Source organism: Chelmon rostratus, chromosome 12, assembly GCF_017976325.1.
Source record: "Chelmon rostratus isolate fCheRos1 chromosome 12, fCheRos1.pri, whole genome shotgun sequence".
In the NCBI taxonomy this organism is placed as follows: domain Eukaryota; kingdom Metazoa; phylum Chordata; class Actinopteri; order Chaetodontiformes; family Chaetodontidae; genus Chelmon; species Chelmon rostratus.
This window is the reverse complement of record NC_055669.1, coordinates 22,287,012-22,428,111: the sequence shown is the minus strand read 5'-3', so window position 1 is coordinate 22,428,111 and position 141,100 is coordinate 22,287,012. Positions and strand designations below refer to the sequence as shown.

At 42.7% G+C, this 141,100-nt stretch overlaps 9 protein-coding genes and 1 pseudogene across 12 annotated transcripts; all 10 read right to left on the bottom strand.

The window, feature by feature from the left end:
• Positions 1–418: 418 nt before the first annotated feature.
• Positions 419–3,884, bottom strand: LOC121615513 (acyl-coenzyme A thioesterase 5-like). Its single transcript, XM_041949886.1, has 4 exons — positions 3,812–3,884; positions 2,607–3,083; positions 1,784–1,986; positions 419–1,428 (listed from the first exon to the last, which is right to left on the bottom strand). Exons 2-4 carry the CDS (start codon positions 3,061–3,063, stop codon positions 820–822), a joined length of 1,269 nt encoding a protein of 422 aa, XP_041805820.1. The 5' UTR covers positions 3,064–3,083; positions 3,812–3,884; the 3' UTR covers positions 419–819.
• An 8,266-nt stretch (positions 3,885–12,150) lies between these two features.
• Positions 12,151–16,289, bottom strand: LOC121615515 (acyl-coenzyme A thioesterase 5-like). Its single transcript, XM_041949891.1, has 4 exons — positions 16,047–16,289; positions 14,735–15,217; positions 14,344–14,531; positions 12,151–13,460 (listed from the first exon to the last, which is right to left on the bottom strand). The coding sequence occupies exons 2-4, from the start codon at positions 15,189–15,191 to the stop codon at positions 12,852–12,854; spliced, it is 1,254 nt and encodes a 417-aa protein (XP_041805825.1). The 5' UTR covers positions 15,192–15,217; positions 16,047–16,289; the 3' UTR covers positions 12,151–12,851.
• A 450-nt stretch (positions 16,290–16,739) lies between these two features.
• Positions 16,740–20,386, bottom strand: LOC121615514 (acyl-coenzyme A thioesterase 5-like). 3 transcript variants are annotated; one of them, XM_041949889.1, is made up of 4 exons: positions 20,297–20,386; positions 18,767–19,249; positions 18,052–18,254; positions 16,740–17,696 (listed from the first exon to the last, which is right to left on the bottom strand). In XM_041949889.1, the coding sequence occupies exons 2-4, from the start codon at positions 19,221–19,223 to the stop codon at positions 17,088–17,090; spliced, it is 1,269 nt and encodes a 422-aa protein (XP_041805823.1). In that variant the 5' UTR covers positions 19,224–19,249; positions 20,297–20,386; the 3' UTR covers positions 16,740–17,087. The 3 variants fall into 3 exon arrangements, with proteins under 3 accessions (XP_041805823.1, XP_041805821.1, XP_041805824.1); XM_041949887.1 differs by lacking the exon at positions 20,297–20,386 and adding an exon at positions 20,069–20,251; XM_041949890.1 differs by lacking the exon at positions 20,297–20,386 and having other exon boundaries at positions 18,767–19,275.
• An 8,365-nt stretch (positions 20,387–28,751) lies between these two features.
• On the bottom strand, positions 28,752–31,207 carry LOC121615574 (acyl-coenzyme A thioesterase 5-like). Its single transcript, XM_041949954.1, has 3 exons — positions 30,751–31,207; positions 29,713–29,915; positions 28,752–29,360 (listed from the first exon to the last, which is right to left on the bottom strand). Exons 1-3 carry the CDS (start codon positions 31,205–31,207, stop codon positions 28,752–28,754), a joined length of 1,269 nt encoding a protein of 422 aa, XP_041805888.1.
• Positions 31,208–44,477: 13,270 nt separating this feature from the next.
• Positions 44,478–46,732, bottom strand: LOC121614923 (acyl-coenzyme A thioesterase 5-like). The gene is made up of 3 exons (XM_041949021.1): positions 46,276–46,732; positions 45,467–45,669; positions 44,478–45,116 (listed from the first exon to the last, which is right to left on the bottom strand). Exons 1-3 carry the CDS (start codon positions 46,730–46,732, stop codon positions 44,478–44,480), a joined length of 1,299 nt encoding a protein of 432 aa, XP_041804955.1.
• Positions 46,733–48,732: 2,000 nt separating this feature from the next.
• Positions 48,733–50,967, bottom strand: LOC121615212 (acyl-coenzyme A thioesterase 1-like). Its single transcript, XM_041949466.1, has 3 exons — positions 50,511–50,967; positions 49,712–49,914; positions 48,733–49,362 (listed from the first exon to the last, which is right to left on the bottom strand). The coding sequence occupies exons 1-3, from the start codon at positions 50,965–50,967 to the stop codon at positions 48,754–48,756; spliced, it is 1,269 nt and encodes a 422-aa protein (XP_041805400.1). The 3' UTR covers positions 48,733–48,753.
• A 6,180-nt stretch (positions 50,968–57,147) lies between these two features.
• Positions 57,148–59,790, bottom strand: LOC121615213 (acyl-coenzyme A thioesterase 5-like). Its single transcript, XM_041949467.1, has 3 exons — positions 59,334–59,790; positions 58,643–58,830; positions 57,148–57,756 (listed from the first exon to the last, which is right to left on the bottom strand). Exons 1-3 carry the CDS (start codon positions 59,788–59,790, stop codon positions 57,148–57,150), a joined length of 1,254 nt encoding a protein of 417 aa, XP_041805401.1.
• Positions 59,791–63,564: 3,774 nt separating this feature from the next.
• Positions 63,565–66,978, bottom strand: LOC121615210 (acyl-coenzyme A thioesterase 3-like). 2 transcript variants are annotated; one of them, XM_041949465.1, is made up of 4 exons: positions 66,952–66,978; positions 65,618–66,100; positions 64,793–64,995; positions 63,565–64,460 (listed from the first exon to the last, which is right to left on the bottom strand). In XM_041949465.1, exons 2-4 carry the CDS (start codon positions 66,072–66,074, stop codon positions 63,852–63,854), a joined length of 1,269 nt encoding a protein of 422 aa, XP_041805399.1. In that variant the 5' UTR covers positions 66,075–66,100; positions 66,952–66,978; the 3' UTR covers positions 63,565–63,851. The 2 variants fall into 2 exon arrangements, with proteins under 2 accessions (XP_041805399.1, XP_041805398.1); XM_041949464.1 differs by lacking the exon at positions 66,952–66,978 and adding an exon at positions 66,710–66,761.
• Positions 66,979–72,178: 5,200 nt separating this feature from the next.
• Positions 72,179–75,013, bottom strand: LOC121614921 (annotated as a pseudogene).
• Positions 75,014–79,125: 4,112 nt separating this feature from the next.
• Positions 79,126–116,932, bottom strand: LOC121614595 (supervillin-like). The gene is made up of 40 exons (XM_041948554.1): positions 116,872–116,932; positions 114,760–114,823; positions 113,508–113,599; positions 113,348–113,405; positions 113,083–113,231; positions 111,201–112,035; positions 106,514–107,854; positions 105,850–106,020; positions 105,635–105,672; positions 105,418–105,479; positions 105,054–105,190; positions 104,770–104,850; positions 103,262–103,553; positions 102,347–102,412; positions 100,640–101,375; positions 98,018–98,519; positions 95,197–95,329; positions 93,938–93,994; positions 92,729–92,806; positions 92,049–92,196; positions 91,827–91,922; positions 91,389–91,469; positions 90,949–91,126; positions 90,685–90,857; positions 90,243–90,398; positions 88,995–89,131; positions 88,294–88,441; positions 87,972–88,117; positions 87,015–87,190; positions 86,604–86,751; positions 85,978–86,257; positions 85,185–85,336; positions 84,679–84,784; positions 84,340–84,547; positions 84,122–84,255; positions 83,440–83,595; positions 83,184–83,327; positions 82,685–82,806; positions 82,392–82,547; positions 79,126–80,031 (listed from the first exon to the last, which is right to left on the bottom strand). The coding sequence occupies exons 1-40, from the start codon at positions 116,930–116,932 to the stop codon at positions 79,945–79,947; spliced, it is 8,085 nt and encodes a 2,694-aa protein (XP_041804488.1). The 3' UTR covers positions 79,126–79,944.
• Between the last annotated feature and the right edge of the window lie 24,168 nt (positions 116,933–141,100).

Genomic DNA, 141,100 nt, shown 5'->3' with positions numbered 1-141,100 from the left:
ACTTTGAAGACATTTTTTTTACATTCTAACTGTCTGACTGGCTCATAAAATATGACGATAATGAAAATATGACATAATGTAAACTGAGTATTGTCACACTTTATTCTTCAAGTATATTTAGTTGCTAATATATCTGTCCTTTTGAATGCATGATTTTTACTTGGGATGGAGGATTTTTAAGTTGTGGAATTGGTACTTTTACTTTAGTAAAGGATATGACTACTTCTTTCACCGCTGCAAGAAATGTTGGTGGTGCCAGGTCTAGTATGATTTGATTATCAAACTTGCACTGTGCTGCACCACGATTACTGGTTTATCTTCAAATCACTGAATTGTGACGGATTTTGAAGGAAGGATGAGAATAACAAATGTTTGACATTCCTCTAGTCAAAATGGCCACAACAGAAAAGTAAAGGGAAAAAGTTTCATGTCATCTATTTATTTTTTAAGAACAACATATATTGACCAACACTCCTCAGCCAGCTGGATAATTTTTGACTTAAATTTACAGACATAAGACAAGACGCCACAAGGACAGCAACAGCAACAAAATATGCAATTAAATAGTCCCTGTCAAATCATGGCTGTCTTTTAAGCCTTCTTGTCATAATATGGAATGGCACACGTGAGGTAAACTGCACTGTGTGGCTGTCACTTCCAGGAAACCTCCAACACTTTTTTTATACTTGACAGACATGATTTGTCACTGTAAAAACAAAGAAATCTGAAGTAATTTTCCATAATTCCTGAGCAGTCCGAACAAATACAGACAGAGATTTTAGCCATTCTTCACTGTTGTTTGTCCGACTGTAATCGTATCTATAACTTGGCTTTATTCTGTGTAGCATCGCAGCTCAGGTGAGTTCTGAAAAACTCTTGGATCTTCTTCCACACGTGGACTTCAGCTGCGGCGTGGGATCTGGGCTCACCCCCCCACAGGACTGGTTTACCCGCAATCCCATGGAAACTGGAGGGGCAGTAGGGTCCATAAGGTGGCTCCAGGTAATGCCCTGCTCCAGGGTAACACACACTCTCAAAGTTCTCCTTCCCATGCCGCTTCAGTCTCTCCACCATCACGTCCATGTAAGCCTTGCTGTCCCAGTTGAGGTCGTCCTCTGAGGCCACAAAGAGGAAACGTCCCTTGGCTTGTTCAATGGGGATAAGGCTGCCCTTGTTCTCCTCCATCAGCGGATTCTGCAATACATTTTTGGTCATAATGGCCCCTGACTCAGTGGGAATAATCTTAGTAAAGTCAAACATTAAGGCAGGCAGGATTTGGCTCCTCTTGTAGTAGAGGGGGAGTGCTGTGTTGGAACAGCAGCCATTGATCCACACTGTGGCCCCAACACCTGGCAGGTAAGAAGCCACTGAAAGAGCAAGATCTCCACTTTTTGACAGTGATATCACACCAACTCTATTATTGCTGACCTGAAAAAACAAAGAAAATTACACAACACAGATTTTATCTGGTGTAGATGAACATGAATTGCTCTTCATCATATGTTTGTGTCTGTAAAAGGTCATTTTTGGACTGTTAATATTTTTGAGACATTTCACCCAGAAAAGCTGTACGATGCACAAAAACTGTTGGGTTTTACATTCACAGTTAGCAACTGTCATTTATGTGGCTGAACACACAAGAGAAGAGTGCCATCGATCTAGAGCAAGTCAAACTTTATCAACAGAAATCCTTTTAAAAGCCAATTCTGACCCAAAACTAAACTTTCCAATATTAAAAACAATAAATCATGAAAAGACTCAAATGTGTTCATTATAAACTCACCTGATCTTGTCTTCTCAAAAACTCTATTGCCTCCTCAAAATAATCCAGATGGACCTCTCTGATGTTCTTCGGCATGTCATCGTGGCCATACAGAGCTACAGTCAGAACCACAAATCCTCGACTGGCCAGCAGAGACGCCCTTTTCTCCGACAGACCTCCACCGAAAGTGTACAGATCCAACACAGCAGGGAAAGGTCCTCCTCCTGGATCCAAAGGCTCATTATAAATAACTCTGCATTTCATATGTTTTTTAGTATTTGTTACTGAATGGTTCATGTATTCATACACTTAATATTCACCACTGCTTCTACTATTTCCTGTTTTATGTTCCTTCTATGTGTTTTTTATGTGAAGCACTTGGTGCATGTGATTTGTTTGTTGTAAAACACATTGAGCTGCAAACACTGTATATGAGGTGCTGTATAAAAAAGTTTATTATTATTATTACGATTAATATTATTCCCAAACACGTGTAAGCACAGATCCCAGAGCCTGAGCATGCTCACTGAAGTCTGCCTGATGTGAAGCTTTCTTCTATTGATTAAAGCTGCAGAGTTGTATCAGAATGAACTACAGGCTTCATGGTAACTTTATTGAAAGAATACAGGAAATTTGTCTGCGAATGGGCTGATGTGTTTTTGGATGACAGTGATTTTCTGTGGTGTGAGATTTATCAGCCTGTGGATCAGCAAATTATTGATAAAGATGAATTAATTGTTCACTTCAGAGGGTTGGTGACTGCTGACCATAAAATAATGTCAGCATCATCCTCTAAATTTAATGACTGAAAGATGTAAAGCATGACTAAGACAAAACCACCTACCTGGGGGAGTAAACAGGACTCCCCGAATGTTTCCCTCTTTGACTGGGACCCGTCTGACTCCATCTCCCATCAGAACCCTCTCATTGGTCGCCTCTGCCAGCATCCTGCCCTCACCTTCATCCTCGTGCACAGAGAATTTCACCACGTGGGGGTTCAGTGAATTGGTTTTTTGAAACCTTTTGTGTGGTCTGTCTGCCCTCATCGACCACAGCAGACCCGTGGGTTCAACCCCAACATAGCTCCCACCGAGTGAGGGGTCTCTGTCCAGGTCGATCTCCCCGCTCCCATCGGCCCTGTAGGTGGCCGAGGAGCTGAACACCACCCCCTTCTCGTCAGTCGATCTGGCTCTCATGGTGACCGCCTGTCTCGACCTCAGCCCGGCCACCTTCACCTGAACGGGCTCATCATACAAGCATCTGGCGCTTGGCAGCAGCCTCAGTCTCACTTGGGAGGACATCTCTTCTCAAACCCCTTTGACTGGAACAAAGTAAACAGGACAGTCACCTTTTTCAGCCAATGTGACACAGAAGACACTAAATCTACCAGCGTCAGTCCTCACACTGTAGTGCATCTGATACAGAGCTTCACTATTTGAAGCATTTTGTTTCATCTGTGCCGTCAATGTGTCAGGAAACAGAAACTAAAGGTCCAGTGAGACAAATGAACTAAAGTAAAACACAAACAAAAACATGAATATATACCAACACAAACTGATTCACAGTTTTGTGCTGATACAGACTCGAGCAGTTTCATTGTCGATGTGACGTATAGGTAAGTAGATCTGTTAAAACACCTGCACAGGTCACTCAAAGTGATGACCGAGCTGTTTGTTTTCCCATCAAGGAACTCTATAGAGGTTACACATTAGCTATGGACCTGTGAGCAGTTTGATCTGCAGCGCAAATTTTCCGATTTAAACGTTCGTCAATTCACAAGCGACAACTCTCCGCTGCTCAAGTTTGTTTCAGCATTTTACCGCAATGAAGGTCACTGTTTATTGCAATAGCTGTGGAGCTGCAGAATGTGTCCATTTTGAAAAGAAGTTTCACAGAGGAAGGAAAGCTGAAACCGCTCGATCACAGGACACGAAGTGAGATCTAAGTCTTGTTCCGTGATTTGATCTGAACCAGAAGCTTTTCCTGTTTAAGATAAATGTCGAACTGTATGTTGAGTACTGAGATTTCGGAGAAAATAGTGTTACCAACCTGTGATGTGAACCTCGTGCCGTCCTGGTTTGAAAACTGTTGAAAACATTCGTTGGTGTTGTTGAATGAAGCTATGTGCAGTTCGACATTCTGGCCTGCAGAGGGCGCTCATCAGTCTGTCTGTGTCACACTTTCAGTGGATTTTACACAGCTGAGACCTGAAGATACAAATCATGGTGGAAAGTAACAAGTATAGCACTGAAGCACAATTTTGAGGTTGTTGAACTTGAGTATTTTCATTATGTGCTACTTTATATGGAGTTATTGTACTTTTATGCTACAGATACAGTTACAGTTACTTTGAAGATGAATCTTTTACATTCAAACTGTACAACTGGCTCATAAAATATGACAAACTGTTAATGAGTTAACTTCCTAATAGTGACATAAAGAAGCTAAACTTGGCTCCACTTCAACCTGATGCAACAACAAAATACAGCTTACATGTTCTATAATGTGAATCCAGCAATATAATATAACACTCTGCAAGGGGCCATCATGCAAACTGACCACCATATCTGTACTTAAACATTTGAATGCATGACTTTTACTCACGATGGAGTATTTTTTGGTTGTGTACTCAAAATCAGTAAATGATTTGAACACGTCTTCCACCACTGCAAAACATATGTTGTTGATTGTTGGTACCAGCTCAGGTCTGATTTGATTATCAAACTTGCACTGTGCTGCACAGACATTGTTACTTTATCTTAGATTCACTGAAGTTTGCAGGATTTGGAAGGAAGAAAAAAAAGAGAAAAGAAAAAAACAAAACTCAGTTTTTACTTTTGTGTCGATCAACATGAATTACACTTCATTGACTGCATCTGTAAAAGATCATTCACCCTCAACGGAACTGTAACTGGACTGTTTTTAGCCTCAGGATGTGTTGTGAATGTGGTCTCTGGTATTGTGAATGCTGCTTCACTGTGAGGCTAAAAGCCATTCAAGCCGTTGTTAATGTTATTGGTTACATCTGTCCTTTTCCTGCTATGACAAGTCAAAATGTCTATTGTGAAAAAGGTCTACTATGGCAGTGAAATGTGAGCGGGTATTGCCACAGTATCCTAATAATAAATACTGTTAAACTTTCAGAACAACACACTGTAGGCTGTAATTAAGCTCTGATGAAGATACAACGTGGAGAACCATTTACCTGGGGGAGTACAGGACTCCCCGAATGTTCCCCTCTTTGATGGGGACCCGTCTGACTCCATCTCCCATCAGAACCCTCTCATTGGTCGCCTCTGCCAGCATCCTGCCCTCACCTTCATCCCCGTGCACAGAGAACTTCACCACGTGGGGGTTCAGTGAATTGGTTTTTGAAACCTTTTGTGTGGGCTGTCTGCCCTCATTGATCACAGCAGACCCGTGGGTTCAACCCCAACACAGCTCCCACCGAGTGAGGGGTCTCTGTCCAGGTCGATCTCCCCGCTCCCATCGGCCCTGTAGGTGGCCGAGGAGCTGAACACCACCCCCTTCTCGTCAGTCCATCTGGCTCTCATGGTGACCGCCTGTCTCGACCTCAGCCCGGCCACCTTCACCTGAACGTGCTCATCAAACAAGCATCTGGCGCTCGGCAGCAGACTCAGTCTCACCTGGGAGGACATCTCTTCTCAAACCCCTTTGACTGGAACAAAGTAAACAGGACAGTCACCTTTTTCATCCAATGTGACACAGAAGACACTAAATCTACCAGCGTCAGTCCTCACACTGCAGTGCATCTGATACAGAGCTTCACTATTTTAAGCATTTTTTTCATCTGTGCCGTCAATGTGTCAGGAAACAGAAACTAAAGGTCCAGTGAGACAAATGAACTAAAGTAAAACAAAAACAAAAAACAAATGAAACATTAATATTTACCAACACAAACATAAACTGATTCACAGTTTTGTGCTGATACAGACTCGAGCAGTTTCATTGTCCAGGATGTGACGTATATGTAAGTAGATCTGTTAAAACACCTGTACAGGTAACTCAAAGTGATGACAAGCTGTTTGTTTCCCCTCAAGGAACTCTATAGAGGTTACACATTAGCTATGGACCTGTGAGCAGTTTGATCTGCAGCGCACTGTGGCCACATGTCTCCAGGAGACATTTTATCCATTGATGGATATTTGGGTCATATTCCTATACTTTGATAAGTTTGATTACACACATATATTCTGCTAATAGTTTGATTACATGCATATGCGTACATTAATGATAGTTGGATCCCAAATATCCATCACCATACACACAAACAGAACAAATGAGATACTTCAGTCTGAAAAAGATAATACCAGCATATTTACGCAACCAAACTCCATTCAAAATTTGCCGATTTAAACCTTCGTCAATTCACAAGCGACAATTCTCTGATGCTAGAGACACTTTGCTAATCCCCAGCTGGGGAAAGTTTTGGTCAACATTTTACTGTCATGAAGGTCACAGTTTATTGCAATATCTGTGAAGCTGCAGAATGTGTCCATGTTGAAAAAAGGTTTCACAGAGGAAGGAAAGCTGAAACCGCTCCATCACAGGACACGAAGTGAGATCCAAGTCCTGTTCTGTGATTTGATCTGAACCAGAAGCTTTTTGTGAGTCTGACAAAAGCTGAACTGTAAGATGGGTACTGAGATTCATCTGATACATCTAAAATATATGAATAAATAAAGAAATAATAGTGTTACCAACCTATGACGTGAACCTCGTGCAGTCCTGGTTTGAACACTGTTGAAAACATCAGCTGGTTTTTTTGAATGAGGTCCTGTGCAGTTCAATACTCTGGCCTGCAGAGGGCCTGAAGATACAAATCATGGTGGAAAGTCACAACTATAGTACTTAAGCACAATTTGAGGTTGTTGAACTTGAGTATTTTCATTATGTGCTACTTTATATGGTCAGGCTTGTTGCTCGTGTCTAATGGACTCTGTCATCAATACACAAAGGGGGAAATGTGGGAAATATTTTAACCTCGTCATTCTTCTTCATATACACATGATCAAGCGTCATCTCCATTTTTTTAATGTCATGTTGTCTGTAACTGAGTGGCGCTGGAATGTGCTTCTTGTCGAAGCTAAACCAGGCCATTGACAAACAGTGATGGGAGTGTATTGGGTTCAAGCTCCACACTAAGATTATGTATTATTACTATTATTTATGATTGACATTAATCATCAGCTCAAGCTGTTAACAGAGTACAAATGTCATCAAATGTCAAAAAAAGAGAACATGAGATACTTAAGGCTCAAAACTGAAACAAAATCCCTTTTCAATGTTGAAACTGAGCCTACTGATCTTGTATGCCCTCCATGTAAAGGCCTGCAACACCAAAAAACAAGCATCTGGCGCTCGGCAGCAGCCTCAGTCTCACTTGGGAGGACATCTCTTCTCAAACTGAGGACCCTTTGACTGGAACAAAGTAAACAGGACAGTCACCTTTTTCAGCCAATGTGACACAGAAGACACTAAATCTACCAGCGTCAGTCCTCACACTGTAGTGCATCTGATACAGTGCTTCACTATTTGAAGCATTTTGTTTCATTCATCCTCCCAGCAAAGTAACAAGTAATTCTGAATATGCATTGACAGTAGAATATAATTCAGTTTGCATCTGTCACAGCTCCGGCCTTGTTCCCCTGCGTTTCCTTATGTTTTCCTGTCCCTGGCCAGCGACACAGTGATGGGAGTGTGCTGTGTTCAAGCTCCATACTAGGAGGAGTTTAGTTATATATATTTAGTTAGAGTTAGTATAACTTTGTGTGGCTTTAGTTAATAACTGACATTAGTAATCAGCTTAAACTGTTTAAAGTGTAGTAATATGAGAAGCTTGAACCTCAAAACGGAAACAAAATCCCTTTGCAAAGAGAAACTGAGCCTCCTGCTTTTGTGTGCCCTAAACGTAAACACCTGCAACACCAAATTTAGTTCAAAATTTGGCAATTTAAACTAAACTTCATCAGCAAGCAATAACATAGCCTACAGTTTCACAAGGCAATGAAATATAATTAATTCATGGGTCGTTCTGGTAAGTTCGTCATTGAGGAGTCACCAGATAAAATATGTCAATAAAGCCGAAAAAATAAAAAATATTCTCGGCGACAGGTTATCATAGTGAAAGGGGGGCAAACTCGTCACAGGTCAAATTTCCGATGTTAAACTTTGTTTCAGCTTCTTTACGCAGTGGAGGTCACCATTTAGCTTGTTCCAGTTAAAATGTAACATTGTGTCAATGCTTCAGTGCTCAAAGACGTTTGACAAAGGCAGGAAAGCTGAAACTGAAGCTTGACCACAGGACACAAAGTGCGACGTCACACCTGTTCTGTGATTTAATCACAACCAGAATCACCTTTTAGTGAGTCTGATAAATGTCGAACTGTACACTGGGTACTGAGATTGATCAGATGTACAACAAAATATTAGTTCATGAATGAAAATAACAGAAACACTTAATAGCGTTGCCAACCTGTGATGTGAACCTCGTGCCGTCCTGGTTTGAAAACTGTTCAAAACATCAGCTGGTTTTATTGAATGAAGCTCTGTGCAGTTCGACACTTCAGTCTGCAGAGGGCGCTCATCAATCTATCTGTGTTTCACTGAACTCGAGTATTTTTTATTATGTGCTACTTTATATGGAGTATTGTATTTTTTATGCTACAGCTACAGTTACTTTGAAGATGAATCTTTTTCATTCAAACTGTACAACTGGCTCATAAAATATGACATGATTGTAAATGAGTTAACTTCCCAATAGTGACATCAGGGAGCTAAACTTGGCCCCCCTTCAACCTGATGCAACAACAAAATACAGCTTCCATGTTAATGCTTCTATACTATGAATCCAACAACATGTGAGGGATTATGTATAGTGAGCAGGTTCCTACCTGATAATGTACAGTGAGCAGGTAGGAACCTATATACCACTTTACATTATCCCGCTTTGAACACGGCTTCCTACTAAAGCATTTAATAAAGTGACACAAACTGTGATTTAAACACATTTTATTGATTTAAAATGAGCCGACTCTCATCTCTTTTGCTGGGGACATGTCATTCTCCAGCCACGTGTTTGGTCCTCTCCAAACAAAGTCAAAGTAATGTCCTTAAAATGCTTCATATTTTGCCACTCAAATCAGCTGGAAATCAGTTGTTGAGCTTGGTAAATGAACGAATTGCCCCTTTAGTCTATGACTGTTAGGAATACCTGAGCAGCCGCTCGTCTATCGAGAAATAAACATTTTGACGATTGACCAATCAGAATCAAGCATTTAAGTGTACTTAAACATCTGAATACAGGACTTTTACTCACGATGGAGTATTTTTAAGTTGTGGAATTGCTGTTGTTACTTCAGGGAAGGATATGAATACTTTTTCCACCACTGCAAAATATATATTTTAAATTGTTGGTACCAGGTCTCGACTGATTCAATGATTAAACTTGCACTGTGCTGCACCACGATTGTTGGTTTATCTTAGATTCGCTGAAGTGTGCAGGATTTGGAAGGAAGGATGAGAGTAAATAATTATTTCTGACATTTTTCTGGTCAAAACATGAAGAACGCAACAGAGAAGTAAAGGCTGAAACATTTCATGTCATTTCTTTATTTATAAGCATTAACGCATTCACCAACACTGTGGCCTCCACACCTGGCAGGCAGAGCGAGATCTCCACACGGTACTGCCTTCCTGAAAAAACAAACAAAATTACAGAACTCAGATTCTCTCTTTTGTAGATCAACATGAATGACACTTCGCTGGTGTTGTGTTTGTGCAATACTCAAGCATTCAGGCGATCTGCAATACTTTGCCTCTTTCTCTCAATGTTTTATGGCAGTGGCGGTGATTCCTTTTTTTTAAATTTGGTCTTTGACCTCTTCATATGCCTTCATAATTATCTCCTGCTCCGACGGGGAGAAGTATGATGCACGAGATGCCATGGTGAATCAGTGAATCCGTGATTGATTGCTGGCCCTATTTGAGGAGCTGTGTGCTGCAACTTATCCAGGATTGGTTTCACCTGGCTTGATGATCCGTGTCTACTTATCCTGGCTTGGCGTTTGTGCAACCAGTTAAGCCTGAACTCTGTTGTTTTGGATTGGTTGAGCCAGGCTCCATAATTTATCCTGGATGTCTGATTCCTACTTTTGTGCAACAGGCCCCAGGACTCAGACGCAGAGATTTCACACACAGAGATTTATTCAGGCAACCAAGTAACCGCTTCGCTTCGTGCCAAACAAACAGGCTATGAAACATACACTAGAATGAGTACAGGGAATCACTAACAAGAAATATATAAGTACGAGAATAAATAAGATAACAGAAAATGCTCTGAATGAGGCTAATAAACAATTCTCTACGGCTATGAAATAAGAAAACAAAAACGCTCTTGAAGGAGGAAGAAAACACTGGCTATGAAAAGATAAACTGAGCAACAAAATGACTCAAATTAGAAAAACTACCAAAACAAAATACACTCCTTAAAAAGTGGAGGAACAGGAATCTAACAAAACAATCAAACAGAAAATCACTCTTAATCGAGGAAAACAAATTGGCTAAGCTATGAATATGAAAAGGAAAGCAGAAAACTAGGTTATCAAAGTTACAAACAAAACACACTCACGAAGAGGAACAAAGGCGTACGAGAATTAACGCTGTGGCAATGGCAATGGACAAAACGGGCTCGGGTGAATCGACCTTCGGACAAAGACACACTGGCACAAGACAAGGGAGATGCAGACTATTTAACACATGGAGGGTAATCAGGAACAGGTGGAGACAACAGGTGATCAGGGCGGACACACAGGACGCATGAGGAAGGGCATGTGCTCTGAAACGAGAGGAGAGTTAGACCTTCAAAATAAAACAGGAAATGACAAGACAAAACACCAAGACGAGAGAGACCTCACCACGGTGTGACAAGCTAACTGGCTGTTCTGTTATTGGACGTCTGTGCTAGTCACAGTTTGTCCATAACGAACACCAAGTTCAAGCATAAGGGTGCCCAGCAGTGCACGTGGCACCAGGACACTCTAGGCCAGAGGTCAATGATCGACTTCCTGGTCGCGTCATCTGACCTTCAGCCGTATGTCTTGGACAGTCGGGTGAAGAGAGGGGCTGAGCTGTCAACTGATCACCACCTGGTGGTGAGTTGGATCCGCTGGCGGAGGAGAAAGCTGGACAGACTTGGCAGGCCAAAACGGGTAGTGAGGGTCTGCTGGGAACGTCTGGTGGAACCCTCTGTCAGAGCGGTTTTCAACTCGCACCTCCGGGAGAGCTTTGACCAGATCCCGAGGGAGGTTAGAGACATTGAGTCCGAATGGACCATGTTCTCCACCTCCACTGTTGACGCAGCTGTTCGGAGCTGTGGCCGTAAGGTCTCTGGTGCCTGTCGTGGCGGCAATCCCTGAACTCAGTGTTGGACACTGGAAGTAAGGGATGCCATCAAGCTGAAGAAGGAGTCCTATCGAGCGTGGTTGGTTTGTGGTACTCCTGAGGCAGCTGAGGGGTACCGGCAGGTCAAGCGTGCAGCGGCCTGGGCGGTTGTGGAAGCAAAAATTCAGGTATGGGAAAAGTTCAGAGAGGCCATGGAGGAGGATTATCGGTCGGCCACAAAGATATTCTGGCAACCCGTCCAGTGCCTCAGAAGGGGGAAGCAGTACCCTGCCAATACTGTTTACAGTGGAGGTGGGGCGCTGTTGACTTCCACTGGGGATATTGGGTGGTGGAAAGAATACTTTGAGGATCCCCTCAATCCCATTGCCACGCCTTCTGTAGAGGAAGCAGGGGCTGGGGACCCAGAGGTTGGCTCATCCATCACTCAGGCTGAGGTCACCGAGGTAGTTCGGAAGCTCCTCTGTGGCAAGGCACCGGGGGTGGATGAGAGCCGCCCTGAGTACCTCAAGTCTTTGGATGTTGCTGGGCTTGGCTGACATGCCTCTGCAACATTGCATGGCAGTTGGGGACAGTGCCCCAGGACAGTTTGCCCAACCAGTCCACATGTGTTTTGTGGACTTAGAGAAGGTATTCGACCGTGTCCCTCATGGCATTCTGTGGGAGGTGCTTTGGGAGCATGGAGTCCGGGGCCCTTTACTACGGGCCGTCCAGTCCCTGTATGACCGGAGCAGGAGCTTGGTTTGCATTGGCAGCAGTAAGTCAGACTTGTTCCCAGTGCATGTTGGACTCGACAGGGCTGCCCTTTGTTACCGGTTCTGTTCATTACTTTTATGGACAGAATTTCTAGGCGCAGCCAAGGGCCGGAGGGAGTTTGGGGACCACAGGATCTCATCTCTGCTTTTTGGGTCATGACCGAAAGAACGAGATCTCGGACACAAGCAGCAGACATGAGTTTCCTCCGCAGGGTGGCGGGGCGCTCCCTTAGAGATAGGGTGAGGAGCTCTGTCACTCTGGAGGAGCTCAGAGCAGAGCTGCTGCTCCTCCACGTCGAGAGGAGACAGCTGAGGGGGCTCGGGCATCTATATCGGATGCCTCCTAGACGCCTTCCTGGGAGGGTGTTCCGGGCATGCCCAGGACAGGCTGGAGGGATTACGTCGCTCGGCTGGCCTGGGAATGCCTCGGGGTCTGGAGGAAGTCTCTGGGGAGAGGGAAGTCTGGGCATCCCTGCTTAGACTGCTGCCCCTACGACCCGGCCCCGGATAAGCGGAAGTAAATGGATGGATGGATGGATGTTTCCACCATTTTCCGACTCCGCTCCAACTGACAGCAGACAGTTAAAAAGCCATTTTTCCAATGTTTTTCTGTCATTTTTTTGCATTTTTCACCCTTGTGAACAATAACTTTTGGAACTGAATAAAACTCTGCTTGGTATCTTGGTTTGACCCATTTACCCAAACGTAAACGATTCAAAACATCAGCATTAGCGTGTGTTATTGCACTTCCTATGCAGAAAATCACTTACTGTCCTCCATCTGCAGTTCACACCACAACAAAAGGGTGACATGACGTCAAATGCAAACAACCTATTGCAAAACATTCAGCTTCATCGATAATTATCTTTGGTAAACTGCCATTGGTTGTTACTTTCTTGTCAACCTACTTGTATCTATAACTTGGCTTCAGTCTGTGTGGCATCGCAGCTCAGGTGAGTTCTGAAGAACTCCTGGATCTTCTTCCACAGGTGGACTTCAGCTGCTGCATGAGCCTTGGGCTCACCTCCCCACAACACTGGAAAGCTGAACACCCCATGCCTGGATGAGGGGCAGTGTGGCCCGTACGGTGGCTCCAGTAAGTGTCCAGCTCTTGGGTAATACACACTCTCAAAGTTCTCCTTCCCATGACGCTTAAGTCTCTCCATCATCTCGTCTGCATAACCTTTGCTGTCCCAGTTCAGGTCGTCCTCTGAAGCCACAAAGAGGAAACGTCCTTCTGCTCGTTCAATGGGGACCAGGCTGCCTTTGTTCTCCTCTGCCAGGGGATCTTTAACACCATACTTGCAGATAGCAGCTCCTGACTCAGTGGGAATCACCTTGTCAAAGTTGAACAGTAGCGGTGAAAGGATTTGGTGTTTCTTATAGTAGAGGGGGAGGGCAACATTGGCGCTGCAGCCGTTGATCCACACGACGGCCTCAACACCTGGCACAAAAGCAGCAAGTGAGAGCGCAACATCTGCTCCCTTTGATTGTGCTATTACACCAACTCCTTTACTGCCCACCTGTGAAGAAAAATTAGAGCTGATAAAATCTGTAGAAACACACAGAGCTGAGGAACTGGGCTGTGAAGGAGAGTCAGAAAACTGGATGAAATGTCTCCTCAAGCATGGAGGCTCAAGGAGCTTACAAAAAATGATTTTCCTGTGTTGTCACATATTTGTGTGACCTCGAGTTCACAACTTGATCGCAAAATAATCAGGATCAGAATCTGTCATGGTTCTGAGTGTTAGTTTAGTTCCCTTTTTATGTTGACAGGTTACCTCATGTTTCATTTTTTACTTTCTGTGTAATCATCTGATTGTTTTCAACTGTGCCTTGTTAGTCTTCCCTATCAGTGTATTAAAGTCCACATGTTACCCTCAGTCTCTGCCAGTTTGTCCCTTGTACACACTGTCACAAGTTCCAGCCTTTTCACCAATGTTTCCCTGTATTTCTTGTGTGTTTGTGACTTTTGATTCGTTTGTTACCCTGGACTTAGCTTGTTCTTTGGATTTTTGAACTCCACTTTTTGTTTAGTCTGCATTTGGGTTTGGCTTCTCGTTCCTCGATGATACAATTACAACAGAATCGGCTTTATTGGCCAAGAATGTGTGCACATACAAGTAATTAAACATTCAACAACACGAAAGGTACTTGCACAGAAAGGAAGACACAGCTCAACAAGGATGAAAAAGAGAAAAAAAAAAAGACTGAGCAATACGTGGTGTAAAAACGTAAACAATAAACAATATTTACAAAGAATTTTACAATGTGCAGGGAGTCAGTTGACTGTAAGCTATTAATGTACATGAATAAGAACCAAAGCAGGACTGGCTTCCCACCAAATGTCTCAAAACAAAAGGTCTGTACCTTTGTGCTGCCGTGTTTCAAAGTTCAACAACTCACCTGAGGTTGTCGTTGTAAGAAATCCTTTGCTTCTTCAAAGCGGTCCAGATGTATCTCTTTGACGTTGTCAGGCTTGTCAGTGTACACCCCCACAGCCAGAACCACAAAACCCTTGTTGGCCAGCAGACAGGCTCTTTTCTCTGACATTAAGGTGCACAGATCCAACACAGCAGGAAATGGACCGTCTCCTGGAGCATCGACATACGAGTCAGTGTCAACAGTAGATCACATAAAAATCACAGAGCAACTCTGAGCAAGGAAGGGACAGAAACCTTTACCTTGTTGCTGGGTTTGACACTTTTTTTTAACTTGTTATTGGTTGTTCAGTTTCATCACTAGGATCAACTTTTTGTACAAGAGAGCTTTCTGAGTACTTGATAGAACCACCTACCTGGGGGAGTAAACAGGACTCCCTGAATGTTCCCCTCTTTGACGGGGACTCGTCTGACTCCATCTCCCATCAGAACCCTCTCATTGGTCGCCTCTGCCAGACTCCTGCCCTCACCTTCATCCTCGTGCACAGAGAACTTCACCACATGTGGCTGCAGTGCTTTATTCTTGTGTAAGAACCTGTGTGGGGTGTCTGCCCTCATCGACCACAGCAGACCCATGGGTTCAACTCCAACATAGCTCCCACCAAGTGAGGGGTGTCTGTCCAGGTCGATCTCCCCGCTCCCATCGGCCCTGTAGGTGGCCGAGGAGCTGAACACCACCCCCTTCTCGTCAGTCGATCTGGCTCTTACGGTGACCACCTGTCTCGACCTCAGCCCGGCCACCTTCACCTGAACAGACTCATCAAACAAGCATCTGGCGCTCGGCAGCAGACTCAGTCTCACCTGGGAGGACATCTCTTCTCAAACTGAGGACCCTTTGACTGGAACAAAGCAAACAGGACAGTCACCTTTTTCAGCCAATGTGACACAGAAGACACTAAATCTACCAGCGTCAGTCCTCACACTGTTGTGCATCTGATACAGAGCTTCACTATTTGAAGCATTTTGTTTCATTCATCCTCCCAGCAAAGGAACAACCATGTCACTGTGTTAGGAAAGAGAGAAATGAAACAAAATGATAGAAATTAACTAAATTGAAAAAACACCACCAACTAATCACCAAATATTTACAACAAAAAGATAAATTCTAAATAATAATAATGGTAGTAAAAAGCAGGCTATTCTCGGCAAAAGGTCATCAATGTTTAAGGGGGGCAAACTGGTCACAGGTCAAATTTCTGATGTTAAACTTTGTTTCAGCTTCTTCACACAACGGAGGTCACCATTTCAAAGTCAAAGTCAGCTTTATTGTCAATTCTGTCGTATGTACAGGACAAACAGAGAATCGAAATTGCGTTACTCTCAAGATCTGTGACAAGACATATATTATAAAGAAATAAATAAAAACTGTACAATCTAAACAATGACACATTTAGAGAATTTAGTTGTGCATTAGCTTGTTCCAGTTAAAATGTAACATTGTGTCAATGCTCAAAGACGTTTTACAGAGGCAGGGATGCTGAAACTGAAGCTTGACCACAGGACACAAAGTGCAACGTCACACCTGTTCTGTGATTTAATCACAACCAGAATCACCTTTTAGTGAGTCTGATAATGTCGAACTGTACACTGGGTACTGAGATTGATCAGATGTGCAAAAAATAAATCAGTTAATGAAAAAATAAATTAATAAATAATAGTGTTACCAACCTGTGATGTGAACCTCGTGCTGTCCTGGTCTGAAAACTGTTGAAAACATCAGCTGGTTTTATTGGATGAGGCTCTGTGCAGTTTGACGCTCTGGCCTGCAGAGGGCGCTCATCAGTCTGTCTGTGTTTCACACTTTCAGTGGATTTTACACAGCTGAGACCTGAAGATTCAAATCATGGTGGAAGGTGAAAAGTATAGTACTGAAGCACAATTTTAAGGTTTACTTTGAAGACATTTTTTTTACATTCTAACTGTCTGACTGGCTCATAAAATATGACGATAATGAAAATATGACATAGTGTAAACTGAGTATTGTCACACTTTATTCTTCAAGTATATTTAGTTGCTAATATATCTGTCCTTTTGAATGCATGATTTTTACTTGGGATGGAGGATTTTTAAGTTGTGGAATTGGTACTTTTACTTTAGTAAAGGATATGACTACTTCTTTCACCGCTGCAAGAAATGTTGGTGGTGCCAGGTCTAGTATGATTTGATTGTCAAACTTGCACTGTGCTGCACCACAATTACTGGTTTATCTTCAAATCACTGAACTGTGACGGATTTTGAAGGAAGGATGAGAATAACAAATGTTTGACATTCCTCTAGTCAAAATGGCCACAACAGAAAAGTAAAGGGAAAAAGTTTCATGTCATCTATTTATTTTTTAAGAACAACACATATTGACCAACACTCCTCAGCCAGCTGGATAATTTTTAACTTAAATTTACAGACATAAGACAAGACGCCACAAGGACAGCAACAGCAACAAAATATGCAATTAAATAGTCCCTGTCAAATCATGGCTGTCTTTTAAGCCTTCTTGTCATAATATGGAATGGCACACGTGAGGTAAACTGCACTGTGTGGCTGTCACTTCCAGGAAACCTCCAACACTTTTTTTATACTTGACAGACATGATTTGTCACTGTAAAAACAAAGAAATCTGAAGTAATTTTCCATAATTCCTGAGCAGTCCGAACAAATACAGACAGAGATTTTAGCCATTCTTCACTGTTGTTTGTACGACTGTAATCGTATCTATAACTTGGCTTTATTCTGTGTAGCATCACAGCTCAGGTGAGTTCTGAAAAACTCTTGGATCTTCTTCCACATGTGGACTTCAGCTGCGGCGTGGGATCTGGGCTCACCCCCCCACAGGACTGGTGTACCCACAATCCCATGGAAACTGGAGGGGCAGTAGGGTCCATAAGGTGGCTCCAGGTAATGCCCTGCTCCAGGGTAACACACACTCTCAAAGTTCTCCTTCTCATGCCACTTCAGTCTCTCCACCATCACGTCCATGTAAGCCTTGCTGTCCCAGTTGAGGTCGTCCTCTGAGGCCACAAAGAGGAAACGTCCCTTGGCTTGTTCAATGGGGATAAGGCTGCCCTTGTTCTCCTCTGTCAGTGGATTATACAATACATTTTTGGCAATGAAGGCCCCTGACTCAGTGGGAATAATCTTAGTAAAGTCAAACATTAAGGCTGGCAGGATTTGGCTCCTCTTGTAGTAGAGGGGGAGTGCTGTGTTGGAACAGCAGCCATTGATCCACACTGTGGCCCCAACACCTGGCAGGAAAGAAGCCACTGAAAGAGCAAGATCTGCACTTTTTGACAGTGATATCACACCAACTCTATTATTGCCGACCTGAAAAAACAAAGAAAATTACACAACACAGATTTTATCTGGTGTAGATGAACATGAATTGCTCTTCATCATATGTTTGTGTCTGTGAAAGGTCGTTTTTGGACTGTTAATATTTTTGAGACATTTCACCCAGAAAAGCTGTACGATGCACAAAAACTGTTGGGTTTTACATTCACAGTTAGCAACTGTCATTTATGTGGCTGAACACACAAGAGAAGAGTGCCATCGATCTAGAGCAAGTCAAACTTTATCAACAGAAATCCTTTTAAAAGCCAATTCTGACCCAAAACTAAACTTTCCAATATTAAAAACAATAAATCATGAAAAGACTCAAATGTGTTCATTATAAACTCACCTGATCTTGTCTTCTCAAAAACTCTATTGCCTCCTCAAAATAATCCAGATGGACCTCTCTGATGTTCTTCGGCATGTCATCGTGGCCATACAGAGCAACAGTCAGAACCACAAATCCTCGACTGGCCAGCAGAGACGCCCTTTTCTCCGACAGACCTCCACCGAAAGTGTACAGATCCAACACAGCAGGGAAAGGTCCTCTTCCTGGATCCAAAGGCTCATTATAAATAACTCTGCATTTCATATGTTTTTTAGCATTTGTTACTGAATGGTTCATGTATTCATACACTTAATATTCACCACTGCTTCTACTATTTCCTGTTTTATGTTCCTTCTATTTGTTTTTTATGTGAAGCACTTGGTGCATGTGATTTCTTTGTTGTAAAACACGTTGAGCTGCAAACCTTGTATATGAGGTGCTGTATAAAAAAGTTTATTATTGTTATTTTTATTATCATTATTATTCCCAAACACGTGTAAGCACAGATCCCAGAGCCTGAGCATGCTCACTGAAGTCTGCCTGATGTGAAGCTTCCTTCTATTGATTAAAGCTGCAGAGTTGTATCAGAATGAACTACAGGCTTCATGGTTACTTTATTGAATACAGGAAATGTGTCAGAGGGTTGGTGACTGCTGACCATAAAATAATGTCAGCATCATCCTCTAAATTTACTGACTGAATGATTTAAAGCATGACAAAGAACAAAACCACCTACCTGGGGGGGAAAACAGGACTCCCCGAATGTTCCCCTCTTTGATGGGGACCCGTCTGACTCCATCTCCCATCAGAACCCTCTCATTGGTCGCCTCTGCCAGCATCCTGCCCTCACCTTCATCCCCGTGCACAGAGAACTTCACCACGTGGGGGTTTAGTGAATTGGTTTTTTGAAACCTTTTGTGTGGGGTGTCTGCCCTCATCGACCACAGCAGACCCGTGGGTTCAACCCCAACATAGCTCCCACCAAGTGAGGGGTCTCTGTCCAGGTCGATCTCCCCGCTCTCATCGGCCCTGTAGGTGGCCGAGGAGCTGAACACCACCCCCTTCTCGTCAGTCGATCTGGCTCTCATGGTGACCGCCTGTCTCGACCTCAGCCCGGCCACCTTCACCTGAATGGGCTCATCATACAAGCATCTGGCGCTCGGCAGCAGACTCAGTCTCACCTGGGAGGACATCTCTTCTCAAACTGAGGACCCTTTGACTGGAACAAAGTAAACAGGACAGTCACCTTTTTCAGCCAATGTGACACAGAAGACACTAAATCTACCAGCGTCAGTCCTCACACTGTAGTGCATCTGATACAGAGCTTCACTATTTGAAGCACTTTGTTTAATCTGTGCCGTCAATGTGACAGGAAGTTAATTTAAACACGATACTTGTGCTCAAAAAGAGGATTCATTCTCAGTGAAGAACCTTGGAGCTCTAATCTGCCTCTATACCTGCCAAAGAGCAGTGATTCCTAACACGTCTCTGGGGGTCATCAGGTGGAAACCTCCCTTCAACAGTGTTTCGCCTACTTAGTCCCACTACACCTCCAGGAGGCTAGGCGGTGAACTCCGGCGTCCCAGAGTCCCCCCCCCCCCCCCATGAATGTAAACATGAATGTTTAGCACAAAAACATAAACCGATTCACAGTTTTGTGATGATACAGACTCGAGCAGTTTCATGTCGATGTGACGTTAATGTAAGTAGATCTGTCATAAGACCTGGACAGGTAACTAAATGCCCTTCATCTCCAAAGAGATGACGAGCTGTTTGTTTACCCATCAAGGAACTCTATAGAGGTTACACGTTAGCTATGGACCTGTGAGCAGTTTGATCTGCAGCACACTGTGGCCACATGTCTCCAGGAGACATTTTATCCATAAATACAAACAGAACAAGTGAGATACTTCAGTCTGAAAAAGATAATCACGGCATATTAGCGCAACCAAACTCCATTCAAAATTTGCCAATTTAAACCTTCGTCAATTAGCAAGCGACAACTCTCCGCTGCTCAAGTTTAGTTTCACCATTTTACCGTCATGAAAGTCACCGCTTAATGCAATAGCTGTGAAGCTGCAGAATATGTCCATGTTGAAAAGACGTTTCACAGAGGAAGGAAAGCTGAAACCGCTCGATCACAGGACACGAAGTGAGATCTAAGTCCTGTTCCGTGATTTGATCTGAACCAGAAGCTTTTCGTGAGTCTGACAAATGTCGAGCTGTATGTTGGGACTGAGATTTCTCAGACAATAGTGTTACCAACCTGTGACGTGAACTTCGTGCCGTCCTGGTTTGAAAACTGTTGAAAACATACGTTGGTGTTGTTGAATGAAGCTCTGTGCAGTTTGACACTCTGGCCTGCAGAGGGCGTTGAACAGTCTGTCTGTGTTTGACACTTTCAGTGGATTTTGCACAGCTGAGACCTGAAGATATAAATCATGGTGGAAAGTCACAAGTACAGTACTGAAGCACAATTTTAAGGTCCTTGAACTTGAGTATTGTCATTATATGCCACTTTATATGGAGTTATTGTACTTTTTATGCGACAGCTACAGTTACATTGAAGATGAATCTTTTACATTCAAACTGTACAACTGGCTCATAAAATATGACAAACTGTTAATGAGTTAACTTCCCAATAGTGACATAAAGAAGCTAAACTTGGCTCCACTTCAACCTGATGCAACAACAAAATACAGCTTACATGTTAATGCTTCTATAATGTGAATCCAACAATATAATATAACACTCTGCAAGGGGCCATCATGCAAACTGACCATTCTCACATTTCATCAAGTATATGAAGCTGCTAATATATCTGTGCTTAAACATTTGAATGCATGACTTTTACTTACAATGGAGTATTTTTAAGTTGTGTACTCAAAATCAGTAAATGATTTGAACACGTCTTCCACCACTGCAAAACATATGTTGTTGATTGTTGGTACCAGCTCAGGTCTGATTTGATTATCAAGCTTGCACTGTGCTGCACAGACATTGTTACTTTATCTTAGATTCACTGAAGTGTGCAGGATTTGGAAGGAAGAAAAAAAAAGAAAAGAAAATGACACAACTCAGATTCTCTCGTGTCGATCAACATGAATTACACTTCATTGACTGCATCTGTAAAAGATCATTCACCCTCAACGGAACTGTAACTGGACTGTTTTTAGCCTCAGGATGTGTTGTGAATGTGGTCTCTGGTATTGTGAATGCTGCTTCACTGTGAGGCTAAAAGCCATTCAAGCCGTTGTTAATGTTATTGGTTACATCTGTCCTTTTCCTGCTATGACAAGTCAAAATGTCTATTGTGAAAAAGGTCTACTATGGCAGTGAAATGTGAGTGGACATTGCGACAGTGTCCTAATAATAAATACTGTTAAACTTTCAGAACAACACACTGTAGGCTGTAATTAAGCTCTGATGAAGATACAACGTGGAGAACCCGTTTACCTGGGGGAGTAAACAGGACTCCATCTCCCATCAGAATCCTCTCATTGGTCGCCTCTGCCAGCATCCTGCCCTCACCTTGCTCCTCGTGCACAGAGAACTTCACCACGTGGGGGTTTAGTGAATTGGTTTTTGAAACCTTTTGTGTGGGCTGTCTGCCCTCATCGACCACAGCAGACCCGTGGGTTCAACCCCAACACAGCTCCCACCGAGTGAGGGGTCTCTGTCCAGGTCGATCTCCCCGCTCCCATCGGCCCTGTAGGTGGCCAAGGAGCTGAACACCACCCCCTTCTCGTCAGTCGATCTGGCTCTCATGGTGACCGCCTGTCTCGACCTCAGCCCGGCCACCTTCACCTGAACGTGCTCATCAAACAAGCATCTGGCGCTCGGCAGCAGCCTCAGTCTCACCTGGGAGGACATCTCTTCTCAAACCCCTTTGACTGGAACAAAGTAAACAGGACAGTCACCTTTTTCATCCAATGTGACACAGAAGACACTAAATCTACCAGCGTCAGTCCTCACACTGCAGTGCATCTGATACAGAGCTTCACTCTTTGAAGCGTTTTGTTTTATCTGTGCCGTCAATGTGTCAGGAAACAGAAACTAAAGGTCCAGTGAGATGAACTAAAGTAAAACAAAAACAAAAAACAAATGAAACATTAATATTTACCAACACAAACATAAACTGATTCACAGTTTTGTGCTGATACAGACTCGAGCAGTTTTATTGTCCAGGATGTGACGTATATGTAAGTAGATCTGTTAAAACACCTGTACAGGTAACTCAAAGTGATGACAAGCTGTTTGTTTCCCCTCAAGGAACTCTATAGAGGTTACACATTAGCTATGGACCTGTGAGCAGTTTGATCTGCAGCGCACTGTGGCCACATGTCTCCAGGAGACATTTTATCCATTGATGGATATTTGGGTCATATTCCTATACTTTGATAAGTTTGATTACACACATATATTCTGCTAATAGTTTGATTACATGCATATGCGTACATTAATGATAGCTGGATCCCAAATATCCATCACCATACACACAAACAGAACAAATGAGATACTTCAGTCTGAAAAAGATAATAACGGCATATTTACGCAACCAAACTCCATTCAAAATTTTCCGATTTAAACCTTCGTCAATTCACAAGCGACAGTTCTCTGATGCTAGAGACACTTTGCTAATCCCCAGCTGGGGAAAGTTTGGGTCAACATTTTACTGTTATGAAGGTCACAGTTTATTGCAATATCTGTGAAGCTGCAGAATGTGTCCATGTTGAAAAAAGGTTTCACAGAGGAAGGAAAGCTGAAACCGCTCCATCACAGGACACGAAGTGAGATCCAAGTCCTGTTCTGTGATTTGATCTGAACCAGAAGCTTTTTGTGAGTCTGACAAAAGCTGAACTGTAAGATGGGTACTGAGATTCATCTGATACATCTAAAATATATGAATAAATAAAGAAATAATAGTGTTACCAACCTATGACGTGAACCTCGTGCCGTCCTGGTTTGAACACTGTTGAAAACATCAGCTGTTTTTTTTTAATAAGGTCCTGTGCAGTTCAATACTCTGGCCTGCAGAGGGCCTGAAGATACAAATCATGGTGGAAAGTCACAACTATAGTACTTAAGCACAATTTGAGGTTGTTGAACTTGAGTATTTTCATTATGTGCTACTTTATATGGTCAGGCTTGTTGCTCGTGCCTAACGGACTCTGTCATCAATACACAAAGGGGGAAATGTGGGAAATATTTTAACCTCTTCATTCTTCTTCATATACAAATGATCAAGCCTCATCTTCATTTTTTTAATGTCATGCAAAAACATAGCCTACAGTTTCACATGGCAATGAAATATGATTAATCGTGGGTTGTTCTGGTAAGTTCGGCATTGAGGAGTCACCAGATAAAATATGTCAATAAAATCAGAAAAAAACTGGTTATACACGTTGAAAGGTCATCAATGTGAAAGGGAGGCAAAATGGTCACAGGTCAAATTTTCGATGTTAAACTTTGTTTCAGCTTCTTCAAGCAATGGAGGTCACTATTTAGCTTGTTCCAGTTAAAATGTAACATTGTGCGAATGCTAAGAGATGTTTTACAGAGGCGGGAAAGCTGAAACTGAAGCTTGACCACAGGACACAAAGTGTGATGTCACATCTGAACACATAAATTAATAAACAAATAAATAAGTGTTACTAACCTGTGATGTGAACCTCGTGCCGTCCTGGTTTGAACACTGTTGAAAACATCAGCTGGTTTTATTGGAGGACACTCTGTGCAGTTTGACACTCTGGCCTGCAGAGGGCGCTCATCAGTCTGTCTGTGTTTCACACTTTCAGTGGATTTTGCACAGCTGAGACCTGAAGATATAAATCATGGTGGAAAGTCACAAGTACAGTACTGAAGCACAATTTTAAGGTCCTTGAACTTGAGTATTTTCATTATGTGCTACTTTATATGGAGTTATTGTACTTTTTATGCGACAGCTACAGTTACTTTGAAGATGAATCTTTTACATTCAAACTGTACAACTGGCTCATAAAAGATGACAAACTGTTAATGAGTTAACTTCCCAATAGTGACATAAAGAAGCTAACCTTGGCTTCACTTCAACCTGATGCAACAACAAAATACAGCTTACATGTTAATGCTTCTATAATGTGAATCCAACAATACAATAATATAACACTCTTCAAAGGGGCCATGACATAAACTGAGTATTATCACATTTTATTCTTCAAGTATATTTAGCTGCTAATGCATGAATTTACTTTGGATGGAGAATTTCTAAGTTGTGGAATTGTTACTTAAGTAAAGGATATGAATACTTCTTCCACCACTGCAAAAAATGTTGATGGTGCCAGGTTTAGTACTATTTGACAATCAAACTTGCACTGTGCTGCATTGCTGGTTTTATCTTAGAATCACTGAATTATGCAGTATTTGGAAGGAAGGATGAGAATAACAAATTTCTGACACTCATCTGGTCGAAACATGAAGAACGCAACAGAAAAGTAAAGGGTAAAATGTTTCATGTCATCTATTTATTTTATAAGGACAACACATATTGACCAACATTTCTTTAGCCAGCTGGATAATTTTTAACTCAAATTTACAGACAAAAGACAAGACGCCACAAGGACAGCAAAAGCAACACAATGTGCAATTAAATAGTCCTTGTCAAATCATGGCTGTATAGTTGTCTGGCTGGCAATGAAATATGATTAATCGTGTGTCGTTCTGGTAAGTTCGGCATTGAGGAGTCACCAGATAAAATATGTCAATAAAGCTGAAAAAATAAAAATTATTCTCGGCGACAGGTTATCAATGTGAAAGGGGGGCAAAGTGGTCACAGGTCAAATTTCCGATGTTAAACTTTGTTTCAGCTTCTTCACGCAGTGGAGGTCGCCATTTAGCTCAGGCATCTCAAACCGGTTCCATAAAGGGCCGCGTGGCTGCAAGTTTTCATTCCAACCAAGGAGGAACACACCAGGCTGGAATCAATTAATCAGCTGATCTCAGTCTGCAGCTGATAACTAAGTGATCCCTTGATGTTGCTTGGTTGGCCTGATGTGCTCCTCCTGGGTTGGAATAAAACCTGCAGCCACGCGGCCCTTTATGGAACCGGTTTGAGAATTTTAGCTTGTTCCAGTTAAAATGTAACATTGTGTCAATGCTCAAAGACGTTTTACAGAGGCAGGAAAGCTGAAACTGAAGCTTGACCACAGGACACAAAGTGCGGCGTCACACCTGTTCTGCGATTTAATTACAACCAGAATCACCTTTTAATGAGTCTGATAATGTCGAACTGTACACTGGGTACTGAGATTGATCAGATGTATAATATAGTTCATGAATGAATGAATAAATTCTTAATAGCGTTTCCAACCTGTGATGTGAACCTCGTGCCGTCCTGGTTTGAAAACTGTTGACAACAGCAGCTGGTTTTATTGAATGAAGCTCTGTGCTGTTCGACACTCTGGCCCGCAGAGGACGCTCATCAGTCTGTCTGTGTTGCGCTGAACTCGAGTATTGTCATTATGTGCTACTTTTTATGGAATTATGTACTTTTTATGCTACAGCTACAGTTACTTTGAAGATGAATCTTTTACATTCAAACTGTACAACTGGCTCATAAAATATGACAAACTGTTAATGAGTTAACTTCCCAATAGTGATATAAAGAAGCTAAACTTGGCTCCACTTCAACCTGATGCAAAACCAAAATACAGCTTACATGTTAATGCTTCAATAATATAAATCCAATGATATAATAATATAACACTCTGCAAGGGACCATAATGCAAACTGAGTATGATCACATTTTATTCTTCAAGCATCTTTTGCTGCTATTATCTCTGTACTAAAACATTTGAATGCATGCCGTTACTCATGATGGAGTGTTTTTAATTTGTGGAATTGCTACTTTTACTTCAGTCAAGGAAGTAAGTTAAGTGATCTATTGTCCGTCTGTGAGGCTGACTGGCCATTCGGCAAAGCCCATCGACACAGAACACTGGTTGCCTGTCAGTCAGGACCTGTCAATCACCCAGTTGCTGGATGGGTGGGGCTAGCAGAGTAACAGCAAATGAGCCAGTTCAGGTGAGGAGTGTGACGACATCATGTAAAAAACAACCACCGAAAAAACGCTGCGGTGCCGCTGAAAAGCAACAAATGAAAAAAAAAAAAAAAAAATCAAAAGCACTGAAAGCAGAGGCCTCCAAATGGTCCAGCAGCATCCGATCGCGGAGGAGAGATCCTGGCGCTCCCCTCCCGGCTTCAGGCCACTGACTGCAACGTCATCACCTGCAGGAGCAAGAGGACCCGGTGACACAACAGGTGATGGAGAGTGAGCCTGTGGAGGCGGGGGTCAGTCATGAAAATGAGCATGACAGATCTGTAACCAGCACTACCTGCGAAGTTAGCTGAGAGAGAGCTAAATTTTAAAGACACACTCAGGTCAAAAACAAAAACGTTGTTTTTGCATGCAGAAACCTGACACACGTGTCATTTTACATTGGTCTATTAATGTAATACAGCTAACATGTCTATTGTCTATGTGCCATGTCATGTGCATGTTTGGCAGTCACTGAGTTATACTAAGCACATCAGTTACCAGTCATATCTCTTTTGCATGCTGATGCTGTCAGTCTCAAATATTTTATTATAGATATATTAATGAATTCATTATTTTATATGTAGATATACACTCACTGGCCACTGCATCAGGTACACCTGTACAATCTAATGCAATCAAATATGACTGCTCTGCCACAAATTATATTTTTACAACCTTTTCAGTTTTTAACTTGGTCAGGAGTGTGATCAATCCACGTAATGTGTATTATTTAGGTTACAGTGGATGGTGGTGGTGTACTTGACTGCATTGTATTGAACTGTGTGTTCTTTACACTTTTGTCCAATCCATCAACATACATTAAAGGTGGTTTTCACTTATTTTGAGAATGGCTCTGATGTATTTTTGCAATTTTTTAATTTATTTTGTATATGAGCTCTTTCCTCATCCAGTTATCCACTATCTACCTATGTCCAGCTCAGCCAGCTCCAGTGCAAGTCAACTCAAGAACTTGATGGAGAGAGCCAGCCCGAGACATCAAGCCAAAGCACAGAATGGCCACCAAAAGAAAAAGCTCGAGAGCGCCAGGAGTGTGTCAGACAAAGCCTAGATTCTTTTTCACGCCCTGATCAAAATTACCTGCAGTCTTTTTAAAATTACCACCCTCGACAAAACATGGACAACTCAATCATTTATCAATGTCTCTGCCTTTTTTTCCCCATCCTCTCTTCTGTCTCATCAGGTTGTTTTACCTGTTACCTTTGTCAGCTTCCCTTTTGGGCAGAAGAACCTTTTTGAGATGGTGAGTATACAGCCTTTAGTCCAATAGGTGACACTACAGCACCAAAAGCAGAGCATACCTCTTTATATTTGCTCTCCTGGATAGCAATATTTTCCAACTTGTCGACTAGTTTGTATCAGTCTCTGAAGATGTTTTTGAATTTTTGTTCTGAAAATCCGACCTGTCTGTCAGTTTTTGTCCTTGTACTCAAAAATCAGGACTTGATTCATTCAACTGATAATGTTGTGGGCCGGTCTGGGACAAAATTGCCAGGGCAGATTTTTTGCCCCACCCCACCCCTGGTAAAGAATATAAATACTCCTCCACCACTACAAAAAATGTTGGTGGTGCAGGTCGAGTACGATTTGACCATCACACTTGCACTGTGCTGCACAATATATATATATATATATATATATATATATATATATATATATATATATTGATTGTTCACATTTTTCAGACAGAATTCAGAAAGAAGGTTTTTTTTTTCATTTGGGCTGCAAACACTGAAACAATCACCACCTGGCACAGATGGGTTCAGATCCCATCACATCATTCACAAGTGATTTAAAGCTACTTTCGTCAAACATCTCGTCCTGTGTTGCCCACCTGTGCGCTCCTTTCTTCAGACAACATTTCTGTAGCCAGCTGGATAATTTTTAACTCAAATTTTCAGACATAGGACAAGACCCCACAAGGACAGCCACAGCAACAAAATATGCAATTAAAAAGTTGTTGTGAAATCATTGTTACGTCTGAGTTTTTGTTTAGCTTATGTTTGTTTGGAGGGTGTCTGCACCCTGGGCCTCTGTTTCTCTCTACAGCACTGCAGGTTGTGGCTGAGGGGCGTGGCTGACCGACTTTCTGGCTGTGTGCAGCTGGGCACACCTGATGGTACTCTGCAGCCAATTCACCTCTCCATAAAGACAGGCTCTTTCTCCACTACTCTGCCAGATAATTCCATCTCATTCGGTAGTGCCAGGTTCAGGTGGCTTTGTCAAAGTTCTCTGAAAGTTCTTCCTGTTCTGATCATTTTTGCTTTTGTGCTTTTTCAGATAGGTGCCTCACCGACACACCTCTCTTGGATTTTCAGCCAGCCTCCAGCAGCTGCAGCCTGCAGGGATTTCTTTCTTGTTTGATTTTGTGAGACAATAAAGACATTGTTTAACTGCCTTGACGTCTCCTGCCTTTTTGGGTCCAGCTTAGAACCCAGGCCGTAACAATCATGGCTGCATAGTTGCCTTTGAAACCTCCAACACTTTATACTTGACAAAAACATGATTTGTAACTGTAAAAACAAAGAAATCTGAAGTAATTTTCCATAATTACTGAGCAGTCCGAACAAATACAGACAGAGATTTTAGCCATTCTTCACTGTTGTTTGTACGACCGTAATCGTATCTATAACTTGGCTTTATTCTGTGTAGCATCGCAGCTCAGGTGAGTTCTGAAAAACTCTTGGATCTTCTTCCACATGTGGACTTCAGCTGCTGCATGGGATCTGGGCTCACCCCCCCACAGGACTAGTTTACCCACAATCCCATGCAAACTGGAGGGGCAGTAGGGTCCATAAGGTGGCTCCAAGTAATGCCCTGCTCCAGGGTAACACACACTCTCAAAGTTCTCCTTCCCATGCCGCTTCAGTCTCTCCACCATCACGTCCATGTAAGCCTTGCTGTCCCAGTTGAGGTCGTCCTCTGAGGCCACAAAGAGGAAACGTCCCTTGGCTTGTTCAATGGGGATAAGGCTGCCCTTGTTCTCCTCTGTCAGTGGATTATGCAAAACATTATTGCCAATGAAGGCCCCTGACTCAGTGGGAATAATCTTAGTCAAGTCAAACATTAAGGCAGGCAGGATTTGGCTCCTCTTGTAGTAGAGGGGGAGTGCTGTGTTGGAACAGCAGCCATTGATCCACACTGTGGCCCCAACACCTGGCAGGTAAGAAGCCACTGAAAGGGCAAGATCTGCACTTTTTGACAGTGATATCACACCAACTCTATTATTGCCGACCTGAAAAAAAACAAAGAAAATTACACAGCACAGATTTTATCTGGTGTAGATGAACATGAATTGCTCTTCATCATATGTTTGTGTCTGTAAAAGGTCATTTTTGGACTGTGAATATTTTTGACACATTCCCAGAAAAGCTGTACGATGCACAAAAACTGTTGGGTTGCATTCACAGTTAGCAACTGTCATTTATGTGGCTGAACACACAAGAGAAGAGTGCCATCGATCTAGAGCAAGTCAAACTTAATCAACAGAAATCCTTTTAAAAGCCAGTTCTGACCCAAAACTAAACTTTCCAATAATAAAAACAATAAATCATGAAAAGACTCAAATGTGTTCATTATAAACTCACCTGATCTTGTCTTCTTAAAAACTCTATTGCCTCCTCAAAATAATCCAGATGGACTTCTCTGATGTTCTTCGGCATGTCATCGTGGCCATACAGAGCTACAGTCAGAACCACAAATCCTCGACTGGCCAGCAGAGACGCCCTTTTCTCCGACGGACTTCCACCCAAAGTGTACAGATCCAACACAGCAGGGAAAGGTCCTCTTCCTGGATCCAAAGGCTCATTATAAATAACTCTGCATTTCATAAAACTTATATATATTTTTTAGCATTTTTTACTAAATGGTTCATGTATTCATACACTTAATTTGCACCGCTGCTTCTACTATTTCCTGTTTTATGTTCCTTCGATGTGTTTTTTATGTGAAGCACTTGTTGCATGTGATTTCTTTGTTGTAAAACACGTTAAGCTGCAAACCTTGTATATGAGGTGCTCTATAAATAAAGTTTATTGTTATTATTATGATTATTACGCGTATTATTAATACGATTATGATTATGGGTATTAATAATAATAATAATAATAATAATAATAATAATAATAATAATAATAATAATAATAATAATAATAATAATAATAATTAATTGACAATAATGATAATAATAATTATTATTAGTAGTAGTAGTAGTAGTAGTAATAATAATAATAATAATAATAATAATAATAATAATAATAATAATCCCAAACACGTGTAAGCGCAGATCCCAGAGCCTGAGCATGCTCACTGAAGTCTGCCTGATGTGAAGCTTTCTTCAATTGATTAAAGCTGCAGAGTTGTATCAGAATGAACTACAGGCTTCATGGTTATTTCTTGAAAGAATACAGGAAATATGTCTGCCAATGGGCTGATGTGTTTTTGGATGACAGTGATTTTCTGTGCTGTGAGATTTATCAGACTGTGGATCAGTAAACTGCTGATGAAGATGAATTAATTGTTCTCTTCAGAGGGTTGGTGACTGCTGACCATAAAATAATGTCAGCATCATCCTCTAAATTTACTGACTGAATGATTTAAAACAAAACAAAGACAAAACCACCTACCTGTGGGAGTAAACAGGACTCCCCGAATGTTCCCCTCTTTGACGGGGACCCGTCCGACTCCGTCTCCCATCAGAACCCTCTCATTGGTCGCCTCTGCCAGCATCCTGCCCTCACCTTCATCCTCGTGCACAGAGAACTTCCCCACGTGGGGGTTTAGTGAATTGTTTTTTTGAAACCTTTTGTGTGGTCTGTCTGCCCTCATCGACCACAGCAGACCTGTAGGTTCAACTCCAACATAGCTCCCACCAAGTGAGGGGTCTCTGTCCAGGTCGATCTCCCCGCTCCCATCGGCCCTGTAGGTGACCGAGGAGCTGAACACCACCCCCTTCTCGTCAGTCGATCTGGCTCTCATGGTGACCGCCTGTCTCGACCTCAGCCCGGCCACCTTCACCTGAACGGGCTCATCAAACAAGCATCTGGCGCTCGGCAGCAGCCTCAGTCTCACTTGGGAGGACATCTCTTCTCAAACTGAGGACCCTTTGACTGGAACAAAGTAAACAGGACAGTCACCTTTTTCATCCAGTGTGACACAGAAGACACTAAATCTACCAGCGTCAGTCCTCACACTGTAGTGCAGTGATCATCAACTGGCGAGTGCCGTCCTGGTTTGAAAACTGTTGAAAACATCAGCTGGTTTTATTGGATGAGGTTCTGTGCAGTTTGAAACTCTAGCCTGCAGAGGGCGCTCATCAGTCTGTCTGTGTTTCACACTTTCAGTGATTTTACACAGCTGAGACCTGAAGATACAAATCATGGTGGAAAGTAACAAGTATAGTTCTGAAGCACAGAGTGCTTCTCAATGGTGACATAAAGAAGCTAAACTTGCCCCCCCTTCTACCTGATGCAACAAAATACAGCTTACATGTTAGTGTTTCTATAATATGAATCAAACAATCTAATAATATAAACATAATACTATGCAAAGGGGGACATTAAGCAAACTGTGTAATATCACTTTTTATTCTTCAAGTTCATTTAACTGCTAATATATCTGTACCTAAATATCTGAATGCATGACTTTTACTCATGATGGAGTATTTTTAAGTTGTGGAATTGTGTTTTCATTGTGTTAAATAAATTAGTTTATTTCGAATCTACACCCTGTGTCTGCATCTAGGTTCAACCCATCGTTCCCCCTTAAATCCACACCTTCCTGACAGTTTTCATTGTTTTATCACTCGTGTTATGAATAGTTGCTTTCATGTTAAGCACTGTTGCATTTTTTGCATGAATTGTGCTCTATAAATCAACTTAATTATTATTGTTCTGATTATTACAGTATGTGAAACCGTTAACCCCGATTTAGCAAGTGTTCGTCGTGTTGCTTTCGTCTCGCCTGGCAGGACAGTCTGAAAACATACAGGGAGGCCCTCTGAAGTGACAGAGCAGCCTGTTGCTCTTCACTGATCGAGGAAATAAGAACAATCCCAGGTTTCTCTTCAGCACTGTAGCCAGGCTGACAGACAGTCATAACCCCATTGAACCATGTGCCTCAGTTGACTTCATAAGCTTCTTTAATGACCAAATCTCACGATTAGAATTTAGCACGACTAACTTCAGTGGGTACTGATTTATCTTGAAATACAGAAACCATCGAAGTAGCCTAGTGTCCAACCTGTCAGATTTTTAGACAGTTTTTCTCCTGCCGAGCTTCACCAACTTATCTCAACAATTTCCTCATCAAAATCATCAACCTGTATCTTAGATCCCGTCCCGACCAGCTGTTTAAAGATGTTTTACCCTTAGTTGGTTCTTCATTATTATACAACATCAACCTGTCTCTGTTAAAAGATTACGTACCACAGTCCTTTAAAGTAGCTGTGATAAAACCTCTTCTTAAAAAGCCGACTCTTGATCCGGACATTTCAGCCAACTATAGACCTATCTCTAACCTAGCCTTTCTCTCTAAAATCCTTGAGAAATCAGTTGCTAGTCAGTTGTGTGACTTTCTACTTAATAGTTTGTTTGAGAATTTCCAGTCAGGATTTAGAGTGCATCATAACACAGAGACAGCATTGGTCGCAAACGACCTTCTACTTGCATCAGACAAAGGACTCTCTGTACTCGTCTTACGAGATCTTAGTGCTGCTTTTGAAAAGGTGTCAAGGTATCTCGTGACAGAGACTGGAACACTCTATTAGCATTCAGGGAACTGCATTATCTGTTTTAAATCCTACTTTTCAGAACGAATTCAGTTTGTACAGGTTAATGATGACTCCTCTGTGTACACTAGAGGAGGTCACAGAGTTCCACAGCGTCCTGTACTTTAACCAGAAGTTAGAGTATTTGGGCCTAAACACCTTTGAAACTCACTCTCTGTTGAGATCGCAACTATGGATGGCATAGCGCTGGCCTCCAGTACCAATGTAAGGAATTTGGGAGTCATCTTTGATCAGGATATGTTATTGAACTTCTACGAAAAAAAAAAACAAATTTCAAGGACTGCCTTTTTCCACCTATGTAACATTGTAAAAATCAGGCACCTCCTGTCTCAAAACAATGCAGAAAAACTAGTCCAAGCATTGGTTCTTTCCATGCTGGATTATTGCAATTCCTTACTACCAGGCTGTCCAAATCCATTGCGAAATACTCTCCAGCTAATCCAGAATGCTGTGGCTCATGTTTTGATAAAAACAGCCGCTCTATTAGATATTAGCCGCTCTGCACTGGCTCCCTGTATAATCCAGAATAGAATTTAAAATCCTTCTCATTACCTACAAAATATTAAATGGTCAGGCACCATCTTACCTAAAAGAGCTCATAGTACCCTATTACCCCAGTAGAACACTGCAATCCCAGAAAGTAGGCTTACTGGTTCCAAAAGTCTCTAAAAACAGAATGGGAGCCAGAACCTTTAGCTACCGAGCTCCTCTCCTGTAGAACCATCTTCCAGTCGTTGTCCGGGAGGCAGACACCCTCTCAACATTCAAGAGCAGGCTTAAAATTTTCCTTTTTGATAAAGCTTACACTTAGGGCTGGCTCAGGCTTGCCTTGGACCGGCCCCTAGCTGTGCTGCCATAGGGTTGGGCTGCCGGGGGCTTCCAATGACGCACAAAACCCCTTGTTCTTCTCTCCCTCTCCATCTGTATGCATTGATCTGTATGGAAAGCATCCTGAGATAACGTCAGTTGTGATTTGGCGCTACATAAATAAAATTGAATTGAATTGGATTGAATTGAATTGAATTGTGGAGGGGTTAAGTGAACTGTGTTTCACCTTCACTATTTGAAGTATTTTGTTTCATCTGTGCCCTCACTGTGTCAGGAAACAGAGAAATTAAAAGTCCAGTGATACAAATTAAATAAAACGAACTAAGCACCAAATATTTGCCAAAACAAACACAAACTATATATAAAATATATATTAATACATATGTTAATCCATAGTTTTGTGCTGATACAGACTCTACTGTGCAACAAAATCTCACCTTTTGGAGGGTAATTTAAAATATTTCTGAATATGCACTGACTGAAGAATGTACTTCAGTTAACACCTGTCACAGCTGATTTGCTACAGCTTTATTTCCTGTGTTTCATTGTGTTTTCTCTTCCTCTTTCTCTCTTCTCCTGCTGCGTCCCATCCTGAAATCAAGTCTCCTATAAGGCTTCAGCTCTGCCACTTCCACCCTGACAAACTGTAGCTGCAGCTCAGTCCATCTGTTTCCAGCCTTTTCCTCCTTTACATTTGCTGTCCTGCAACTAACCCTATTTCTCCTCTCCCTGCAGCTGTCTGCTCTACTGCGGATCCACCATCTGCCCCTTCGTCCCATAAATGTGGGAAATAAGCAAAATTATCTGACAACAGAACGAGAAAATGTCATTCATCTGGATATGAAGAAATTCTGACTTTGACAAAATCTGCAGTTATGATTACGATCAAGCAGCTGTTTTTTTTTCCTTGAAGGAACTCCATAGAGGTTACACATTAATAGTCAGTTCAACTTGTTAATCGTATACTAATGATGTCAGATGTCATAAAATGAGATACATGAGATACTTTTCAATGTTGAAACAGAGCTTACTGCTCCTGTGTGACCTGTACATAAAAACCTGCAAGAACAAATTTAATTCAGAAGTTGCCAATTTAAACTGAACTTCATTAGCAAGTAATAAAATAGCCTACAGTTTCACATTGCAATTCAAAATGATGAATATTGATTTCAATATGACAATCTCATATGGAGGAGCTGCAGAACATTTTGTTCATGCACAAAAATTGAACAAATATTAGAGAATGAAGTCTGCAAACTGTAAAAACTGCATATTCAACGTTGAGACTGAGCCTGCAGCTGCTGTGTGACCAGCGCACCAAATTCAATTCAGAATTTGGCAACTTTTTAAAAAGCAGGCGACAGCTTTCCAATGTTAGTTTGTTCAGCATGTTAATGTGATGGAGGTCAGAAGTGTGAAGCTGAAGAATGGGTCCATGTTAAAAAGAAACAAAAAGCTGAAACCGCTTGATCACAGGACACGAAGTGCAATGAACTCTTGTTCTGTCATTCAAACGCGGCTTTCACACAGCTGAGACCTGAAGCTACAAATCAGCGGTGGAAAGTAACGAAGTACATTCATTTACTCAAGTATCGTACTTAAGGCCAGTCTTGAGGTCGAAGACTTGTTTTGAGCCTCTATTAAGAAACAGGATTTGACATAAAAGACAGTTTGAACTTGAGTATTTTCATTATGGCTACTTAACATGGAATTATTGTACTTTTTATGCTACAGCTACAGTTACTTGGAAGATGAATCTTTTACATTCAAACTGTACGACTGGCTCAAAAAGATGACGAACTGTCAATGAATGAACTTCCCAATAGTGTCATAAAGAAGCTAAACTTGGCTCCACTTCAACCTGATGCAACAACAAAATACAGCTTACATGTTAATGTTTCTATAACATGAATACAACAATATAATAATATAACACTCTACAAGGGACAATTATGCAAACTGAGTCAGATCACTTTTTAATGTTCAAGTTCATTTAGCTGCTAATGCATGACTTTTACTTGGGATGGAGTATTTTAAGTTGTGGAATTGGTACTTTTACTGTATTAAAGGATATGAATACTACTTCCACCACTGCAAAAAATGTTGGTGGTGCCAGGTCTAGCAAGATTTGACGATCAAACTTGCACTGTACTGCACCATGGTTGTTGGTTTATCTTAGAGTCGCTGAAGAGTGCAGGATTTGGAAGGAAGGATGAGGATAAATCATTATTTCTGACATTCTTCTGGTCAAAACATGAAGAACGCAACAGAAAAGTAAAGGGTAGTTAATTTAAACACAAGATACTTGTGCTCAAAAAGAGGATTCATTCTCAGTGAAGAACCTTGGAGCTCTAATCTGCCTCTATACCTGCCAAAGAGCAGTGATTCCTAACACGTCTCTGGGGGTCATCAGGTGGAAACCTCCCTTCAACAGTGTTTCGCCTACTTAGTCCCACTACACCTCCAGGAGGTTAGGCAGTGAACTCCGGCGTCCCAGAGTCACCCCCCCTAGTGCCAGTTCACACTGCTCCTACACAATCCAAACAGCACCGCCACGTTCAACTGACCCAGAGATGCTCCAGGTAGTGGCCAGTACCGATGCTACCATTTAACTATTGCTAATGCTACTGCTAACCGCTAGGAAGAACAGAAGAAGACAATACAGTTCCGATGCTACCATTTAGCTAATGTTATGTGCTAACCGCTACCTGCTAAGAGGAACAGAAGAAGACAATAACGCTAGATTCACCTATACTGTTAATGTTAATTGCTAGCTACCAATACTAACTGCTAAGATACTATCATACTCTCACCGCTTTAGCTATTGTTAGCTGCTACAATGCTACCACAGGCCTAGATGCCACATGTAACTGCCGATTGCCACACTACCATCATCTACCCCTGCCTCTCACCAACTGCACCAAGAAAAAAGCGGGGTGGGAATACAAACCCTGGTTCGGGTAGGGGATAGAAAATAAAGAGGTAGAGTCAAAAGATGAAAGTAGGGATTGGATACAGACCCTTGTTCGGGTAGGGGGTGGAAAATTTAGAAGGTGCTGAAGGTGGAGGCCTAAACCACAGACTAGATTTAACAGCCTCTTCTAACATTTCCTTCAAGAAGCAGCAAACCCTACCATTTCCTTCAAAAAGCAAACAGAGCAGGAAAACAAACCCTAACATTTCCTTCAAGAAGCAGACAAAACAGGAAAACAACCAAAAAGATCAAAAAACAAGCCAACTCTGTGTCTTACCACGCAAACTCACCTGAACAGGCCGCATGGTCCCAAAGAGAGACTCTAGCTGGCCACACCCCCCACCTTATCTAAACTTCCTGGTTCTCTTCCTATTGGCAGAGCGAGAAGATGGGGCGGGGAAAGCAGAGCAGAGGAGAGGTGTCTTGTTCAGACTTTAACCTCTTCTCTTGCCGGGTTAGGCATGCATGTCCTCTGCCTGCCCCCCCACTGTCCCTATTTCACCCCCCAACTACTATTATTTCTCCTGATCCATATCCACTGACTAGACCTAGCAGCCTCATCTGACATCTCCCTCACTGTCTTTCTTAAATTTTGCCCATGCACTCCCAGCTCCCTCAACAGTGAAACAGCTGACCCTGCAACAAAACCTCTACACCCCACTTCAACCGGACAGACCCTGGTCTTCCATCCCCTCTGCTCAGATTCTGTCTTTAAATCTGCATACTTAGTCTTCTTCCTTTCATAAGCTGCCTCCACTGAATTTTCCCAAGGGACTGTTAACTCAATAAAATACACAGTCTTTTTACTCATGGACCATAAGACAATGTCTGGCCTCAGATTACTATAAACTATTTCCTGGGGCACAACTAGCTGTCCTCCCAAGTCGACCTGCATTTGCCAATCATCAGCCCCTACCAGGCAGCCACCTCCCTGCTTTCTCCCTGACTTAGCAGCTTTATTTTTCTCCCCCTCTCGAACAAACTGCACATCTAACCTCTCCTTTCTAGAACTTCCAGAATTCACCTGCTTCCTTCTCTCCTCAATGCCTGCGGCTAAGCTTCTCAGCACCTGATTATGCCGCCATGTATACCGGCCTTGTGATAAGCTAATTCTACAACCTGACAAAATGTGCTTTAAACTTGCTGTACCTGAGCAGAGTGGGCACGATTGATCGCCCTGTACCCAGAGACTTAGGTTCTGCGGGGTTGGCAACACATCGTATGTCGCCCCTATCAGAAATTTAATACGGCCTTCCTCCATATTCCACAGGTCCCTCCAACTAAGTTTCCTCTTCTCAACACCTTCCCAATTCAACCATTGTCCCTGTTTGGCTTGACCAACTGCTTTTGCCCCTCTTAACAACTCCTCCTGCCTACGCACCTGTTCCACTACAAGCTTTCTTTTCTCCTTTAGACCTGCTTTATTCCACACTGGTTTGCCTGGGCCAAGCCCCAAGCCTCCCCGGCCAAATTGAACATTTCCTACTATTTCTGCATGCCTAAGAGCTGCCTCTGCCTCCTGCACTGCTGCCCTTGGGTTCCATTTCCTCCCCCCAGAAGGATTCGGAACCACATTGCTAACTAACATGTCCTTACTCCCAGATAATAAAAGTTCTGTCCTAACCTTAGTGCATTTAAACTCCTCTGTTAGACTGGATACTGGCAGCTGAAGCATTCCTTTCCCATACAAAGCTACATTGCTTAAGCACCTGGGAGCACCCAACCATTTTCTAATATAAGAGCTAACTAGCCTTTCCATTCTCTCTGCTACAGATAATGGGACTTCATATACTGACATTGGCCACATTAACCTAGGATACAAGCCAAACTGCAAGCACCACAACCTCAGTTTTCCTGGGAGCCCTGATTTATCTATTCTCTCCAGCCCTTCTGCAACATCCTTTCTAAATTGCACAACCTGTTCAACATCATTCAGGTCCACATTGTACCACCGTCCTAGACTCTTAACTGCTTTCTCCCTAATTGTTGGGATTTCCTCACCATCTATAGCAAACTTTCTATCACTTACTTTCCCTCTGTATATTGAAATACTCCTTGACTTACTAGGCTTAATCTTCATACTAGCCCACTTGAGATTCTGATTGACTTTATCTAACAACCTCCTTGTACATGGCACTGTTGAAGTTAGCAGTGTCATATCATCCATATAAGCCCTAATTGGTGGAAGACGCATTCCATTCTGCCGTCTCTCTCCACCTACGACCCACTTGGAAGCCCTAATAATTACCTCCATAGCCATTGTGAAAGCTAGCGGGGACACTGTACATCCTGCCATAATACCAACCTCCAATCTTTGCCAGCCTGTTGTGAGCTCTGCGATACTTGCACACAGTCTGATGTCTTGGAAATATGCTTTCACCAAGTTAACAACTATCTCCGGCACTTTAAAGTAGTCAAAGGAACTCCAAATAAGGTTATGTGGCACTGACCCAAACGCATTAGCCAGATCTAAAAATACAACATTCAAGTCTCTTTTCTCCCTCTTAGCTGTCTGAATCTGATGCCAAATCATGCTAGTATGCTCTAAGCATCCCGCAAATCCTGGTATCCCTGCTTTTTGCACTGTCGTATCTATCATACCATTCCTTTCTAAGTATTTAGCCAGCCTCTGTGCTACGATACTAAAGAAAATCTTTCCCTCAACATTTAGGAGAGAAATCATCCGAAATTGGCTAAGGTCCGATGACTCCTTCTCCTTAGGGATGAAGACACCTCCTGCCCTGCGCCATGCTCTTGGAATACTTTGTTTCTCCCAAACTATTCTCAGGTATCTCCATAGTGTCCTTAAGATGCCAGGTGCACTCTTATAGACACGGTAGGGGACTCCATTAGGCCCTGGGGCCGAAGAAGCCTTTGCACGCCTAACCACCTCCACCACTTCTCTCCACCTAGGTGGGCTCACATCCATCTCCTGCTCCACTTCCCCTAATGGTGGCATGTCAGGTGGAAGACCTATGTTCCTATTCTCCTTTGAATCTGAATACGTCGACTTCAAATACTGTTCAATCTCTGATTTCGTTGCCTTAAGTTGCCCTCCTTTTTCTTGATTAAACAAGCCTTTCACAAAATTAAAGGGGTTCCTAAAAAATGCTGACCTTGCACGTTCCTTCTTCTTTCTCTTCTCCCTAAGGTGTTCTGCCCTTCTGAGTACTGCTAACCTGCTTCTCAGTTCCTCCTGCAACACCTTAATTCCCTCCCTTTCTTCTTCTGTCGCCTTCCTCCACTGCTTTCTTAACTGCCTCCTTTCCTTTACTAACTTCTCTATTTCTCTTTGCCGCCTAGACTTGCCGACCTGCACCCTCTCGCCTTTCCTTTTGACAAGCACCCCAAATCTCTCTCGACCATAGGAGTAGATCACATCTCCAATTTTATCCAATTTCTCCACTACATCTCCTCTAAGCCTGCTTAATATGACTGATAAATCTCTATCAACTGCCTCCCACTCTTTGCTATCATTAGCCCTCGGCCACTTAACTCTAGCTTTCTGCTCCATGCTTCTCTCCTTGGCTGGCCTGTTGCCCTCAACACCAACTGCATCCCCTCTCCGTACCTCCTCCTCTCCAGGGATAGTGTTACTGATATCCTGCGAACTGTGGTTTTCTACCTGTCGCTGGACTTCATCCGACTGATTCGACTGACTTCTCAAGAAATACTGGTCGATGCGGCCACTCTGCCCTTCCACCGCTAAACACTTCCTCCTTCCCTGATGAGTTCTAAGGCCTCGGATTGATGTTATTTTCTGCCAGCCACATGGGCAAACTTGAAGCTTCTTATCCTCTGCTGCACAACTTTTGCTCTCCTTAGTTGCCTTCCCTGTCACCTGAGTACTGCTACCTCTGGCCCTAAGAGATGGGTCCGTGCCCCCATCCCTCACTGAGTCATGTATCCAAGGCATAGTCATATCCGTTATCCTGTTCGTTACCATGCAATCCACCTGTGAGTCATCTTCCACCCCTGCTCTCGCTGACTCTTGGGGTATTTTCCTTATATTGGTTGTAGCTAAGTCTGGTTGTAGCAAGGTTAAGGCTTGCCACTGCTGCCATGGGTTGCTAGCCCATACCAGCACCTGTGGGGTCTTTTCCCTCCTGTCAGCTGTCTTTCCAAGCAGTCACATGGTCTTTCCCATGTTGTCAGCTGCTCTATTCACAACAGTCACTAGCCAAGCTAGTTGTGAGTTAATTTAAACACAAGATACTTGTGCTCAAAAAGAGGATTCATTCTCAGTGAAGAACCTTGGAGCTCTAATCTGCCTCTATACCTGCCAAAGAGCAGTGATTCCTAACACGTCTCTGGGGGTCATCAGGTGGAAACCTCCCTTCAACAGTGTTTCGCCTACTTAGTCCCACTACACCTCCAGGAGGTTAGGCAGTGAACTCCGGCGTCCCAGAGTCACCCCCCCTAGTGCCAGTTCACACTGCTCCTACACAATCCAAACAGCACCGCCACGTTCAACTGACCCAGAGATGCTCCAGGTAGTGGCCAGTACCGATGCTACCATTTAACTATTGCTAATGCTACTGCTAACCGCTAGGAAGAACAGAAGAAGACAATACAGTTCCGATGCTACCATTTAGCTAATGTTATGTGCTAACCGCTACCTGCTAAGAGGAACAGAAGAAGACAATAACGCTAGATTCACCTATACTGTTAATGTTAATTGCTAGCTACCAATACTAACTGCTAAGATACTATCATACTCTCACCGCTTTAGCTATTGTTAGCTGCTACAATGCTACCACAGGCCTAGATGCCACATGTAACTGCCGATTGCCACACTACCATCATCTACCCCTGCCTCTCACCAACTGCACCAAGAAAAAAGCGGGGTGGGAATACAAACCCTGGTTCGGGTAGGGGATAGAAAATAAAGAGGTAGAGTCAAAAGATGAAAGTAGGGATTGGATACAGACCCTTGTTCGGGTAGGGGGTGGAAAATTTAGAAGGTGCTGAAGGTGGAGGCCTAAACCACAGACTAGATTTAACAGCCTCTTCTAACATTTCCTTCAAGAAGCAGCAAACCCTACCATTTCCTTCAAAAAGCAAACAGAGCAGGAAAACAAACCCTAACATTTCCTTCAAGAAGCAGACAAAACAGGAAAACAACCAAAAAGATCAAAAAACAAGCCAACTCTGTGTCTTACCACGCAAACTCACCTGAACAGGCCGCATGGTCCCAAAGAGAGACTCTAGCTGGCCACACCCCCCACCTTATCTAAACTTCCTGGTTCTCTTCCTATTGGCAGAGCGAGAAGATGGGGCGGGGAAAGCAGAGCAGAGGAGAGGTGTCTTGTTCAGACTTTAACCTCTTCTCTTGCCGGGTTAGGCATGCATGTCCTCTGCCTGCCCCCCCACTGTCCCTATTTCACCCCCCAACTACTATTATTTCTCCTGATCCATATCCACTGACTAGACCTAGCAGCCTCATCTGACATCTCCCTCACTGTCTTTCTTAAATTTTGCCCATGCACTCCCAGCTCCCTCAACAGTGAAACAGCTGACCCTGCAACAAAACCTCTACACCCCACTTCAACCGGACAGACCCTGGTCTTCCATCCCCTCTGCTCAGATTCTGTCTTTAAATCTGCATACTTAGTCTTCTTCCTTTCATAAGCTGCCTCCACTGAATTTTCCCAAGGGACTGTTAACTCAATAAAATACACAGTCTTTTTACTCATGGACCATAAGACAATGTCTGGCCTCAGATTACTATAAACTATTTCCTGGGGCACAACTAGCTGTCCTCCCAAGTCGACCTGCATTTGCCAATCATCAGCCCCTACCAGGCAGCCACCTCCCTGCTTTCTCCCTGACTTAGCAGCTTTATTTTTCTCCCCCTCTCGAACAAACTGCACATCTAACCTCTCCTTTCTAGAACTTCCAGAATTCACCTGCTTCCTTCTCTCCTCAATGCCTGCGGCTAAGCTTCTCAGCACCTGATTATGCCGCCATGTATACCGGCCTTGTGATAAGCTAATTCTACAACCTGACAAAATGTGCTTTAAACTTGCTGTACCTGAGCAGAGTGGGCACGATTGATCGCCCTGTACCCAGAGACTTAGGTTCTGCGGGGTTGGCAACACATCGTATGTCGCCCCTATCAGAAATTTAATACGGCCTTCCTCCATATTCCACAGGTCCCTCCAACTAAGTTTCCTCTTCTCAACACCTTCCCAATTCAACCATTGTCCCTGTTTGGCTTGACCAACTGCTTTTGCCCCTCTTAACAACTCCTCCTGCCTACGCACCTGTTCCACTACAAGCTTTCTTTTCTCCTTTAGACCTGCTTTATTCCACACTGGTTTGCCTGGGCCAAGCCCCAAGCCTCCCCGGCCAAATTGAACATTTCCTACTATTTCTGCATGCCTAAGAGCTGCCTCTGCCTCCTGCACTGCTGCCCTTGGGTTCCATTTCCTCCCCCCAGAAGGATTCGGAACCACATTGCTAACTAACATGTCCTTACTCCCAGATAATAAAAGTTCTGTCCTAACCTTAGTGCATTTAAACTCCTCTGTTAGACTGGATACTGGCAGCTGAAGCATTCCTTTCCCATACAAAGCTACATTGCTTAAGCACCTGGGAGCACCCAACCATTTTCTAATATAAGAGCTAACTAGCCTTTCCATTCTCTCTGCTACAGATAATGGGACTTCATATACTGACATTGGCCACATTAACCTAGGATACAAGCCAAACTGCAAGCACCACAACCTCAGTTTTCCTGGGAGCCCTGATTTATCTATTCTCTCCAGCCCTTCTGCAACATCCTTTCTAAATTGCACAACCTGTTCAACATCATTCAGGTCCACATTGTACCACCGTCCTAGACTCTTAACTGCTTTCTCCCTAATTGTTGGGATTTCCTCACCATCTATAGCAAACTTTCTATCACTTACTTTCCCTCTGTATATTGAAATACTCCTTGACTTACTAGGCTTAATCTTCATACTAGCCCACTTGAGATTCTGATTGACTTTATCTAACAACCTCCTTGTACATGGCACTGTTGAAGTTAGCAGTGTCATATCATCCATATAAGCCCTAATTGGTGGAAGACGCATTCCATTCTGCCGTCTCTCTCCACCTACGACCCACTTGGAAGCCCTAATAATTACCTCCATAGCCATTGTGAAAGCTAGCGGGGACACTGTACATCCTGCCATAATACCAACCTCCAATCTTTGCCAGCCTGTTGTGAGCTCTGCGATACTTGCACACAGTCTGATGTCTTGGAAATATGCTTTCACCAAGTTAACAACTATCTCCGGCACTTTAAAGTAGTCAAAGGAACTCCAAATAAGGTTATGTGGCACTGACCCAAACGCATTAGCCAGATCTAAAAATACAACATTCAAGTCTCTTTTCTCCCTCTTAGCTGTCTGAATCTGATGCCAAATCATGCTAGTATGCTCTAAGCATCCCGCAAATCCTGGTATCCCTGCTTTTTGCACTGTCGTATCTATCATACCATTCCTTTCTAAAATGTCAAATGTAAAATGTTTCATGTCATTAATTTATTCATAAGCATGAACATATGAAGCAACTCTGTGGCCTCAACACCTGGCAGGTAAGAAGCCACTGGAAGAGCGAGATCTCCACACGCTACTGCCACCACCAAACCTCCAACACTATTTTTATACTTGACACAGACATGATTTGTAACTGTAAAAACAAAGAAATCTGAAGTAATTTTCCATAATTACTGAGCAGTCCGAACAAACACAGACAGAGATTTTAGCCGTTCTTCACTGTTGTTTGTACGACTGTAATTGTATCAATGACTTGGCTTTATTCTGTGTAGCATCGCAGCTCAGGAGAGTTCTGAAAAACTCTTGGATCTTCATCCATATGTGGACTTCAGCTGCTGCATGGGATCTGGGCTCACCCCCCCACAGGACTGGTTTACCCACAATCCCATGGAAACTGGAGGGGCAGTAGGGTCCATAAGGTGGCTCCAGGTAATGCCCTGCTCCAGGGTAACACACACTCTCAAAGTTCTCCTTCCCATGCCGCTTCAGTCTCTCCACCATCACGTCCATGTAAGCCTTGCTGTCCCAGTTGAGGTCGTCCTCTGAGGCCACAAAGAGGAAACGTCCCTTGGCTTGTTCAATGGGGATAAGGCTGCCCTTGTTCTCCTCTGTTAATGGATTATGCAATACATTATTGCCAATGAAGGCCCCTGACTCAGTGGGAATAATCTGAGTCACGTCAAACATTAAGGCAGGCAGGATTTGGCTCCTCTTGTAGTAGAGGGGGAGTAATGTGTTGGAACAGCAGCCATTGATCCACACTGTGGCCCCAACACCTGGCAGGAAAGAAGCCACTGAAAGAGCAAGATCTCCACTTTTTGACAGTGATATCACACCAACTCTATTATTGCCGACCTGAAAAAACAAAGAAAATTACACAACACAGATTTTATCTGGTGTAGATGAACATGAATTGCTCTTCATCATATGTTTGTGTCTGTAAAAGGTCGTTTTTGGACTTAATATTTTTGAGACATTCCCAGAAAAGCTGTATGACGCACAAACACTGTTGGGTTTTACATTCACAGTTAGCAACTGTCATTTATGTGGCTGAACACACAAGAGAAGAGTGCCATCGATCTCGAGCAAGTCAAACTTAATCAACAGAAATCCTTTTAAAAGCCAGTTCTGACCCAAAACTAAACTTTCCAATATTAAAAACAATAAATCATGAAAAGACTCAAATGTGTTCATTATAAACTCACCTGATCTTGTCTTCTCAAAAACTCTATTGCCTCCTCAAAATAATCCAGATGGACCTCTCTGATGTTCTTCGGCATGTCATCGTGGCCATACAGAGCTACAGTCAGAACCACAAATCCTCGACTGGCCAGCAGAGACGCCCTTTTCTCCGACAGACCTCCACCGAAAGTGTACAGATCCAACACAGCAGGGAAAGGTCCTCCTCCTGGATCCAAAGGCTCATTATAAATAACTCTGCATTTCATAAAACTTATATATATTTTTTAGCATTTGTTACTGAATGGTTAATGTATTCTTACACTTAATATTCACTGCTGCTACTATTTCCTGTTTAATGTTCCTTCTATGTGTTTTTTTTTTATGTGAAGCACTTGGTGCATGTGATTTCTTTGTTGTAAAACACGCTGAGCTGCAATCCTTGTTGAGGTGCTCTACAAAAAAGTGTATTATCAAACACATTTAAGCACAGATCCCAGAGCCTGAGCATGCTCACTGAAGTCTGCCTGATGTGAAGCTTCCTTCGATTGATTAAAGCTGCAGAGTTGTATCAGAATGAAGTACAGGCTTTATGGTGATTTTATTGAAAGAATACAGGAAATATGTCTGCCAATGGGATGGTGTGTGTTTGGATGACAGTGACTTCCTGTGGTGTGAGATTTATCAGCCTGTGGATCAGCAAACTACTGATGAAGATGAATTAATTGTTCTCTTCAGAGGGTTGGTGACTGCTGACCATAAAATAATGTCGGCATCATCCTCTAAATTTACTGACTGAATGATTTAAAGCATGACAAAGAACAAAACCACTGACCTGGGGGAGTAAACAGGACTCCCCGAAAGTTTCCCTCTTTGACGGGGACCCGTCTGACTCCGTCTCCCATCAGAACCCTCTCATTGGTCGCCTCTGCCAGCATCCTGCCCTCACCTCCCTCCTCATGCACAGAGAACTTCACCACGTGGGGGCTTAGTGAATTGGTTTTTTGAAACCTTTTGTGTGGTCTGTCTGCCCTCATCGACCACAGCAGACCAGTGGGTTCAACCCCAACATAGCTCCCACCGAGTGAGGGGTCTCTGTCCAGGTCGATCTCCCCGCGCCCATCGGCCCTGTAGGTGGCCGAGGAGCTGAACACCACCCCCTTCTCGTCAGTCGATCTGGCTCTCACGGTGACCACCTGTCTCGACCTCAGCAGGGCCACCTTCACCTGAACGTGCTCATCAAACAAGCATCTGGCGCTCGGCAGCAGCCTCAGTCTCACCTGGGAGGACATCTCTTCTCAAACTGAGGACCCTTTGACTGGAACAAAGTAAACAGGACAGTCACCTTTTTCAGCCAATGTGACACAGAAGACACTAAATCTACCAGCGTCAGTCCTCACACTGTAGTGCATCTGATACAGAGCTTCACTATTTGAAGCATTTTGTTTCATCTGTGCCGTCAATGTGTCAGTAAACAGAGAAACTAAAGGTCCAGTGAGACGAATGAACTAAAGTAAAACACAAACAAAAACATGAATATTTACCAACACAAACTGATTCACAGTTTTGTGCTGATACAGACTCGAGCAGTTTCATTTTCCAGGATGTGACGTATATGTAAGTAGATCTGTTAAAACACCTCTACAGGTAACTCAAAGTGATGACGATCGGTTTGTTTTCCCCTCAAGGAACTCGATAGAGGTGACACATTAGCTATGGACCTGTGAGCAGTTTGATCTACAGCACTGTGGCCACATGTCTCCAGGAGATATTTTATCCATACAAACCGAACAAATGAGATACTTCAGTCTGAAAAAGATAATAACGGCATATTAACGCAACCAAACTCCATTCAAAATTTGTAGATTTTAACCTTCTTCAATTAGCAATCGACAACTCTCCGCTGCTCAAGTTAGTTTCAGCATTTTACCGTCATGAAAGTCACTGTTTATTGCAATAGCTGTGAAGCTGCAGAATGTGTCCATGTTGAAAAGACGTTTCACAGAGGAAGGAAAGCTGAAACCGCTCGATCATAGACACGAAGTGAGATGTAAGTGAGTCTGACAAATGTCGAACTGTATGTTGGGACTGAGACTTCTCAGAAAATAGTGTTACCAACCTGTGATGTGAACCTCGTGCCGGCCTGGTCTGAAAGCTGTTGAAAACATCAGCTGGTTTTATTGAATGAAGCTCTGTGCAGTTCGACACTCTGGCCTGCAGAGGGCGCTCATCAGTCTGTCTGTGTGTTTCACACTTTCAGTGGATTTTACACAGCTGAGACCTGAAGATACAAATCATGGTGGAAAGTCACAAGTAAAGTACTGAAGCACAATTTTGAGGTTGTTGAACTTGAGTATTTTCATTATGTGCTACTTTATATAAAATTATTGTACTTTTTGTGCTACAGCTACAGTTACTTTGAAGATGAATCTTTTACATTCAAACTGTACGACTGGCTCATAAAATATGATGAACTGTCAATGAATGACCTTCCCAATAGTGACATAAAGAAGCTAAACTTGGCTCCACTTCAACCTGATGCAACAACAAAATACAGTTTACATGTGAATGTTTCCATAACATGAATCCAACAATATAATAATATAACACTCTACAAGGGACAATTATGCAAACTGAGTCAGATCACTTTTTAATGTTCAAGTTCATTTAGCTGCTAATGCATGACTTTTACTTGGGATGGAGTATTTTAAGTTGTGGAATTGGTACTTTTACTGTATTAAAGGATATGAATACTACTTCCACCACTGCAAAAAATGTTGGTGGTGCCAGGTCAAGCACGATTTGACGATCAAACTTGCACTGTGCTGCACCACGATTGTTGGTTTATCTTAGAGTCGCTGAAGTGTGCAGGATTTGGAAGGAAGGATGAGGATAAATCATTATTTCTGACATTCTTCTGGTCAAAACATGAAGAACGCAACGGAAAAGTAAAGGGTAAAATGTTTCATGTCATTAATTTATTCATAAGCATGAACATATGAACCAACACTGTGGCCTCAACACCTGGCAGGTAAGAAGCCACTGGAAGAGCGAGATCTCCACACGCTACTGCCTTCCTGCAAAAAAAACATGTTATAATATGCAATGGCACACGTGAGGTAAACTGCACTGTGTGGCTGTCACTTCCAGGAAACCTCCAACACTATTTTTATACTTGACACAGACATGATTTGTAACTGTAAAAACAAAGAAATCCACTGAAGTAATTTTCCATAATTCCTGAGCAGTCCGAACAAATACAGACAGAGATTTTAGCAGTTCTTCACTGTTGTTTGTCCGACTGTAATCGTATCTATAACTTGGCTTTATTCTGTGTAGCATCGCAGCTCAGGTGAGTTCTGAAAAACTCTTGGATCTTCTTCCACATGTGGACTTCAGCTGCTGCATGGGATCTGGGCTCACCCCCCCACAGGACTGGTTTACCCACAATCCCATGGAAACTGGAGGGGCAGTAGGGTCCATAAGGTGGCTCCAGGTAATGCCCTGCTCCAGGGTAACACACACTCTCAAAGTTCTCCTTCCCATGCCGCTTCAGTCTCTCCACCATCACGTCCATGTAAGCCTTGCTGTCCCAGTTGAGGTCGTCCTCTGAGGCCACAAAGAGGAAACGTCCCTTGGCTTGTTCAATGGGGATAAGGCTGCCCTTGTTCTCCTCTGTCAGTGGATTATACAATACATTATTGCCAATGAAGGCCCCTGACTCAGTGGGAATAATCTGAGTAAAGTCAAACATTAAGGCAGGCAGGATTTGGCTCCACTTGTAGTAGAGGGGGAGTGCTGTGTTGGAACAGCAGCCATTGATCCACACCGTGGCCCCAACACCTGGCAGGAAAGAAGCCACTGAAAGAGCAAGATCTCCACTTTTTGACAGTGATATCACACCAACTCTATTATTGCCGACCTGAAAAAACAAAGAAAATTACACAACACAGATTTTATCTGGTGTAGATGAACATGAATTGCTCTTCATCATATGTTTGTGTCTGTGAAAGGTCGTTTTTGGACTTAATATTTTTGAGACATTCCCAGAAAAGCTGTATGATGCACAAAAACGGTTGTATTTACATTCACAGTTAGCAACTGTCATTTATGTGGCTGAACACACAAGAGAAGAGTGCCATCGATCTAGAGCAAGTCAAACTTAATCAACAGAAATCCTTTTAAAAGCCAGTTCTGACCCAAAACTAAACTTTCCAATATTAAAAACAATAAATCATGAAAAGACTCAAATGTGTTCATTATAAATTCACCTGATCTTGTCTTCTTAAAAACTCTATTGCCTCCTCAAAATAATCCAGTTGGACCACTTTGATGTTCTTCGGCATGTCATCGTGGCCATACAGAGCTACAGTCAGAACCACAAATCCTCGACTGGCCAGCAGAGACGCCCTTTTCTCCGACAGACCTCCACCGAAAGTGTACAGATTCAACACAGCAGGGAAAGGTCCTCCTCCTGGATCCAAAGGCTCATTAAAAATAACTCTGCATTTCATATGTTTTTTAGCATTTGTTACTGAATGGTTCATGTATTCATACACTTAATATTCACCACTGCTTCTACTATTTCCTGTTTTATGTTCCTTCTATTTGTTTTTTATGTGAAGCACTTGGTGCATGTGATTTCTTTGTTGTAAAACACGCTGAGCTGCAGACCTTGTATATGAGGTGCTCTACAAAAAAGTGTATTATCAAACACATTTAAGCACAGATCCCAGAGCCTGAGCATGCTCACTGAAGTCTGCCTGATGTGAAGCTTTCTTCTATTGATTAAAGCTGCAGAGTTGTATCAGAATGAACTACAGGCTTCATGGTTACTTTATTGAAAGAATACAGGAAATATGTCTGCCAATGGGATGATGTGTTTTTGGATGACAGTGATTTTCTGTGGTGTGAGATTTATCAGCCTGTGGATCAGCAAACTACTGATGAAGATGAATTAATTGTTCTCTTCAGAGGGTTGGTGACTGCTGACCATAAAATAATGTCAGCATCATCCTCTAAATTTACTGACTGAATAATTTAAAACAAAACAAAGACAAAACCACCTACCTGGGGGAGTAAACAGGACTCCCCGAATGTTCCCCTCTTTGACGGGGACCCGTCCAACTCCGTCTCCCATCAGAACCCTCTCATTGGTCACCTCTGCCAGCATCCTGCCCTCACCTCCCTCCTCGTGCACAGAGAACTTCACCACGTGGGGGTTCAGTGAATTGGTTTTTTGAAACCTTTTGTGTGGTCTGTCTGCCCTCATCGACCACAGCAGACCCGTGGGTTCAACTCCAACATAGCTCCCACCAAGTGAGGGGTCTCTGTCCAGGTCGATCTCCCCGCTCCCATCGGCCCTGTAGATGGCCGAGGAGCTGAACACCACCCCCTTCTCGTCAGTCGATCTGGCTCTCATGGTGACCACCTGTCTCGACCTCAGCAGGGCCACCTTCACCTGAACGTGCTCATCAAACAAGCATCTGGCGCTCGGCAGCAGCCTCAGTCTCACCTGGGAGGACATCTCTTCTCAAACTGAGGACCCTTTGACTGGAACAAAGTAAACAGGACAGTCACCTTTTTCAGCCAATGTGACACAGAAGACACTAAATCTACCAGCGTCAGTCCTCACACTGTAGTGCATCTGATACAGAGCTTCACTATTTGAAGCATTTTGTTTCATCTGTGCCGTCAATGTGTCAGTAAACAGAGAAACTAAAGGTCCAGTGAGACGAATGAACTAAAGTAAAACACAAACAAAAACATGAATATTTACCAACACAAACTGATTCACAGTTTTGTGCTGATACAGACTCGAGCAGTTTCATTTTCCAGGATGTAACGTATATGTAAGTAGATCTGTTAAAACACCTGTACAGGTAACTCAATTCATCTCCAAAGTGATGACGAGCTGTTTGTTTTCCCCTCAAGGAACTCTATAGAGGTTACACATTAGCTATGGACCTGTGAGCAGTTTGATCTACAGCACACTGTGGCCACATGTCTCCAGGAGACATTTTATCCATACATACAAACAGAACAAATGAGATACTTCAGTCTGAAAAAAGATAATAACGGCATATTAGCGCAACCAAACTCCATTCAAAATTTGTAGATTTTAACCTTCTTCAATCAGCGACAACTCTCCGCTGCTCAAGTTAGTTTCAGCATTTTACCGCAATGAAGGTCACTGTTTATTGCAATAGCTGTTAAGCTGCAGAATGCGTCCATGTTGAAAAGACGTTTCACAGAGGAAGGAAAGCTGAGACCGCTCGATCACAGGACACGAAGTGAGATGTCAGTCCTGTTTCGTGATTTGATCTGAACCAGAAGCTTTTCCTGGGTCTGATAAATGTCGAGCTGTACGCTGGGTACTTGGGGTACTTGATCAGATGTATTTGAAATGCATTAATTCATGAATAAATGAAAAAATACAAAAATAATAGTGTTGCCAACCTGTGATGTGAACCTCGTGCCGGCCTGGTCTGAAAACTGTTGAAAACATCAACTGGTTTTATTGGATGAAGCTCTGTGCAGTTCGTCACTCTGGCCTGCAGAGGGCGCTTATCAGTCTGTCTGTGTTTCACACTTTCAGTGGATTTTACACAGCTGACACCTGAAGATACAAATCATGGTGGAAAGTCACAAGTAAAGTACTGAAGCACAATTTTAGGGCTACAGTTACTTTGAAGATGAATCTTTTACATTCAAACTGTACGACTGGCTCATAAAAGATGACCTACTGTTCATGAGTTTACTTCCCAATACTCACATAAAGAAGCTAAACTTGGCTCCACTTCAACCTGATGCAACAACAAAATACACCCACATGTCAGACATGTGATGGATTATGTGTAGTGAGCCGGTTCCTACCTGATAATGTACAGTGAGCAGGTAGGAACCTACATACAACTATACATTATTCCGCTTTGAACACGGCTTCCTACTAAAGCATTCAATAAAGTGACACAAAACAGTGATTAAAACATATTTTATTGATTTAAAATGAGCCTACTCTCGTCTGTCACCGCTCTCACTGCGCAGCAGCTCTGAAAGTAAACACATATGTTGCATAGCAACCGTCTCTTGCATTGCTTGCCCATGCTGTGTTTTCTTGGTGTTTTGTTGTCTTTCCGCTTTAATCTGGTCAGTCTCTGTGTCCTCAAGTCTCTTGTGCGTAAATATTGCTTCTCCCGTCGGTCCAGCCTTGTTGTTTACTTTTCCTTTCTTTTTGCTGGGGACATGTCTCCAGCCACGTGTTTGGTCCTCTCCAAACAAAGTCAAAGTCATGTCCCTAAAATGCTCCATATTCAAATCAGCTGGAAATCAGTTATTGAGCTCGGATTGCCCCTTTAGTCTATGACTGTCAGGAATACCTGAGCAGCCGCTCTTCTAAAATAAACATTTTGATGATTGACCAATCAGAATCAAGTATTTAAGAGCGCCGTGTTCTAACTGCACTTAAACATCTGAATGCGGGACTTTTACTCATGATGGAGTATTTTTAAGTTGTGGAATTGCTATTGTTACTTCAGGAAAGGATATGAATACTTGTTCCACCACTGCAAAACATAAATTGTAGATTGTTGGTACCAGGTCTCGACTGTTTCGTATTTTAAACGTGTATGTGAATCACTGAAGTGTGCAGGATTTGGAAGGAAGGATGAGAGTAAATAATTATTTCTGACATTTTTCTGGTCAAAACATGAAGAACGCAACAGAGAAGTAATGGCTAAAACGTTTCATGTCATTTCTTTATTTATAAGCATTAACGCATTCACCAACACTGTGGCCTCAACACCTGGCAGGTAAGAAGCCACTGGAAGAGCAGGATCTCCACACTTCCTGCAAACAAAAAAAAAAAGAAAGAAAATTACACATCTCAGATTCTTTCTCGTGTAGATCAACATGAATGACACTTCATTGGTTGCATCTGTCAAACATCATTTTTGGATTGTTCACGTTTTTCAGACAATAGAGTTCAGAATGAAGTTTTTTTTCAGTTATGCTGCAAACACTTAAACAATCACCACCTGGGGCAGATGGGTTCAGATCTTCCATCACATCATTCACAAGTGATTCAAAGCTACTTTCCTCAAACATGTCCTCCTGTGTTGCCCACCTGTGCTCTCCTGAGTCCAGAACTAAAAGGCCCAGAGAGGCAGCCTTTGTTAATTAAGCCCCAAAACTCTGAACAGCCTCCCTGAAGGTCTTAGAGGTTCTAAATCTGTTGACACCTTTTCAACAAAATCTTCAGACAAATCTTTTTAACATCTCTTTCTCCTGAAGTGTCTTTTCTTTTTACCAATCCGCCGTTTTATTTTGTCGTGTCCTGTTGTTTTATTTTTACTTTGTTCTTTTATTATTTGCTTGTTTTCATTGTTTTATCACTCATGTTTTTTCTCTTTGCTTTAATGTTAAGCACTGTTGCTTTTTTTGCTGTTAACCCCGATTTTGCAACTGGATAAAAGCTTCGCATGGTTTCTTGGTTTGACCCATTTGACCAACCGTAAACGATCCAGTAAGTGTCCAGCTCTTCGGTCATACACACTCTCAAAGTTCTCCTTCCCATGACGCTTCAGTCTCTCCATCATCTTGTCCGCGTAGCCTTTGCTATCCCAGTTCAAATAAGCAAAATAATCTGACCTTAAAGACCTGCAACCCAAATTAAGTCAGAAGTTGTCAATTTAAACTAAACTTCATGAGCAAGCAATCACATAGTCTACAGTTTCACATTGCAATTCAATATGATTTTTATCATGTGGAGGAGCTGCAGAACATTTTGTTCATGCACACGAATTGAACAAATATTAGAGATTGAAGTCTGCAAAGTGGAAAAGCTGCATATTCAATGTTGAAACTGAGCCTGCAGCTGCTATGTGACCAGCACACCAAATTAAATTCAGAATTTGGTAACTGTTGGCAGCTGTGAGCCTGTTTAGGAGACAAAGCCTGCACACTTTGTGGAACGAGCCTTTTCAGGAACTTCCAGTTTTTTTTCCTTCTTAATTCAGTGAAGGTAATCCAAGAAACATTGACCTCTGGCCTAGGTTGTCCTGGTGCCACGTGCACTGATGGACACACTTATGCTTGAACTTGGTGTTTGTTATGGACAAACTGTGACTAGCACAGAAGTCCAATAACAGAACACCACTCAGGTTCAGATCGGGGAGGCCGTTCCTCCCAATCACGCCTCTCCAGGTAACACTGTCATTGCCCACATGAGCGTTGAAGTCCCCCAGTAGAACAATGGAGTCCCCAGTTGGAGCACTTTCCAGCGCCCCTCCCACGGACTCCAAGAAGGGCGGGTACTCTACACTGCTGTTCGGCCCATAGGCTGAAACAACAGTGAGGCACCTGTCCCCAACCCGAAGGCGTAGCGCAGCGACCCTCTCGTTCACCGGGGAAAACTCCAACACATGGTGGCTAAGGTGGGGAGCTATAAGCAAGCCCACACCAGCCCGCCCCCGCTCACCGCGGGCAACCACAGAGTAGAACAGAGTCCAGCCTCTCTCAAGGAGTTGGGTTCCAGAACCCAGACTGTGCGTGGAGGTGAGCCCGACTATCTCTAGCCGGTACCGCTCAACCTCCCGCACTAGCTCGGGCTCCTCCCCCCCTTGCGAGGTGACATTCCATGTCCCCATTGCCAGATTCTGAGTACAGGGATTGTGCCGTCGGGGGCCCCCGCCCACAACTGCCACCCAAATCCCACCGCATCAGCCCCTTCTGATCCCTCCTGCAGGTGACTACTGGAGGGCGGGCCCATGTCGCTCCTTCAGGCTGTGCCAGGCCAGACCCCGTGGACGAAGGCCCAGCCACCAGGCGCTCGTCTGTGAGCCCCAACCCCAGGCCTGGCTCCAGGTCATGCCAGTCCGGGTGACTGTCTTCCTTGCTTTTTGATCAATCATTAGGGGCTGTGGAGCCGTTCTTAGTCTGACCCGTCACCTCGGACCAGTTTGCCTTGGGAGACCCTACCTGGGGCAAGAAGCCCCAGACAACATAGCTCCTCATTCAAGTACTCAAACCCCTCCACCACAATAAGGTGGCGGTTCAAGTAGGGGAGAGCACAAGTATCTTGTGTTTAAATTAACTAACTTCAATGTTGAAACAGAGCCTACTGCTCCTGTGTGACCTGTACATGAAGACCTGCAACACCAAATTTAATTCAGAAGTTGGCAATTTAAACTTAACTTCATTCGCAAGCAATAACATAGTCTACAGTTTCACATTGCAATTCAATATGATTTTTATCATGTGGAGGAGCTGCTGAACAAATATTAGAGAATGAAGTGCAAACTGGAAAAACTGCATCTTCAACATTGAAACTGAGCCTGCAGCTGCTGTGTGAACAGCGCACCAAATTAAATTCAGAATTTGGCAATTTTTTAATAAGGAGGCGACAGCTTTCCAATGTTAGTTTGTTCAGCATTTTAATGTAATGGAGGTCAACGGTTATGACTGCAAAAGCTGTGAAGCTGCAGAACGTGTCCATGTGTCCAGCTGTCATTCAAACATGGCTTTCACACAGCTGAGACCTGAAGCTACAAATCAGCAGGTGGAAAGTAACGAAGTATATTCATTTACTCAAGTATCACACTTGAGGCCAGTCTTGAGGTCGAAGACTTGTTTTTAGCCGCTAACAAGAAACAGGATTTGACATAAAAGACAGAGTTTGTTCACGTCAGTGAGCAGCTCAAACATTGGTGCCCTCTAGTGGTAGTTGAGAAAGACAGCAATGCACCTGAAACCTGTTGGCTATTTATGATGTTTCTGACCCTGAATCTTGGCTCACATATTCAATGTATTTCTTCTGCAATTCAACTTTTTTTAATCATTGCTTTTCAGTGAGACAGATTGATTTTTTAACATGCTGAATGAAGGGGAGATTTGGCAAATTAGTAGTCACTCATTCATTTCTGTAATTGATTTAGAGCCAATTATCTTTTCATCTGCAAACCAACTGTGTTTATTGACAACAGTTTTACGAAGTGTTCCTGAGCCCAAGTCGTAACATTTTACACAGCTGAGATCTGAAGATACAAATCATGGTGGAAAGTAACAAGTATAGTACTGAAGCACAATTCTGAAGTTGCTGAACTTGAGTATTTTCACTATGTGCTAATTTATAAGGAATTATTGTACTTTTTATGCTATAGCTACAGTTACTTTGAAGATGAATCTTTTGTATTTAAACTGTACGACTGGCTCATACAATATGACTCATCAGGAAATAGTGATATAAAGAAGCAAAATTTGGCTCCACTTCATCCTGATGCAACAACAAAATACAGCTCACATATTAATGCTTCTATAACATGAATCCAACAATCTAACAACATGACACTCTGCCGCTCCAACTGACAGCAGACAGTTAAAAAGCCATTTTTCCAACGTTTTTCTGTCAGTTTTTTGCATTTCTAACTCTTATAAAGAACAACTTTGGGAACCGTAAAAAGCTCCAAGTGGTTTCTTGGTTTGACCGATTTGAGCAACCGTAAATTGGTGCAAAACATCAGCATTAGCATGTGTAATTGAACTTCCTGTGCAGAAAATCACTTCCTGTCCTCCATTTGCAGTTCACACCACAACAAAAGGGTGACATGACATCAAAAGCAAACAACCTATTGCAAAACATTCAGCTTCATATATAATTATCTTTGGTAAACTGCCATTGTTTGTTACTTTCCTGTCAACCTACTTGTATCTATAACTTGGCTTCAGTCTGTGTGGCATCGCAGCTCAGGTGAGTTCTGAAGAACTCCTGGATCTTCTTCCACAGGTGGACTTCAGCTGCTGCATGAGCCTTGGGCTCACCTCCCCACAACACTGGAAAGCTGAGGACCCCATGCCTGGATGAGGGGCAGTGTGGCCCGTACGGTGGCTCCAGTAAGTGTCCAGCTCTTGGGTAATACACACTCTCAAAGTTCTCCTTCCCATGACGCTTCAGTCTCTCCATCATCTCGTCTGCATAACCTTTGCTGTCCCAGTTCAGGTCGTCCTCTGAAGCCACAAAGAGGAAACGTCCTTCTGCTCGTTCAATGGGGACCAGGCTGCCCTTGTTCTCCTCTGCCAGGGGATCTTTAACACCATACTTGCAAATAGCAGCTCCTGACTCAGTGGGAATCACCTTGTCAAAGTTGAACAGTAGCGGTGAAAGGATTTGGTGTTTCTTATAGTAGAGGGGGAGGGCAACATTGGCGCTGCAGCCGTTGATCCACACTACGGCCTCAACATCTGGCACAAAAGCAGCAAGTGAGAGCGCAACATCTGCTCCCTTTGATCGTGATATTACACCAACTCCTTTACTGCCCACCTGTGAAGAAACATGAAATCAGAGCTGATAAAATCTGTAGAAACACACAGGGCTGAGGAACTGGGCTGTGAAGGAGAGTCAGCAAACTGGATGAAATGTGGAGGTCTTCTCAAGCATGGAGGCTCAAGGAGCTTACAAAAAACGATTTTCCTGTGTTTTGTGTGACCTCGAGTTCACAACTTGTCCTCAAAATAACCAGGATCAGAATCTGTCATGGTTCTGAGTGTTAGTTTAGTTCCCTTTTTATGTTGACAGTTTACCTCATGTGTCATCTTTTACTTTACTTCCTGTGTAATCGTCTCATTGTTTTCACCTGTGCCCTGTTAGTCTTCCCTCTCAGTGCATTCAAGTCCACATTTTCCCCTGAGTCTTTGCCAGTTTGTCCCTTGTACACACTGTGTCACAAGACCCAGCCTTTTCACCAATGTTTCCCTGTATTTCTTCTGTTTGTGACATCTGATTCATTTTTTCCCTGGATGTGGCTTGTTTGTTGGATTTTTGAACTCCACTTTTTGTTCAGTCTGCATTTGGGTTAGCATTTGGTTCTTGTTCCTCCATGACACAATTACAACAGAATCAGCTTCATTGGCCAAGAATGTGTGCACATACAAGTAATTAAATATTAAACACTAAAGGTACTCGCACAGAAAGGAAGACACAGCTCAACAAGGATGAAAAAGAAAAAAAATAAAAGACTGAGCAATAAATCGTGTGAAAAAGTAAACAATAAACAATACATACAAAGAACTTTACAATGTGCAGGGAGTCATGTGACGGTATTAATGTACATGAATAAGAACCAAAGCAGGACTGGCTTCCCACCAAATGGCTCAAAACAAAAGGTCTGTACCTTTGTGCTGCCGTGTTTCAAAGTTCAACAACTCACCTGAGGTTGTCGTTGTAAGAAATCCTTTGCTTCTTCAAAGCGGTCCAGAAGTATCTCTTTGACGTTGTCAGGCTGATCAGTGTACACCCCCACAGCCAGAACCACAAAGCCTTTGTTGGCCAGCAGACAGGCTCTTTTCTCTGACATTAAGGTGCACAGATCCAACACAGCAGGAAATGGACCGTCTCCTGGAGCATCGACATACGAGTCAATGTCAACAGTAGATCATATAAAAATCACAGAGCAACTCTGAGCAAAGAAAGGGACAGAAACCTTTGCCTTGTTGCTGGGTATGTCATATTCTTTTAAAAGTTGTTCAATTTTGTCACTAGGATCAAATCTTTGCACTTGAAAGCTTTATGAATACAACCCCTGAAAAACCATTCACCCTCAACGGAACTGGACTGTTTTTAGCCTCAGGATGTGTTGTGAATGTGGTCCCTGGTATTGTGAATGCTGCTTCGCTGTGAGGATAAAAGCCAATCAAGCCATCGTTCATCTCATTGGTTACATCTGTCCTTTTCCTGCTATGACAAGTCAAAATGTCCATTGTGAAAAAGGTCTACTATGGCGGTGAAATGTGAGCGGGTGTTGCCACAGTGTCCTAATAATGAATCCTGTTAAACTTTCAGAACAACACACTGTAGGCTGTAATTAAGCTCTGATGAAGACAACGTGGAGAACCGCCTACCTGGGGGAGTAAACAGGACTCCCCAAATGTTCCCCTCTTTGACGAGGGCCCGTCTGACTCCGTCTCCCATGAGAACCCTCTCATTGGTCGCCTCTGCCAGCATCCTGCCCTCACCTCCCTCCTCGTGCACAGAGAACTTCACCACGTGGGGGTTTAGTGAATTGGTTTTTTGAAACCTTTTGTGTGGTCTGTCTGCCCTCATCGACCACAGCAGGCCCGTGGGTTCAACCCCAACATAGCTCCCACCGAGTGAGGGGTGTCTGTCCAGGTTGATCTCCCCGCTCCCATCAGCCCTGTAGGTGGCCGAGGAGCTGAACACCACCCCCTTCTCGTCAGTCGATCTGGCTCTCATGGTGACCGCCTGTCTCGACCTCAGCCCGGCCACCTTCACCTGAACGGGCTCATCAAACAAGCATCTGGCGCTCGGCAGCAGCCTCAGTCTCACTTGGGAGGACATCTCTTCTCAAACTGATGTGGCAGCAGAGGGGGTCGGGGTGAATGATCTAATTTAGTAATTATTACGAGAATTTTGATTAGGCCAATCACACCCAAACAGTTAGAGAGATTGATAGTCAATTTGACCATAGTAACAGACAACGCCACCCCAGGAATTTCACCTGGAGAATTATGCTAACCCTTTCCACAGTAGTTATAACACACAGGTTCGTTTTACTGATAAATGCATGAGACTGGGTCCAGTGTAAATAACACGTTCATTTTATTTAACTATATATAATGGGTTTAACACAATTCATCAATAAAATTGTTATGCACACACACACATTCACACACTCACCCCGAGACCCACCCAACAAAATAAACACAAAAGCAAATAACTAAATTGGCAAATAACTAAACTGGGCTTAACTCACGGTTAAACTAATGAACCACACAAATGAACAAATCCCCACAAAATACACACACACAAAAAGGACAAACAATTAAATTGGGTTTTAAATCAGGGTTCAATTAATGAACAACACAAATTAACATAACCAAATCAATGCAAACAAAAGAAAACGGTCAAATAACCCACAGCAGATAAGCAAAGATAATCAGAAATAATCTTGAATTCATCAAAAATAAACTCCAATAAACATGCAAAGCAACCAAAGAAATATGATAATAAAGAAGAAGTAAAGCAAACAAACATGCAAAGCAATCCAAACGAAAGGCAAAGGACTAAGATAATAACTAGCAAAAGTAACTAAACCCTAATATACATGCGACACAATTAAAAGAGAAACTATTATTAATAAAAATCAGTCCCTTGTTGATTACACTCCAAGGTGTGCACAGCCCAGGGTAAGAACAGCAACCACCCCAATGAGTGTCGGCAAAAGCAACGCTGGAGGTGCAGGGTTGGATGAGTAGAAACAAATAATTGTACAGCAGGTAACGCAGACCGGCAAAACAGCAGCCGGCTGACTCGGCGTGCAGAGGAGGCGGGGTTAGAGCCGGTAGAGCGGATTGCACACACGTGTACCCGTCAGGAGGATGACCATCACAAGGTGAGGAAGAGGAGAGCTCCGCACCGCAGCGGCGCGACCACAAATGCGGCAGTGGACCGCGGACCACCCACCTCCACGCTACAGCACATGAGACGAGGCGCAGAGGGAGAGACATTCAATGGGCCGCGATTGTCTCCGAACATGGAGAGGGGACACCTAAGTGCAGGAACCGAGGACCGGCAAGCCGAGCGATCCGGCATGAGGCGACCAGGTGAAGCAACTGGTGGAGGCGGGGCACGCTTCAGGCAAGAGAGCTCCCAAGGCACAACCACCCACCTTTATAGACTGCGCCCCAAGCAGAGATATGCTGAGACCGCAGCACCAATTAAGGCAGCACACATCAACAGCCATACTGCTACACTGAGGACCCTTTGACTGGAACAAAGTAAACAGGACAGTCACCTTTTTCAGCCAATGTGACACAGAAGACACTAAATCTACCAGCGTCAGTCCTCACACTGTAGTGCAGGGGTCGGGAACCTTTTTGGCTGAGAGAGCCATGAACACCACATATTTTTGAATGAAATTCCAGGAGAGCCATACAATATGTTTAAAACTAAAAATACAAGTAGGATATTTCGATGCAAATGCAGCATGGCGTGTGTCGAAGTGCCGCTTTAGATTTGACCGCTTCATAGATGCAATTTTATCATTGCATATTAGACACAAAGCAGAACCAGCTTTCTCCACAAAGGCAAATTCCTCTGTCCATTCCTGCTGAAAAGTACGATACTCGTCGTCTTTTTTTCTTTTAGCCATCTTCTCAGAAGCGTGTCAAAAATTAGTTAGCTGACAGCTGGATTAACGACAAACTGTAGTGCCTGCGCACATCGACCGCGATTTTCGACAGCAAAATACGGCAGCCTCACTTAAACAGTGCCTGTCACGACCCGATCTGCGTTGCCTCATCTGCGTTGCCTTTGTGATTGATGGATAGATCGATAAATAGATAGACACAACGACATGTATGTTTGCCACTTTCCCACTGAAATGACTGCGAACCGGCTTTCTAGTCGCTGGCTCGCGCGTGCGCAAAGGATTTGTCTGCGAGCCAGATGCGGCTGTCAAAAGAGCCACATCTGGCTCGCGAGCCATTCCGAGCCTTCCCGACCCTACAGAGCTTCACTATTTGAAGCATTTTGTTTCACCTGTGCCGGCAATGTGTCAACAATGTGTAAACAGATAAACTAAAGGTTCAGTTATAAAAATGAACTAAAGTAAAAAAAAAAAAAAAAAAAAAAAAAAACTGAAGCATGAATATATACCAACACAAACTGTTTCACAGTTTTGTGCTGATACAGACTCGAGCAGTTTTATTGTCCAGGATGTAACGTATATGTAAGTAGATCTGTTAAAACACCTGTACAGGTAACTCAAAGTGATGACGAGCGGTTTGTTTTCCCATCAAGGAACACTATAGAGGTGACACATTAGCTATGAACCTGTGAGCAGTTTGATCTGCAGCACACTGTGGCCACATGTCTCCAGGAGACATTTTATCCATACATACGAACAGAACAAAAGAGATACTTCAGTCTGAAAAAGATAATAACGGCATATTAGCGCAACCAAACTCCATTCAAAATTTGTAGATTTTAACCTTCGTCAATTAGCAATCGACAACTCTCCGCTGCGAAACTTTGTTTCAGCATTTCACCGTCATGAAAGTCACCGCTTAATGCAATAGCTGTGAAGCTGCAGAATATGTCCATGTTGAAAAGACGTTTCACAGAGGAAGGAAAGCTGAAACCACTCCATCACAGGACACGAAGTGAGATGTAATACCTGTTCCGTGATTTGATCTGAGCCAGAAGCTTTTCGTGGGTCTGACAAAAGTAGAACTGGATGTTGGGTACTAAGATTTCTCAGAAAATAGTGTTACCAACCTGTGATGTGAACCTCGTGCCGGCCTGGTCTGAAAGCTGTTGAAAACATCAGCTGGCTTTATTGGATGAAGCTCTGTGCAGTTCGACACTCTGGCCTGCAGAGGGCGCTCATCAGTCTGTCTGTGTTTAACACTTTCAGTGGATTTTACACAGCTGAGACCTGAAGATACAAATCATGGTGGAAAGTCACAAGTAAAGTACTGAAGCACAATTTTGAGGTTGTTGAACTTGAGTATTTTCATTATGCGCTAATTTATATGGAGTTATTGTACTTTTATGCTACAGCTACAGTTACTTTGAAGATGAATCTTTTACATTCAAACTGTACAACTGGCTCATAAAAGATGACATACTGTTCATGAGTTAACTTCCCAATAGTGACATAAAGAAGCTAAACTTGGCTCCACTTCAACGTGATGCAACAACAAAATACAGCTTTCATGTTAATGCTTCTATAATGTGAATCCAGCAATATAATAATAGAACACTCTACACGGGACAATTATGCAAACTAAGTCAGATAACTTTTTATTGTTCAAGTTCATTTAGCTGCTAATGCATGACTTTTACTTGGGATGGAGTATTTTAAGTTGTGGAATTGGTACTTTAACTGCATTAAAGGACATTAATACTTCCTCCACCACTGCAAAAAACGTTGGTGGTGCCAGGTCTAGCACGATTTGACGATCAAACTTGCACTGTGCTGCACCACGATTGTTGGTTTATCTGAGAGTCACTGAAGTGTGCAGGATTTGGAAGGAAGGATGAGAATAAATCATTATTTCTGACATTCTTCTGGTCAAAACATGAAGAACGCAACAGAGAAGTAAAGGGTAAAATGTTTTATGTCATTTATTTGCAAAAAACCACGAACGTATTAACCAATACTGTGGCCTCAGCACCTGGCAGGTAAGAAGCCACTGGAAGAGCGAGATCTCCACACGTTGCTGCCTTCCTGCAAAAAAAAACTTGTTTTATACTTGACACAGACATGATTTGTAACTGTAAAACCAAAGAAATCCACAAGAAATCCAATTTTCCATAATTACTGAGCAGTCCGAACAAATACAGACAGAGATTTTAGCCATTCTTCACTGTTGTTTGTCCGACTGTAATCGTATCTATAACTTGGCTTTATTCTGTGTAGCATCGCAGCTCAGGTGAGTTCTGAAAAACTCTTGGATCTTCTTCCACATGTGGACTTCAGCTGCTGCATGGGATCTGGGCTCACCCCCCCACAGGACTGGTTTACCCACAGATCTATGGAAACTGGAGGGGCAGTAGGGTCCATAAGGTGGCTCCAGGTAATGCCCTGCTCCAGGGTAACACACACTCTCAAAGTTCTCCTTCCCATGCCGCTTCAGTCTCTCCACCATCACGTCCATGTAAGCCTTGCTGTCCCAGTTGAGGTCGTCCTCTGAGGCCACAAAGAGGAAACGTCCCTTGGCTTGTTCAATGGGGATAAGGCTGCCCTTGTTCTCCTCTATCAGTGGATTATGCAATACATTATTGCCAATGAAGGCCCCTGACTCAGTGGGAATAATCTTCGTAAAGTCAAACATTAAGGCTGGCAGGATTTGGCTCCTCTTGTAGTAGAGGGGGAATCCTGTGTTGGAACAGCAGCCATTGATCCACACTGTGGCCCCAACACCTGGCAGGAAAGAAGCCACTGAAAGAGCAAGATCTCCACTTTTTGACAGTGATATCACACCAACTCTATTATTGCCGACCTGAAAAAACAAAGAAAATTACACAGCACAGATTTTATCTGGTGTAGATGAACATGAATTGCTCTTCATCATATGTTTGTGTCTGTAAAAGGTCATTTTTGGACTTAATATTTTTGAGACATTCCCAGAAGAGCTGTACGATGCACAAAAACTGTTTTACATTCACAGTTAGCAACTGTCATTTATGTGGCTGAACACACAAGAGAAGAGTGCCATCGATCTCGAGCAAGTCAAACTTAATCAACAGAAATCCTTTTAAAAGCCAATTCTGACCCAAAACTAAACTTTCCAATCTTTAAAAAAAGACTCAAATGTGTTCATTATAAACTCACCTGATCTTGTCTTCTTAAAAACTCTATTGCCTCCTCAAAATAATCCAGTTGGACCACTTTGATGTTCTTCGGCATGTCATCGTGGCCATACAGAGCAACAGTCAGAACCACAAATCCTCGACTGGCCAGCAGAGACGCCCTTTTCTCCGACAGACCTCCACCGAAAGTGTACAGATCCAACACAGCAGGGAAAGGTCCTCTTCCTGGATCCAAAGGCTCATTATAAATAACTCTGCATTTCATATGTTTTTTAGCATTTGTTGCTTAATGGTTCATGTATTCTTACACTTAATATGCCCGCTGCTTCTACTATTTCCTGTTTTATGTTCCTTCTATGTGTTTTTTATGTGAAGCACTTGGTGCATGTGATTTCTTTGTTGTAAAACACGTTGAGCTGCAAACCTTGTATATGAGGTGCTCTGTAAAAAAGTTTATTATCATTATTATTCCTATTATTATTATTCCCAAACACGTGTAAGCACAGATCCCAGAGCCTGAGCATGCTCACTGAAGTCTGCCTGATGTGAAGCTTTCTTCAATTGATTAAAGCTGCAGAGTTGTATCAGAATGAAGTACAGGCTTCATGGTTACTTTATTGAAAGAATACAGGAAATATGTCTGCCAATGGGATGATGTCTTTTTGGATGACAGTGATTTTCTGTGGTGTGAGATTTATCAGCCTGTGGATCAGCAAACTACTGATGAAGATGAATTAATTGTTCTCTTCAGAGGGTTGGTGACTGCTGACCATAAAATAATGTCGGCATCATCCTCTAAATTTACTGACTGAAAGATTTAAAGCATGGCAAAGAACAAACCACTGACCTGGGGGAGTAAACAGGACTCCCCGAATGTTCCCCTCTTTGATGGGGACCCGTCTGACTCCATCTCCCATCAGAACCCTCTCATTGGTCGCCTCTGCCAGCATCCTGCCCTCACCTTCCTTCTCGTGCACAGAGAACTTCACCACGTGGGGGTTTAGTGAATTGTTTTTTTGAAACCTTTTGTGTGGGCTGTCTGCCCTCATCGACCACAGCAGACCTGTGGGTTCAACCCCAACATAGCTCCCACCAAGTGAGGGGTCTCTGTCCAGGTTGATCTCCCCGCGCCCATCGGCCCTGTAGGTGGCCGAGGAGCTGAACACCACCCCCTTCTCGTCAGTCGATCTGGCTCTCATAGTAACCGCCTGTCTCGACCTCAGCCCGGCCACCTTCACCTGAACGTGCTCATCAAACAAGCATCTGGCGCTCAGCAGCAGCCTCAGTCTCACTTGGGAGGACATCTCTTCTCAAACTGAGGACCCTTTGACTGGAACAAAGTAAACAGGACAGTCACCTTTTTCATCCAATGTGACACAGAAGACACTAAATCTACCAGCGTCAGTCCTCACACTGTAGTGCATCTGATACAGAGCATCACTATTTGAAGTGTTCTGTTTCATCTGTGCCCTCAATGTGTCAGGAAACAGAGAAACTGAAGGTCCAGTGATATAAATGAACTAAAGTAAAACACAAACAAATGAAACATTAATATTTAGCAACACAATCATAAACTGTTTCACAGTTTTGTGCTGATACAGACTCGTGCAGTTTCATTGTTTCACCTGTACAGGAAACTCAATTCATCTCCAAAGTGATGACCGAGCTGTTTGTTTTCCCCTCAAGGAACACTATAGAGGTTACACATTAGCTATGGACCTGTGAGCAGTTTGATCTGCAGCACACTGTGGCCACATGTCTCCAGGAGACATTTTATCCATACATACAAACAGAACAAATGAGATACTTCAGTCTGAAAAAGATAATAACGGCATATTAGCGCAACCAAACTCCATTCAAAATTTGTAGATTTTAACCTTCTTCAATTAGCAAGCGACAACTCTCCGCTGCTCAAGTTAGTTTCAGCATTTTACCGTACCGTTTATTGCAATAGCTGTGAAGCTGCAGAATGTGTCCATGTTGAAAAGAAGTTTCACAGAGGAAGGAAAACTGAAACCGCTCGATCACAGGACACGAAGTGAGATGCAAGTCCTGTTCCGCGATTTGATCTGAACCAGAAGCTTTTCCTGGGTCTGATAAATGTCGAGCTGTACGCTGGGTACTTAGATTGATCAGATGTATTTAAAATGTCTTTAATTTATGAATAATAGTGTTACCAACCTGTGATGTGAACCTCGTGCCGGCCTGGTCTGAAAACTGTTGAAAACATGAGCTGGTTTTATTGGATGAGGCTCTGTGCAGTTCGACACTCTGGCCTGCAGAGGGCGCTTATCAGTCCAACTGTGTTTCACACTTTCAGTGGATTTTACACAGCTGAGACCTGCAGACACAAATCATGGTGGAAAGTCACAAGTATAGTACTGAAGCACAATTTTAAGGTCCTTGAACTTGAGTATTTTCATTATGTGCTAATTTATATGGAGTTATTGTACTTTTTATGCTACAGTTACTTTGAAGATGAATCTCTTACATTCAAACTGTACAACTGGCTCATAAAAGATGACCTACTGTTCATGAGTTAACTTCCCAATCGTCACATAAAGAAGCTAAACTTGGCTCCACTTCAACCTGATGCAACAACAAAATACAGCTTACATGTTAATGCTTCTATACTTTGAATCCAACAACATGTGAGGGATTATGTATAGTGAGCAGGTTCCTACCTGATAATGTACAGTGAGCAGGTAGGAACCTATATACCACTATACATTATCCCGCTATGTACACGGCTTCCTACTAAAGCATTCAATAAAGTGACACAAAACAGTGATTAAAACTTATTTTATTTATTTACTGAGCCTTCTCTTGTCTGTCACCGCTCTCACTGCGCTGCGGCTCTGAAAGTAAACACGTACGTCGCACAGCAACCGTCTCTCGCATTGCTTGCCCATGCTGTGTTTTCCTTGTGTTTTGTTCTTGTCTTTCCACTTTAATCTGGTCAGTCTCTGTGTCCTCAAGTCTCTCGTGCCTAAATATTGCTTCTCCCGTCGGTCCAGCCTTGTTCTTTACTTTTCCTTTCTTTTTGCTGGGGACATGTCATTCTCCAGCCACGTGTTTGGTCCTCTCCAAACAATGTAAAAGTAATGTCCGCAAAATGCTCCATATTTTGCCACTCAAATCAGCTGGAAATCAGTTATTGAGCTTGGTAAATGAACGGATTGCCCCTTTAGTCTATGACTGTTAGGAATACCTGAGCAGCAGCTCGTCTATCGAGAAATAAACATTTTGACGATTGACCAATCAGAATCAAGTATTTAAGAGCGCCATGTTCTAACTGCACTTAAACATCTGAATGCGGGACTTTTACTCATGATGGAGTATTTTTAAGTTGTGGAATTGCTATTGTTACTTCAGGAAAGGATATGAATACTTGTTCCACCACTGCAAAACATAAATTGTAGATTGTTGGTACCAGGTCTCGACTGTTTCGTATTTTAAACGTGTATGTGAATCACTGAAGTGTGCAGGATTTGGAAGGAAGGATGAGAGTAAATAATTATTTCTGACATTTTTCTGGTCAAAACATGAAGAACGCAACAGAGAAGTAAAGGCTAAAACGTTCCATGTCATTTCTTTATTTATGAGCATTAACGCATTCACCAACACTGTGGCCTCAACACCTGGCAGGTAAGAAGCCACTGGAAGAGCAGGATCTCCACACTTCCTGCAAACAAAAAAACAAAACAAAAAATTACTCAACTCAGATTCTCTCTCGTGTAGATCAACATGAATGACACTTCATTGGTTGCATCTGTCAAACATCATTTTTGGATTGTTCACATTTTTCAGACAATAGAGTTCAGAAAGAAGTTTTTTTCAGTTATGCTGCAAACACTTAAACAATCACCACCTGGGGCAGATGGGTTCAGATCTTCCATCTGATCATTCACAAATGATTCAAAGCTACTTTCCTCAAACATGTCCTCCTGTGTTGCCCACCTGTGCTCTCCTGAGTTCTAAAAAGGCCCAGAGAGGCAGCCTTTGTTAATTAAGCCCCAAAACTCTGAACAGCCTCCCTGAAGGTCTTAGAGGTTCTAAATCTGTTGACACCTTTTCAACAAAATCTTCAGACAAATCTTTTTAACATCTCTTTATCCTTAAGTGTCTTTTATTTTGTCGTATCCTGTTGATTTCATTCCACTTTGTTCTTTTATTATTTTATTTGCTTGTTTTCATCATTTTATCACTAATGTTTTTTCTCTTTGCTTTCATGTTAAGCACTTTTGCATTTTATGCATGAATTGTGCTTTATAAAAAACTTTATTATGATTGTTCTGATTATTATGTGAAACTGTTAACCCCGTTTTAGGAAATGTTAGTCGTGTTGCTTGTAGCTATTACTTGGTGATGGGTCAGACTAAGAGCGGTTCCACAGCCCCCAATGAAAAACAAGAAAATAAGGACCACTACATTGCCCAGGTTGACGTTACCGGGGCCCCACCCTGGAGCCAGGCCTGGGGTTGGGGCTCGCAGGCAAGCGCCTGGTGGCCGGGCCTTCACCCACGGGGCCAGGCATAGCCCGAAGGAGGGATGTGGGGCCGCCCTCCAGTAGGCCCATCGCCTGCAAGAGAGATCAGAAGGGGCCGATGTGGTGGGATTTGGATGGCAATGACTCCGAATCTGGCAATTGGGACACGGAATGTCATCTCACTGGGGGGGGGGGGCTGAGCTAGTGCAGGAGGTTGAGCGGTACCGGCTAGAGATAGTCGGGCTCACCTCCACGCACAGTCTGGTTTCTGTAACCCACCTCCTCGAGAGGGGCTGGACTCTCTTCTACTCTGGAGATGCGAGCAGTTAGAGGCGGATGGCTGCTGTGGGCTTGATTATAGCTCCCCACCTTAGAAGCCATGTGTTGGTCTATGTACGCCTTCGGGTTGGGGACAGGTGCCTCACTGTTGTTTTGGCCTACAGGCCGAACAGCAGTGTAGAGTACCCGCCCTTCTTGGAGTCCGTGGGAGGGTTGCTGGAATGTGCTCCGACTGGGGACTCCATTGTTCTACTGGGGGACTTCAATGCTCATTTGGGCAGCGACAGTTCTACCTGGATGGCCGTATTTGGGAGTGTCATTGGGATCTGAACCCGAGAGGTGTTCTGTTATTGGACTTCTGTGCTAGTCACAGTTTGTTTGAACACCATGTTCAAGCAGAAGGGTGTCCATCAGTGCACGTGGCACCAGGAGACTCTAGGCCGGAGGTCAATGATCGACTTCATGGTCATGTCATCTGACCTTCGGCCATATGTCTTGGACACTCGGGTGAAGAGAGGGCTGAGCTGCTGAGCTGTCAACTGATCACCACCTGGTGGTGAGTTGGATCCGCTGGCGGAGGAGAAAGCTGGACAGACTTGGCAGGCCCAAACAGGCAGTGAGGGTCTGTTGGAGAACATCTGGCGTAACCCTCTGTCAGAGGGGTTTTCAATTGCACGTGCGGGAGAGCTTTGACCAGATCCCGAGAGAGGTTGGAGACATTGAGTCCGAATGGACCATGTTCTCCACCTCCATTGTTGACGCAGCTGTTCGGAGCTGTGGCCAGAAGGTCTCTGGTGCCTGTCGTGGCGGCAATCCCCGAACCCGGTGGTGGACACTGGAAGTAAGGCATGCCATCAAGCTGAAGAAGGAGTCCTATCGAGCTTGGTTGGTTTGTGGGACTCCTGAGGCAGCTGAGGGGTACCGGCAGGCCAAGCGTGCAGTTGCAGAAGCAAAAATTTGGGTATGGGAAAAGTTTGGGGAGGCCATGGAGGCAACCCGTCCGGCGCCTCAGAAGGGGGAAGCAGTACCCTGCCAATACTGTTTACAGTGGAGGTGGGGAGCTGTTGACTTCAACTGGGGATATTGTCGGGCGGTGGAAAGAATACTTAGAGGAAGCAGGTCTGGGAAACCAGAGGTTGGCTCATCCATCACTCAGGCTGAGGTCACCGAGGTAGTTCAGAAGCTCCTCGGTGGCAAGGCACCGGGGGTGGATGAGATCCGCCCTGAGTACTTCAAGTCTCTTGATGTTGTAGGGCTGTCTTGGCTGACACGCCTCTGCAACGTCGCGTGGCAGTTGGGGACAGTGCCCCTGGACTGGCAGACCGGGGTGGTGGTCCCTCTATTTAAGAAGGGGGACCAGAGGGTGTGCTCCAACTAAAGGTGTATCACACTCCTCAGCCTCCCTGGTAAAGTCTATTCCAGGGTACTGGAGAGGAGAATTCGGACAATAGTTGAACCTTGGATTCAGGAGGAACAATGTGGTTTTCGCCCTGGTTGTGGAACACTGGACCAGCTCTAAAATGGTTTGCCCAACCAGTCCACATGTGTTTTGTGGACTTAGAGAAGGTATTCGACCGTGTCCCTCGTGGCACGGGCCGTCCAGTCTCTGTATGAGCTTGGTTCGCATTGCCAGCAGTAAGTCAGACTTGTTCCCAGTGCATGTTGGATGCCGGCAGGGCTGCCCTTTGTCACCGGTTCTGTTCATTACTTTTATGGACAGAATTTCTAGGCGCAGCCAAGGGCCGGAGGGAGTCTGGTTTGGGGACCACAGGATCTCATCTCTACTTTTTTGCGGATGATGTTGTCCTGTTGGCTTCTTCGAAACAGGACCTCCTGCATGTGTTGGTGCGGTGGCAGCAGTAATGAACTTTGGGTCATGACCGAAAGAAAGAGATCTCGGATACAAGCGGCTGAAATGAGTTTCCTCCGCAGGGTGGCGGGGCGCTCCCTTAGAGATAGGGTGAGGAGCTCTGTCACTCGGGAGGAGCTCAGAGCAGAGCTGCTGCTCCTCCACATTGAGAGGAGACAGCTGAGGTGGCTCTGGCATTTTTAACGGATGCCTCCTGGACGCCTTCCTGGGAGGGTGTTCCGGGCATGCCCAGGACAGGCTGGAGGGACTATGTCGCTCGGCTGGCCTGGGAATGCCTCGGGGTCTGGAGGAAGTCTCTGGGGAGAGGGAAGTCTGGGCATCCCTGCTTAGACTGCTGCCCCCACGACCCGGCCCCGGATTAGCGGAACAAAATGGATGGATGGATGGATGCTACACTATTTCCACCATTTTCCGACTCCGCTCCAACTGACAGCAGACAGTTAAAAAGCCATTTTTTAATGTTTTTCTGTCATTTTTTGCATTTTCCACCCTTGTGAACAACAACTTTTGAACTAGATAAAAGCTGAGTGTGTTTTTTTGGTTTGACCCATTTGACCAACTGTAAACGATGCAAAACATCAGCATTAGCGTGTGTTATTGCCCTTCCTATGCTGAAAATCACTTCCTGTCCTCCATCTGCAGTTCACACCACAACAAAAGGGTGACATGACATCAAAAGCAAACAACCTATTGCAAAACATTCAGCTTCATACGTAATTATCTTTGGTTAACTGCCATTGTTTGTTACTTTTCTGTCAACCTACTTGTATCTATAACTTGGCTTCAGTCTGTGTGGCATCGCAGCTCAGGTGAGTTCTGAAGAACTCCTGGATCTTCTTCCACAGGTGGACTTCTGAACACCCCATGCCTGGATGAGGGGCAGTACAACCCGTACGGTGGCTCCAGTAAGTGTCCAGCTCTTGGGTAATACACACTCTCAAAGTTCTCCTTCCCATGACGCTTCAGTCTCTCCATCATCTCGTCCGCATAACCTTTGCTGTCCCAGTTCAGGTCGTCCTCTGAAGCCACAAAGAGGAAACGTCCTTCTGCTCATTCAATGGGGACCAGGCTGCCTTTGTTCTCCTCTGCCAGGGGATCTTTGACACCATACTTGCAAAAAGCAGCTCCTGACTAAGTGGGAATCACCTTGTCAAAGTTGAACAGTAGCGGTGAAAGGATTTGGTGTTTCTTATAGTAGAGGGGGAGGGCAACATTGGCGCTGCAGCCGTTGATCCACACTACGGCCTCAACACCTGGCACAAAAGCAGCAAGTGAGAGTGCAATATCTGCTCCCTTTGATTGTGCTATTACACCAACTCCTTTACTGCCCACCTGTGAAAAAAATTAGAGCTGATAAAATCTGTAGAAACACACAGAGCTGAGGAACTGGGAAGGTGAGTCAGCAAACTGGATGAAATGTGGAGGTCTCCTCAAGCATGGAGGCTCAAGGAGCTAACAAGAAACGATTTTCCTGTGTTGTCACATATTTGTGTGACCTCGAGTTCACAACTTGATCGCAAAATAATCAGGATCAGAATCTGTCATGGTTCTGAGTGTTAGTTTAGTTCCCTTTTTATGTTGACAGGTTACCTCATGTTTCATCTTTTACTTTCTGTGTAATCATCTGATTGTTTTCACCTGTGCCTTGTTAGTCTTCCCTCTCAGTGCATTCAAGTCCACATGTTCCTGTCATGACCCGTGCCATGCACGCCGGTTTTGTTTAGTTTTCCTCTTGTTTATCCATGCCATTGCCTCATTTAGTTAGTGTTGTCTCAGTCATGCCATGTTTTATGTTAGAGAGTTTTTGTATTGTCTTTGTCTCTACCCTTGCCCTGTCTTGTTTGTATTTTTGTTAAGTTTCCCATTGCGTGTTGTCTTTGTCTAGGTTTTGTTACTTCCTGTTTTATTTTGAAGGTGCATGTTATGTGTTTTTGGTTTTCTTTACTTCCTGTTCCTCGTTAGTTTATGTTCCATGCCATGTTCTTTTCATAGTGTTATTTATTTGTAACATTATAATTTAGTTTCTGTTTTCTTGTCATAGTTATAGTTTAGCCGATTTATTCTCCTCGTTTAAGAGTGATTTTCTGTTTCTTTACTTTTGTTATTTAGATTCTTGTTCCTCCATTTGCTAGGAGTGTATTTTGATTTGTTAGTTTTTCATACCAAGTTCTTTTAGTTGGTCAGCTCCGTTTTTCACACCCCTTTGTGTTTTCCTCCTTCGGGAGCGTTTTGGTTTTCTTATTTTGTAGCGTTTTAGTCTAATTGGTTTTCTTTGTGCTTTACCCACGCCACTGCCTTAGTTTGTTCCAAGTCTTGTCTTAGTCTCAAGCCCAGTTTATTGTGTTGTCCTAGTCTTGTCTCTAGCTCTATGTTGCTTGTTCTTGTTTGCCCAGTGTTTCCCTATGTCGCCCTCATGTTATGTGTAGTCCCTTGACCCTAGTGTGTTTCATAGTTTCCTGAGTTTTGGTGTCCCTTATTAAATAAATACGTTATATTATTTCTACGTCATGTGTCTGCATCTGGGTTCAACCCAGTTTCCCTCAGTCTCTGCCACTTTGTCCCTTGTATGTGTTTTTGAACTCCACTTTTTGTTAAGTCTGCATTTGGGTTTGACTTCTTGTTCCTCCATGACACAATTACAACAGAATCGGCTTTATTGGCCAAGAATGTGTGCACATACAAGTCATTAAATATTCAACAACACTAAAGGTACTCGCACAGAAAGGAAGACACAGCTCAACAAGGATGAAAAAGAGAAGCATAAGTCGTGTAAAAACGTAAACAATAAATACATACAAAGAATTTTACAATGTGCAGGGAGTCATGTGACGGTGAGCTATTAATGTACATGAATAAGAACCAAAGCAGGACTGGCTTCCCACCAAATGGCTCAAAACAAAAGGTCTGTACCTTTGTGCTGCCGTGTTTCAAAGTTCAACAACTCACCTGAGGTTGTCGCTGTAAGAAATCCTTTGCTTCTTCAAAGTTGTCCAGATGTATGTCTTTGACGTTGTCAGGCTGATCAGTGTACACCCCCACAGCCAGAACCACAAAGCCTTTGTTGGCCAGCAGACAGGCTCTTTTCTCTGACATTAAGGTGCACAGATCCAACACAGCAGGAAATGGACCGTCTCCTGGAGCATCGACATACGAGTCAACAGTAGATCACATAAAAATCACAGAGCAACTCTGAGCAAGGGGGGGACAGAAACCTTTGCCTTGTTGCTGGGTATGTCGTATTCTTTTAAAAGTTGTGATTGGTTGTTCAATTTTGTCACTAGGATCAAAGCTTTGTACTGGAAAGCTTTATGAATACAACCCCTGAAAAACCATTCACCCTCAACGGAACTGGATTGTTTTTAGCAGTGAAATGTGAGTACTAAATAAATATTGTGATACATTCAGAACAACACACTGTATGCTGTCATTCAGCTCTGATGAAGAAAGAACATGAAGAACCACCTACCTGGGGGAGTAAACAGGACTCCCCGCATGTTCCCCTCTTTGACGGGGACCCGTCTGACTCCATCTCCCATCAGAACCCTCTCATTGGTCGCCTCTGCCAGAATCCTGCCCTCACCTTCCTCCTCGTGCACAGAGAGCATTAAAGGTAGAGTGACAGAAATTAAATAAAACAAACTAAGCAACAAATATTTACCAACACAAACATAAACTATACATAATATATATGTTAATATATATGTTAATCCGTAGTTTTGTGCTGATACAGACTCTACTGTGCAACAAAATCTCACCTTTTGGAGGGTAATTTAAAATATTTCTGAATATGCACTGACTGAAGAATGTACTTCAGTTTGCACCTGTCACAGCTGATTTGCTACAGCTTTGTTTTCCTGTGTTTCATTGTGTTTTCTCTTCCCTGTCCTCTTGTTTGTCTCTCTTTCTCTCTGTGTGTGATTGTCTGAGTGGAGACTCTCCTGCTGCATCCCATCTTCCACCCTGACAAACTGTAGCTGCAGCTCAGTCCGTCTGTGTTTCCAGCCTTTTCCTCCTTTCCATCTGCTGTCCCTCAACTTACCCAACTTCTAAATTGGATTTGAAGAAATTCTGACTTTGACAAAATCTGCAGTTATGACCAAGCAGCTGTTTTTTTCCCGGAAGGAACCTCGTAGAGGTTACACATTAATAGTCAGATCAACTTGTTAATGGTATACTAATGTTGTCAGATGTCATGAAAAGAGAACATAAAATGCTTCAGGCTCAAAACTGGAAAAAAAAACCTCCCTTTTCAATGTTGAAACAGAACCTACTGCTCCTGTGTGACCTGTACATAATTCAGAATTTGGCAATTTAACTTCATTAGCAAGCAATAACATCGCCTACAGTTTCACATTGCAATTCAATATGATTTTTATCATGTGGAGGAGCTGCAGAACATTTTGTTCATGCACACAAATCGAACAAATATTAGAGAATTAAGTCTGCAAATTGGAAAGTCTGCATATTCAACGTTGAAACTGAGTCTGCAGCTGATGTGTGACCAGCGAACCAAATTAAATTAAGAATTTGGAAACTTTTTAAAAAGCAGGCGACAGCTTTCCAATGTTAGTTTGTTCAGCATTTTAATGTGATGGAGGTCAGTGGTTATTGCAAAAGCTGCGAAGATGCAGAAAGTGTCCATGCTGAAAAGACGTTTTACAAAAAGCTGAAACCAATTGATCACAGGACACTAAGTGCGACGAAATCCTGCTCTGTGATTTGATCATAACCTGAAGTCTGATGCCGACCTGTAAACTGAGTACTGACACTAAACCCAACAATTGTGTTACTAACCTGTGATGTGAGCCTCGCACCGTCCTGATGTCAACGCTGTTGAAAATATCAGTGGAATGAAGCTCTGTGCAGTTCGACACTCTGGCCCACAGAGGGCGCTCATCAGTATGCTTGTTTTCAACGTGGCTTTCACACAGCTGAGACCTGAAGTTACAAATCAGCGGTGGAAAGTAACGAAGTACATTCATTTACTCAAGCATCCTTTTAAGGCCAGTCTTGAGGTCGAAGACTTGTTTTGAGCCTCTAATAAGAAACAGGATTTGACATAAAGACTTTGAAAGACAGAGTTTGTTCATGTTAGTGAGCAGCTCAAACATTAGTGCCCTCTAGTGGTAGTTGAGGTGGACAGCAATGCACCTGAAACCTGTTGGCGATTTAGTATTATGTTTCTGACCCTGAATCATGGCTCACATATTTAATGTATTTCTTCTGCAATTAAACTGTTTTTGATCATTGCCTTTCAGTGAGACAGATTGATTTTTTAACATGCTGAATGAAGGGGAGATTTGGTAAATGTGTCGTCACTCAATCATTTCTGTGATTGATTTAGAGCCAAATATCCTTTCATCTGCAAACAAACTGTGTTTATTGACAACAGTTTTGTGTTCCTGAGCCCATGTAGCAACATCCTTTATCCAATCATGTGTTGACAAAGTGGTGAACCTCGCTCCATCCTCGCTGTGAACCACTGAGCCTTTCCAGGATGATTCATACCCAGTGGAATGTTCCAAACAGGTGTTTTTGGAGCGTTCCACCACTTTCCCAGTCTTTTGTTGCTCCTGTCCCAACTTGTTTGAAACATGTTGCTGCATCAAATTCAGAATAAGCAGATATTTACACAAATCAATGAAGCTGATGAGGTCAAACATTAAATATATTGACTTTGTGCTGTTTTCAGTGGAGTTTATGTCAAAAAGGGTCAGCAAGTTATCACATTCTGTTTCATTGATGTGTTACATCTTCAGATTCAGACATTTTGTTTTTCTATCTCAATGTCCTTGCATGTTACCACCAAAACAGGTTTGTGTGGCATTCGCTGCATCCCATCCTGTTATCAAGTCTCCTGCAAGGCCTCAGCTCTGCCACTTCCACCCTGACAAACTGTAGCTGCAGCTCAGTCGTCTGTTTCCAGCCTTTTCCTCCTTTACATTTGCTGTCCTGCAACTAACCTTATTTCTCCTCTCCCTGCAGCTGTCTGCTCTGCTGCGGATCCACCATCTGCCCCTTCGTCCCATAAATGTGGGAAATAAGCAAAATTATCTGACAACAGAACGAGAAAATGTCATTCATCTGGATATGAAGAAATTCTGACTTTGACAAAATCTGCAGTTATGATTACGATCAAGCAGCTGTTTTTTTTTCCCTGAAGGAAAAAAAGAGGTTACCATAGAGGTTACACATTAATAGTCAGTTCAACTTGTTAAACATATACTAATGTTGTCAGATGTCATAAAAAAAAAGAGGACAAGAGATGCTTCAGGCTCAAAACTGAAAAAAGAAACTCCCTTTTCAATGTTGAAACAGAGCCTACTGCTCCTGTGTGACCTGTACTTAAAGACCTGCAACACCAAATTTAATTCAGAATTTGCCAATTTAAACTAAACTTCATCAGCAAGTATTAACACAGCCTACAGTTTCACATTGCAATTCAATATGATTTTTATCATGACGAGGAGCTGCAGAACATTTTGTTCATGCACACAAATTGAACAAATATTAGAGATTGAAGTCTGCAAACTGGAAAAACTGCATATTCAACATTGAAACTGAGCCTGCAGCTGCTGTGTGACCAGTGCACCAAATTCAACTCAGAATTTGATAATGGGCTGCTGTGACCCTGTTTAGGAGACAAAGCGTGCACACTTCATGGAACGAGCCTTTTCAGGAACTTTTTAGGCTTGTTTTTTCTTTCTTAATTCAATCAAGGCAATCCAAGAGACAACTTCAAATTCCAATATAGATTGTGTTTCAAAAATGTTTAAACATATATTTAGAAGGTTGCAACAAAAGCAAAAAAGATGAAACATAGTCATGTTTCCTCGTTATCTTTGTGAGATGAGGAGTGAAAGCTGGGGCGCTGTGTAAAACAAATAAAAACAGGATTCAGCCATCTGCAAACAAACTGTGATCCTGAGCCCTTGTAATAATCTCCTTTATACAATCACGATGATCCAGGTTGAGGTCCAAGGGGTCGAGTCTCACATGGAGAGCAAACACGGGGCACAAACGAGTGTGGCTGACTGGAATCACCCGAGCACAAAACACACAAGCAGATACTAGACTGACTAAGCCACCGGGCACATGAAGGTCTCCTCGTTGCCACAGTGGTAGGCTGACGATTTAACAAATACCGGTTCTTTGTCCAGGGTTTTTATACTGTGTGGCCATGTGGTCTTGACTGTATGATTGAGCACAGGTGTGCAGTCCCGCCCTGGAGTGATGTCACTCACTGGACACACAAGGGAGAGGCAGACAAGAAACACAAGGAAGGGAAAAACACAGGAGTACAAAAGGAAGAGGAGGAGGAGGGACTGCAGATCTCCACACCATCCTCACTGTGAGCCACTGAGCCTTTCCAGGATGATTCATCATGATACTATCACCTGTTACCAATCAACCTGTTCACCTGTGGAATGTTCCAAACAGGTGTTTTTGGAGCGTTCCACCACTTTCTCAGTCTTTTGTTGCACCTATTCTAAGTGTTGCTGCATCAAATTCAGAATAAGCAGATATTTACACAAATCAATGAAGCTGATGAGCTCAAACATTAAATATGTTGTCTTTGTGCTGTTTTCAGTCGAGTTTATGTCAAAAAGGATCAGCAAGTTATCACATTCTGTTTTACACAGCGACCCAGCGTTTCTGGAATCGGTTTGTTTGAAGCAGGAGACACAGAATGAGCCACGGTTTGAGTTGAGCATTGTTGTGATTTAATTCACTATGTCTTATATCACAAAGAAAGTCTTTAAAAATGCAGACTAGAATTTTCTGTATATAAACTGTACACAAAAAGCAAGGCACTATACATTCAGATTCATCAAGCTGCTGCTTCTCTTCCTCGTCAAAGTCGAACCTTTACATTACAACTCTCACATCTCTGCTCTCAGAAGCTCAGTGAGTCAGAGTCACTTCAGCAGTTTCGAACAAAATCGAGCAACATGAGTCCCCTACGTGGCCTGACGGCAGCCCGACACTGTGGACGACAAGAAAAAAAACTTTCCTCACAACATCTGACGCGACTGGATTTTTTACATAGATACAAAGAAACAAACGCACCCACACACACATGAACACAAACGAACATTGCACACACACACACGCACAAACATTATATACAATCGCACACACATACATACACAACCATAGCATGGCACTCTGACACCAAGCATCCTAGTGCGCACATTATCTTCAAGTCCATGAGCGGCGACTCAAGTGTTTGGAGGACACACAAACACCACGTGTGAAGCACATCAATGTGTTTCCACCTTCTCTTAAACCGTTTGAATTTAGTGTCTGTATGTATCGACAAAGTACTGAAAGGTAAAACATCACTATAAGCAAGGCGAGTGCATCTCCAGTCTCATCCTTCATGTACGCTTTCTTCAGATTCAGACATTTTGTATTTCTATCTCAGTGTCCTCGCATGTTACCACCAAAACAGATTTATGTGGCATTTCCTGCTTCTCCATCTCAGCTGTCCACTTCATATCCGCTTTGCACGCCATCTTCCATAAAAACTTCTTTAAAACAGTCCTTTGGCTTTCTTTATGTTCACTTGCTTCCACCCTGGTAAACTTTCGTATTCCTCTCTCTTCATCTCCAAAGCTTTCTGCAAGTGGAAGAAGAGACACATGCAGCTCATTAATCAGGAAGTTAGAAATGTCTAATCCTCTTTCAAAGGAAGTATTGGTGTTTGACTGATCATTGCTGTGCAGCTGTCATCCATTCGTCACTGTAACGATTGAAGAAATTCCAGAAATGAAGAAATATTACGACCTGTCATTTTTCAAATCGCAGCAATTCTTGTTTAAGTCTTTAAAGTGAGGAGTTTTTATGCTGAACAGCCTTAAAATGCATGTCTGAATGTTTTGTTGATGAAGTTCTTCTACACTGGATCAATAACTAACACATATTGACTGAACTGCATTAAATATGTAAAAATGTAGATGCTAAAATAAAAGTAGAAATTTTCACATTAAAGTGCATCAACAAGGGTTTTTATGAGAAAATAAAAAAGTAACTTGTACGTTTTAGACTTACCTGCGATATTCTTTTGACATTTACATCTGTAATTCAGTTTCTTACGATATACTCGGTCAGTACTGGGCCAAATCACACAACACACCGACGTCAAGCTAATAATGCATCTTGTGCTCTGTGGGTTGTTACTGTGGATCAAAACCTCATCAAACCAACTCCACCTCACAGTTTAGTTGTTTCAGTATTTACAGGCCTTGGTGTTGTGCTCCACAGACAGACAGTGAGTCAGACTGCAGTGTAGCTGATGGTGAATCATAAGTGCATTGAGAGAGCAGAGAGTCTTAGGTGGAAGGTGTGTGTGCGTGTGTGTGTGGAGAGAAGAGCAGCAGCAGCAGAGAAGTGTACAGGAGTGTGGTGTGAGGAACAAAAGCTGCACAATTAATCCTCTTAATTATCACTAGAAGAGAAATTTGAGAATTTAACCACCTAATTTACACCCTCACCCCATATTAAGGGGATATTAAGGCACATTAAGGACGAGTGTTAAAACTGTGAGCAAATCTGAGGTTTATCACATTCCTGCTGGGGGAAAATATCAATAAAATTTCCCTCAGTGACTGAAAATGATGAGAGAAGGACTCACTTTTTTACTTCTAGGGCAGCAACTAATGATTATCTTCATTATTGTTTGGCTTCATCGTTCCGACTGGAAAATGTCAGAAAACAGTGAAAAATCCTCAGTATAATTTTAAGGGGCCAAAAGTGACGTCTTCACGAGTCTAATGCAACAGATGCTGATTCATCCTCTCTTACATAATAGCTAAGTGCTTCAGGTCTATGAGATACTGAGATGTAATCAGTCTGTAATGACAAAATTGGTTATAGCTACGATTTACCACAAACTGGTCTCGTACGACAGTTTCTGTTCTTATCAGTCCTAATATTCCGCCTCAGTTTTTTCCGAGCAGGAATGGGACAGTTTGTTTGGGTCATGTGTCATTTTACATTTGTTATCTAATGCGTGAGAAAGCCGGAGCGCTGAATCCTTTGTGACCGCAGCTGATACAAAGGAGCAGTCAGGAGTAATCGTGCAGCCGAGCGTAAAACTTTCCTCCTCAACCGGCACCACACTCAGAGGACGAGAGTGAAACAGGAGTGAGTCAGAGTGTTCAGATCCACATCGAGAAAAACAGAGTGCTGACGTGCTGGAGAGAAGGCGAGACTCGCCAAATGCTGGAGAATCACACGAGTGGCTCTTCTTACCTGAATCCACCTACAACTTGGTCTGTAAAGTGAGATTAGATGGTGTTAGGATGGGTGACATGAATGAGGTGTCCTGTATAGATTTAGAGGAAATGTTCACCTTTGAAGATTGTTACTATTTTAAGCACAAACTGTGATCAAAATGGAGCAGATTTTATTTTTATCTCTGCTTGAACGATGGATTTCTTGCAGTAAATGATGGATGTTTTACATCCCTTAAGCTGCTTCTTCTGGAAATATCTTGATGTTGCAATATAATGTCAGTGTCAAGTCAGTTAGCTATGAAATACACCACTGTCAGAGTTTTACATGTCCTTCAGTAGAGTTTTCCTTTTAATGATTATGATGGGAGAAAATCCTTCAATCCTCACCAGGCTCTAATTTGTCTTGCGTAATATAACATAACAGTCATTTGTGAATGTGATTTTTACTGCAAAACTCATAAATTTGATTTCAACTTAGTAGATATTTGTAGAAGTGACAACTTGAAAAATACTTATAATATGTATAAGATATTTTCCTGTGATGAGGAACTAGGTTTAATTTGCAATATCCAATGTATTCTTTCATATTTTAGTTAAAATTGCCTCATAAACTCACCAAAATGTTCAAAAAAGGCTGATCAAGGGAGGGAAACATGCTCTCTGAAGGCCGATCTTTATCAAAACAAGACGTCAAAATAAAAAAAATCAGGATCTGTGCCGCAGCGTTTGTGGGTTTACTGACCTCAAAGTCCTGGTCGGACAGGTAGAGCTCCAGACGGAGTGGGTCGACTCCCTCTGGGAGTGGCCGGGCCTGCAGCTGAGCCAGAGGGAAGGTGTTCTGACAGAGCCGGGCCAACACGTCCTCCACCAGGATGATCTGGTTACACACCTCCGCCTCCTGCAGCCACAACATGAAGCCCTTTACACTGACAGCAGGCGTTTGAACTATGAGTACGTGAGTATTTGCAAGCTCTGCGTTTTCACTTTAAGTGTACGGTCATGATTTGGTGTTGGGTGCATGTGCGTGCTGCTGACCCTCTCGGTGATCTCAGCCACGTCCTCTCTGTGCTCCCAGCTGGGAAACATGTTGGTGAAGGTGAGCGGCTCCAGACCGGCGTGGATCAGATACGACTTCTGCGGCTTCTTGTCGTTCTTCTCTGCAGGAGAAGAGCGTCACAATAATTCTGACCTCAACTTCCGAGTACTGATGGCACGACCTAAATTTGCACTAAATTTGCTCATCTGAATCCTGGCACATAATTTCAACAGGCTGGCATACTGGTACATCAAGGTTAACCTGTAACACCAAAGCTGATTTTCAGCCACACAAAAACCCAACCTACCATATCATGAACAGTACAAACTAAAAACCTGCAGCTTCACACATTAAAAAAAAGGCAACATAAAAAATTGGTGCATTTTTTGGGTGTTCATCAGCAGCCAGGATGTCAGTTTCATAACATATTAATAACACATTAGTCCAGCTATCACCTGCCATTCACTGAAGCATTTCTGCCATAACCATCGCCCTAACCTTTGCAGTACTGCAGCACGGTCTCCATCGCACACTTCCTGTCTGCATCCCAGCGGATACGAGCCGAGCCGGTGCTCTCGCTGTCCTGAGGCCACCAGCCCTGCCACAGGTAAACCTCGTGGAAGTTATCCACCAGGAACAACGCTGCCAAGGAGAGAAGAGTCATTATAGCACTGCATGACTTCTGCATTATCAGATTGGTGTAAACACTTCATCGTGGTGCATGCATTGCAGTGTGTTTGTGTCCAGGCCTCACCAGGCTGTGGTGTGTTGTATAAGTCTTCCTGCAGGAAGGGCAGTGAGCTGACCAGGTCTGGAGCTCGGGACGGGTGGAAGAACTCGTTCGCCACAAAATCTCCGGATGTGCTGCTCAGCTGGAAAAGCCGTGGGGTGAAGTTGAATTTGCCTGGATCTGAAAAAGAAGATCAGAAACCATCATGAAATGAGATAAATAATCCCTCCTTGTTTAGGATGGCCCCTTGGTTTGGAGCTGTCAGTTGTCAAAACTTGAATCTTGGTCTTCATTAATTTGTTGATCACATATTGACTGATTGAAATGATTAAGTTCTTTATACAATGTTCTTTACAGGCAAATTTTGTCCTGCTGTTGAGGACAACATTAAAAACATACTATTAGGGATTTGAGACTTCTGGCTTATTTAAAGCTGTGGTACAAACATAAAAATGATTGTTCTTGTACTGGTGTCTTAGGTGTGCTTGTACCAGTATCCAGTCTTGATAGAGGCTTTTCAAAAGCTTTAAATTTGACCTCGATAAGTTTATTTGGCCAATTTTACGTGCCAAACAATACTGACAAAATATACAATCCCTCCAGTTTCTGTCTAAAATGACACTAGCTTTGTCTCAGTTGAGGCCTCGTGTCTGACTGAGAGACTGTGTATCAGTAAGTAACCAAAGTACACGGGTACAGACTGTACCTTGCAGCATACAGTCGTAGGCCTTCCTGTCTTTTCTCCCCAGAGCCTCCCAGAAGCCCGGAGGCTCCACTCCCTCATCACACTCATGGATGGTCACCTTACTGCTGCTGTGGAGACCCGCCTCCAGTGGACACCTGAGAGAATCGGGTTTTGAATCTGTGTCGATTTACTGACTAGTATCTTAAAAGTCATCCTGCAACGTCCTCATACAAACTCACTGTTCTTTGATCTTGAGCGCAGCCGTGTTTCCAACACTGCGAGTGTGCAGCTGCGTCTTGCAGCCGTGCCACAGGTAGATGATGGCCTTGTTGATGTTGAGCAGGATCATGGAGGCTCTGGAGCGCAGGCTGCTGCAGTGACACGCCACCTCCAGCAGGTGGCCCTCCACAGGCACCTCGCCCCGCACACAGTACAGACGCCACTCGCCTGCACACAGACGAGCAGGTGAATATGATCAGTGGAGTGATAAGAAGGGCTGACTGTGACCTCACTTTTTAAATCAGGAATGGTGAAAAACAAATAAGTAGAATCAAAAGCAGAAATGATAAAATATTTACTCTGAGTGTTCTCCTCCTCTTCCTCCCTCTTGCCAGCGTGGACAATCATCCCACCATTGAAGCACTGCAGGAAACATGGAGGCTCTTTTCCCTGCTGCACCTGAACCTGTGACACACAGACACAGACAACCACATTAAACACAGTATATACAGCAACATGCTCATAGACTAGCATGACTCTGGAGAACCTATTGGAAGAAACCAACATCGGGAATCATCTGGATATCTGTCATTAAGTTGTGATGCTAAAAAAATCAATATTGATGTAAAAAATAAGCTGTTTTCTCCCACACTCAGTCCTTTATAAGAGGGTTGCTGTGTTATAGAGGGAGCCTGGTGTGCAAGAGTGAACATCAAAGTCAGTTAAGTAACATCATCCAACTTCTCCTCAGTGTACAGTATGTCCTCGTCCATATCTCAACACTTCAACACTTTGTATTTACTCCACATTTGACTTAGAGTTGGATTCATATCTAGTTTCTGGTTTGGATTATCCGGTCCTGTACCTGTGCCCCTCTTTCCTCGTCCAGCTCCACCGTCATCAGCGCTGAAGTCCCTTTCTCGCTGACGGTGGAGTGTCGACCCTGCCAGAAGAAGTAGCAGCATTTCTCTTTGCCCGGCCCGCTGCTCCTCGCCTCGGGGTTCTGCCTGCGACCAACTGGGACAGCACGACACAAATGAGCAAACCGAATCTGAACTGCCAAGGCCGTTAAAATAATAACTCTCTAATTGCAGCACAAAGTAGTTTCATCTTTCTGTGCAAACTGAAAACGGTGCAGCTCACGTTACATTAGAAGATTGCTGTTCAACACCAGACTCGTATTTTTTACTGTCTGTGGGCTGATATGTGGTTGTGATTTGCCACAATGCAGTTACATACATCTCTCTGCTCTAGACCCTGAACTGTCCAGAAGAGATAAATCTCGTCTATTCTGAGCTTGTTGAAGCAGAATAAGTGACTTAGTTTAAAGATTTCATTCAGACTCCTTTCAGATTGACTCAGTCAAGGTGCTTCATCTGCCCTCAAACTCAAAGTGATTAGAAAATTGAATTAAATTAATTTCACTTTATTTTTCTCAATGTGTCTCTTTTTGTTTTTTTGTGTTTAGTTTTTCTAATGAGTTCAAACTTTGTGTCAAAGTGCCAAAAAATAAAGACTATGATTACAACACCAACGCTCGGTGCTCATTTAATCATTTCACTGTGTATATTTTTGAAATATATTTCAAACACAGCTGCTGTTTTGTAGAGGTTGCAAATTGCATCTGGTGATACTGGAGTATAATACCAGTGACTAACCTGAGGTGCTGACCATGTATTTCCACTTGACCACGTAGGCGTCTCCCTCGTGGAACTGGCCGATGCTCTGGCGTGGCAGACGGCTGTAGTCGAACTCCAGGATGTGCCAGACGTCCGCTGACACCGTGCTGATCTCCTGAGTCCTCATGTGGTCCTCGGTCTCCACTGGCCCGTAGCCGCGGCCGACATTTACTCCGTCCAGGATGGTGGAAATGGACGACTGGAGCACAGGCAGCATCAGGGTGGCGTCGTAAGGCCGGCATTCTCGCCCCGGCGCCTCCTGAGAGAGAAAGGAGGTGAGGATCACAGATAGGATTTATGATGGAAGTGAATTTTAAGAACTGATAAAGACAACTTCCATCTGTAAAAGGGGAATAATCCACATTTATTTCTATTTTAGCTGTCTGTGGCAACCCATGCGCTCATTCTTCTTTATGATGCTTTATGGAGCATCCACTTGAAGGCATACACTCTCTTATTCTTGTTTTGGTCCAGCAGTGTCTAAACAACATTTCCTGACAACATTAAGTGAGCTTGAGTTTGAGCCACAGTCCAATAAAGAAACAGACGGGGAGCTTGAGAAAACATATGTGTAACTTGTAATGCACCAAGTGTTGGATCTGCACCTTCTGCTCAGGTACGAGCTCGCCGCCTTCCTTTGGCGATGGCAACTTTGCTTCGGTCCAGTCCATAAACTTCTCCTTGAACAAGATCGTCTCGTTGTGCTCTGTCAGCCTGCCGAATATTGCCCAATCAGGACGGCCCTGGCCCTTCCTGTCAATGAACACACACAGAGAAAAGTTTATGCTTGTGCATGAATGCAAACGTGTTTGTGTGTGCGTTTAGTTGTGATGATCATGTTGTTGGGATATAAATGTGTTCACACGGTCACATTATGAGGACTCGCCTCCCATTTGGGGCTGAAAAGTTAGTCATGAGGCAAACTTATGAATTCCGACTTTGAAGTCAGGTTAAGATTTCAGGGTAAGCCTTCAGAACATGATCGGTGTGTGTTTGTGCATGTGTATGTTTCACACCTAGGTATGAGTGTGTTGCAGCCTCCGGGGTCCAGCGGGTTGATGTCACAGCAGGTGTAGTCAAACATCCCGTTCCAAAGGTGTTTGGCGAGCTGGAAGGCCACTTTCCTCTGGGCCAGCGTCACCTCTTTACCGTGCCACACATACACCTCACTGCCAAAGTCAAACACCAACACCTGCAGCAACAACAGACACAGGTGAGTCATTTTTGTTCATGTTAACTAGCACCTCACAGCTGCTTTGCTTTTCTGTAAGCACCATGTGGACAATAGTAATCGATAGATAGCCCCCTCTAGTTTTGAAAGCAACACACATCTATGTTAAATATATGTAGTACCATATAAAGGTTTAGTACAATAGAAACAAATTGTAAAATATACAAACAATCTAATTTAAATCATAAGAAACTTAAGTTAGTTTAGACAGAAAAAAAATGCAGATTGAAAAGTAAGACTGTAAAATCCTCATCATTCTAATGCAAAATCAGAAATGTAACTGCAGTGCACTTCCTGGTCATAGCCCCAGTTTCCTGAGCCCGTTTAATGTTTCCAGCAGCAGCACTGCACAGATGGATGTAGGAGGTACTCGCCATGGCACCTGCTGTTGCTAAGCAACAAATTAAAAGCAGCCTGAAGCAAAGAGCTCCTCTTAAAAAACTGAAATATTAGAAATTATTAAGAGCTTGGTGCCTTGTAGGAAATGCCCACCGTTACACATACTCTTGAATTTATTTATATTATAGCATTGTTGGTGCTGCCTTACATTCTGGTGTAATAAGGCTACTGGCGACAGAAAAGCAGTTCCCAGAGTCAGTCAAAGGGCAACTGAAGCAAAGCTGACCGTGCCAGTAAAAAGGCAAATTTATATTTATTTAATCCAGCACATCCTTTCCATTCAAATGTACAAACAAGAAAGGATGTTGAGAGGTTTTATGGACCCACAGAAAGTACCACAGACCTCCTTGGACTCCAGCAGCGAGCTGCGAGGGACCTTCCCCCATTCGTCATCATCAGGAACCAGTTTGTCATCCAGCAGTCTGAAGATGCAGTTGGTTTCCACAATGGCATTCTCAAACTGCTCATCCTCCTCTGGTGGGCCTGCCGCTATAGCATGATCAGACAGACAAATAATATCAGTGTAACTGTCTGCATGCACCCAAAAGCACCCAGAGTAACTGTACACTCACTGTAAGACAAATTTCAAATAGCCTAAAAGCAAGTTTAAGGGCAACAACCTAAACTCTCTAGACAAATTGGAGTATTAGGGGCTCCTGTCTTACGTTGGTAGGCAGTCTGTCCTCCTAGGATCGTCCAGAACTCCTGGGTATCTGGACCCTGTGGGTTGACCCCTTCCTCGATAGTCTGCACCTGCTTCGCCCTGCAGCCCATGTCCTTCTTTGACTGGATGAAGGTGGCCAAATCCATTGCCTACAGGCAAGAAACAAAGATCTGTTTTTCGTCCTTTAATAATGGCGAGAAAGACAGGGAAGATGTCTAATGATCTCATGCTGACTTTGATGTAAACGAGGAGGAAACTTGACTTTTCTTGATGAAGCCAGCGATGGTGAAGTGACCTCTACAACATCCCGCTTCACATTTATGCACAAATTCAAGAAAAGGTACAACAGAGGAGAGAGTTGGCTGAATCTTGTTGGGGGATTTTGTGCATAAAATCATCAAAAAATGAGTAAACAGCACTGAACAAGGGGCCAGAGTAGAAAAACAAATGTTTATTAGAAAGTGTCTAGACAGACCTCCGTTGGGGAAATGGAAGAGCTGTAGAATAGCCTGAAAGCATGTGTTTGATGAGGAGCACAGATGGGTATTTTTGCCAGTGTGTGTGTGTGTGTGTGTGTGTGTGTGTGTGGCTGTAGAGAATGGAAATGAGAGGCAGATTCATCAATGAATCATCTTTGTTCAAACACCAGTAGTACTTTGATGGTGGACGTCCAAAACAAAGGTCTGCAGGTGAAGTGCTCACCTTAGCTTTCTCGATGACATTTGAGAACTCTCCGATCCAGACGACGCAGTGCTCTGGAGTGACCAACAGGAAACAGTCGCCGCTGTTCAGTGATGACGCTCTTGGCTCCACTAATCTGGTCTGAACGTGACGACGACCTGGACAGAATAAAGTCATTATTCTGCTGAGTTACAGCATACCTTTCAGTTATTTTAGAGCATATCAGCTCTGTCTGAAAATTTCAAATTTTGGGAAATACACTTATTACTTATTTAAAGAGGCTACAGCCAGCAGACAGTTGGTTTTGCTTAGTGCAATGACTGGAAACAGGAGAAAACAGCTAGCCTCGCTCACTCTGAGGGTGACATCTGCCCACCACCACCTGTAAGTGTAAAAACAGCATTCGCCGTCTTATGGGCTGTTTCATGTCACGCTATTTCTTGGCTGGAACGAGTGATTTCCTGGAATCTCCACTGGTTGCCAAGCAACTGCTCCTACTCAAGAAATATGCCATATTTCCAAATATATCAAACTTTAAACTGTATGTTAACAATGTCTCTACTTATCTGTCTCTAAAACAAAAAATACATTAACATAACCATATACTGACTGTCAGTGGACAAGTCTGGTCGGCACAAATCCAGGTTTTAATTAAAGCTTAACATTCATTATCCAGAGTTCATACAGCTTTATAAGAGTAGAATTTCACTGTCAAGGGGCAAACATTTCCAGATTCTTGAAGCCTTTAACATCACATCTAAATTGTTACTATACATGAATGCAATTGTGAAAAATAAAGTTAACAGAATTCCTTTATACCCACAGCAATCAATGTATATTGTCACTTTGTTTATTTTACCCAGCTTCTCATATTAACTTTTTATATTATATGATTACATGTTTTGAACTTAATTACTTAATGCTTGATAATTGAATGACAGGTGAACACACCAGGAGAGATCAACAAGTATGATGATGGGATCATTTCATTTGAAATATTAAAATTTGGTTTGCAAGAGTGCTTGTGTTGATGAAACACCACATTATGCTGAAAATCAAGCATTTTTCAGGAGTGTATGCAAACTCAAACATATTCTTTACGTTGAAAACATAGTAGTTAAAATTAAGCATTTTCCAAACTTTCAAGACTTCACTCGAGCCCTAATGATCAGCTTAAACCCTGAAAGTGAAGACAGTGACAGTAGCAGGAGTCATGCAGGTAAAACCAAGCATGCATTGTAGCTTAACACAGTCAAATAGGGTTTTTACCTTTGATCTGCATCAGCATGAGGTTCTTGTAGGGCACAGCGCTGTTGTTGGACATCTGCTCGGAGATGTTGACGCTGCGCAGACTCACGCTGCTGAAGTTCTCTTTACTGGCCAGACCTGCCAGAGCAGCCTCAGAGTACTCGGAGGTTTTATTAACTGGAATGAGAAAGAGTGCACATTTCATAAATGTATAGAGCTACAGGGGATTGAAAAATAACATAAACGCTTCATTAAACTTTAAAGAAACCAAATCCCAACTGTAAACACTGCTAAAGAAGTGGGTCATGTGAGGCTGCTTTCCAATTAGTGCAGTTCACTAAATAAACAAAGTGGTGGACATGGATGTAGTTTCGTAGGATGTAGCAACAATAATGTTTTCAGCTTTTCACCGGGATTTTTAACTACAAACACAGCAAACACACCCCGTCATGGCTATACTTACTCTTCTCAGCCTTCATCCTCTTGCTCTCCAGCTGCGCCACATTCAATCTCTGCTCTGTGTACTCATGTCTGATGTCCTCTCTGGCCGCCAGCATCTTCAGAGGGTTTCTGGATGACTGGACGTTCCTGGACGGACGCACCGAGCGCTTATGCTGCACCATGGCTGAAGTCAACCTGGAAGGGAAGGGAAGTGTGTGAGCATACATGCAGGTGGTGTATGATGTGCACGGGTCAGCCATCATTCGAAGCTTTTTCATTCTCTTACTTGGGACCCTGAGAACCAAAGATGGTGTCAAAATCCTCGTTGATCTCGATCCTGGTGGGCATGCGTGGAAATTCAGCAACGCGTTTGTAGAACTTGGAGAAGATTTCGTCATCAAGCTTCATCACTTCCTTCACAGCCTTCTCAGTCACTGTTAAGGTGGTTTCCTGCAGACCTGACACTGAGCGACAAAGGAAAACCAGAAGTGGAACTGGATTAGGCCCTAATACAATAATAAAATCAATGCACAAGGATAGAATTTGCTGCAGAAAAACAGGCTTGTGAAAAGAACTTGAAAATGTGATGAAGTAAGGCTAAACGCTCAGCTAACCCCCACCAAATTATGACATTTTTTACAGATTCTTTAAAGGTCGACTGCAGGCGAAGACGACACAAATAAAAATATGACTATGGGAGCTTACAGTCAGTAAAGAGGTACATACCTTTGCTATTCAGACGTCCCAAGAAGCTCTCCAACTTGTCTAGTTTTTTATCAGACTCCATATTTGGTCTGGCCTCAATTTCTAAAAATGAAATAATTCAGTCTCATGAATGTAGAAATACAAGATTAAATTCTCCTTAACAAACTAAAAAAATAACATTATTTAGTTGTTATTTAGTTTCATTATGATTGTTCAGTTCTTTTTAGGTTATTCATCAAATATTTGTTTGTGTTGTTGATGAACTTGTGTTAATGATTTTTGTATATACATATGTAGTGCAGAGCATATTGGATGAACACAAAGACAAACTACTAAAGCAACAACAAATATGAAAATGAACTTAAGTCCATTCAGGTTGAACCAACACTGGTTGATAAAATCCTCTGACCCTTTAGCTGAGGTGGCAGTGGTGAATCAGGAAATGCAAAACTGTCTCACCCTCTTGAGGTTTGTTGACAGCAGGCGTGCTGCTCTTGAGTTTGTTGGCGACCGGTGACAGGATGGGACTGATAACTGAGGAGGAGGCTGCCAGGCCTGCAGACACGCAGACAGAAATTTATACGAGAATAAGACAAATATCTGACACTGTGGACACATGAAGAGAGATAACATGCTGTCTGCACCAGCAGACTAATAATAACAGCAGGTCTGCGGACTGACCTTTCTTAACCATACGTGCAGCCACAGTGTACTGAGTGGAGTCGTTGGCCGCTCCTTTGCCCTTTGTCTTCCAGGCATCCTCACGTACCGAAATCATCTGTTTTCTCTCCTCAATGGTCATTTGGGCCTCGATCTCCTCTCCCATCTTCTGCACACACAAGACCAAATCGAACAATTATTAAATTACGAAAGATTTTTAAGTTAAAGTGCCAAGTCTAGCATGCAAAGCAATGAACTCTGCACAATGAGGCTGACTGTTAGCTGTAATTTCAGGGTATTTTCAGTCATGTTGGAGTTATTTTCTAAACAGGTTTAAGCGCTGCATTAAAACTTTAAACAAGATCATGAAGGCAGACCAAAAAGCTTCCAGACACCTCTGGATCTACTATCTAACGTCACTATTACTTCATGTGACCATAAGTATTCAACTAGCCACAGTATCAAACCAAGCAGATATAAAAAGATTTGATGCACTCAGGCGTGCTAGGTGCATGTCCTTTGTAGCCTTTATTCCACAGTAGAAGTGATGGCTTTGCACTGAGTTGTACTCATGCAATGAGAGCCAAATAAAACTCAACAGCACCCAAAGCGCCCGTCACACCAGTAGCTGCAAACCGAGCAGAAGAGATAACACCCTGGTACATGCAGCGCATTCAAGCGTGCCAGGTGCATGTCCTTACCTGGCTATGATGGTCAATATACTGACACTTTTGACCGAGGGAGATAGGAGGAGAAAAGGTGGAAGAGAAGACAGGTTCCTGAGGATATAGAGGTGGATGGAAATGTGAAAGAAAGGAAAGGAAAGGAGGAAAAGGAAGGAAAAATGGAGAGCATGCAGATGAAGGAAGATAAAGGATGGATGCAGAGGAAAGAGAACCAGAGATTGGGAATGCAACATGACTGTTAAATACTCGCTATCCTTCAACTGCCAGGGCTAATCTAAAAGCTCTGTTTGTGGGTATTCATGCACAATGTAAAGGTCCTTTTGATAGACAGTAAAACTGACTAAAAGACCCATGCATTACCAAATAAAAATATAGTTAAAGTCACTGAAGGCCATTGGATGCAATTTTACTGTTAGAAACAAAGCTGTACACTGCAAAAGCCATTTTCATTCTTTGTAAGCTGAGACAGGCACAGCTTGTCACAGGCACAGAAGGTCACATATTACATTACCAGCGCAGTGAAAACACAGCTTAAAGCTTAAAGGTGCATTAAGTAACAACTGGTCTTAAAAAGTAATATGTCTATATAATCTGTATGTAATCTATAGCAGTGGTTCCCAACCTTTTTAGCTTAGCTTTAAAGAATACAACTCATAAAACCTCTTCCAAGGTCACATATTTTTATAGCTCAGATTGGCTAATTTGAATAATCTTTAGAGGCTTTGAAGATTTAATGTGTTAAAAAGGAAAATGGCCGAAAAAATGAACACAGAATCATGAAGCAGATAATAATGATTTTTTCTAACCTTTCCTCAGATTGATCTGGACATTTTGTTCTCAAACCAAAAAAAAAAAAAACTATGAAAAAGCAACATCTTATTTAAACACTCATATAAAGCTGTACATTTTTGTACTTTTAAAAAGGCAAAAATACTTATTTTGACTTTTAATTTTGAATTTAAGATGAATATGTTTCTCCAAAAGGCAAAACAAAATGAATTTTACTTCGAAGTTAACTCATTACTTAATGCCCCTTTAAGACAAGACTGGCAAAAAGCTGATGAAAGCTTGGAAAAATTCCAGCATCAGAAACTTTCCACCACCATTTCAAGTAAAGAGGCCAAAGACCCACAGATTCAGGAGAGGCAATCACACAAAGCTGTGATTGGACAACACAGGTCCCACACAAAGCTGATTGGGTTAGGGTTGGTGTGCGGGTCTTACCCACAGCTGTTCAGACATAGACACAGCGGAGTAGTCTTGAACAACCACCCCTTCCTCCTGAGGGGTTAAACACAGGGGAAGGACTTGATCAGAGAGAGGGAGGGGGGGTCTGCCATTGTTGCTCTAATGGGTTTAGGGGTGAGACTGCCTGGAGGATTACCATCCAGGGTTTAAGCAGGCAGTTTCGCCCAACAGAATACTAATGTGAAGTAGATGAGCTGCAGTAAAAAGTATAAATCCTGAAATTAGAGGCTGTTAGAACTTTAAATTTAATTCTAGCTGCTGTTTAAGCCAAAAGAGATGCATATAAATACATGTAAGTGATTCATGAATCATTTCCTTCTCTCAAATAAGCTTTCATTATTGAAACTTAGCCTGAAGCTTACCCAAATCTGATCTTGTAAAAAAGGAGAATCTATTCCCCAAACCCCAGAACGATAATTCTACAAGCAGACTGTCCCATATGCTTCCTGGTTTACAGCCTATGGGGGCTGGATCCCACACAGATCTGGACCACTGGGCTCAAACAACAGATGGACTAAAGGAGGAAATGAAAGGAGCACTTAGCTAAAAGAGTGGAGACAGGAGCTGGCATGGAAACCATGAAGGATGTGTGTGTGTGTGTGTGTGTGTGGGTTCAGGGATCTGTACCAAACACAGCTTTACAATGATATAGATCAGAGCGATCAACACGAGCTAGTAGCTCTAAAAGATTTCTGATTTAACTCTGATTTAACGAAATTGCTTGTTTAAATTAAATAATGAAATATTCATCCATTGCACTACAGAGCTTCTTCTGGTTCAATTCGGAGGATGATCCACCAACCATATTCAATCTATTTCATTTAAAGCAATGTGAAACACAACAACAGAGGTTAAACAACAGAACAGAGGCGGAGGAAGAACCAGTTTGTGGGACTGATATATTATTACTGATGTCTAAAATGCAAAAACTAAAATTAGATCTGAGGCACAAAGTGGGCGAGCAAACATTTATTTTGCTGCTTGTGCAGATAGCTATAAAGGACATTGCTGTGAATAAAGAAATACAGACAAAAAGGGAGAAGAGTGAGATGACATGAATCGTAGACCAGTTTTGATGATAATAGGAGTCACAGATCATATTCTAAAAATGACCATTTCTTGAAGATACCCGAAATGTGTGACCGAACATTCTTAATGTCTCCAAACTGTATATATTGTGTGAGTGACAGTGTTATTGTGGGTGTGAATAACACTGGCGTGCACAAGAGACCGACCTTCTTCTGGCAGGTCGGCTCTGTCTCCCATAGCTGAGCCTGCTGCTCGGTGGACGCCACCTGAACCACTTCCTGTTTCTTGTTGATCCTGTTCCTCCAGTCCTCCTCTCCACTCTTCTTCAGCAGTGCCACTCTGACGGAAAAAAACAAAAGCAATATTTCAGTAAGATACTGTTCTTGATTACACCTCAACTCTACAGACCCACCACTGGGTCAGTCATAATAAACACACGCTATGCAGCCAGCGATTGCTCAAACGCACTGAGCTTTCTTTTAAATTCCATTTTCTGATGCAAAATAATGTATGTCAGGCTGAATTTGTGGGAACTGTGGATAAAATAATGGACAAGTCATCTAGGATATTTACACTTGATGAGTCTTGGGATTGAATATTTTACTCAGTATAAACACTGTGTGGCTTCATGACGAGCTGGAACAACCTGGGAGAAAGAAATTAAAATGATACTTAAAGATTTCTGTAGTTGAGTATGATTTCCTGAAATATTTTCTGTCTCATTATATTTAATAACATAAGACAAAGCTAAAATTAAGGTTTTTCAACCTTAAAAACACTTAAGGGGGAAACACTTGGAGAATAGCACTAAGACATTTTAATTCTGCACTACAAAGCTTTTAATCACAGGTGAAAGTCTTTTTTTCCAGCCAAGCAACTGCATCATAGTGCTATCAGATAAGCCAAACATGTTATGAGCATGTGCATCTAGTATTAAAGCAAAATGTTCTTCACCAGACAGAAGAAGAAAAGAATGTACCGAACACTCATTCAATCAATCTGCTCAATTTAAAGCCAATTTCATTCACTAAAAAAGACACCGGTCATGGATGAAGCATAGCAGCATCTAAGGTTATCAAATGTTTAAGCAGTAAAATATCAGAAGGAACAGAGTCATAATAGGGAGTCATGTACTGTACTGTGTCAAATGCTGTAACGGGTTTGGCCCTCTTGAATTGCTCTGCCACTGCTAACATGTATGCTAATGGGACAAATTTTCTTCAGAATTTCCATGGGAGTTTATTTTAGGCGCTGACAGTCATTGTGACCACCGTGTTATCAAAAAACAATCAAACAAAGGGAACAAAAACTGTGCTTTTCCATTATTTACATACAGGTCATAAGAGAAAAAAATCCTTCAAGTGTGAAAAACCAGGTCAGACATCTTTGCTCTGCAGCCAGCGAACGTGATTGTTGAAAAATGGTCTATAAAGCGCTGATAAGGGATGGCTGAGGGGTAGAAGAAAGTGTGTCATCATCTCTGCAGCTGGAGTGTGGACAGGGCAGAAATGAGGGCATCGGGAGGAATCTGCTAAATCTCAGAGGATCTCTGCAGTCCACACAGCTCTCTGCTACACAATGTTGCTAAAAATGAATCTCTCTCACCTCCAACAATTTAATAGGGTGGAGCAAACCTATATACTGCAAGGAAGGGCAGACAGCGAGTTCTGCCTCATTCTGTCAAACAATGCAAATGTATGAGGCACTAGCTTTTCACCCAGCCTGCAAAAAATCTGTGCTGACATCTCAGTTTTCATTTCTGTAAACGCAATCAAGGTTGAGTTGTACCTGCAGCTTTGCTAGTCGTCAGGTTTTAAGGAGCACTTTACCCACATACCTTTATTTGCCTTTGTTTTTGTTAACAGGCTATTATTTGAGACCTGGCTCTTATCTGAGAAGTCACTGTGATGGCAGCCATTTTGATAATCGACTAAAGGGTTTGATGAATTGTTTAAGAAAAGGATTCCACCTTCACAAATGCGAATATTTTCTGGTTTCTTTACTCCTCTATGACAGTAAACTGAATATCTTTGGGTTGCGTCTTGGCTTTGGGAAACAATGATGGAAGTTTTTCACCATCTTATAATATTTTATAGAGTCAACAACCAGTCGATTAATTGAGGAAATAATCAACAGATTAATTGATAATGAAAATAATCATTAGTTGCAGCTGCATTCTCATCACATTCCATCATCTCCTATTTCGTCTCCCATTAAAATACCCAGAGGAAATACAGTTAAATAGGGTGTCCCCTATTAGTCTGTTTGCAGGTTCATATGCTTGGTCACAAAAAAGTTTGTTTTAATTATGATTTATCTCTATGATGAGAGGGAAAGGCAAATAGAAAAAGAGCGCATAAATACAAACTGAAGCACAAACCGAAACTTCAGTTTGATCTGTATTTAACTGTGGTTAATTACTAAAAAAACACATGAAGGCCTCTCAATAACACTAAAGTAGAGTCCTTACTTGCTGCATGCTGCAAGGTTTTAATGAGGTACTGGTTACCCCACACAGAAATGACCTGTACTGTTAAAAATCACTATATTAGTGTTGTGACAGGGAGTGAGGAGGAAAAATGCAGCACAGAAAGACTGTGACACAATTAGAGTAATCACTGGAAAAATAGCCTAAAATAACCGTTAAAGTTATGTAATTATTATTCAGCTTTTTGTTTTTTTTGACAAATCATCCTCAGAGCAAATGTTGTTAGGTCCAGTCTGCAGCCCAGATGTTGGGGTAGTGGGACTAAATTACACACTCCAGAGCAGCATTACAATGTTAAAATTTGGTCAATCATCCAGTAAGATATAAATCACCAAACAAAATGGGCACATCCTGGTGAACTGTCTCTGAGAGTAAAAATGCACCAGTTTAAATTTCTCTAAATTCTCCAAATGATTTCTGTGATCTTTAAATGCTGCTAACTCAGTGTTTTTGGCAGCTACTGTCACTGCTGGCAACTCAGCAACTAACCTGACTAATATCTGCAATATTTCACTCTCAAACCTTCAGCTGTCACTCACCTCTCCTTGATGGACATCTGTTTGGTGGACATGCCGTCAGACAGAAGTTCTCCAGACTCTGTGGGGGACAGCAGATCTCCAGAATGGACGCTGTGCCTGCTGAAGTCCTCGCCGTGGTCCGTGGACTGGGACTTGACCAGCGCCAGGGGGAAGGACTGGGGTTTGGGAGGTGTCTGTGGAGGCACCTGGGGTTTGGGCTGAGGCTGGGGGGCTGTCTGCGGGTAAGGCTTAGGGAGAGGCTGAACGAATCTCTGAGGTTTTGGCTGTGTTTGTGGGGACTGAGAGAAAGGTTTGGGGTACGTTGGTGGGGGTTGGGAGAACGGCTGGGGCTGGATGTCGGACGGTTTGGGGAGGGTTGGAGGAGGCTGCTGTGTGAAAGTTTTGGGAAGAGTCTGAGGAGGCTGGATGTTGGTTTGCTGCTGGCTGCTTGAAATGTGAGACACTGTCCTGGATGACACTTTAGCTATCAGTGGCTTCAGTGGCGCAGGATGATCCGGCAAGTCTGGAAGAAAGTATGTAATCATATCGTCACACCGGCTCGGCTTACCTTTTAGTAATGTGACTTGCATATCAGAAATGTCACACCCACCACAGTTTTAGTACTTTTGTCTTTTTCTTCCAATGTTTAGAATCAGCAACAAAATGCATCCAGTAAAGCAAATAATAACAATTTGTTTTTGTTCATGTATTGCAACAAAACTGAATATAGTACATAAGGTGAACATTAGTGGCTATTTCCCTGAGCATATATTAAGTTATTCAACTGATGGCAAGGCAAATACTATTAATTTCACTAAGGCTTTAACAGCTCTGCACACTCAGTTATTTTGGCTGATTGAACTCTAATCAGTTAGAGGTTGGGAGCTATTGGGTGCGCTAATGAGAATATGTTACAGGCGGTCTTAAAAGTGTAAGTCATCCCACCCTATCGCTGACACTCATTTGCAATATCAGTGTATACTAAGCTGTGCAATCTCAATATTCCCTGTGTGCAACAAGGCAACCATTGCCTTGTTATACTAATTATTTATTTTAATTATTTATCATACAGTATCTTGCTTTTGTACTTATGTTTCTTACTGCTGCCCTATTCCCTTTGCTGCTGTAACACTGCAAATTTCAACAATGTGGGATTAATAATGTCTTATTTTATTTTATCTTATTTTATCTAAAAGGTACATCAAAACTGATAGGGCATTCAAGGATGTCAGTTAAGAATAATTTGGACATACCCACAAAGTCCTGAAATGAAGATCAGCCAAACCAGCCAAAGTACAAAGCTCTGTGTGGGTGTAACATGGATGTAAAGGAGACTGAGATAAAACAACTTGAGAGTTGACAGGAGAGATTGGGGCTCGCAGCTGAGGTCCCCGGCTGGATTAGAATTTGGTATGTCATGGTTAATGTTCAGTGTCTTAAATTACAGGGGTGCCTCCAAAATGTGAGTATGATGCAATAGATGTGATCAATTTCTTTCCCCCATTACATCAATATTTTACTTACTGTTTGATTACTGTAAATACTCATAAATAAATACTAAATACTCATCAATGACACGCAGCTGTTCTTGTAGGGAAAAGATGAGATGAAGTATCCTGCAAAATACATATGCATATTCTGCATATGCAGTAATTCTGTGTGTGAATCTGTATTAATTACACTGTGGGGACTAAAATCACTGTTCACATAGTCAAATTTTGGCGACTCATCTCCCATTTGGGGACAAACCATTGACAAAACACAACATCTCAAGCTTACGACTTGTCTTTTGTTAAGGTCAGTGAAAGTGTTGGTGTTAGGGTCCCCAGGGAATTAATCTAAGTCAATGCAAGCCTCGCCTCATGATACTATAGCATAATAGGCTGTACTTTAGTGAAGATCTACCCATGCAGAACTAAATAAGAGTACGGCCAGAAGACAAGGCTTTCATTGTGTCCTTCCTGTCCTCTACCTGCTTCATGTAAGTGCTGGCCAATTGCTCTGCACTCTCTCACTGAGTGCTTTCATCTTTTTGTGTGCATGCATGGGAAAAGACCACCCCAAGACACATTGTGCATTAGCACATAAAAAACAGGTCAGGCCCATTATACTGTAGCATGTGCATGGCTAACCCACAGGCGTAATATGGTGCAAGGGGACCACAGCCCCTTTATAGGCCATGACAGTGAGCACACACAGTCAGATTTAAAAATCCTTGATGTCTGTTAGCTGACAAACAACTTGTTTAGAAAGGGTTTCCTCTTTCTAGACAAAGGGAGCCACGAGGCAAATGCATGGAAAAATATGCTAATTAGATGCAGCCTCAGACGTCTGTCTCTCCTTCACACACTCTCTCACTCTCTGTATCAGCCAAATCAAACACCCCCAGCTGTGATGAGTGTGTGTGCAGCCGGCAGAAAGCAATCGTGCGTGGGTGCACGCTGCATGAGACAATGAGGATAATGAGAACAGCCCCTTCCCTAGACATTGCTTCCTCTTTTCTTGTCACTCCCTTTCTCTCCTTTCTTTATGTGCATTCAGTTTTAATTTCCCACATCCCTCAGCTATTCACACCTCTCTATTATTCTTTCCCCGACTCCTCTCCACCTCTTTTCTGTGTCAGCCATCAGAGAAGTCTCCTACCTGAGATGCCAGCCAGGCTCCGGCCGCTGCTCCTCTCCTGCTCCTGTGTGGAGGAGCTGTGAGCTGCCTCTCTCAGGTAGCCTCCTCTTCCTCTTTCTCCCCCCTCTGCTCTCTCCCTGCTCTCCTGGGAGTCTCCGTCTGCGGCTCTCCAGCTGGGCAGAGGCTCTGACTCGCCCCTACGTGAAGAGGGCTCGGCAGAGTGCTGAGGCTGGGGATGCTGCTGCCGCTGCCTGCCGTCTCGGTCCCTGTCAGGGGAGTGCGGCTTTCCCTTAATCCTGCCGTCTTGGCTCTCTTCTCTGGCTCCTCCCTTCTGTCTCCCCCTAACCTCCTCCTCCTGACGCTCTCTCCTACCCTCCTCCTCCACCTCCCCCTGCTGCCTGTGACCAGCAGAGGAGGTGGGAGGAAGAGGAGCCCCTGCTCTCTCTCCACTCTCCGGGAGGAGAGGGGAGGAGTTGAGCTCAGGCTCAGGGTGGCCTGGGTCCCCACTCTGGGTCATGGTGAAATACCTCAACGCCCTCTCCTGGTGGCTGCTCGTGGTGCTGGAAGCCTGTTGTTGGGCAGGGATGTAGGGGATGGCAGTGGACTTCCCTGGACGGAGACCGTCATCATCGCAGATGCCGCTGCTGGCTGGCACGATGGGTACCGTGGTGACAGAGGCTTGGGAGGTGACGGCCGCCACAGAGCGGACGAGCGAGGCTGACAGCGGCTCCAGTTTGATCTCACCTCCGTTTTTCAGCTGCAGGAACAGCAGGAATCATGTAAGAGAGTCGGGATAAATGGACAACAGGAGAGATGAAGGGATTGATACAGAGAAGGGATGGATTAACCGTGGCTGAGGCAAAGAAGTTAGAGATTGATATAGGTGTGCGCAGGTGTTACAGTAGTTATAGTGTGGTGAGCAGATGGATAGATGAAAGAATAAAGTGGGGTGACAAAGCGGATGAGCGGTAGAAGAGAAATGGATGGATGGATGAGGAGAGGGACGGCTGCGATCAAAGCAAATTAGGGAAAACATTTCAGGTTTGCTCTTGAGGCTGCAGCAACTCTGTCATTCACAAAATGGCAGCAGGAAGCACAGACTTTAACACAACTGAATCACAGAGCCAAAACAGACAAAACATTTACCCTGAACATTAGCAGTTATCACCTGACACCCGTAAGCATCAAAGCTATGTCATTCTTAACTATTTAAATTTTACAATTTGGTGCTTTCAGACAATATTTATAAAATAGTGATAACATGAGGACTGTTTTGACCCTGGCAAATTTCTGCATACTGTCAGCATCAAGGCCATGATCGATCCACATACTTATTCCCCAGATAGGCATTTTTGCCAGTTTATTCAGGTTGAAAGGAAGCCTGAATAAACAAGCATGCAGCATTTTGCAGTCAAGTATTCCCATGCTTGTTATTCAATGAGCGAGCATGTCACAGAAGCTGCTTACATCCAAAAAGGAGAAGCACGGAAAACACACAAGGCACCCTAAACTTTAAAACTAATTTGTTGTGATAAAGCAACACCTCCCACTTCAGTCATTTCAAACCTTAAAATGCACACTGGGTCGCATTTATAAACATCATTAAGCTCAGCTCAGCTATTGTAAGCAAGACAACACCGGTCACTAGCAGGACCAATCTGATCTATCAGTAGCAGGATCATTCAATGCAACCAATCGGAAGCTCCATACAGGCAGCGGGGGTCTTACATGGTCTCCCTGATTGGCCTCTAAGTCACCGTTACACACTGCAGAGGTTACTGGCAGCTCAGCTTCCTGTGTGGACACCAGTGATTGACTATGACTCACTGTTGAGAATGTGGTGGAGGTGAATTCAACCTGTTACGAAACATCTGACGCTGAATTTCTTGCATTAGCAACATGATTGGCTTTCAGTGCATATAGAGTAGGAAGGAATATCAGTTCTTATCTTGTTTTGTACTGACCAGTGCTTAAACGTCAGTGCAGGGAACTATAGGACAATATATCTACTGTATATGAGGTTGTGACCCATCAGGCGATGTTTTGGCAACACAGATGGAAAAGTACCTCATCAAGAACATCATCATCAGCAACAAAAGAAGAACAAAGGTCACAAATATATTCCTTCAGGACTGCACAAACAGCACCCTGGATGTGGGCTGCTGCATACCAACACACAAAATGGTTTCCCTATAAACTGTATTTCTGAGCTTCCATATATGAATTGTTGGTGATTTGTGACATCTAGAGGCCACTGTATTAAAAAGCAAAAGCAGAAAAAACTGTGACCCCTGTTCATTTTGTCTGAGTTTCTTACAGAGAACCATGTCATTCATCCATCATGCACCAATGGAAACTGGTACACTACAAAACACTCAGTGAATGACCTGGAAGTGAAGCGTCTGTTGCTTCAGGCCTGTTTACTATAACAAGATCTTACATTCAAATCATCATTCGATGCAGTATTGTTCATTTCAATTAATTTACAATCTGCACACCTGTTCTACTGGGACAATCTGGTAATCTACACTACTTTTGATACGTATGATAACTTGTTTCACACCGATATCTCTCATTAATAGTAATTGTAACTTTTTCTTCTGTTTAAAAGGTTGCTTAGAGGTGCAGAAGAAATGTTTTTACCTGCTCCACCTCCCCCTGGGTAATGGGTTGAGTCTGAAACCGGGCATTGGCCCTACGCTGGCGGGTGTCTCCTCGGGCCGCCTCTGCGGTCTTGCCCGTAATGTGAGAGAGGCGGTTGAAGAGAGCCATCTTCTCGGCCAAGCTGAGGGTGGACAGGTCCGGCTCATCAGAGCCAGGCTCATGGCCATCTCCCTCAACACCAGCACTGGAAGCTTGAGCTGGTTTCTGGTGTTCCTGGGTCCCACTCTCCTGATCCTGCACTGCTGAGCCTGGGTGGGACGAGGCCTGGATGCTGGGTAGTGACAGAGGGATGTCAGTGGGTGATGGATAGGCATGAAGTCTTCCAATAACTATTTGATTTAAAACAAAAACACATCTTTGTGGACTGGAAGGTGTTTATATATGAGTATGAAAAAGTCTTGTCCACCCATTTAAGGTATTGTCACCATCCCTGCATAAGGACATTTATTTATATAGAGTAATAATTTGGGGTTTCTAAACTTTAATAGAGGATTAGGTGTGTAAAGCAAAACAAGAGACAGATATAGGGTACGATGTTTATGACAAGAATAAATGACATGGATGAGTGAGAATCTTCACAGACAAGAAAAGATTTGAGTATTTTATTAAAAGCTTGTTAAGTTTCAGTTTTAAATTAAATAACCGTAACACGTCTCTACTCAAGCATTTGGTCAAGTCTGTACTAAACATGCAGTCTTAAGCTATCAAAAGCTAATACATTCCTCTGCTACATATCAAAGAGCCGAACATGCATGTAATACCAGCTAACAGGTCAGTCACTGTGACAACTGCAGCTTACAAGCACAGCAACAGAGACATAAGTAGATCAGCACACATATGCAAGATAATCATATAATGCACTCAGATGATTGCAGGGGATATGGCGATCTCCCAGCAGTGTGCTAAGTTAAACCGGGGTTGGTAAACAAACTGCAGGGCACGTGAACTCAGACATGCAGAGGGCTTTAACTGGCTCAACCTCTGACCTTTCCATAAGATATGAAACTGCCATTTGTGACCTGCATGTGAGAAACACTGCAAGAGGGAATGCTTGGAAACTGGGCATGGAAGGTACTGAATGAGTTATTGTGTAAACACAGACTTCCTTCCCCTATAAGGTGCACGCAGCTAAGAAGCAGCACGGGGGGGCAGAAATAACAAGGTATGGTGAGCTGGATGAGCAGATCAGCACTACAACCAGGAGAGGGAGATGGAGAGTAAAATGTCTCTGTGACACATTAACATCACAAAGTGGATTCAAATTCATTAACACTCTATTGCACCCCATCCATGGTCATTTCTAAACCCACTGAGATTCATCTATTATGATGCTTCCATTGAACTGAGATCTTGAAAATCGTTGAAAATTAAACGTATAGAGACATTCGATGGGTTAAAAGTACAATACAACCACAAAGCATATCCTACAAGAGCAACACATACAAAATACAAAGCACATATAAGTTAGCAGCCAGGCTCAGCTGTACCTCGTGCTGACTATAGTGGGGCTGGGGACGCGAGTTACATTAGTGTGGATGCCCAAAGGTTGTGAAGATGTGGCAGGATCACTTAAAAGTGGAGAAAATGAGGAATAGATGAAAAAACAAACACAGATAATGTAAGGCAAAGAAAGATGTAGTCAATGTAAAGAAGAGGAAAGAAGAAGTAAAGGTTGACAGAGATGTCAGAAGATGCAGCGAAGAGGAGACAGAATTAAAGAATAGTTGAGGAACAGAAAATTACAGTTACAAAGCAAAATTCAACCTTCTACCTTGCAGCATTGACCACCTCCTTGTTGGTGACAGGTTGTGTGTGCGAGCGATCCTGAACTCTTCTCAGACGCCTTTCCACGGCGGCGTTTCGAGACCGCGGTTTGGGAACACCTCCCTCTGATGTCCTTTCCAGCTCCTGGAAGAATATATCAGGAAAACGTCAGTATTTTGGTTCATTAAAATGAGGCCATAACAGTGATACGTAAAAAACGTCTTTGAACACCCAGTTAACTTGCAGGTTACACCACTGTCCACTGTAAGTCTGAACAAGGCAACAGCTTTTTAAAACAATACTCATTCTAAATTATGCAATATTAATCATCTGTCCTTGTTATTGAAATGTACATAAAGTAGGAAGTGTACCCTGAAGAGAGACCTCTTGGCAGCCACACTCATCTTGGCTCTCTCATCCAGTTTTTCTTCAGCTAATGAAAAAAGAATCGTGTTACATGGCATTAGCTGTACTGCAAATTGTAAACTCCAGGAAAAATGACATTAAATTTAATCTAAGTAAATGAAAAATAATTATGCATATATATATATATATATATTGTGCAGAAATGCAATGAACTAAATTTACCTTCGGCATCTTGTAGCTGTGATGGGCTTAGACGAGACCTGCAGAAACATAAATATACATTAAGCATCAGCGTTTAGACTCTGTTCTTGAATTTGAGGAACTACTGGATATTCTCGCTATCTGAATGCCAACTTAGAACCATGCTCGGCCATCCAATTCTTTGTAAATAGACTGATTCTGAAGAGCTCCAGCAGATCACTGCACAGATCCTGTACCTATCTGACTCCAGCCGCTCTGCAGAGGTGATGGGCTGGGTCCTAAACCTCTCCGACATGCGACTGTCTCCTGGAGTGATGTAGCGTCGAGGCCTCCGAGCACCCCTGTCCCGATCGCTGCTGCTAGGCGGATCAACATCCATTGCTGACAGATCTACTTTAGTGGTCTCTCTTTTAGAGTGGCGTAAAGATTGACGAGAACAACAAAGAGGAAAAGTTGAAGTAGGAAACTATTAATGGTGGTTGGTTTTGATGTAGTTTTAGTGAATCAATCAGTTCAGCAAAAACTACACTCGGGTTAGAGAAAATGGTCTCACACGTTGATGTTGGCACACACGCTGACCACAGCCTAACAGCAATCTAACAGTGAAGAGCTGTTACCTAATGTTAACATGCAGCAGCAGACAACTTCCAATGGGTAACTTGCGAGAACTGACTTTCACTTGCACAAGTTAGTTAAGTTCATAAAACAAAATTGCAGACACAAGAATAAATGTGATAATGGCAGATGTCATAGCGCTACACCTTGAGACTTTTCATGCCACAGAGTTTTTATCATCATTCCTGTCTTGGAGCATTAGATCATTTATTTGCAACAGCATTGTAATGCAGAGTTAGACAGTTATTTAGCGATGCAACACAGAACCCATGCCAGTGGACGTACAGCTCAGGTTTCCGGTTGGCATTCTCGAGATAAGAGTGTCGCAGCTGCGCTACTGACACTCTGGTGTCCAGGGTGCCCACGTCCCCATTAGCCATCCCTGATGGAGGGACAGCTCTCAGTGGCTCTCTGCTGGCTGCTGCCCTCTCCATGCGATACATGGCCGAATGCTGGCTTACGCCAATATCTGACATGGAGCGGGTTCGTATCTTGGGTTTGGGCCCTCCACTTATCTCCATTCTTTTGTGTTTGGCCTGAGGCAAAGACGGGCCCTTCTGGAGGTAGACAGCTGAGTCAAACCTCTGGTGTCCTGATGGATCCTGCTGCTGCTGGTGCCTCTGAGGCTCAGAGTCTTCGTCTAGTTGGGGCTCCTGTGGTTTCCTCCGGGAGTCTGGCTGCTGACTTGGAGGTTCTTGTTTAAGGGGCTCATACTGAGATTGCTGTTGTCTTAAAGGCTCTTGTGGCTGTCTTGAGTTGTCATACTGATGCTGCTTTTGAGAATCTTGCTGTTGAATCTGAGCACCTTGTCTCTTTGTGGACTCATACTGTTGTTGTGTTGGAGGCTCTTGCTGCAGAATTTGGGGATCTTGATAGTATACGGGCTCAGTGGGTTGATGATGCCTGGGTTGATGGTGCACAGACGTGTGGGAAGGCTGCAAAGATCTAAATACTCTCTCCTCTTGACTGCCATGGCTAGAGAGATGCTCTCTCCCTCGTTCTCTGATTCTCTCGACATTTCTCTCCCTCCCCCTTTCCCTCGGTTTCTCCCGATCCCAGTCTTCCTCATCTCGACTCCTCCTCCTCCATTCTGGGCTGTAGGTCTGCCAGTCCATGTCTTCATGCCGGCCTCTATGAGTATCATCCACACTCCTTTCCCTTCGGCGGATCTCTGAGGGTAATACAGCTTTCCTGCTCTTAAGCAGGCCCTCAGTATGGGCCTCTTCTTTCAGTGTCTGCCTGGCCTCCATTCTGGCCTCCCTGTGGGCGGCATGGATTTGGTCGGCACTCACTCTTCTTCGTGGTTGTACCTCAGGAGGTCCAGAGAGTTTGGCAGTGGCCACTGGGGCATTGATGGCCAAATACGGCTGAGAGTCCACAGGAGGGCCAGACTGTTGGCACTCAGGATCAGAGGGAGGATAGGCTGTTTGGCCATGGGCAGGATGGTGGCCTGGGCTGGGCTGAGGCTGGGGAACAGTGCTTTGCTGGGTGGGTTCTGACCGCTGTGATGTATACTGAGCAGTGTTCCCCTGAGTACGGTGTCTGTTAGTCTGCTGCCTGTCTAGACTCCAGTCAGGGGGCCTCTGGACAGGTTCATCCCTGGACAATCGTTCCTTTACTCGGATTCTTGAGGGAAGGAGCAGATAAGGGAAACTGAGATTCCAGTTCATTAAGAGAGCTATGGTACACTCCGAACTGAAACGTCAACTCAAACAAGTGGTAATCTGAAGGGCATACATAAAGGACATACCAAGTTACCATTACCAATATGCCAATCCTACTATCCAGCTGGATATTTTGAGTAGAGTAGTGTCTGTAAACAATTATCCCCTAGTTGCCCAGGTGGACAGTAGGGCAGACACCCGCAGCTCAAATCTAAAAGTATTTGACTGATTTTCATTTTGCACTCAACTTGATTCCTGCTAAAAAATTGATCCAACGATATATTGTGAAACATACTGCACAAAAGTTTGTAACATGAGACTATCATGGGACAAACTCAAGCTCCTAAATCCTACTCTAGAATTGCAACAAGGTCAAGAAGCAGCAGGCCCTGGGTTTAAATTTGAGTCTTAGTTCAAACAACTCTCTCTCTCTCTCTCTCTCTGATGTCTCTGTGCCAAAAAAGTAAGCCAAACTATTTTCATCAACAGCCCTCTGACCCCTGGTAGCCAAAGGTTGCTCTAATCTCATTCAAGACCACTAAGCCAGACATAATTGATGGGCCTCTGCTTTATCTGACATGGCATGAAGGACTTACACAGTGTTCGTGCTAAAGTACACGATTACACACTAATACTAGCTAGCATAAGCAGCCGATAAGACGACAAAGGCAGGTAGTGCCAGTGGCATACATTGGACATTTAAACTAGCTAAAAGGTGATCGTAATATTCTCTTCTGAGACACTCAGAAAGGGTTATCTGACCAAGCTAGCCATACCTCTACAAATGTCACCTGTCGACAGAGGTCAAAGGCTGACCATGGTCCTTCATCCTTTCACAGGCTATCAGAAAGGAAGCTATGTCACATATCTGGGCCACAGTCCACTCCAGAAATAAATGTGGTGTACATGTATTTCTGGAGTGGACAAAGAACCTCAATGGCAAACCATCCAGGACCACTCAGAGAAAATTAAAGATTTCTGGTAATCTGTTTTTTCCTTTCAGCACAGAACCACATGAGGTGATTGAAAAACATACATTCAAGCTCTTGAGGGTAAATGCAAAGTCACTGACATAGTACAAGACGATGTAATTTCATCAGGGTTAACAGGCCAGAATTTGAGGAGGGGGGATGTGACTGCAGCCTCAGCTGACAAGTGCTGAGTCAGTCTATGACTCACTGACGACTGGGTCGGGGCATCAAGCTGACTAATGTTGTCACCTCATCAACTCTGGTTCACTACCACCACTCAAGCGCCCATGAAACCGTGGCCACACACAGTCAGACTGATTTCACAAGGATGTAGGTACCCAGAATGGTCCAGTGCTGATAAAAAATGGTCAGTTTTACATTGCTGTGGGGATGTTTGCAGATATGTTTCGAAAGATTATAACATCAATGAGAGTCACGGTGGCAAAAAAAGGAAAGTGAGTTTGTTAAATGTTGCTCTGAGAAAACAGATAAAAATGAGTGCGTGTACTCATTGAATCTTGTGATGACTAAGTTAGGGATGTCAGTTGAAACACATGTTAGATGTGAGACTACTACACCACTTAATAAGGGAAGGATTATTGAATGAGGTATAATATTGTACTGTTATATGGCATATTTGTTGGAACAAGTTAGCTGCATGTTCACCGAGGACATGTTTTTAAAGTGCTGGCGTATTTTCTTGTTACTTTCTGTTTTTTAAGGTGATCCCAGCAGTACCACGACAAGGTAACGTCAGATTTCACAATATTGACCAATATTGACAATATAGACCTGTAACCATGCTCTGAAGACATTTATAACATCTTTCATTATTTATAAAGATAATTTACCTCGTGAAAGACATATGAGTGTGAGTTACCATTTTAGCATGGTTTCCGGTGGTCACGTGAAAAATCAACCATTTTTCCCTAAACATCCAGTGAATGCTGCCAGCTTTAACACATGTTCCCGGTGGACTACAGGGCTTTGTAAGGGCTTCACACTGATGGCATCCTGAGCAGACAGTACCTTGAGGGCCAGCTGAAGACTGCCTGAGTGTCACTCTCTGAGTCTGTGTTGAGAGACCAGTCGCTCTTTGACAGGGCGGCCAGGCTACAGGATGATGTGGCGACAGTGTCAAACCCTGATGGAAACTTCTGATCATTCTTTTAAAGATCAGATCAAAGTGAGCTGCACTGATCAGCTGAACCAAAGTCAGTTTAAAAGTTGCTGTGTTGTACACTCTGTACATGCTGATCAGAAAAGTCTGTTTTCAATTGTTGCATAATTACTTGTCACTTCTTAACCTTTATCATTTATACTGTAGGTTTCAGTTCAAAGTACATGTGTCTCTGCTTCAATATCAAGTCAAATTCTTTCTCATTGACTTTACTTGATGAATATTCCAATTCTCATTCTTTTTGTGGTAGCATACTCAAGTTTATGATAGAATGTGACATAAGCTCTCCGTTAATGAACTGAGCTGCAGTTAAATTCAGGGCTACCTCTTGGAGCAAGGAGGGAAATCATATGCCCTCCAAACACAGACCCTGCAATTTACCCTGCTGCCCTCCAACCTTTCAATGATGAGCTCCCCAGAGCACCTTTCCATGTGAAACTGGAGCAGTGCAAGCGTGACAGAGCTGGACTCACAGTCTAGAGAGATCCTAATACCGGCATGGTGGAAAAAGAGCAGAACCGCTAGCTCAGCAGCCAGCATCCAGTCCAAGCTGCACCAATTCATGATTTCTGGAATGCTAAAATATCTCTCTTTGTTCAGTCGAGATTTTAAATTTTCTGCACAAATTCATTATGAAGTCTAGCAATTTTTTCCCAACTTTGTAATGATCAAAAACATGTACAGGATGCTCCTAAAGCAGGTTATTAGCAGCCAGTTGATCAGTGTAAATACTCGTATGTTTTACACTCTCTGGAACTACATGTAGACGAAAAATACATTGTAGACATAACATTAGACTTTCCATGGACAACAACACACAGCAGATAGAACAACCCACACAGACACTTAGTGGCTTTTCAGTATTTTAAAAGGGCTGCATTGGGTAGAATCTTTTATAGTGTGGTGATATAGACATATGTTGACGAATACGCACCAAAAAAAGTGTTTTCTAGTGTCATGTTAGACTTTAAAGGTGTATTAGACTGTATTTACAGACATAATATCACAAATCAGGTATGCATGTAATTGTAATTGTTTGCATTATTCTTGTCATCATGTCTTGAGTATGAGTTATCCACTGTATCAGAGCCATGTCTCTGAGTTTGTAAAGTGGTCAGCCTTATTTTAGTATTTTCTGAACGCTTTTATAAACTCACCCCTGCCTGTTGAGGATGCTCTGGGCCTGCTGCTCTATGAATAAATCCCCAGGTGAGATTCCATAGCGAGTGGAGGGCAGGGAGGCCCGGCGGGCAGTGCGAGGGGAGCTGGGCACCGCTGAGATGCTGTAATCCCTGGTGGAGGCGGGGCTTGTCTCCTGGTGGGCGACGTCCTGATGGTGGTGGGGGTGCTGCTGTTGTTGGGGCGGGGGCGGATGCTGCTCCTGTGTTCTGGATTTAGAAGTGATTGAGCGCTCTTGAGCCCCACCACGTCGGTAGTTCTCCATGTTCATCACTCTTTCCTGCTCTGAGAATCCTCTCGGTCTTTCTTGAGTGGGGGGAGGGGCTGGGTTTGAGTGGGCAGAGCTGGAGGTGGAAACAGGGGCAGGATCTGGGTGAGTCCTCATGTAAACTCTGCCCACTCCAGAGCGGTATGGCACCCTGGGCCCCCGTCCTGTTTCCTCTACTTCCTGTCTGTCTCTGTCTTGCCGAGCACCCATTTGGCGGTCAGAGGCGTCTGGATCACGCCGGGAACGGTAGCGTGGTGTATAATCGATGTCCGGCTCCTGATCCAGGAGGATGCCATAGCGCTCTGACAGCTGCCGGCGACGCTCAGCTTTGTAGCGGGCAATGCGTTCAGCCTTGGAACTGAGGCTGGTGGGATCTGTGGGGCCTGATGTGGGTGTAGAGGTGGTGGATAACGTTACTGGGTCAACATACACCAGCACCGGCTCTGGTCGGGCGCTGCCAACACCACTTTTGACCTGAGGTGATTTGTCTAGAGATGACACCTGCTTCTGGGGTGCCTCCAGCTCCTCTCGACTGTAGCGCCTCACTGTGGTAAATAGTGGAAATACTCCATTACTTATCAGCAACATTACTTGAAAATTATGTAAAAAAAAAAAAAAAAAAAGTTATTCATGTCACATGGGAGTTACTCAGTGGCGGTAAAATAAAAAAAATAAAAAAACTAGTAAAAGTAAGTAACCATTTGACAAACCTACACGAATAAAAGTTTATATGTTTATAGTGTGAAGCCTAAATACGCTTTCAATATTACATTAATGCAAAGTGAAAGTATTTCTGCTGGTTTATGAACGGGCAATGCAGGCTGTTTCCCAACACCAGGCCACCAGTGGCATAGTGCACAGTTACAGGATTTCAGCTTTAGGAGCAGAACAACCAAACCTTAAAGGGAAAATGTATTTGCTTGATTTTCTGAAGTTTTGTCTTTGTCCAGCTCATTAATATCTGGCACAAACACAAAAGGAATGTGAAACTTAGTGCTCCTATAACTACAACTAGACAGTTTTAAACAGTTTTTCTACAGCCCAAATATACTGTATTTGACACTTGGAAGTGCCTAAAAAAGTAAACAATTATAGATTCCTAATGCCAGCTGCAGTCCACAGACCAACGAATAAATTAAATGAACATAGTGCTATATTCACCATGCAGAGTACTTTTTAACACTCACACAACCAACTCTGCAACCTTACAGCTGTCTTCAGTTGTGTAATGAAGTAAACGCTGAGTACCTTCCATCCCACATGACACAAATGTGGCATTATTCTCACAAAACGCATCACAGATATTCATATCAATTAGCACATTCATTCATTAAACTAGTCCAGCTGCCCAGTATAACCACATATATCACTTATTGGCCACTAAGCAGCTCCACTGGAGGAACTAGAGTTGCTTAAATGCTGAAGAGCATGTTAAAATAAAAAAACTTGTTCAACATGAAAAATCATATGGTTTACAAATACTGAATGACAAGCAAGACTTAATGGCTCTTTTACAAATATGACTGTCAGTGTCAATCCAAGTTGACTAAAGGCAGTATCATATATTTTTTAGTGCCTCATGCCATGCTTACCCATCACACAAGGCTCACAGGGATCTGAGGCACGGGTGTACCGTGGAGGATCCTCCTCCAGCATTCTGTTGGTTACCAAACCACCGGGGACCAGTGCAGGCGGAGCATCACTTTCAATCCCCTCGAGGCGCCGGGCTATCCGCTCCTTCCTGTCCGAGACAAAAGGCAGAGGGTAAAGGTGAGCGGCTGTTGAGCTGAGTTTGTCTTCATGAAAACATTTAGATGGGTTCATGCTAACATACAGTGTAGTGAGCCATGAAGATACCTGTTCATTCCCAAATCCTTTGTGACAGCTCCCTCAAAGTACTTCTTCAACTCTGAAACTGAATATTAGAGCAGAAAATCTCACATTTAGCATGAGTGTCAAAGTAACAGATTATTTGTTTTATTTTGAGTTATTTTGTGTGTTTCGAACCAATGCATACCCTTGGGAAGGGCAGCCAGAAGTTTGGCATCTGTATCTGAAACACTCTTGACCAAGGCGGTCTTGTCAACCAAGGAGAAGTCACTCTGGAAACTGAATGAGTCAAAAACCTCAAATCAATGTGAGACATATTACATTCTGATTTCCTAATGGGCGCAAAATCAATATTTGATTAAAACAGTTGAGCAGAACTGCTTCCTTCTCAAAAGAAATAGTAATTATAGGAAGCCAAGCAGGCGCTTTATAAGAATTAACTCAGTGATAAAAGAGATGCAAAGTGATGATCCTGAAAGTAACACAATAAAAGCATGAAAAAATAAATTGTGCCTTGTTTCCTACATCAGCTATCCCCACTACTCTGCCTCAAACACCTTGTCTGAAAGAGGTGGTGACAGGTAAAGGTGAAACTCAGCTGGAGTGGCTTCCAACAGAATCCAGCTTAAGAACTAGGTCATTAAGTCCTGACTCTCTTCCAAGTGGAAGCAGACAATCAAGGTCTTCTTAATGTCTTCACATGTCACAATCAACAGCTCACACAGGCCAGAAAAAATAAACTCAACTCTCTTTTAACTGCTAACTACTTTTCTTTCCAAAAGCTTCTCCAACTATCTAATTTATTGTTTAAACAGTTTTCAGTTTGTAGTCTTCAATTACCATTTCTTCTCAACTCTTTATACATCAATTATGTGCAGCTAAGGGGAGATCTAACAATCAGTATTATTTTGAAGGAGCAGATCAGTTGAAATTACAAATATGACTGTCAGTGGGAGAAAATTCAGAGGAGCTGCTCGTCATGTTGCTTTTTCTCATCTTTAAAAAGCAGATTTTTCTATTCTAATATTTTTTTTTAGGACCAGATTCCTGTTATTGAAAAATGTGCATAGTTTTACTGGTCAATATTGTCTTACATATTCTGAAGGAGTGAAGATAAGATCCTTACTATGCTAAAGGTCTAATGCTGAAGAACCAGCAAAAACACTGTACATTAATGCAAAAGGGTGCTTTGTGCAAAGTGCCCCTGAAGGAGGTATTATGGCTCTAATGCCATGTGAACAAAAAAGTGTCTTAAGATAAGCTGCTCCAGGCATCTCCAGCTTTTAATGCTTACAGCGCATGATAAGCTTAAGCACTCTACTGTAGTAAACCTATATCCTTACATATCCCTAACTTGATGACAATACAAAAATGAGACTACTGTAAATGCTCTTAGAAAGCAGAACATGTCAATTCTGTAGCTCCACTTTTTGCCTCACCTCAAGGCTTCTGTTGGCAACGAGGTCGAGCTGCAAAGTTTGGTGGGAGCTTTAGATCCAATTCCTAAAAAAAGAAACAAGACGCAGTCAAACCTGAACAAAACAACAAAGACATCTACACTCCACCTTTTCCACGCTTCATTCAAAATTCAGTATTTCTATGCTGACAATGGGAATATTGGAACTTGTTATTTTAGAGAGAGCTGTAAAATTCTGTCGAATGTGCAGTGTTTTAGTGTCAGATAAGCCTTTAAACTCATGGATGTCTCACCGAAACTAGAGTCTCATTTCAACATGTCCTCACTAACGCAGCAAATGCAGTATTGTTTTTGATCTGAATACCTCGTCAGGCACATATTAGTGGTTTGAAGGTTTGATTCACACTCAGGCTACCTAGTCAAAAACAGTATGCTGTACTGAGACTGCATGGTGTCCACAAAACAAGTGTTTGACAGACTACACCAAACTTCAGCCCATTCAGAAATCTCACTTTAATGATGAGAAGTCATACTTGGACGATGCTTCACAAAATCTTTTACCACCTCTTGGAAGTATAGTCCTTTAAAAACCAAATCAAAGTATTTTTTTAAAGGCTCTATGTTTTCGAGAATAGTTATACACATAATGAGATCGTTAATGCACCAAAACCACAGTATTCAGTAGACACATGCTCTGTAATCAGTTTGATTCAGCTTTTTCACCATTGTACCATTCCTCTAGCAAATGATTCATTATGATAAATTAAAAACACAGGACTGATATGAGACAATAAATAGTTTATATGAAACTATAATGAAAAAGTTAATGAAAGTTAATGAAAATATTTCCAGTCTCAGTATGAGTCACAAAAAGATTAGTCAGAGAGTTCACATCCAGTTCCCAGCTGAAAGTTGACCCTTTCGCTGTCACATCACAGCAGCAGCCTGTTGTAAAGTTGTAGCCCAGTAAAGGAGAAAGATTGTGTTACTGCTCCAGACGCCTCCAGAACACATTCATCTTATTTTGACCTCTAAAGACCATGTGGCAATACAGTGGGGAACGTCTGGCAGGACAGAAAGTATGGAAGTGAGAGGTGAAGGAAGCTCTAATGCTCACTGAGACTTAAAGTTCACTCAAAAGTGACATGTTTTTATGAAAGGCGTGACACAAGTCAGAATTATACATAATAGAGGCCAAAAATCTGGATTTTTTTTTCATCAATATATAACCTAACCTATACTATCATAAATGCAATTCTCCATCACAGATTTTGTACAGCTCTGATCTTAGAAAAAGCAATGGCTGCAACAACTTTAACTCTATTTTCATATTCTAAATCCATAAATGTCATAACCTTTAAAGCATTACTTCATTTCAAATCCACAAACATTCAAGATCTTGGAAGCCTGTGTGAACCATGTGGAGGTGTGTGTACAAGTATCGGTCTGTTTATCTGTCTGGAAAGCCCCTTGCACACAAGTCGGTCCGGCTTTCCTTGGAAACGCCTGCAGGTTGTCAACAAACCAAGCAGCACAAGGCTCAACGCTGGCAGTGCCAGAGAGCAGCTTAGGCTGCTGACGGTCCCAAAGCGAGCGTGGTGAGGAGAGGGATTTTCTATAAATATTCAGAGGTGCAAAATAGACTCGCTGAGTGAACTGGGCTTCGCTTGCACACAATCTGTTTGTAAAGGTTGCTGGTTGAACATGAGCAGCGCTCCATCTCAGCAGGCAATGACAGAGTGCACTGATAAGGTAGAACAGAGAGGAAGAAACAGGAAAAAGCTCAACTGATAGCCCAGCCCACAGCAGCAGCATACACCTGTTGAATATAAAGCACCAAATGAGTGTAGTAAAAATGATCTTTCACTCCCCAACCACACTCTTCATTCATTCAAAGCAGCCATTTCCATGGTGATTGATCTTCTGCGCCCCGAAATACCCCAAAACTCTTAAACGTGTTAGACAGGGATGAGTAGCTCATACACATCATGAATCATCGTTTCATCTGATACAACCAAGATAACAGAAGCAAAAAAAAGTCCCCCAAGCAGTCCATAAAGTTAAAGGTGGGTTCAAGTTGGTGAAGTAAGTCAGCCTATAGCCAGACCAAGCCCTCACCTTTAAAAGGCCTTACCTTGGCCACAGGGCTGCACATGGTTCACATGGTAACTAGAAATCCATGGGTTTCGAAACATGTTTAGGGAGAAGAACTGAAGGATGCCCCGCTGCTATGACTCCCCCCCGGTCAGAGTGGTGGTAAGGGTGGCGGACAGCAGGAGCGGCACAGGTGGAGGCGAGGGCTGCTACCGGAAAGCAGACAGGCAGGGATGGAGGTGGCGACACGACCACAAGCGCACAGCCACAGCAGAGTGACTGCTACATAGCAAGCTACAGCCAACGCAGACTGGCTGTCATACAGTGTGTGTGTGTGCGTGTGTGTGTGTGTGTGTCTGTGAGTGTGTGTGGGTATGTGTCAGTGTGTGTGTTTGTGTGCGTGTGTGTGTGTGCGCACGCAAAGGAGCTGAGAGAGAGAGACAGCACAGCAGGGTGCTAAAGCAGCTCAGAGCCCTAATCAGATTACAGGCAGAAATTAGCCTTGATGATAAAAACTCTGGAACAGGATTGGAGGAGGGTGCCAGCAGGGCTGCAGGGGGTGTAATGGGGTCCGGGGCTACTGGAAGTCAGATGGTATCCTGAATACATGCACGCATCAGGCATGCTTCAGCCATGATGGCCAGGTGCCACTGAGCTTCTGAAAACTGAAGCCAAAATTTCTTTAATATTAATATTGTTATCACAACATTGTGTCTGTAGTCCACCAGATCATAAAATTCAATGTACCACTGGGAATATGATTCATTATGGTTGCAAGGTTTTTACTGGCAGATTTATCTTGATGCCAGCTAAGTCAGTAAGAAAGCATTTATTAAGCTGTCATGTGCAATGCAGTAGAACAGCATTTATAATTTCCTGCCGTACTCTAAACCTTTCCCGTAAAATGATATTCTTTTTAAAAAATTATAAAAATGGCTAAACCTAATCGATGAGGTTGTAGTTTACTTCAGTTTCCACTATTCCTCATCATGTGCCTCATGTTGACTGTCTCACCGTCTTCCTCTACCTTCTCTACAACACACACACACACACACACACACAAAATAGCATTTTCACACAAGCTTTAACTCTTCATCACAAGTTGGCCTGCAATCACACAGAGTGGGTGCAGACACCTGTCCCACATGTCATCTAACAGACGACAAAACCTTGTCATCACATCAGGTAGTGTGTGTGTGTGTGTGTGTGTGCATTCTGAGATAAATATACAAAATCCTGATAAGAAGGAGGAGGAAAAAGTCTTCCTGCCATTTCATGTTGATATTTTTAACAGGAAAACTTTTGCTTCTCCGTCAGTCTTTCTGAACCTCCAAACTGCTTACCCAAAGTAAAAGTCTATCATACAGACTCCAAGTCAAACTCCAGGACCAGCTGTCCAATGAAAGGGACCTGTAGAGCTTGGCTCACAAAGACAATGTAAAGTAGCATAATTTACTGTCAATTACACAGTCTGAGTAAAAAAGTTGTGCTTGTGCTCACATCCCTCACCAACTCTGACAAACAGTACAAACAGTAAGGGAACACAGGTGTATCAGGCAGTTAGCACCATTTATTGCTTAGACTAGAGGACAATGATTAGATTTAGAAACCTGGATATCAATTGCAAAATGGGCAAATAAAAGAGGAGGGCTGCAGGTGGAGCCAGATCAATGAAATATAGCACAAAATGAACCTCCTATTAACTCAGGATGACAGCTCATGAAACTAAAGGAAGACAAAAGCTAAAAATGAATGATGAGGTTCTTTGGTTCTCCTTAAAAAACTGTAATAATATTCTGCAGAGGCTGGAAGACACTGCCAGACATGAGTGTGCGAGTGTAATACAAAACATCACGTTTATCGTCACTGTGGCATATGTTCACCAAGACTGGCACAAAAAAACTAGTGTGCATCACACACAGACGTAGGTTAAACATTCAGTTACAGCAAGCATGTGGGCTGCACTGTTTCCTCAGAGGACAGAAAACGCATCTATTAGGATGCTTCTGCCTCGTCCTCCTCTTCCTTGTGTTTTTCCCCTGTCCCGTTGTGTCATGTGAGTCCTCTCCTTGTGTCTATCCTTGTTTGTGTGTGTGTGTGTATGTGTCCGGACTGGGTGGTTCCGCCTCAATCATGGCTCACCTACACCTGATCCTCATGCCAATCAGCCAGCACAGCTGCAGCCAATCACCAGCTAAAGGAAACATACCCAGTTCTCCTCACCACTCTTTCCATTTAGCTCTAGTGCCTTGCTCTTTGCTCTAGCGTTTGCCTTGGCTTTTTCCTAGTTACTAAACTGTGCTCTCCTTGTGTCTCAGGATCATCTCCTCATGAATCTACCTGCCAAGTCTGGGCAGTTCCAGTCCACCACCTGAACCCCTGCTGAGTCACCTCACCTGCCTGCCTGCTCCTTCCTTTTTTTAGTGATAAACTCTTTAGATTGTGTTGCTGCTCACTGGGGTTTGACCTCAGTGTGTACAATAAATTTAATCCTCCTAAAATCCCCCAAAATCATCAATCTGTCGGTTTGTCATTCTCTCTCTATATTAGCCACCCTGGTTATTATCTGTACTGGAAAACAGATTTATTAGTATAAATACTTGGAATTACAGTATAACCCCCAGCACTCAATTAGAATAAACAAGTATACAGAAAAGCTTTCATGGACACTTTGAAAATAGCCTATCCTTGAAAATCTTCAGGGAGATGCAAGTTATAATGATGTATATTATTAATGTAAGATGTATGTCACACTGGACAGGCCAGAGACGTCCACTCAACTCTGAAAGCTATCTGAGCTGTACTGAATAAGTGACCTGATAATAAAAACTCTTTGTCATACACCTTTGGACTGTGTCTAAGTCCTGCTCACTTGCACACTCACTCACCTCGTCTCTCTGATGCTGTTTCTCACCCTTTCACACACAAACTCCCCCCGCCTCCCCTACTCTGCCTCCGCTCCCTGTAGACGCCCCTAATAAGGCAACATGTGTTGTGAGTGGCTGCCTTGGGGAGAGGTCACCCTGTCAGCCAGCCGGCCGTGTTTACCAGGGGATCGTCTCCACGCCTGCTCTCTGCTCTGCCTTGTTTTCCTTCCCACTCCTTCTCCCTTTCATTCCCCACATTTGTCATCCTTGCCATCCATCTCGCTGGCTCCTCTGGTCCCTCCTACTCATTCCTATCAGCTTCTTTTCCCTCCTCTCTTTCTTGCATTGTTTGTGTTTCTTTCGTTTTTTCTGAACCTATTTGCTTCTTCACTTCTCCCTACAGCTCACTTTTTATCCCTCTGTTTACCCCGCCTTCCATTGCCAACTCCCACACCAGCCTGCACAGCAACAAACATGATACATCCTCCATCACTCACCATCATGGCGCTTGCATACATTTTAGTTTCAAAACAGGTCACACGTCATTCATAAAGCTTTTCTTAGAAGTAAACCTCACTGGCATAAGACATAATGCTTGAAACCTTCCAAGTAACCAAACTGAGGTGGACTATGGGTGAGTGAGTTGAGTAACAATATGGGAACATGTGTCAAACATAATGACCTGTACGTAGGTTTAACATCTGGATTTGCAGACCTCCTTTATCATAAATTCATAATAACTTGCCGATAAATTTAATCGTGGGGTTGGTTGTTTTAAACAACTGTTTAAGAGTTTTGCATCTTACATGCATAATCTGCAGTTTTATCTGCTGTTTTGTACTTTTTAAATGAAATATACAATAAATTAGTTGTTGCTGGTTAGCTGAATGTAAAGAAGACTGATGATCGTGGCTCAAACTCGGGCTATTAACAATGTTAATAATGTTTTTGAATTAAAAAAGAAAGTTTTCGCAATTATCACTTACTACGATTCATCAAATGATGAATTGTTGTCTGATCTTGACATGTCACCAGCTACAAAAAACAAAAGAATCTCCACACCGACTAGACCATTTGCTCTGGCTTTAACTGTCTCTTAGTTCACAGGGTCAAAGACAAATATATGTGGAACTAAGCTCAACAATTTTATCTCGCAACACTGGATGTACAAACCAGTCCATAAAACCCAACACCCAGGACATCACGTAAACACCACGAGGGAAGCGCTTCAACAAGTCCCTGTGTGACTCAACATCAAAAGCATCAATCAAACTTTTAGCTGTGATGATCAGCAGCATGCTGATCATCCAGGGTTTCAGCTAAGGATGGACTTTTTTCTATAGAAACCAACAGCACGCAATCCTTTGTTTCAGTCTGAGCTTTGTTGAGCTCAAGGCTTAATGTGATGTACAACATGACTGGAGCTGAGGACAGCCCTCTGTTTTAATACGCCAAACTCATACCATTGTTTTAACAAGGGCATGTCTGTATTCTACATCAGGTTTCAAGCTAACATACTTAAGAGGCAGTTCAAGTGTGGATCTATATTTTGACAATTATTTGAGCCATAATAATTCAGTTTGTTGTAATAATGGTACAATTATCAATTAAATCAACACTGTGACTGTTCTCTTTCTGCTGTTTTGCTGACAGTTTGTTGACAGTATAGTTTTTTCTTTGTCTGTTCAGCTGTAGTGGTATATAACTGCTCTCACTAACTACTCACTTCTTGAATGTGTTTTTAACAATAAATAAAAAGCATGACTTTGTTTACATCCTTCAGCACTTACCCCACTCAACTGTTTCCAGATATCTGGTGTTTAGAATAACAAAGTGGTTATTGTTTTATTAGGGAAATAATTCATTAATTTAGAGACTTTGGCAGCAGCTTTGTGCTTCAAACTAGCCTGCCTTTATTAGGATAAACCTTCTCTGTTAGCTTGTACAAATGTACTAATGTACACTATGACACAGACACACATGCACTAACATAAACACTTGCATACACATGCAGAAGAAGTACATGATCCAAACAGTCTCTCATACGCTCAAATACACATTAAGTGAGAACCTGAGCCAGCAGAGCAGGAACCTTCCTCCTTCCTCCTTCCTTAAACATTTACTCTGGCAGTTCACTCTTTAGATCCAGATCTGCGTTCCTCTCTGCTGCTTTCCATCAACTCTGCGTGACACTCAGCACAGAAATCTGCCCGTTCTGCTCTTATATGGGTATCGATGAGCACAGAGCCGATGCTGAGGAGGGACACTTAACAAGTTCTGCAACTCTTAGACAGAGCAGGGAAGAGGGAGGACAGGGAAAGAGAGAGAGAGGCAGAGTGAGTGAAGCAGGGGGACGGGGAGGATTTCATGCCAGAAATGGTTACTTGATGGTTTGGCTGTCTTGTCTTAAAGTTACGACGTAAATGAACATCATCACATTACGTAACATGATGAGGTAACTTAAGATAGCTCATGAGCAGACAAAAGACTCACTTCAATTCATGTGTTCAACTTGACACAGTGCGTTAGTCTTTGGTTATTATGTTTCAGTATTACTGCAGGTTAACTTCTGCAGCTTTTCTTCTCTTGGCTCGGTAGAACAGAGATTTCAGAGGCTGTAAGATAGCAAAACCAAATATATGAAGGTAAAGAGGTAATGTTATGACACTATGGTATTTTTCCCAGTGGCCCTGAAGTACACTATGATTATATAGGAAAACTTGATTAACAAGATATCTGAACAATAGAAACACACCTTACCTTATTTTTACAAATCTCTGTTGGCAGAAAATGTTCAGTATATAGTGCCTGCTGTACATATATATCTAATTATGGAACATATTTCAGAATACCAGAATACTTCATATTCAATACTACTTCATATCTAGTGGCACCTGCACATAACAACTTTATATAACCTCCATGATAATGACATCTTAATCATGGTAACATATACTTTCAAGTCATACTTCCCTCCAATACAGTCTTTTAAATATGCGTAAAATTACCAAACTATATCTAATAGTACTTGGATACCATATTAAGTACTTTCTTTGACTTATCATTTTGTATTTCTTGTTATATTCTTTCTTTTGTCTACTGAATCCTGTTGCAACCACCTTACTTCCAACAAAGTGTAGATTTACAATGATTACAACATAGAGCAAAACATCCAGAAAGTCCACTACAACCAATTGCTCTATACTACAAGCACACTTATTGTCATACTTAATGTAATTAAGTATGACAAGTACACATTAAATGATGCAAAAACATAGCAGAAAAGGAGATATCATGGCAGTGGTAACAATGAGCCATTTAGGATCATGGATGTAGTGGCCATCATCACTGATTTACGTCAAATGTAAACCACACAGCAGTCATACCGTACATTCAGAAAGAGGTCACCATGTTAGCAGGCCATAGGGGACTGTGGACAGCTCTCTTACACACTAAGTGCTGACAGTAACAGCAGACAACCAGAGATGGTGCTGAGTACAAGCTGCAAAAGTGCCACCAAGAGGACAGAGCAAACTATTTATGCATTTGTTCATATATATTTCAACATATTATAAAAGAACGGAAATAACCCTTCAGTGAATTCATTTGTGACATGTGTCCACAACACTTGCAGGTGAGTCCAAATCTGTATTCTTATATGTAGATGAATAGAATCCAGTGGCAGAAGGTCAAGCATGGGGCCGGCCAGTAAACCCGTCTGTTCATTTTGATGAGTGCAACAGGTGCAGAGCAACAAGCAAGCAACTGCCATACGGAGTCACACGCACCCACTATAAAAACAAAACTGTTGAGAAATGACGCCTGACCAGTGCTGGAACAACACACTATCAGCTGCACACACATACCAACATATAGCCATAATCTGCAGCCTGGAATGCTAATACCCATGTGGTTACTTGAGACACTGCAAAGCAACAAGAGGGAGGCTTGGCTGGGTCAACAAATTCAATCCTTCAGGGGGGGAATTCAAAACAGAGACCAGTCAAGCACTGTTGAGTTTTAAGCACCAAAATTTGCCTACACTTCTGGGCGGTTTGGCAAAAACAATAATGACTGATAATGAATAACTTTGCCAATTTTATAGACATTTAAGCAGGTACAATACTCAAACTGGCAGCCAAACTTTACTAAGTGCTGCTGTCCTCTGTAATTTTGCTCTGACTATTTGTCCTGGGTTCTGCAATAAACTGATTCTTTGGGGCATGATACACTATACTAACAAACTGATTTTGTTCATCATACTATGCAATGGGTTTAAAATATGAGTTTACTTCATTGTGGACAATAAGATTTTACTTTTATATTTTACAAATTTACAAGCCAAATTCCTGTCCACCGCATGAGGTGTGAGGCAGCTCCTGCACATCTCTTATGATTCAGTAAAGGATGGTTTCATTATCCAATCTAATGTCAGATGACAGTTTCATAGTATACCATGGTATAAAAATTGACAGCTATCATACCATGTGCCTCTACTGCATTGAATTCTACTGTACTAGTGTTATAAAAAAATACAGGACATTATATTTGGTGAAATTGTAATAAAGTGTATTAATGTATGTATGTATGTATGTGTAATAATAATAATAATAATAATAATAATAATAATAATAATAATGTAATACCATATACTGTACAGTAAAACTGTGATATTTACTGAGACGCTCAACCATTGCAACCCTAGTTATTACATTTGTTTTTTACATGTAAGTCACAAGGACGCTAGTGTAGCACAAAAGTAAATTATATAGTCTAAAATCAAGGCCAGACATCCTTTCTTCAACTTAGTATTAAGAATCTTCAATTCGCAAAGCTATGTCAAAAATGATGGATGGTTGTCAGATTCATCATAAAAGAGCTATCGGCTTACTTCTGACCTAATATATATCATAACATGCATTAAAGTAGGTAAGCAAAAACAATACTTACAATGCTTTAGCTCCAATAAAAGAACTGAGAGAAAGGTCTCACAGGTGAAGTCCATTTGTCCTGACAGTAGAATTCAGGGATATGAAACTACCAAACAAAGGGTCTCACTAGTTCCTTATTCAAAGCAAAGCAGATGCTGAGGAGGCAGGAGGCAGGAGGCACAGGTGTGAGCAGGTAAACCCAAACCGAGGATCCAAAGTCAACCACCATGAAGCAGATCCAACCTCAGCAGCGGACAAATATAGCCAGGTGCTTTCCCACTAGCTCTGCTGCAGCGGGTCAAATAAATCAGTCCGGGAACAACCAAGCAAAGGAGAGAGGGAAGAAGGTAGAGGGAGCGAGAACAAGAGGGAGTGGGGGATGCAGTGGAGAGGTGAAGGAGAGAGAGGAGGATGAAGAGGAGAAAAAATACACAAAAGGGGTGCTAGAACAGAGTGGTATGTCTAAAATAACTGGTTCTTCAAACTATTCCAAAAGTCAGAACTCTTTGTATTTCCATTCTTGTAACCCAGGTTTGGGACCATGGTCTGATAGTTTAGTTTAGACTGACGCTGAGAAGCGACACAACACTGCTTCCAAGGGGTTTGGGGAGTGCGGGCCAAAATCGGCGTGGTAACCTCATCCCACAGCAACCATGTATGGGCTGAAGAAAGCGGCCTCGATAGAGGGGCATCTGCCATAAATAGCCAGGAAGCGTCAGGCTCCCAGCACAGGGGGATCGAATCAGCTGTTAAACTACAATCCAGCAGCACAGTGTGATCCAGGCTCTGCAGGGGCTCCTTTGCTATAGCGCTGGGGTCTAACAGCACAGTGCTGGAATAAACTCATTTTGAGCAATACGATAAGATAAGATAAGATAAGACTTCATTAATCTCACAATGGAGAAATTCACTTGCTCCATGGTTTATCTACATATTTGCATTACATGCACCATGTCTACAATTCTGATAATTTGACAGATGTTTCATTTTATCTAAAGGGAAAGAGTTGAGCTATAATCTGCAGCATCTCCACTCATGACTGAAGGCATAATGATCATGATCCTTGCCAGAGTACTCACTACAGTGCAGCTGTGAGATGCACAACACAAGATCTCTTCTCTGCTGTTCATGTTGGGATGGTCACCTACACAAACACACACATGCACGACACAGAGTAAATATTTATGAAAAGTTATGCAACTATTATTCATCTCCAAAAATGGAAATGTGGGCAGAGTAGGCAAATGTTGTTTGCCTACTCTGCAATCGAAGATGTAGGCAAGAAAGTCAACAAAATCATTTTCATGAATAACTGAAAGCTATTGAATGAAATAAGAGTGACACTTCATTTCATTTCGTTATTTTACTTAGATCAAGCGTGGACATTTTTTTTCACATGGGTTTGAGCATATCTGGATGGGTAGAGCCCTTTCCTTCATACAGTATATGAATCAAAGTGACAAGATGTATGCTATATATAAATGGACTAAAATAAACAGGTTTTGGGACTCACTTCCACATCCTCTGGTGGAAAAGAAGCAGGTTCGGTTCTGGGGTTTTGGTATTGTATTATTATAGTTTAACGCCATCTTGTGGTCATATAAAGTGCATAACAGAATATACACAGTTCATTGAGTCTCTACTTTTACGACAGGTGTTTAGGCAAACTAATTCCAAAAGTAATTTACTCCTTTCAGTTAAATTTTGTGTCCCAGTATTGGAGTATGGTACAGTTGAGAATGGAGTCTATGTGTAAGTGTTAGAGTAGTGGAAAAGGAAGACAACTGTCACTGTGCCACTGCAAGAGTGACTTATTCCCCAAACAACAGAAGTGAGCATGCTGGACAGGTGTACAGTAACTGCAGATATGTACATTACTAAACATGTTCTGGCCCAGAGACTCAAAGCTGTCTCAGAGGGACAGCTGGAGATAATGGCAGTGGGACTGTTTCACTTCCAGGACTTAACATGCTGCATCTCCATAAAGTTGTGATATATTATGAGAAATTTAGAAAACACGGGCAATTGCATCTTCTCATATGTGATGAGACTATACCATGATTAATAATACATTTATACAATTATAAATAACTGTACTATTCTATAATCAGGTTTACATTTATTGGCAAACATGCAATATTAAAATGGTCTATATTTTGACTTTGGAATTGGTAGACATGGTGTTGGTCACATTTTAAAAAGTCCATTTGCCACCCTGTAATAGGCATTATTGTAGTCATACTATCAGTAATTGAAGTTGCACAATGTTTTTAGGTGTCATTTCACTATTAAGTAGGTTAAAAAGTAAAAGTGAAACAGCAACATGCTTGTTTTCTAGAGTTTTACATTACCTGCGGAAACTGCTGTGTTTCAGGTTAGTAATCATGTAGCTAAATCTGAAAGCTGTGTTAGCTTTAGCCTGCTTTCTATATCAAACCAGAAACTTCACCCAGTCAAAACTAACTTCCAATAAAACATAGTCAAAGGTATAGTAAGAGGACAACATACCACAACAAAACTTTCTGCGGAGAATTACTGTAAAAAGTCCAGAAATCGTTGTCCTAGATGGGGCTAACCGTTAGCTTAACTATGGTAGCTAGTTAGCTAACATTGGGTGTGGCAGTTAACTTAGTTTGGGAGATACATCTCACCATTTACAGTTTTAAAAAGGTGTAACTACGCTGATTGAGAGCTCTTACCTGGTTTTCTGCAGTTGTTTTCCATCAAGTCAGGCTGGTATGCTGGCACCATCAAATTAATGCTGTATTTAAAGTAGCTAATTTAGCTTACTGACGCCTGGGGTGATGGCAGTGATTCTGGCCGATGAAAATGTATTAAAAAGAAAAAAGTGCAAGTAGATATATTCTGTCAATAAAATTGATATAAGGCTTATGAAAGTTATAATCAAACTGGCTGTACAAATTATTCTCTCAAGCAATATGCTGTATAATATGCTTTAAAAGAAGTATTAATGAACTATTATGTGGTCATAATGTCATCAGTGCTGAATTAATGTTATTGTGGCCCATGTGTGTCTACATATTAATTAATTATGTGGCCAAAAATATGATATTAGTTAGATGAATAGTTGCCATTTATATGGAACTGATTTATGTTGTCAAAGCCCTGTTATTACATCATTAACCTCAAATTAACTGTTATGCAGTCACAGCTATATGTTGGTCTATATTAGTAGGCTACATCATTTATGTTTTATCTAACCATGCTTTATTCTGAGTGGGTTGTTTGATTAAAACATTGTATAATTTGCTTTATATAAATCTAAACTAGAGCAATATACTGTAAGTTGTCTCAAGCACATGCTAACATGCCTTAAAGCATAGCGTTTGGATGTCATTGATAAGAAATCGTACCTATTCAGAGATCAATAAAGTATCACATCAGAGGAGGTGCTAATCAGACTTCTGCCTCTCCTTTTAGAAAAAGATGGCACACAGAGGAATTTGAGCAGTGTCTGCGGATGGATGACATCCAAGCCTCAGAGAGCATGCTGGGAGGTTTTTACAAGGTTCAGCTGAAGTATTGTCTTTGCCAACACTGTGATCGAGCAAGTGGAACTCAGTGTGACAGTCTGGCAGGGTAATTGGGCTGAAATTGCCAGTGTGCAAGTGTACATGTGTGAAAACGCGCACATAATTGTGCACATACGCTCTTTTTCTGTTGCCTTGAGATTACTTTAAGAATAGGAGTCAACTCTAAGGGTAGTTTAATCTGAAAATAAAACATCTATGCCTTGAAAAATATGAAACCAATTATGAAAGCATCCTTGCTGAACTGACTGTTAACTACTGGCAATGTTTGTCTTGCTACCTTGTGTCCTTCCCATACAATAATATACATTTTAGAGAGTGTGAGTTGTATATTTCTGAAGTATTTTACAAGGAACAACAAAAGTATTGTTTTCCTCAGTAAATTTGTAAACCTCATAGAGTGTATGAAACAATACCTGCAGATGGCCCCAGGACAATTGATCACAAACACTTCCATTTCATGCAAAGAGTTTATTTATGAATCAGACTGCAGTATCATACAACAGTAGCACAATCATATGACTATGGATTATGCTCATATTTATAGATACAAAGATAAAGGCATGTCTTAAAGGAAAAAAATGAATGAGTTCTCTTTTGATTTACTCTAAAAATAGCTTTTAAATACTTGGCATAGTTTTGTAAATGAAATTATGAAACATAATGTTTTGCCCACCGGTTTTACTACTGGAGTACCAAATGCAAATATATTTTATGAAAAACATTTTTTTCCCTCCTCTCTCTTGCATTTCATGCAAGGAAGAAAAAAAGATGTCAGTGAGTACAAAAAGCACTTAAATCTCATATGAAAATAGAAAATATTACAAGTGTGCATAATTACTTCATGTTGCACATAACCTGCAGTACAAAAAGTCAAATGACACTATGTTCAAGTGTACCTGACATGCCAATTATTGGGGAGGGCTTATGTACTGAAATACCTTTTTAAATGTTGTCTGGGGCAGTTTACACAGAAGACTGAGGCAAGGCCTTCCAACTTCAAAATGAATTGAAAATGAGGTGGGTTATTAATTAGGGCGTGCCAGCTTGTCCTCCCTGTGGTGCTGACTATGGGCTTGTCTTGAAACACTGAATCTCATCCTGTGTTTTTTAAAATGATGCTTTTTGTATTAGTTGAAATTCACAGTTTTGATTCAATGTTCCTACAGATAAACAGCATGAAGAGCAGAAACTATCCACAATGCTACTGTACCTCTCCAGCCAGAGGCATGGCAGAACAGTAAGTTGTTTGTAAAAACCTAAGGTATGAAACAGTGCTTAGTACGTTAGTATTTGGCATTGCCTGGAGTATAATGTAATGCACACATAATAAGGCGACATGATTATTCCAAATTTACAAGAAATGTTTGAAATACTAAGACCAAGTTCTGAGTTGATAAAATGCTACAACTGTAAAATGCTACATAACAATTAAGTGATACTTGATTAAACAGTGATGGATTCCTACAAATCTGTTGTTAATACGTTACACCAATGCAGCACTGCTTTTGTTGAAAAACCACATAACTGCAAACTTGTTTTTATCCACAAGAAGACTTTTTACATCATTATTTAGGTTTTAGGCTATTTTTTAAAATGTATTAAAAACCCCTGTATGTTTTTAAATGTTTTTTTTTTCATACTTTCTGCAAATCCGTGGTTTTCAGCCAAAAATAGCATACTGCATTGTATCCTTTAGTGCAATAAGTATTAGGGACAGCAGAACAGATTTACACCAAATGAACACACTATGTAATGAATGAAACAAAGAAAGAAAGGAAGAAGTTAGGAGGAGGGGGAAGGAGAAAAGGAGGGTGGAAGTAAGGAAAAAAAATTCCCAATTTTATTTCTAAACATGTTTCGAGGAGACAACAACAGAACAACACATGATTTGAACTAGAAGACAAACAAAGACAAAAATAAGACAGAGGCCATGTCTGACCACCAAGACAGGAAATACAGTTGAGATGGACTGACGTATCAAATATCACAAGGAGCGTCGAACATTGACTCTGTTAGCGTATGAAAAAGCACTATCAAATAGGAAATCATGGCACAATCAAAAAGTTTCCATCACGTCAACACTGGCACTGATGAACCCTATCACTCACTGAAACCGAATCGTGTGATCAAGGCACACCACAGGGCCATCCCTTCTTATATCACTCTGTTAGATTTTAAAGCACTAGAAAATTATGTATACTCTCAATATGATACTATACAGACATGTGATACTTTCAGCTTGATATAAGTGTGGAGAAATAAAATTTCATGGTTAAATATAAAATCTCTTAAAATATTTAAAATATACTTTATTTTGTACATTATGCAAACTGATCAACAATTCGATGATAAGAAAAATAAATATTCAGTGAAATGTCGTCTCTTTGCGATACAGATGTGTGAACATTGATATATATCATGAAGTAAAGCACCCACCCCCTGTTCAGCGCCCATATACCCTGACACGATTCCATATCCCTGTAATATGATTTGAATGACACGTTCACATTAAAACTCCTGACAATGGTTCCTACAGGTAGCTCCACTAAACCACTGAGCTGTTTGTACAACAATATTGCTCTACGTATCTTTTTTTTTCGGTTCTATATTCCTATATCCATCTTTAATTTTAATCAGAGTTGCAGGCAACTTCTTCAATTCAATCCTTGCCTTTATTGCTTCCTGAAATTACCCGGAAATGGGAGCTATACATCGGATTGATCAGGGGACTATCACACATCTTGTTAAAGAAGGCAACTGTCAATCTCCAGTGTAGAACCAATGTATCGAATAGTAGGTCACTGATCTATCATGTCATGTGGAGTAGAGTCACTCTTCATTGAAGAGCTCTGTGAGTTATGGTTGCAGAGTGTACGAAAGCAATGAGACAGGGCACAATGTCGTTAAATTTTAAAAAAGAAAGGCTGATTGATCTCATCTGAAAATCAAAACAGTTCTTGAGCCAGAGACAGTGATGTCCAGTTCTAAAACAGCTGTCGCCTCACGACAATCAGATACGCAGTTTATTTTGGTGTAGTTTAAATGCAACAGAACAGGTTTGTGACATTAACCCTTCAATATCTACGTTATGCTAAACATAAATGCTTACATTCATATCCTTAACAGCTCGCCCGTAAACAAACAGATTCATTCAGTATGCAAAAAATGTCTCGACTGTATTCACTATGGACATTTTAGAAGTTCTAGTTTGCTCGACAGAATTGCATAATGTCTGCCAATGAGAAAAGCATAGGGAGAATAGAATAGAAAGGACAAGCCGCTACAAGAAGACTAACTAGTAGGAACCCTAAGAGGATGGGCTTGGGGATGGAGGACAGATGGGGTAGTGGGAAGTCAGTTGAGGAAGGCTGGGGAGGGATTCTGGGTGGAAGTTGCCCACAAGTTAAAGGGGCACCTCCCTTTGGCAGTGGAACAGCACTCTTAGTAGTCAACGCAGCGCCGAGGGTGAAGGTGTACACAATGCTCTTGTCGGACAAGAAGGCCATTTCAGTGTCAAGATGAGATGAAGGCATTCTAGTAGGCAGCCAGGTCACAGTGTTGGAGCTAAAAACCTCAGATGGAGATGATGGACGCAGTCTTTCTACACTGTCTCCACTCGGCTGGGATCATGGGGTTCTGGGGCATAAAGAAGAAAGATATTCATTCAGATAGGTTGGGTTCTGTTATACTTTTTATCTGAAATATCAAAAAGGAAGAGGAATAGTAGGGTGCAAAGTGCAAAAATATTGACTAAAAATCAGTTGAAAATGATTCCCTTTTGACAGGACAGTAAGCAGTACAGTTTTCAAGTATGCTTTGCATTTATTAAATTTATTCCAGCAGCATAAAAGTCAGTCATACTGTATGTTTAATGGATTTGAATTCTGTGAGGGGTGGGGTGGGGGGGGCTTGCACTATCTTTGGGCGCTGACACCATCTTGTGGAGATATCTTTAACAGCAAGGCGCTTTGACAGTCTCTCAGTTTTGATAACTTGCAGCCAAGGCATTCTTTAGATTTTCCTTTATTTATAGGAGACAAAAACTCCACTTCTATGTTTAGGTTTTTACGATTGGTGAGGAAAATGGCCATCAAGTATAAAAAAAGCAGTAAATATGGTTTTCCTCATCTATTTAGTCAACTATTCTGTTCTTCAGAGTAAACAATTAGTTCGTTTTACCCACCCATTTATCAGCATTCATGTGGATATGTAGATGTGGATCTATGTGGATAGGAACAGTGAAATTGTGTGATGCATTGAACAAATATTTTAAATAACTGCATTTGTAATTTCCATTTTTCTTTTTCGGTTTGGTAGTCAGCTGAATCTGTTTGGACCATGGGAAATAAATGTTTTACTTTAACATTACCCTTGATAATTTCAAAATGTGGGTGCATTTGTAAAGCTGTACAGGCAGTTCTCTAAACTTGCCTAATACAATTTTCCACAAGGATCCTTAAAGTTTAAATTCTTCTAATTTTCTTATCTTACCTGAGAGAGATGACTCCTCCTCATCTTGCAACACTGTCTCCTCAGAGACCTGCTGTGAATGGGTGCCCTCTTGATCGTTCTCCTTGTCTCTCTGAGTAGCAGGATGGGGCTCCTCCGCTTGTTCGTCCTTGACTTCCCCCTCTGCCTCTGTCTCTGCCTCCCCCTCCCCAGAGTCTGTGCTCCTGATGCTGAGGCGCCTCATCCGATACATAACGTCCACCTCCCTCATCCGGGCCAGGCGCTCAACTGCCACCCGACCTGGAGAAATAGCAAGCTTATTCTGCAACGCTTCTATTCGGTGGGTGGGGCCCCTGCCCCTCCTCTCCCCCTCCAAGCTAAGAGACAGCCTGCGGTCTAGGTTTGGGAGAACTGAAAGTGGCAGTCTATCTGGCGGAAACTCTGGTAACCCTGGGTGGTCTCGCCCCAGATGAGTCCGTAAACCAAGTCTAAGCTCTGCGACAGCAAATGGCTTCTTTTCTTGCTCCTGCTTGTCATCAGGCATTGTATTGTCTTGCACCTCACACTCACTTTTCACCTCAGCTGTCTGTTTGTCTGCACTGCCTTTGGGTGTTTCACCTTCAATGACTTCTTTCTCTCCTAATTCTACTTCCTTAGTAACTGTTTGATTAACACTCTGTTCCTCTTTGACTTGGAGGTCTGCAGGCACATCAATTGCTAATATTGTGGATATACTATCCTCCGTACCTTCATCTGCTCGTATGCTCTCTGCAGGGTTAACTGTGCACAAATTGTCCAAGTTTTCTGCCTGAGCATTGTCTGTTTTTTCACCCACTCCCGCATTTTCCTGTGTTAATGAAGACTGCTCCCTTGTTTCAGCACACAGGTCAGACCCTGACTGATTCAAACTTGAGTCATTTGGCTTCTCTGTTTTTGTATCTTCTCCTGGACTTTCTAACGCAGCACGTTGTGGTGGACTGCCATTTTGATTGCCCGAGCTGTCCGAGCTGTTCTCCTCATGAAGTGGAGGCAATGGACCCTGTCTCATCTGATTCTCAAGCTCTCTTTTACAAATAGGGCACTCCTCTTCTGATTCAGCACTGAGATCTTGTTGAGACTCTGCGTCATTAGTTTTAAAATTGCCTGTGGCCGTTTTGACATCCCCTAGGTCTCTAGATTGGCGCAAAGTCTGGCATATGTCCTCGTAATCTGGAGGACTAGTGAGCGTAGAGGCATCCTGCATGGGCTGTCTATCTGCCCATGGCACCTCAGCTGCTGTGGTGTGCGTTGTTGGACTGAAGTCACAAAGTGGTGTCTCGATAGGCTCATCTGGCAGGTCTAGTTTCACTGTCCTGCCATCGTTGCTCCGTCTACGTGAAAGATGCGCAACAACCCTGTATTCTCTGAAGCCTGTCTCCCGAGGTGGGACGGGGAGCTCCTCCCTAAGCTGCTTGCTGAAGGTTACCGACTTTGTTGCAGGCCTGGAGAAGGCGCTCTTGACTTCCCTGTATTCTGGGTCAACAGACCAGCTTACTGCACTGCGCCTAAGGCTGCTGGGCTTGTTGAGAGGTTCTGATGTCAATCGGATTTTGATACGCTCAGGAATTTGAACAGAACCATTTGGGACTTTATTGCTGGCAGTGCCTAGCTCCAAGATGTCTTTGTAGGCCTCATTGAGGTCCTCTATGCACTTGTCAACGCTGGGCTGTTTGCTGCTCTGCTGTTGCTGCTGCTGATCCTGGACTTCTTTTTTGATGGTTTCCAGCTCTTTGACAGCATCCCATGGTCGCTGGCTGGCTGGTTTCAGGAGGAACTGTTCAAATGTGTCCTGCCCACTGTTTGCTGCTGGTTTGGTCTCCTCCGCATTTCCTGAGGGTGGTAGTGCTGGCTGCTGAGCTGTGCTCTTGTTCAGCTGGTTGGAGAAGGTGGATGTCAGGGAGAAGGCGCTGTTGCTTGACAGTTTCAGGCTCTTCACTCCCTTTATAGGAAAACTGAAGGCAGTGCCCACTACACCGCTGTTATCAGGAGGGACTTCAGTGCCAGGAGGGACAGGGTCTTGTTGTGCTTCCTTGTTTTCAGGGGCAGGTTTTCGGGCCTCTGGGCTAGTTTGTGTCTCCTGGTCTCGATACTGGTTTGCAGGCCAGGATCCTGAAAGTTTCATCTCCTTGTAATGATTTATCTTAGGGGGTCTACAGGGTACTTTTTTAAACATTTTGCTGCTCGCTCTACTGCTTGTTTTGCTGCTCGCTATGCTACCAGTTAGTGCTTGCAGCTCAGCTTCAGCTGAAGATGTGCTTTGGAGACTTTGGTTTGTTAAATGGCCAGTTTTGTTGTCACTAGGACTGTCCGCTGGGTCTGGTGACTTCTCATTGTTGTTATTCTGATCACGGATTGTCCCAGTGAGCTGCGGAGTAACAGGGACAGACACCAAACAAAAAATAGTCTCACTAAGTCTCTTTTTGAGATTCTTGGATTTGTCTTTCTCTGGTGGCTCAGGTTGTTCCACCTTTTTTACTTCTGTCACAGTTTCAGATACACCCTGGTCAGCCGGCTTGCATGGGGGAGGTGGTGGTTTACCCAGAATAGATGAAGGGAAAAACTGACTACGGGTTTGCTCCGGACCTACACTGTCACTTTTTTTGTTTATTCCCCTGTTACACCATCGATTACTGCTGTCGTTGTCATTGAGAGCTGTTTTGCGGCTATCAGTATTGAGAGCTGACCCCTGCTGGGGAGGAAAGGCACTATCATGAGTAGATTGTCCTAAAATCTTAGCGGGTGGAGTCTCTTTGTTGATGTTACGGATCTTGTCTGAGTCAGTGAGAGAACTTCCGCTAGGCCCTCCTGAGATTTGCTTCACTCTTGGGTCTTCAGTGGGTAATTGACGGGCATGACCTGGTTGTTCTTCATGTCCAGAATGTACCTGTTTTCGATAGGATGCACCACGTTCTCCGTAATGTTCCAGCCAGGAACCACTTGCCTGTCTGGTGAACCACCGTCCAGGATCTGAGCTGGGCATCTGCAGAGCTTCCGCCCTCCATCTTAGGTTTGCCATTTCATTGCGGTTGATTGAAACTGCTCTTGGGTGTGGGGCTCTTTTATAAGATGGGGGTGGGATGTAGCCAGGAGGCTCCATTCCAGAGATGGAGTGTTGTGCGAAATAGTCTTGTCTCAGTTCCCCTCCCCTTGGATAATAGATATGCCTTTCTTTTTGTTTGGCACCCTGGTCTATAGCAAGCATTTCTGCGCTACCCCTAGTCTGCTGGTGAATCTCATATGACGGTGGCTTTAAAGGCCTGCTGAACCTGGGCTTTGGTAAAAGTGCAACATTGCTGCTTGGCCCGGCATTCCTACCCCACCGGTCCCTGACAAGAGCACCACTATAGATATACCTACTATAGGGCCCAGAGTAGACAGTGCTGTTTATCCTCTGTTGTCTGTCAGGTAGGCTAGGCCTGGATGGAATGAGCTCTCTACTGCTAGTTCCATCAGGAGACAAAACTCTGGGGAGAGACTGAGACTTTGCTTTAGTTCTCGGGTGAAAAAAACCCTCCGGTGTCCTCAGGCGGTACTGTTCCTGAGCCCACCTGTCCCCATCCCCATCCGACAGCTGCCTACCCAGGCCAACAGCAGGCCTCCACTCCTCGGTACCAAGGCTCTGGCACTTCCTCTCCCCGGTCACCCTTAGCTGACCAGGGGCTGCGTCCAGGTCCCTTAGCCAGGAAATGTCCTCCCATAGCTGCTGCGCTTGCCTTTCTGCTCTGTGTTCCTCTGCTGTAATCAGGGCCTGTGGCCTCCATGCACCAGCAGAGGCCCTCAGCTCCCTGCCATCAGCATAGTCCAAAAGGATGCTGAAGTCCTGGCCTCGCCTCCGCCAGTAGGAAACATCCCTCTCGTCATAGCTCAGTGGCTCTGAATAAGTCAAACTGGGAACATCGTAGAACCTGCAGTTAGACAGAAAACATCAGTATGAATAAGACATTCACTATGTTACAGGAGGAGAGTTAGGTGGTTACAGATGTTGCAAGTAACATCTGACAGTTATTAGGTTTAAACACACAGATAAACACAGAAAAGTATCCGAAAGGCAATATTTTTTCATATGATTGACAGTTTGCAAATATCCCCCGTTTTAAAAAACACTAAAAAGTACATAACCCTAACTATTGATGCATTAAACATATGCAATGAATGATGTTTTCAAAACAAAATGAATAAAAATTGGTATTATCTCAGTTTCTGTGTTAATATAATAAAGCAACACCAGCCTTGTGAGATTTGATAATTGTCAAACATTAGAAGTGACATGTCCATGGCAGCCTCAAGCATGTGTTTTGGCTTTGGCAGTATTGGCTTTCCGGTGCAACTTAATCAAGGAGAGCCAGCACATATGAGACAGAAGTGCTTAAGTCAGCGGCTTCCAAGTCCCTTGAAGAAACCATGAAATTGTGATGCTACTGCAATATGATCTGCATATTAAATTGTGCTGACCTTATCTTGGAAGCTGGTCATCTGGACAGCGACTGTGGCCCTTTAAGAAAGTCTAAGCAAAAACATCCCACCCTGCCCAATCTGACATGAAAGCAAAATCTCTTTCCCTCTGTTTAATTGATCACGTAACTCAATTAACAGGATCAAACTGTATCCTTATAGGAAATACTACAAATGCAATATGACCTACCCATAAACAATAGCAGTTTGCTTCACTATGTCAAAGTGTAACGTAATTTAAGAGAATATCAGAAGAACGTTTCTTGTTTCTCGCTGGAATTAATATGTGCTATCACAAACACGAATATATTTTTTTTAATGCTTGCTAAATTTAACATAAAATGGCAAGTGTGTGACAAGTGACTGTTGGCAGGTTCAAAACAGTGGATCCACTGTAGTGTGATAAAGCAGTGCTGCCTGCAGATGATTTTAGCTATGGTTCCATATTTATCTCTTATGTGCAGGATATGGCTGTAATGCATGTTGCACTGCCAACACAGTTATCTTAGAAATAGCATACTTAATCATAACAGATTAAGTCTCAAAAAGACAGCTTTGTGTTTAAGAGGGTCATTTTGTTAAAGTACGCTGTAATTTTAAATTTCTAATTTTCTCAAGCAGTCGTGCTAATTTTCTCGGTGTTGTAGGCCAGTACTGCTGAATGAAGCAGAAGTAACAGAGTGATATCCATGAATTTCATAGGTCATCAGTCACATCCAAGCATGTTTTAAGCCACCCTGATGATGATCAGTTATAATGGAACAAGGGAGTGTGGGTTTTTAAATCCTTGTTGAAATTCAAATGTAACCTTCAGATCTTTTAAATGAAATACATCAATAATTGTATTTTCCCAGGCTAGTTGATTCATATTGATGATAAAGCCACATAAGGCGAAGATTTGCAGTTAGCAGTTCCTTAAAAAACAAATACCCAAATCAAACCATAAAATATATCACATATACATATTACAAAATAATAAATAAATGTTCCTAAAAAATTCAGTCTAATAAAAAAGAAATCTAAATAAATGAATGAATTCCAATTACCCTTTTTAACAGCTTCATCTTATATCTGCACTGCACTAAGTGACTGTGTCAGTGACTGTACTCATTCATTTAAGCAGCAAAGTCAATGGATCATCCTCAGCAGCATATGCTACTGTATGGCTGAGGGGAGCCGCGCTGTGCACACTTGCCCAGCAACATGCTTACATCACAGAGCACGTGCTGGGCGTGATTCAGTGTGCCAGTGTTTACAGTGGAGTGATTACGCGCCTGTCTTGAGGCATGTTCAGTCCTCCTCAGTTTGCTCACTGTCTAGCGCTGCTGTTTACATCTGCCTGCCTGGTGGAGGCAGGTGGAGACGATACCAGTGCATGGGTGGGCTCCACAGAGACACGAGCCACCTCTCTGTGCAGGCATGTAAACAAGTCAAACAAGCGCAAAGGCACCTTTCATAATTCCTCATATCCCAGCATAAGATATGTCAGTGGTGCTGCTGCAGCCACAGCGTTCTGCAGCTCTGGAAGGAGGGGAAAGGGAAGAGGAGGAAAAAAAAAACCCTGCGCAGTGCAGACTCAGTTTTGCATGCAATACCGAAGGGCCCCAGTGAGATGGAGGGGAGAGGAAAGAAGGGAAGGTAAAGGGTGTGGGGGATCGCAAAAGAGAAGGAAAAAAACACTCACCCACTATCTGTGGCAAGAGAATCACCCAAGGGCTGAGCGTCACCTAGGATACCGATACCGGCTTCCTTTCTCCTTTGGTTCCTTTCCCCACTCTCGTTGTCTGTAGCGGGGTAGCCCTTCACCAGTGCCTGCCTGCTGCCATAGATGCCTGTGATAGATGCCCCTCGGTCCGCCTCATACCCATTCAGTGTCCCCCGGCCAGCCCTGTTGTCCACAAGTTCACGCTGGCAATCAGCTGGGCGCTTGTCATAAGGCGTGGCAGATGGGGGGCCACTCTTGGGCAATTTATATCCGTGCGAAATGAGGAGGTCCTCCACACTGTACATGGTGGTGTCTCTCTCACTTCTGGGCAGGAGGGCAAAGGTGGGTGTGTTGCCTTATGCGCAGTGCTGCTGGTGGAAGCTGGAGCACGGTTGCTCAGCAGAGGCCATCACTAAGGGGAGGACAGTGGAGGGAAGAGGTAACATGTGAGCAGATTATTTCTGTATGCGCCTAAATCGAGGATGTGCCATTTCAACACGCTCGCTGATGTCAGACAATACAGATTTTTGTGTAACCTTTCCAGATGTGCTGATGCGTTACTTTTTCAGCATGTTCTATGTTGAAAGCTTAGTAAGCGTTCTCAACTAAATATGAACATGTGCTCAACATAACCGATTATTTCATGCAGACATTATTGTATCTCCTAGGGCAACTGTGGAATATAAAACTTAAGTTTTAGAAGGGCACACTGCAGAATTCAGGACTCCATCTTTTTTATTCTGTAGTCCAACTGATTTTCCTGAACATGGACAATTCTCCCCTAAACTGAGAAACCAGAAAAAGTGTGTTGCTAGCCACACCCTTCCTTCCTCTCAATAACATGTTCTCACCTTTTCAAATGGTTCCCATCCATTAAACCACTGCCTACATAATGATTTCTCTACCCTTTGTCTGGGACAAATACAGTGGAAAATGTGGTTTTACATCAACACAGGCAGGTTCTAGGTGGAACATTCGTCATCAGTCAATATAATCACTGTTATTGTTCTCTAGACACAGCAGCATTTGGACAGCTGCACTAATCTATGCATGTAGACAATAGTGTACTTCCTCCAACAGCCAAGAATAACTGCATATTAACAGAAACTACAAAGTAATTCTTCAACATTAACTGAAGAGATGAGATTCAATATCTCACCATACCAACAGTCTGTCAGATACTGAAGATAATCTCCTACATACAGTTTGGATCATGCATTGTTTTCTGGTAACTTAATACAGCTGCAGCCATCCTGTATGGAAAATTGGAATATTCACTTCAAATTACTGTGCATAACGTACACTGCTCTTTGTCTCTGTGATATGTGTCACCATGCATGGTGTAAGTTCACGAACTGCCAGTATTTTTCTCTTGTATTGGCATCAGGAAAAAAGCATGTAATTTAACTGATTCAGCAGCTGAATCTTAAAATGCAGTTCAAAGTTCAAGTCTAATTTGCAGTGTTAACAAAAAGCTAAAATGAAGCATAAAACAGACAGAAAAGACAGGTTAAGTTAAACAAATACATTCAGATCATATTTATATCCTTATTTAATCTGTGAATCCTGTAAACCAAAACCAACCAACCTTAAAGACTTCCCAGACCACCATAGCAGGCATGGACGTAACTAAACCTGTTCGAACACAAAGCAGCTAAACTACTTTTAGGTGTTTAGCACATCTGTCAGATTGTAGTACTAGCACACCAACTAGCAGTTATTTTCATGAATCTGCGGACTGTTGTTTTAGTTTATTATTTGTTTCGCCTATGAAATGTCAGAAAATAGTGAAAAAAGCCAACCACAATTTCCTTAAGCCCAAGGTAGTGTCATCCAACTGTTCAACAAACAGTCTAAAACCCAGAGACTTTCAGTTTACAGTCACAAATGACACATAAAAGCCATAAATTCTCATTTAGAGTTTAGTTTACTATTTTTACTTGAAGAAGTCCCTCAAACGATAAACAGCTGATTAATTTTCTGTAAATCAGTTGTTTAAATGAGTATTTTAAGTAGATAAAAAAGAATATTGTTTTGTGACTGCTTGAACACAGACTTAAAGTTTAATGTGAAGTCTTTTCTCCTAAGTTCCTCTGCTGTTTCTGTGTGTGTGTGTGTGTGTGTGTGTGTGCGTGCGTGTGCGTGCGTGCAAAAGCAGTCCTGCCTGCCTGATATATTAATTAGTGGCTATACGAGTCTATCCTGCTTGGAGATGACAGTGGATGGCTTATAAAACAGCAACACAGTGATCAAAGGCTTTGCAGACATTAGC

What these genes read in the sequence shown, in the direction of transcription:
- LOC121615513 (XM_041949886.1), bottom strand. Translation starts at nt 3,063, where the DNA reads ATGTCCTCCCAAGTGAGACTGAGGCTGCTGCCAAGCGCCAGATGCTTG. An exon ending in AGTCCTGTTTACTCCCCCAG is followed by an intron (nt 1,987 to 2,606) that starts GTAGGTGGTTTT and finishes CTTTGGATCCAG; the next exon opens with GAGGAGGACCTTTCCCTGCT. An exon ending in TTTTGAGAAGACAAGATCAG is followed by an intron (nt 1,429 to 1,783) that starts GTGAGTTTATAA and finishes TTGTTTTTTCAG; the next exon opens with GTCAGCAATAATAGAGTTGG.
- LOC121615515 (XM_041949891.1), bottom strand. Translation starts at nt 15,191, where the DNA reads ATGTCCTCCCAGGTGAGACTGAGTCTGCTGCCGAGCGCCAGATGCTTG. An exon ending in AGTCCTGTTTACTCCCCCAG is followed by an intron (nt 14,532 to 14,734) that starts GTAGGTGGTTCT and finishes TCGATGCTCCAG; the next exon opens with GAGACGGTCCATTTCCTGCT. An exon ending in TCTTACAACGACAACCTCAG is followed by an intron (nt 13,461 to 14,343) that starts GTGAGTTGTTGA and finishes TTTTCTTCACAG; the next exon opens with GTGGGCAGTAAAGGAGTTGG.
- LOC121615514 (XM_041949889.1), bottom strand. Translation starts at nt 19,223, where the DNA reads ATGTCCTCCCAGGTGAGACTGAGTCTGCTGCCGAGCGCCAGATGCTTG. An exon ending in AGTCCTGTTTTCCCCCCCAG is followed by an intron (nt 18,255 to 18,766) that starts GTAGGTGGTTTT and finishes CTTTGGATCCAG; the next exon opens with GAAGAGGACCTTTCCCTGCT. An exon ending in TTTTGAGAAGACAAGATCAG is followed by an intron (nt 17,697 to 18,051) that starts GTGAGTTTATAA and finishes TTGTTTTTTCAG; the next exon opens with GTCGGCAATAATAGAGTTGG.
- LOC121615574 (XM_041949954.1), bottom strand. Translation starts at nt 31,207, where the DNA reads ATGTCCTCCCAAGTGAGACTGAGGCTGCTGCCGAGCGCCAGATGCTTG. An exon ending in AGTCCTGTTTACTCCCACAG is followed by an intron (nt 29,916 to 30,750) that starts GTAGGTGGTTTT and finishes CTTTGGATCCAG; the next exon opens with GAAGAGGACCTTTCCCTGCT. An exon ending in TTTTAAGAAGACAAGATCAG is followed by an intron (nt 29,361 to 29,712) that starts GTGAGTTTATAA and finishes GTTTTTTTTCAG; the next exon opens with GTCGGCAATAATAGAGTTGG.
- LOC121614923 (XM_041949021.1), bottom strand. Translation starts at nt 46,732, where the DNA reads ATGTCCTCCCAGGTGAGACTGAGGCTGCTGCCGAGCGCCAGATGCTTG. An exon ending in AGTCCTGTTTACTCCCCCAG is followed by an intron (nt 45,670 to 46,275) that starts GTCAGTGGTTTT and finishes CTTTGGATCCAG; the next exon opens with GAGGAGGACCTTTCCCTGCT. An exon ending in TTTTGAGAAGACAAGATCAG is followed by an intron (nt 45,117 to 45,466) that starts GTGAGTTTATAA and finishes TTGTTTTTTCAG; the next exon opens with GTCGGCAATAATAGAGTTGG.
- LOC121615212 (XM_041949466.1), bottom strand. Translation starts at nt 50,967, where the DNA reads ATGTCCTCCCAGGTGAGACTGAGGCTGCTGCCGAGCGCCAGATGCTTG. An exon ending in AGTCCTGTTTACTCCCCCAG is followed by an intron (nt 49,915 to 50,510) that starts GTAGGTGGTTTT and finishes CTTTGGATCCAG; the next exon opens with GAGGAGGACCTTTCCCTGCT. An exon ending in TTTTAAGAAGACAAGATCAG is followed by an intron (nt 49,363 to 49,711) that starts GTGAATTTATAA and finishes TTGTTTTTTCAG; the next exon opens with GTCGGCAATAATAGAGTTGG.
- LOC121615213 (XM_041949467.1), bottom strand. Translation starts at nt 59,790, where the DNA reads ATGTCCTCCCAAGTGAGACTGAGGCTGCTGCCGAGCGCCAGATGCTTG. An exon ending in AGTCCTGTTTACTCCCCCAG is followed by an intron (nt 58,831 to 59,333) that starts GTAGGCGGTTCT and finishes TCGATGCTCCAG; the next exon opens with GAGACGGTCCATTTCCTGCT. An exon ending in TCTTACAACGACAACCTCAG is followed by an intron (nt 57,757 to 58,642) that starts GTGAGTTGTTGA and finishes GTTTCTTCACAG; the next exon opens with GTGGGCAGTAAAGGAGTTGG.
- LOC121615210 (XM_041949465.1), bottom strand. Translation starts at nt 66,074, where the DNA reads ATGTCCTCCCAAGTGAGACTGAGGCTGCTGCTGAGCGCCAGATGCTTG. An exon ending in AGTCCTGTTTACTCCCCCAG is followed by an intron (nt 64,996 to 65,617) that starts GTCAGTGGTTTG and finishes CTTTGGATCCAG; the next exon opens with GAAGAGGACCTTTCCCTGCT. An exon ending in TTTTAAGAAGACAAGATCAG is followed by an intron (nt 64,461 to 64,792) that starts GTGAGTTTATAA and finishes TTGTTTTTTCAG; the next exon opens with GTCGGCAATAATAGAGTTGG.
- LOC121614595 (XM_041948554.1), bottom strand. Translation starts at nt 116,932, where the DNA reads ATGTTTCGAAACCCATGGATTTCTAGTTACCATGTGAACCATGTGCAG. An exon ending in AGGACAGACTGCCTACCAAC is followed by an intron (nt 88,118 to 88,293) that starts GTAAGACAGGAG and finishes ATCATGCTATAG; the next exon opens with CGGCAGGCCCACCAGAGGAG. An exon ending in ATACAACACACCACAGCCTG is followed by an intron (nt 83,328 to 83,439) that starts GTGAGGCCTGGA and finishes TCTCCTTGGCAG; the next exon opens with CGTTGTTCCTGGTGGATAAC.